This window comes from Eubalaena glacialis, chromosome 19 (genome assembly GCF_028564815.1).
Source record: "Eubalaena glacialis isolate mEubGla1 chromosome 19, mEubGla1.1.hap2.+ XY, whole genome shotgun sequence".
Taxonomy (NCBI): domain Eukaryota; kingdom Metazoa; phylum Chordata; class Mammalia; order Artiodactyla; family Balaenidae; genus Eubalaena; species Eubalaena glacialis.
In genome coordinates this window covers 38,842,689-38,952,832 of record NC_083734.1, presented here as the reverse complement: position 1 = coordinate 38,952,832, position 110,144 = coordinate 38,842,689, and the positions used below count along the sequence as shown (strand labels likewise).

The 110,144-nt window shown below is 43.7% G+C and overlaps 2 protein-coding genes across 4 annotated transcripts; one reads left to right on the top strand and one right to left on the bottom strand.

The window, feature by feature from the left end:
* The first annotated feature begins 12,935 nt into the window (after positions 1–12,935).
* SPOP (speckle type BTB/POZ protein) lies at positions 12,936–81,726 on the top strand. Of its 2 annotated transcripts, none has more exons than XM_061174732.1 (10): positions 12,936–13,140; positions 61,763–61,905; positions 62,533–62,654; positions 64,969–65,120; positions 65,243–65,370; positions 72,279–72,456; positions 75,293–75,348; positions 75,845–75,967; positions 80,010–80,152; positions 81,414–81,726. In XM_061174732.1, the coding sequence occupies exons 2-10, from the start codon at positions 61,828–61,830 to the stop codon at positions 81,556–81,558; spliced, it is 1,125 nt and encodes a 374-aa protein (XP_061030715.1). In that variant the 5' UTR covers positions 12,936–13,140; positions 61,763–61,827; the 3' UTR covers positions 81,559–81,726. The 2 variants fall into 2 exon arrangements, with proteins under 2 accessions (XP_061030715.1, XP_061030716.1); XM_061174733.1 differs by lacking the exon at positions 12,936–13,140 and adding an exon at positions 60,757–60,829.
* A 16,553-nt stretch (positions 81,727–98,279) lies between these two features.
* NXPH3 (neurexophilin 3) lies at positions 98,280–102,872 on the bottom strand. Of its 2 annotated transcripts, none has more exons than XM_061175387.1 (2): positions 102,398–102,872; positions 98,280–100,024 (listed from the first exon to the last, which is right to left on the bottom strand). In XM_061175387.1, exons 1-2 carry the CDS (start codon positions 102,449–102,451, stop codon positions 99,320–99,322), a joined length of 759 nt encoding a protein of 252 aa, XP_061031370.1. In that variant the 5' UTR covers positions 102,452–102,872; the 3' UTR covers positions 98,280–99,319. The 2 variants fall into 2 exon arrangements, with proteins under 2 accessions (XP_061031370.1, XP_061031371.1); XM_061175388.1 differs by lacking the exon at positions 102,398–102,872 and adding an exon at positions 101,257–101,333.
* Between the last annotated feature and the right edge of the window lie 7,272 nt (positions 102,873–110,144).

The following is a 110,144-nucleotide window of genomic DNA, read 5'->3' as shown; positions in this document are numbered from 1 at the left end:
CTAAGGGCTGCGGGGGGGAGACAGACTCGGCACCTCTGCTCCAAGGTCTGCTCCCAGGATGTTCAGGCCGAGGCTTTCATCACCCAGCTCAGAGCACCCAGAATTTATCCTGGAAGAACTTCCCCCTACTGGTGAAAGCTAATTTCTGACAGGCACAGTCCTCAGACTGGGAACCAGGGTGCTATGCCTGCCGTGGCAAGAAGGCTGGAAAGGAGAACAAAGAGGGTCTTGGAACGGGGAGCGATTTCATCTGGTGCCTTCCACTCGGCTGAGGTGCAAGTCTACAAGGGCTGGTGGGTTTTCTGTCCAAATATGCCCGACTCGTTGTTATTTCTGGGAGAGGTGGAAGAGGGAAGAGGTTCAAGGCATCCTCCAAGGGAGGGGACAGAATATTTCTTCTGCCCACTTCTAGTGTTTTGTCACGGTGTGTGTGGGTGGCCAGAGCTAGCAGAAGCATCATGTTTCAGCTTAGGGGCTGACTAGACACCATTTCTTCCTACTCAGGACCCTGGAACTGCCACATTTAGACCATAGCCCTAGAGGGAACGTCACTCTTACACGAAGGCTGAGAACTCCCTGAAATTTTAATGTAAAAATGTGTGTGTAACACAGGTGCTCACACATATGTCAAGCTAGTAGGTTGGTTTTGCTGTGAAAAGGGTCCACAGCTCTCTTTAGATTCTCTTAGGGGTCCATACACAGGGTCCACTGTAATCATGGGCTCATTTAATGGAAACTGATTTCCCAAATAGAGTTATTGTATAACTGGGCAACACTGCAAAATATGAGAAAGCATCATCTCCAGCTCTGTTTAGATGGAGGGGTGAGATTGAGTTTGCAGAGAAACCCAAGGAAGGTAACGCATCCGATTTCATTTCTAGTTTTCTCCTGGCCCCTCCAACACACTTTATCTAAGGTTGTCAGGTTTAGCAAATAAAAATACAAGATGCCCAGCTAAATTTGAGTTTCAGATAAACAGCACATACTTGTTGAGTATAAGTATGTCCCACGCAATATTTGAGACCTATTTATACCAAACAACTGTGTCTTGTTTATCTGAAATTCAGATTTAGCTGGTGTTCTGTATTTATCTGGCAACACAGTTTGTGGCATCAGTCATTGTCACCCGTTCTCATGGGCCCCTCTTTTTCTAGGAAAGGAAGGCACTCTCAGATGTATCACCACTTGCAATTCTGTGCCCAGGGCTTCCAGGTACTTTTGTTCAGGGCCAAACGTTTTGTAATTTCCCTCTTGGCCAGGGGGAGATGCAAGCCCAGACCTAGTCAGCAGGGGGCACCATTTTCTTAAAATAGATCCCCAGTGGCATTTCAAGGGCCTCAGAAAGGGGAATATTGAGTTGAAGTTTCTATTTGCTGCTTCTGTCTTCCCTCTGTAGCTTCCCATTTCTCCCCACCCCACCACCCTGCCAGAGTCATCTGTGTGAAACAAGAATCTGATCCTGTCGCTTCACTCCTTAAATCACTTCCAAGATTCCGTGGTTACCTTCCTAATACACTCTAAACAGCCCTTCGGTATCCCACGGGAGTCTTTTCCCGGCTTCAGCTCCTGCTGCTTCCACCCTACCTCATCCCACCCTCCTCACACTTCCGGCACCCCACCCCCACCCCTATTCACCACCAACTATTTGCAGCTTCCCACTATACTATTCACTGTCACGCTATTGCACCCACAGTTCCCTTTGCTTGGAATTCCCTTTTCCACCTGATGCTTCTAGCGACTCCATTCATTCAGCACATTTCACAAGTGTGCATTGAGATCGGCCCTGTACCAGGCACTCTGCTGTGGGCTGGAGATACTTGGAGGAGGGAACCGACTGGAGCCTTTCCCTTATGCATCTGACGATGGGGGCAGGGGAGAAACAGTACACAAGTCATCAGATCAACAAAGTACTTGGACTTAGTTCAAGGGATAACTGATCTGACTCCCTTGAGCAGAGCTGATGGTTCCCTCCTTTGGGTCTTCTGATGGCTTTTCATTCTAAGGGTCCCAAATTCTAACACGTGCACGATGGTGGTAGCGAACGTGGATGAACGAAAAGAACCAGTTTAACTCAACAGGGAAGTGGGTGAGGTGGGGGGTGGGTATGTGGCCTATGACACTGAGAGCACATCCCAGCTAAAGGGGACAGTGGTGTTTTACCTCCTCCGGATTATTGCCAGATCTGTTATTTCAAAAACAGATGGAAATATTGATTTTTATGTGAACTCTGACAATTTTTTGAATTCCTTGCCAGCTAAACTAAACGTGTCTACAAGTCAGATTTGGCCTATGGCCACCGGTTTGCCGCCTCTCATATTGCAACACTATATCACTGTCTTGTGTCTGATTAGTATTTACATATATTTTCTCCCCCAAGACTGTGTCTGTGTGTCTTTAGCCCCTAACAGTGACTGGCACAGGGTAGGTGCCAGTCAGACATCAATAAATGTTTGTGGAAGGGTGGAAAGAAGGGAGGGAGAAGGAGGCAAACTGGGTACAACAGTTTGTTGATGGAAGTTCTTATTCCCACTGCTTTGGGCATGGGACGGATGGAACAAGAAAGCCTGAAACAATTTATTGCTGAGTGTGCATGTGTTCATGAGTGTGAGTTCCCACGTTAGCAGGTGTGACAGCTGGAAAATGTGTCTAAGAACTATCGGCTCCTTTCTCAGTGAGCTCCCAAGCCATCCCACCTCATTCTCGGCGGATGAGGGGGAGGAGAAGAATGCAGGGCTCAGGGTGGACTCCTGGCTTCCTTCCAGGACCCGTAGTCGCTGGCACAGAGATCAGAAAGAGCTTATAGAGGCTTTTGGCACCAACTGATACATCCTCAGGGGAAGGTGTCTGGCAGCTGCTGCCACCCACTGCCTACCCGCTAGAGTGCCCGCTGCATAGCAAGCAGTTGTGGGGGTCAAAGTAAAGTGCTCTCTCTTCTCACTTGTCCAAAGTGAGACCATCAAAATGACCCTTCACCCTGCATTGGGGGGATCAAAACTCCCGAGTTGAAGAGAAGGGTGAGGATGGCTCAGACTCCCCATCACAGCCCCCAGAGACAGAGCGGGGGCTTGACCCCTGGAGCAGTCTGCTGATTCTGCTAATGGTATGCTGTCCTTTTTATCAAGAGAGGGTTCTGCCTTGTGCCCACACAAGGGAGCATTCTTGCTGCCCCAATGAATAAGGACATATCTTCAGAAAATAGATATCTGAGGCTCAGAAAATATATTTTGTCTGATTTACAGGAGAAGTAACCAGATCAATCAGGAATCAGAACTTCCATCTTGGCCCTGAAATCTCTTGTGAGACCTGAAAAATGTGATTTTCTGAAGCAGAGAGGGTGGAGGGTGGAGGGGCAGCCTGAAGTACATTGGAGTCACCCTTTAAGTGGGATTATGGAAATTTCTGTCGCATGATTCTCTCTCTGGTGAGAGGTATCTTGAAAGCCAAAGATGCGTCGTCCAGCCTCCAGTGTGCCTCTTGCTCCCTACCAACGCTTGGCCAGCCAGAAGCTTTGAAGCAAGACTTTCCAGGAAGCAATCTCTCCCACAGGCAGTGCTGACTCAGCCCAGACTCCAACCTCTCAGGCTGGTCCCCGGCCCAGAGTAGCCAGCAGGGGCAGAGACGCACAGGGGGCTGTGATCCTGGGCTGTGTGGGTGCTGCTGGGAAGGGGAGATCGGGATGCAAGACAGTGGGGCATGGACCCTGCATTGTTTAGGCTTTTGCTAAGGGAAAGGGGAGGAGACTCAAATAGTGGCTCGAGTCCTCCGAGTTCCAGCATCCTTTGACAAAAACTATCTTTCCTAAATTTCCAGAGGCAGGGATGGTGGCCAATTTAGTACCTTGAATCTGGGAGTGAGAACATTCCTTGTCTCATTTCTAATCTGCCTTGGGGGGTGTGACTGACCATCTCTCTGGGGCCTCCACCTGACTCTCCAACATCCCCTTTCCCCAAAGGACCCCCCTTGGATTAAAGGGAAATGTGTGCGCCCTCCCTCCTCTTCACTTTACAAATTACCTGTGGTTCCTCCCATCTCTGCTGCTCCCTGTTTCCCTCCCGCTGCCTTCCTCCTTCAGTCCTTCATGTCATTTTCCTCTCTCCATACTCCTCCCTTCTCTCTCTCTCTCAATCTCCCCCAGTTCTGACAGCGAATCCTTTCCCTGGCACAGGCCCTCGACTTGCTTGCCAGCTCTGCTGGGTTACTCTTCTCATTTCTGTAGCTTCTGTCCAAATATCTCTCTGGCCAAGCTCATCGGGAGCCCTCTCCTCTGGCCACGCGCCTCCTTCCTTCCTGCTGCTAGCAATGCTATCACCCACGATTCATTCCCATTTGGGAATGGGGGTAGAAAACTGGTTTGAATAAACCGGGAGGTGTCTGGCAATCTATTCTGTGTTCTTCTCTGAAGGCCCCAGCAGAGTTAAGCAAACCTTAAGGAAGAGGACACCATTTCCTAGACCATTAAGGGCTGCAGGATCTAGTTCTAACGAATGGGGGATCAAAAGCTTTTTAGAGTCAGCCAGTCCAGAAAAACAAGGGCCCAGTGACCGGGAGGACTGGAAGTCTTGCCACGGAAAACAAAGCTGTGACTCAAAGGCATCACGTAGATGCTTTCTTGCTCATCCACGTTCCTGAGTTTAATGTCGTTGGCTTGGGAATTAACTTTGAGACTTTTCCAACATAGATAAAAATAGAGCTCATAAATGCCATCACTGGCACTTTCCGATAAGGTGGCCTTTTAAGGGAAGACTGGGCTCCCAGTGGATGCGGTGAGTCAAGGAGCCTCTCAAGCAGATGTTCAGGGTTCTCACAGGCTGCCGACCAGCCTGCGGCCAAACAGAGGATGCAGGAAGAGGAAGCTCCTGGAGGCTTCTGTGCCTGAAATGACAGGATCCAAGTTCCTGAAAGGAATGTTTGTTTCACTAGTTAATTCATTTATTCATCACACAAGCATTTATCTGAATACCTATTACATGCTAGGAATGCTTCCCTGTGCTGTAAACACAATAGAGAGAGAAAAAAAAGGGGGGGAAATCCCTACCCCCAAAGAGCTTACCATCTAGTGAGGGACAGAGAGGGAATCAGGCAACCACGATACAGGGGTTGCAGTGAGAGGAGAAACATGGGAAGACCTAGCTCAGGGCTAGGGGACATGCACAGCTTCCTGGAGGAACAGACGGATGAATTGAAGCTGGAGAATCAGCAGAGAATTAACCAGGGGAAGGTGAGGGTAGGGGCAGGGAAAGCTGCGGAGAAGACTGTTCTGGGAAGAGATAACAGTATGTGCAAAAAGAGAGAGCTTGGTTTACTCAGGGAATTGAAAGTAGTTCTTTGTATGACAGGAAACCTTATTGCTAGGTGCGGTGGGAAGCATAAGAGACCACCTGGAGACTAAGGCATAGGTCACTGGTAAAGAGCCTTTCACCTCTATTAAGGAGTATGGTTTTTATATTGAGGGCAGTGAAGGGTGGAATGCAAAGAAGTGACTCGATCAGATTGACTTTTTAGAAATCTCACTCGGGCTGCAGAGCAGACATGAACTGGAAGGGTGAAGACCAGAGGTTGGGAGCCCAGGAAAGGAGGCTGCTGCAATCCCAGAAAGGACTGGGGAGGTGTCAGTGAAGACAGAAGGAAGTAGGCAGAACTGGGAGATAACTAAAGCATGGAATTGTCAGAACTTGGTGTTGAATTAGAAGTGGGATTGAGGAGTCAAGGATACTTTCCTGTTCCCAGGCTTGAGCTACTTGGTGAGATAAGAGAGCACTGGAGGAGGATCAGGTTTTACATCTGCTGAATGTTAGGTGCCTATGGTCCATCCAACTGAAGATATCAGGTGGATAGTTGGATATGGAAGTGGCGCTCAAGAGAAAGACCTGGCTCAAGATAGATTTGGAATATTCTTTAGCAGATGGATGGCAGTGGAGCAGTGAGAATAAAGGAGCCATCTCAAGGCAAGAGAGGACAGTGTGAAGAGGAGAGGAACTGAACACAATCCAAGGAAAGCTGATATTCAAAGGATGGCCAAAGGAAGAGCCTGTAAAGGAGACTGAGAAGGAGTAGCCAGAGAGGTAGAAGGAAAAACCAGGAGTAATGGTCGTCTGCTGCTGGCCCCCAGCATTCATTTCCTCCTTCTGCCAAGAGGGCCCTGAATTTCCTTTGGGGAATTCACTCCTCCCCTGTTCTCAGTCCTGTGGTTTGGCTCATAGGGGAGACATGCTGGCTGGCTCTTCCTAGCCCTCCTGACCCACTCCCCACAGCCCTCCCACTTACTCTGTGTACTCCAGCCACACTAATTTTCCTTGAGTTTCTCAAAAACTCCATGTTCTCTCTGGCCTTAGGATCTTTATCTGCCTGGTCTGCTTTCCTTCCTCATTCCCCTTCTCCATGCTCTTTGCCTACTAACCTTCCTTTCATGCTTCCAACCTTCTTTGACATTCCAGACATGTCTAGGGTTTTCTGTGGTACATTCATTCATTCAGTATGTACTAAGCACCTTCTGTCCATGTGTCAGCACCGTGCTGAATGCTGGGACATTATGGAGAGCAAAACAAACAAACAGGCTGGAGCCAACAATTGATTAGGAGATATTGATAATAAACAAGTAAATACACAAGACAATTACAAATTATTGTTAGTGTTGTAAAGGAGGTAAACAGAGTACCAAGATACCAAGAAGGTCCTTATTTTGGATAAGGCAAGTGGTCAGAGAAGGTTCTCTGAGGCTGTGAAAATTAAACTGAGACCTGAAATAAGAGGCAGAACCAGCCAATGTGAAGAGTTTAGGGGAAAATTGTTCAAGGTAGGGGGAATAGTAACCACAAATGCTCATGGAGGGAAAGAGCTTGATGGGCTCTAGGAATTGATAGATGGCCAGTGTGGCTGAAATGAAGATGGGGAAGAAAAGAGCAACGGGGGACATAGTTGAATATGAGACTCTTAAAAGCAGTGGTACAGGGCTTCCCTGGTGGCGCAGTGGTTGAGAATCTGCCTACCAATGCAGGGGACACGGGTTCGAGCCCTGGTCTGGGAAGATCCCACATACCGCGGAGCAACTAGGCCCGTGAGCCACAACTACTGAGCCTGCGCAACTGGAGCCTGTGCTCCACAACAAGAGAGGCCGTGATAGTGAGAGGCCCGCGCACCGCGATGAAGAGTGGTCCCCGCTTGCCACAACTAGAGAAAGCCCTCGCACAGAAACGAAGACACAACACAGCCAAAAATAAATAAATAAATTAATTAATTAAAATGGAAAAATGAGAAAGAGGCTCTCCCACACGAGTCATAGATGCAGATTTTTTTTTTTTAAACATCTTTATTGAAGTATAATTGCTTTACAATGGTGTGCTAGCTTCTGCTTTACAACAAAGTGAATCAGTTACACATATACATATATTCCCATATCTCTTCCCTCTTGCATCTCCCTCCCTCCCACCCTCCCCATCCCACCCCTCTAGGTGGTCACAAAGCACCGAGCTGATCTCCCTGTGCTATGCGGCTGCTTCCCACTAGTTATCTATTTTACATAGATGCAGATTTTAAATGTGAGTTTAAAAAAAAAAAAAAAAGCAGTGGTACAAAGTTTGGGTTTTATTCTTGGTACAATGGGAAGCTATTCAAAGTTTTTAAGCAGGGGTGCAGCATGATCTGACTTAAGTTTTAATTAGATTGCCCTGGTTGCTGAGTGAAGAATAGATTGAGGGACAGCAAAGAATTAGGAAGACCAGTTAGGACCCTCTCGCTGTGGTTCAGGCAAAGGAGGATGTTGGCTAGAACTTGAATGGGACTGGGGAGATGGAGAGAAGTGGATGGATTCAAGGGATACTTTGAAACTAGAATTTATGGGAATTCCTGATGGATTAGAGGTAAGGTATTAGGGGAGAAGAGGACTCAAGGATGGTGCCCAATTTCTGGCCTGAATGAGTGGATAGAGAACCAGACTGGCTTGGCTTGGACTGCCCCAGCCCCCTTTGCTGCTCCCCCCTTCCTTGGAACCCCTGAGGCAAATCTTCAGAAGCCCAGAGCTTGAGAGTCAAACACTGTTCAAAAACCACTGGGCTGGAGAATCAGTATGGTCCCTTCCGGTTTTGAAATTTTAAAATTCCAAACTGAAAACTCTTTGTGAATAGGGACACTATTGCTATTTCTTTTGATTTCTCCTGTAGTTACCTCCGTAGAGCTCTGTACCTGGGGAGCATTCAGTAAGTGCTACTTGACTGTTCATTTGGGCACAGACCTTCCATAATTGAATTTTAGATTAAATTCCCTTTTAAAAATAGGATTCTAATGTAGAATAAACTTTCAGTTGAAATCAATTCACCTTGATATAGTAGAGCCATGGCAAGGATAATCTAAAATTGTAAAATCCGAAGTAATTTCTATTTGAGTGGAGGCAGAGAAAAAAAAATGTTTTTCCTAAACAACTTATCTACATTTAGGTAAATGTTATTTTAGGGCAAATACCAACAGGTAGTGGATCAAGCCCATTCAGAATAGGGCCAAGAAACCACTGAAAATAATTCATAACAGTGAATATAATCCATTTTTTGGTAATATATTCTCTCTTGAAAGCAAATATTGACCCTCTAAAACTTATTTTGAAACAATGACTTTAGGTAATTCTTAGAACCATTTTAAAGATGAACAAGATGGAGGTGGAGCTGTGTGGCCAGTCCGGGACAAAAATCAAGGAAAAGGTGGACGCAAACTTGCCATTTCCTCTCTTCTCTTTCCCACTGCTTCTCCTCTGCTTGATACTCCACGCTTCAGACATGATCTTTCCCAACCACTTCTCCAGGTGAAAAACTCAGAACTTCAATATCTATAAGCACATTGATCAAATCCTCAGATAAGCACACCGTTCCAAGCCTTTTATAAAACAGGGAAGTAAAGTAACAGAATGTCTTTTATATGCCAAGCACTTTTGAACAAACATGTCATTTGATGCTGCTTATTACCCTATGATGAATGCCCTGTTTCAAGGATGAGGTGGGAGGGTTGGTGGTCCAGCATCTGACCCCCTTCCTGTTTGGGATGAGTACCCTGCTGCGGACAGCGTCAGTGAGAAGGAGTGCTGAACGTTACACCGTGGGCACCGTGGCAGCAAGACCTTTCTTCGTTTCCCTCCTCACCGCCCCTCCCCCCTCCCCCATGGTGGTCAGGGCCCAGGATGTGGTCTAGGATTAGTCAACAGGGTGCTGCCGCCTGGGCTTTGGGTTTGCAGCCTGAGGCACTCAGATGGAAGGAAGGTTAAACGTCCTTTTGCAACGGCAGCAGCAGGAGCCATGTGTCTGGTGGTGGCACTTCGTGGCAGTGCCCAGCGGTTGGACCTCCTGGCCAGAAGATCCTACTAAAGAAGGTTGTTGTTCTTCCTCCACTAGCCCTTGGTTTCTGCCGAATTTCCAAGACCGATTCTTCAGCTCCTGACAATTCTGGGAGCCAGAGATAGTTCTTCAGTAAATTCCAGTTGGGGCTGATAGAGCCAGCGTTGGGGCAGTTCTTGCAACCAGAAACCTGACTGATCTGTGAGGAAGCAGACCCTGAGGTCAAGGAGCTTGTTCAGGGACCCTGGCTAGCGAGTGTCAGTGTTCTGGACGAGAAGCCCGTGCTGCTTTCTTTGATTCCATGCTTCCTGAAGAATTCTAAAGAAGGGCGTAAAGGAAAGGAGCAAGGATGGCACACTGATTAGAGTGAGGCTTGAAGATCATGCAGGCATGTGAACACTTACCCCCAAATACACATTCACTAACACATCCGTAAATAAGTGGGGTCTATTCTATTCTGTGTAGAGGGACTGTGCTATGTTCATATATTATTTCAGTTAATCCTCACAACATTATGATATGGTGAGCATTATTTTCTCCATTGTTCATATGGAAAAACAGGCTCAGCGAGGTTCGTCCAAGTTTATATATAGAAAGCGATAGTGCTGGGTTTGAACTTGAGTCTCCGAGGCGGCTGGAGCTCATTCATTAAGCCACAGCTGCTTCACTATGAAATTTAATCAATCAATAAATGTTTCATCGCTGCCAGTTTTCTACTAACCCCATCACAGCCCTAGCACAGCCTCATCAGTGTGTTCTTGTTGGTAGGCTTCCTTGAGTGTGGTCTTACATCTGTACCCCAGGGGGTGTCATCTGTCACTTTAGACAGGACCATGCCCCTACTAAGGATCTTCCTTCCTGAATTTCCACCTCCTATCCAGGCACTCATCTTCTATTCATTCCTGCCTGCCTCTACCTCCCCTACACCACCTTCAGGGGAAACCATGCCTTTGCTTATTGGACTGTAAAATGGAGCTGAAGATCCTCATTGGCAGAATAAATACCAGACGTCTAGGGGTCTTTGGGACAGATTCCTTGCCCAGACCTGGCTCCTGATGGCCAAAGAACACTTTGTCATTTGTGTTTTGGATTAAGAAAACAAGTTCTGTATGTTTCCTACCATCACAAAGAGCAGTGAGTTGAATTGGTGCCATTGTAAGCTTGATTGTTGTTGCATAGATAAAAGCCTCATTAAGTCCCTCCTGAGGGGAGAGAAGAGGGGGTTTCTTGCTTGTTGTGGTTACAACAACAAAACAGTAAATGGAGGAAATAATTAAATAACTGCACTTTCCCCCCCAGACCTCATCAAGAGGCTGGGTGAGTTTTTAATTAGTGCTGTGTTTTCAATAAATCCGTATCTGTACATGGTACTGATTCTTTCCTGGATAAGGAAAGATAATAATGAGAATCCTATTTTTCAGCCCCACACTAAAGGGATGCCTAGTGTATTTAATCATGCTGTAGAAATCCTGGCAGCTTTCTCTGAGCCCAGCCTCTGCTCTAATTACATTTCTAGATTTTAGTAAATTGAAAGGGAAAATGTAGGAACAAAATAATTAAAACTGAAGAGGAAGTGCATATTAAAAAGGAGAAGCTGTTTAAAATTCTTCCACACAGTGCTTCCAAGGACATCTACAGTCGCTTAATCAGATCCACACCAAATCAAAGTCCTTTGTACAGAGGCTGGTGGGATCACATCTCAGGTGGGCGGTATGGTCCCCACAGTAGAATGGGAGCCTCATCACACCAGGCTACAGATGGAGAAAGGACTCTTATGTCCTTCTAGCTCTCTGGAGATTCAGGGCCAGCCTGGACAAGCTGCTGGCGCAGACTCACCAGCTCTGAGGAGTCACTTCGCAGGTCCCAGGCAGAATCTGACTAAACTGTAATGATTAGCCCCAATTGTAAGGTAGCTAAAGTATGTTGTCCGTGCCTCCAGTTTCCTCCTTCTGCACCCCTTCCCACCTCCATGCTCCTCCCTCCAAGCGGTACCCCTTTTCTTTCTTCCCTGTCATCCCGTGAAATCTGAAGTCAAAAGAACAGGAACTGAACAGTTTCAGTGACACTAGGAATCAGTTACTTGTAACTGGTTACTGGGTTGCCTGTGGGGCACTCTGATTCTTCCCAAGGACCAAAAACCTCGCTGGCTTCAGCTAACAGAATGAAATGTTTGTTGATGATGATGAGTGAAATCTAATTGGAAAGTTTCAGGCACCAGCCTAATAGGTGACGAAAGTGCTTCTTGTTTTAAGTGGGGCAGGCACAGTAACCACATCATTGTTGAATTTAGGATCTCCATTTCTTGATCATTTTGGCTGAAATATGGGTTGAGCAAACTTAAGGAGTTTAGAGTGTTTTGTCCGTCATTCCTAGGACATTTTAAGCTGTGGAATTTAGGGTGTGCTTGCGTATGTGAAAGTGGAAGGCAGCCTGGCACTGTCACAGCCTCCCCTGTGGCTTTGCTCATGGGCTCCCAGCTTTCCCTGCTGAACAGACTCACCAGCCACCTGGAGCCAGGATGCATGTGGCAGGAGACAGTCCTACAGAAGCAGAGCTTCCGGTAGCTATCTCCAAGGCAGGGCCCACACTTTGTCACCCCACCACCCATAGATTCATCTGGTTGCTCTTTTGGATACAATGCCTTCTCGTGCATTTGTGTGCGTGTCTACGTAATGATACAATCTCAGTATGGAAGAGAGACAACGCCTGTTCCAGATTATTTGGCTTGATTCAGTAAGAATAATTTTTTAAAGTTGAAGCTAAAGGAAAGAATTGTAACAATAACAAACATCCCATCACTGACATTATTACTCTAACGTAATAACGTGGAGATGACTTTTTTCTCCCAGGGCCAAGATGCTCTGAGACTTTCCTTTTTTTTGGCTGCACTGCACGGCATGTGGGATCTTAGTTCCCCGACCAGGGATTGAACCCATGCCCCTTGCAGTGGAAGGGTGGAGTCCTAACCACTGGACCACCAGGGAAATCCCTGAGACTTTTTTCTTTTACTCAACTCAGGAATCAACGATAGCCCTTGGGGAGCTAGGATGTAAGACCAGCTGGGGACCCAGGTGTCCAAGACAATAAATTGTCACTGAATCAGCTTCCTTTCAGTTAAGCCACCTATATGCCTGCCTTCCCCCAAAAGAACGGTCCTTCTCCTTTCTGTTTCCAAATGCTCAGTTTTATGTTACTTAAAAGAGTCTCTAACATCATCATAAAGTCTAAAAAATATTTTACTGACAGTTGGTTAGAAAAAAATGAGGTAAAGTCGTTAGTAATCCACAGCCTGCTTGCAAGTATAAGTTGCTGTTGTTAAACGCCTTTGTTGTTAAGGCCACCCCACTCCCACTCTTGGTGTGCCTCTATTTGGTCTTCGCACCTCCGCGAAGACTGCCGCGCCCTACACGCGACCCCCTCCGAGTTCCCGCCTCTTTCTTCTCAGGCCCCTCCTTCCCCTCAAATCCTCGGGCCCTGGTGAGAACCGGGACGCATGCGCACTAGGGAAGGTAGGCGGAGCCTTGAAGCAGAGGGAGGAGGGGCATGAGAACCCAGAGAGGGGAGGGGAGGGGAGTAGAGGGGGCGGAGGCCGCGCGGGGTGGGGCCCGGCGGGTACGCGCTCGCTGCGTCGACGTGCTGACGCCATTGACGCTCCGGCTGGTGTGTTTCGGTGTGTGTGTGTGTGTGTGTGTGTGTGTGTGAGAGTGTGCGCGCTCCGAGTGTGTGTGTATTTGTGTATCGGCGGTTCCGCAGGTCCCGGATGTTGCGGACAGTATGAGGCGAGTGCAGGGGGACGGGGACCAGCAGCTGTCGCCGCCGCTCTCAGGTGAGTGGGGGGAGGAGAGTCGAGGAAGAGGGTTGTCCTGTCGGAGTGGGGGGGGCGTCTCCCTTAAGGGGTGACTGACCCCCCCCACTCCCGACCCCCCAACCCCCCGCCGCACATAACTCTTCTCTGCCCCATTTCCCACATGCCGGGTTACGTGGCCCGCGAATGCCAGAGCCTAATCAACCGTAAACGCGCCCCCGCCTTCGGCCCCCCCATAATTTTCCCAGCCCCATCCCCCTTGCCAAATAGTGAGCTGTCGCCTGCGGCGAGATGGGTGACTGCGCATGCGCGAGTGTGAACGAGTCAGGGGTGCTTGTTCGCTGCCCTCGGAGCGCATGCGCATCGCTGCGTTGCAGCGACCTGCGGGATAAAGAGACCCTTGACCACGCGCCTGCCTTCTTCCCGGGCAGTGGGATAGACTTGGTGCCAGATAGTGAGCCTGTTGCTTTTATCCAAAAGGGAGAATTTAAATTATTTGAGGGAGTTTATGACAAAGCACCGTTCGCATCTTGTGTTGTCCTAGAGACTCCCAGGCTACAAACGCCTCCCAGAGACAACATGCCCCACGCTGACCCTTCTTTTGAAACTGTCACTGCAACTTCTAGTTTTAGTATTATTTTTGTTTCCTCGGATACTCCCATTGTCATGTTGTATCTTTAATGCAAACTTCCCCTAAATTTAGGAGTAGGTGCCCCAACCCATTCAATTATTCTGGCAGGGGATTTTGGTAGCCTTTCTAAGGAGGACTAGGGTCATAAAAAAGAAAGTAAGGGGAGTTTTCGTTTAGCAAAATTATTTATTATTCTCACAGAACTAGATAAAGAGCGAAGGGTATAAGGCTTAGAGTAGTAATTGTAAATCAAGACGTCAGGGTCCTCTCATCTCCAGCCCTCCTACGTTGTGTGACCTATTTGCCTCTTTTTTGGTAAAAGATCTTCCTTAGCGCTTTCGTTTTAGCTGTACATTATTGATGCTCTGAACAGCACCTGAAAACACAAGCAATCTGAAACTACTGGTGGACAATAAATTACCCAGTGGAAGTTTTAATTTTAAGTAACAAGAGTGGTGTTTCTTTCACATTTGCAAATAACAAAGAGCAATTTTTAAAAGTTAACTTTAAGGTACAATAATATTTCAGTGTTATAGAACCTGGGTTTTCCGTTGGCAGATTATACGTGGTCCCTTAATTTGCTCCTTCCTGTGTTGCCACTGCTTTGGATACTTGCTGCTTCTTACCTCTGCCATCAGAACAGAGTGAGGAGTTAATAAACTGTTACAAGCAAAAGGTTTGCTGAATAGCATTGAAATGAATATCTAAATTGTTGGGGGTGTGTGTGTGCACATTTTCTGTGTTTTTCAGTTGTCTTTGCCAACCTTGTCTCCTATCTGGATAACTTAGGAATGGGACATATTATTAGTGAGCCTTATTTTCTCTTCTCTTTCCTTTGTGTTCTTTCTTTGGTATTCGCCTCTCAAGGCTTTTTTTTTTTTTTTTTTTTGCTGCCATTCTTAACTCTAGGACCTTATGTTCTTGGGCCTTAAAGTATATATATATATTTTTCACTTCCCCATTTAACTCTGGCCTTCTCATGGTTCAGCTGTCTTTTGTGCTGTTTTCTGTTGCCATGGTTACAGCTGGAGCCAAGAGAGGACACAGAGGAAGCACAGGAATTTGGGGGGCATATAGCTTCTTGCGTCCTGTGAAAGAGCTGGAGACTCATCTTTTTTTTCCTTGTGTGAAGACTGAAGAGTGTAAGTTATTGTGACAGCTTCACACTTAGGCTGGGGGTGGTTGGTGTCCATTTGGTACTTTGGGACTTCTCCTTTTAGAGCTCTTCATAGTGGTTAGTTTGGTGCTTGGAGATGTTTAATGTTGGCTATGTCCAGACTTCCATCAGGTAGTCTGGTAAAATCTTGAAGTAAAGCTATGGGGGTAGTAAATGTCCATTTCTCTTCTCAGTAGGCTTCTGTTCTGCAGGATGCTTTGTTTTTATCTGGTTGAATTTACTGAAGTCTCATGTAAAATTTTCATGGTATGAAGACATGAAATGCTTTTAGGTTAAGATAAGTATTAATTAAATAATTCGAATTGGTGCAGAGCCATGTTTAAAAAAATAACTCTTTAAAATGGGTAACACATATACATACATATGAAACAAAACTCAAATGCTACACAGAGAGAGGGAAGAATCTTTCTTCTCCTGTCCTCCTTTCATCCTTCCAGTTACCTCCCTCAAAGGAAACTGTTGTTACCTGTATCTTGTTTACCTTTCGAGAGATAATGCTTTTATAAGCATATGCAACTATGTATTCATTGGTATTTTGTTTTTATTTGTTGTTTATACAAATGATAAGATACTATACCCACTATTCTGCACTTTGCTTTTTTTACTGAGTATATCTTGGCTGTCATTTCATACAGTACATAGAGTACCTCTCCCTTTTTGAAAGATGGCAGATATTCCACTGTATAGGTGTACCGTTATTCAGCCAGCTCTTATTGGATACTTAGGTTGTTTTCAGTGCTACAATTAACTCCTTGTATGTACTTTTTATGTACATGGGTGTCTGTTGGATAAATTCCTAGTGGAAGGATATATGCATTTTTAATGTTGTTAGATATCGCTAAATTGCTTTCCATGGAGGTTGTATTTATATTCCTGCCTGCAGTGTATGAGTCTGTCTCTTTTCTCACCAACACTGTATTATCAAATTTTAAAAATCTTTGTGCAGGGGACTTCCCTGGTGGCCCAGTGGTTGAGAATCCATGCTTCCACTGCAGGGGGTATGGGTTTGATCCCTGGTCAGGGACCTAAGATCCTGCATGCCACGCGGTGCGGCCAAAAAAAGAAAAAAAAAAAGTCTGTGCACTCTTTTATCTAAGTTTTTAAAGTTCGTTATGTAGCTTGTTAAGGTTCATTACACCCAGGAGTTGTGGATAAATACTGTCACTGTTTTGCAGATGGGGGTGGTGGTGATAGACATTGTTGGACTGAAGAATAATGTCATGAGCATAAAGTTGTATGCCTGGGTAACACGGGAAATCCATTAACAATGCTAGGAAGACATGTAGAACCTATATTCTAATTTCTCCCCCTTTTTTTTTTTTTTTTTAAAGGAATGCAAGCCTTGTTTATTTATTTATTTATTTATTTATTTTTGGCAGTGTTGGGTCTTCATTTCTGTGTGAGGGCTTTCTCCAGTAGCGGCGAGCGGGGGCCACTCTTCATCGCGGTGCGCGGGCCTCTCACTATCGCGGCCTCTCTTGTTGCGGAGCAAGGGCACCAGATGCGCAGGCTCAGTAATTGTGGCTCACGGGCCCAGTTGCTCCGCGGCATGTGGGATCTTCCCAGACCAGGGCTCGAACCCGTGTCCCCTGCATTGGCAGGCAGATTCTCAACCACTGCGCCACCTGGGAAGCCCTAATTTCTCCCTTTAACTCTTGCTGCTAGTTTCTCTATGTGAAATTCTATAAGCCCATAAGTGATGTTTGATGATCTCTTTTTGATAGCAGTGACTCAAAATTGTTTATACGAGTGAACTGCCATTCTGTTGAGGAATTGAAAAGCTAACCCAGTTAGTTAAGGTGCTTTTCTGAGTGCCTGCACAGAATACTGCTACTGGTACTTTTTTTTTTTAATTTTTATTTTATTTACTTGTTTTTTTTTAATGGGGTATAGTTGTTTTACAATGTTGTGTTAGTTTCTACTGTACAGCGAAGTGGAGTTCCCTGTGCTATACAGCAGGTTCTCATTAGTTATCTATTTTATACATATTAGCATATATATGTCAATCCTGATCTCCCAGTTCATCCCACCGCCCCTCCACTTGGTGTCCAGACATTTATTCTCTACATCTGTGTCTCTGTTTCTGCCTTGAAAACCGGTTCGCTACTGGTACTTTAAAAAAGTCTGCTAATTGCAGAATTCATGCTTCGCTATGAGCTGTGAGAAAATAGAAAAGAATTAAAAGATGTCTGTGCTGGAAGGAGCTTACAATTTTATTGGAAAACCAAATCTGAGTATATCAAGTTATAAGAGAACAATTAGAAAACAGAACAGGAACAGAAATATGTGTTCCATGCTGAGAGGACTTTGTAAAGAAGCGATTAAGATTTAGAGGCGAGGTCATTTGGAAGGCCTTCCAGGAGGAAGTACATTTTGAGCCCCCCCCCCAACAACTGCTTAGGTGAAAAATTTTAAACATACAGAAAAATTGAAAGAACAGTACCGTTATCACCTTTGTACCAATTATCCCCTAGATTCAACAATTTTTCATGTTTTCTATGTTTGCTTTATCTATGTATGTGCATGTGTGTTTACATATAATATATAAATCTTTATATTGTAGATATCATGACACCTTAATACTTTAATACTTTACTGTAGATGCATCTTTTTAAAATAAAGACATTGTTTTGGTTAATTGTTCTTACATTGTCACAGCTGAGGCAATTAACAATACTTTCCTAATACTATCTAATATTCAGTTCATGTTCAGATTTTCCCAGTTGTCTCCAATACAACACTTGTTAGCTATTGGTACTTTTTTCTCCAAACATGTCTCTTTTTTTTTTTAATTAAAAAAAAATTTTTTTTTTAATTAATTAATTAATTTATGGCTGTGTTGTGTCTTCGTTTCTGTGTGAGGGCTTTCTCTAGTTGTGGCAAGCGGGGGCCACTCTTCATCGCGGTGCGCGGGCCTCTCACTATCGCGGCGTCTCTTGTTGCGGAGCACAGGCTCCAGACGCGCAGGCTCAGTAATTGTGGCTCACGGGCCCAGTTGCTCCGCGGCATGTGGGATCTTCCCAGACCACGGCTCGAACCCGTGTCCCCTGCATTGGCAGGCAGATTCTTAACCACTGCGCCACCAGGGAAGCCCCAAACATGTCTCTTTAGTCTCTTTTTTTTTTTTTTAAAGTCTTTATTGAATTTGTCACAATATTGCTTCTGGTTTTTTTTTTTTAATAAATTTATTTATTAATTTGTTTTTATTTTTGGCTGTATTGGGTCTTTGTTGCTGCTTGTTGGCTTTCTCTAGTTGAGGCAAGCTGGGGGCACTCTTTGTTGTGGTGTGCGGGCTTCTCACTGTTGTGGCTTCTCTTGTTGCAGAGCATGGGCTCTAGAGTGCAGGCTCAGTAGTTGTGGCGCACGGGCTTAGTTGCTCCACAGCATGTGGGATCTTCCTGGACCAGGACTCGAACCCGTGTCCTCTGCATTGGCAGACGGATTCTTAACCACTGTGCCACCAGGGAAGCCCGCGTCTGGGTTTTTTTTGTTTTGGTTTTGTGGTCACGAGACACGTGGGATCTTAGCTCCCCGACCAGGGATCGAACCCGCACCCCCTGCATTGAAAGGTGAAGTCTTAACCACTGGACCGCCAGGGAAGTCCCCTCTTTAGTCTCTTTCTCAATCTAGAACCCTTTATTTAGGAGCCATGCAGTATTGCCTTTTTGAAGAGACCAGGCCATCTGTCTTGTATAACATATCACTTCTGGAATTTTCTGAGTGTTTTCCTCACAGTTTCATTTAATTTATTCCTTTATCCCTGTATTTCTTATAAACTGGCAGTGAAGTCTTGGTTAGATTCAAGTTAAACATTTTTGGTAATAATACTTCATAGGTGATGCTATGTACCTCGTATCACATCACAGTAAGAGAAACATCATGTCATAATGTCTGGCTGTTAATGGTGATGAATTTGTTTGTTCAAGATCATAAATACCAGGTCTCTTCACTGTAAAGACTTTTTTCCCCTTTGTAATTAGCACGTAATCTGTAGAGTGGTGACACTTTGGCATGATACTATTTTACTTCTCCAGCAGCCTTTCACCTTCTGATGACGATCCTTGCCTGAATCAGTTATTTCTTTGGTTATTACAAAATGATAATTTTCTAATTCTGCCATTCCTTTGCCTTCCATCTTCTGTAAAGATTTCCCTCATCAGTTAGGAATAAATTATAATTTCTTCCCAAAAGTTCAGGTAAATTCTTGATTTTCCCTTTAGCAATTTTCTGAGTAAGGAGTTGGTATACCTTTAATGATAGCAAATGAATTGTTTCTTTTTCTTGCTCTCTTGGTTTTAGTATCATTATAAACTCGTGGACTTTAATTTAGTCTATGTTTTACCAATAATTGTAGCCTTTTTTTTGATACTCAAAATGTCCCATATTTGACCTATGGGAACCCTTAAGCTTGGTGTATGAGTGCTTCTAGTAAAAGAAGTCCCTGGATCACTTTGTATTTTTCTTGTCTCAAATGTCCCCTCACCTCACCTCTGTATATTTATATATACATTAATTACATTTTCTTCCCTTTTAATAAATTATGTTGTTCATCTCCCTAGGGAGTTTCTGGCACCAAATTCTAAAAACTAAAGGTGCCTTTCTTTTAACACAATGCACCTAGTGTTTGACTCACTTCTGTGCCACTGGCATTGCTGGATTCTGAATCTGAGACCTCACAGATTTCTTATCTTGAATAGTCTTTGTGAAGACAGGTAGTATCTCTGAAGAGAACATTGCTTCCCACCCCCACATCGTTAATACAAGGTTAGCTATAGAGGAGACTGGGTAGTTTCTTCTCTCATGAGCAACCTTGCTTTTTTTCCGAGATTGAAAGGTACACAGGATGAAATTTAGAAACTGATAATTTGTATATAGTATCTTGGGGATATGGGGTTTTGATTGTTATAAATCTTTGTAGGTATATGTATATATGTACAAGTATGTGTTTGTCTTTCCTCCCTTTTCCTCAATTACACACATTTCTCCAACATAGTTGGACTGTTATGTAAGATTATGTTGTAATAGCATGTTTTTTTCATTATCACTAGATTTCATCATAAAAAAGAGACAAATTTTTCTTTTTTTTTTTTTTAAACATCTTTATTGAAGTATAATTGCTTTACAATGGTGTGTTAGCTTCTGCTTTATAACAAAGTGAATCAGTTATACATATACATATGTTCCCATATCTCTTCCCTCTTGCATCTCCCTCCCTCCCACCCTCCCTATCCCACCCCTCTAGGTGGTCACAAAGCACCGAGCTGATCTCCCTGTGCTATGCGGCTGCTTCCCACTAGCTATCTATTTTACATTTGGTAGTGTATATATGTCCATGACACTCTCTCACCCTGTCACATCTCACCCCTCCCCCTCCCCATATCTTCAAGTCCATTCTCTAGTAGGTCTGTGTCTTTATTCCCATCTTGCCACTAGGTTCTTCATGACCTTTTTTTTTTTTCCTTAGATTCCATATATATGTGTTAGCATATTGTATTTCTTTTTCTCTTTCTGACTTACTTCACTCTGTATGACAGACTCTAACTCCATCCACCTCATTACAAACACCTCCATTTCATTTCTTTTTATGGCTGAGTAATATTCCATTGTATATATGTGCCACATCTTCTTCATCCATTCATCCGATGATGGACACCTAGGTTGTTTCCATGTCCTGGCTATTGTAAACAGAGCTGCAGTGAATATTTTGGTACATGACTCTTTCTGAATTATGGTTTTCTCAGGGTATATGCCCAGTAGTGGGATTGCTGGGTCGTATGGTAGTTCTATTTTTAGTTTTTTAAGGAACCTCCATACTGTTCTCCATAGTGGCTGTATCAATTTACATTCCCACCAGCAGTGCAAGAGTGTTCCCTTTTCTCCACACCCTCTCCAGCATTTATTGTTTCTAGATTTTTTGATGATGGCCATTCTGACCGGTGTGAGATGATACCTCATTGTAGTTTTGATTTGCATTTCTCTAATGATTAATGATGTTGAGCATTCTTTCATGTGTCTGTTGGCAATCTGTATATCTTCTTTGGAGAAATGTCTGTTTAGGTCTTCTGCCCATTTTTGGATTGGGTTGTTTGTTTTTTTGTTATTGAGCTGCATGAGCTGCTTGTAAATCTTGGAGATTAATCCTTTGTCAGTTGCTTCATTTGCAAATATTTTCTCCCCTTCTGAGGGTTGTCTTTTGGTCTTGTTTATGGTTTCCTTTGCTGTGCAAAAGCTTTTAAGTTTCATTAGGTCCCATTTGTTTATTTGTGTTTTTATTTCCATTTCTCTAGGACCTGGGTCAAAAAGGATCTTGCTGTGATTTATGTCATAGAGTGTTCTGCCTATGTTTTCCTCTAAGAGTTTGATAGTGTCTGGCCTTACACTTAGGTCTTTAATCCATTTTGAGTTTATTTTTGTGTATGGTGTCAGGGAGTGTTCTAATTTCATACTTTTACATGTACCTGTCCAATTTTCCCAGCACCACTTATTGAAGAGGCTGTCTTTTCTCCACTGTATATGCTTGCCTCCTTTATCAAAGATAAGGTGACCATATGTGCGTGGGCTTATCTCTGGGCTTTCTATCCTGTTCCACTGATCTATATTTCTGTTTTTGTGCCAGTACCAAACTGTCTTGATTACTGTAGCTTTGTAATATAGTCTGAAGTCCGGGAGCCTGATTCCTCCAGCTCCATTTTTCGTTCTCAAGATTGCTTTGGCTATTCGGGGTCTTTTGTGTTTCCATACAAATTGTGAAATTTTTTGTTCTAGTTCTGTGAAAAATGCCAATGGTAGTTTGATAGGGATTGCATTGAATCTGTAGATAGCTTTGGGTAGCAGAGTCATTTTCACAATGTTGATTCTTCCAATCCAAGAACATGGTATATCTCTCCATCTATTTGTATCATCTTTAATTTCTTTCATCAGTGTCCTATAATTTTCTGCATACAGGTCTTTTGTCTCCTTAGGTAGGTTTATTCCTAGATATTTTATTCTTTTTGTTGCAATGGTAAATGGGAGTGTTTTCTTCATTTCACTTTCAGATTTTTCATCATTAGTATACAGGAATGCAAGAGATTTCTGTGCATTAATTTTGTATCCTGCTACTTTACCAAATTCATTGATTAGCTCTAGTAGTTTTCTGGTAGCATCTTTTGGATTCTCTGTGTATAGTATCATGTCATCTGCAAACAGTGACAGCTTTACTTCTTCTTTTCCGATTTGGATTCCTTTTATTTCTTTTTCTTCTCTGATTGCTGTGGCTAACACTTCCAAAACTATGTTGAATAATAGTGGTGAGAGTGGGCAACCTTGTCTTGTTCCTGATCTTAGTGGAAATGGTTTCAGTTTTTCACCATTGAGGACAGTGTTGGCTGTGGGTTTGTCATCAAATTTTTCTTAATTAGGGAAAATTTTCAGATAGGCCATGAACTCTGATATCTAGCTGTCTTAACACAGGGTGTGGAACAGTTCTGGATCCTGTGGATTTTTATCGTGTACTATGGACTCAGAAATGTTGATGCATCCACAGTGTTTTCTGAAAATCCATCACACTAATGAAGGTTAATATAAATGAAAGATACAGTGGAACTACATTCTAAAACTGTTTTAGGGGCTAAACTAATTCCTGCCTTAGCAGAAAATGATTTATAAGATTCTTACCGTTATAGTGGTATTTTGAGTAACTTACTGATTTCAAGTTACTCAAAGCCTGACAATAACAGTATTCTGATATTTATCTGAATTTCATTTTTCTTTTTACCATCTTGTATTTACTTTCAGATTTTATAAGGTTATTCTTAACCTAGTTTCATAACAATACTGCCTCCATATTAAATTCTGGTTGTGTATTCAGGGAAGCACACCTGTTTCTTGTGTTTGTTTTCAGTCATGGTGAATCACTCTGAAAGACTATGGTGATACATTTGCTACTAAGATCCAGTAGCTTCTCTTACTTTTGTTTTTGACAAACTCCCATTATAGGAAAAAAAGATTCTGAAGTTTAGCCTCTTTAGGAAACACTTGGGCCTTCATTCTTACAACTATGGTCATGTTTTAATAGAATTGGCAGGAGTTGTTTAGTTGCTCTGTGTGGCAAAGTTGGTCATGCTGCTTTCGGAGAGCTGGATGCAGACCACAGAATGGGAATTTTACACTCGGACAGTAACTGTTGCTTGACCGTGAAGACCTTTATTCTTTTTTTTTTTTTTTTAACACTTTAAAAAAAATTATTTTATTTATTTATTTATTTTTGGCTGCATTGGGTCTTCGTTGCTGCGCGCGGGCTTTCTCTAGTTGCGGCGAGCGGGGGCTCCTCTTCGTTGCAGCGCACAGGCTTCTCATTGCAGTGTCTTCTCTTGCTGCAGAGCACGGGCTATAGGTGTACGGGCTTCAGTAGTTGTGGCATGTGGGCTCAGCACTTGTGGCTCGTGGGCTCTAGAGCGCAGGCTCAGTAGTTGTGGCGCACGGGCTTAGCTGCTCCGCGGCATGTGGGATCTACCCAGGTCAGGGCTCGAACCCCTGTCGCCCGCGTTGGCAGGCGGATTCTTAACCACTGCGCCACCAGGGAAGTCCCAACAACTCTTTTTAAAAAGTTTTTTATTTTTTGGCCACGCCGCATGGCATGCGGGATCTTAGTTCCCTGACCAGGGATCAAACCCACACCCCCTGCAGTGGAAGCGCAGAGACTTAACCACTGGACCACCAGGGAAGTCCCAGAGACCTTTATTCTTGACTGTTGCTTTCTAAGAAGCTGTTGGCATAAATCTTCAGGCTGTGGCACCAGCTACATCAAAGAAGGGCTTGCAGTAGTTCTCTGAAGACCTCTAATTCCTCCTATCAATCTGTCTATTTATTTGTAAGAAAAAAAAAGATGTATATGTAATCATTCATCTCCTTAATTTGAGATTTACATAATCTTTTTGGTATTTAGAAACAGGTACTACTTTCTGTTTCTATGATTTTGACTACTTTAGATACTTCATATGAGCGGAATCATGCAGTATTTGTCGTTTTGTATCTGGCTTATTTCACTTCGCATGATGTCCATGAGGTTCATCCATATTTTAGCATGTGTCAGAATTTCCTTCCTTTCCAAGGCTGAATAATACTTCTTTGTATGTGTGTAATTACATTTTGTTTATCCATTCATCCACCAATGGACACTTGGGTTGCTACCACCTTTTGCTGTTGTGAATAATGCTGCTCTGAACATAGGCGGGCAAATATCTCTTTGAGACCCTGATTTCAATTCTTTTGGGTATATACCCAGAAGTGGAATTGCTGAATTATATGTTAATTCTATTTTTACTTTTTTTAAGGAACCTCCATACAGTTTAATGTAATGGCTGCACCATCTCACATTCTTACCAATAATGCACAAGGGTTCCAGTTTCTCTACATCCTTGGCAACACTTGTTATTTTCTGCTTTTTCAAAAAAATAATAGCCATCCATAATGGGTATGTTTTGTTTTTTAACTTTATCTTTTATTGAAACTAAGTTTAAACTTTAAAGTAGGATTTTTTTTTTATGGTGTGTGTTTCTTGTGAGGTAATAGTTACATCCTGTATTTTCTTCTACAAGGTTTAAAGTTATGTTTTTCACATTTAGGTTTCTAATCCACCTAGAATTTATTTTGATGCTTGGTGTTAAGTAGGGACCTAATTATTTTCATAAGGATAACCCAAAGTAGGGATTTAATTTTCTTTCCATAGGATAACCTGATATGCCACCATCACTTATTGAATAGTCATGTTTGCCCCCTACAACTTTAAATACCACCTACATGTTTCGGAATATATGAGGATTTGTGTCTGTGTTCTCTATATTCTGTACCATTGGTCTGTTTGCATATCTTGTGCTGGTACTACACTGCCTTAATTATCATAGCTTTATAATAGTTGCTCATATCTGGTAGGGCAGGTCTCACTACCTTGTTCTTTTTCTGTTCATCAACCTCTCTGAAAAACCCTGTCAGAATGGTGTATTTCATTGAAGCCATTTGCTGTCTAAATTGTATTGACATGATATATAATGGCCGTCTCCAAAAGAGAGAAAAAAATCAAGCCTCGCTTATCTAGCAGCTGGTCATTAAGTTTGTCTCTTATTCTGAATGAGCCGATAATTTCCATTCAATTTTTAGTTTTGTTGGCGTGATTTTTTTTTAGTATTTATTTATTTATTTATTTATTTATTTATTTATTTATTTATTTATTTATTTATTTATGGCTGTGTTGGGTCTTCGTTTCTGTGCGAGGGCTTTCTCTTGTTGCGGCAAGTGGGGGCCACTCTTCATCGTGGTGCGCGGGCCTCTCATTATCGCGGCCTCTCTTGTTGAGCACAGGCTCCAGACGCGCAGGCTCAGTAATTGTGGCGCACGGGCCTAGTTGCTCCGTGGCATGTGGGATCTTCCCAGACCAGGGCTCGAACCCGTGTCCCCTGCATTGGCAGGCAGATTCTCAACCACTGCACCACCAGGGAAGCCCGATATTTTTTTTTTATATAGGAATATGGTCTTCAGATGGAGGAGAATCTTGTTATAATTTGTTGTCTCATACAAGGACACCAGATGAAACACTTTTGGTAACGGCATTGAGGTTCTATGGTTTTAAGGCTTTCTTGATCATAAGGAAAAGAAGCCTATTTAAAATAGCTCATATAAAAGATTTATCAGAAGGAAATAGCTGTCGTCGAATCCAAGGAAAAGCTGAACAACAAGGCTTCAGAAAGGGCTGGCACCAAGACAGTTCCAAGTACAATACTTCAGCAGTTAGAGTTAATAGACTCTAGTGTTCCACCATAAACAGACCTCAGTATCCATGAAGCTTAATTCAGATTCCTGAGCAATATCTGATTTGGTCAATCTAAGGCTTGATTTCCCCTGGGCCAGATATCTGCCCCAGGTTCAACTCTGGTTGAGGATACCAAAAGCAATTTGGGGCTGAAATCAGAGGCAAATTCTCTTAAGCAGTGGTTCTTAAAACTTTTTGGTCTCAGAACTCTTTACACTTTTTAAAAAATATATATATTTGTTTTATTTATTTATTATATTTTATATTTGGGTGCGTCAGGTCTTAGTTGCAGCACGCGGGATCTTCACTGTGGCATCTTTCGTTGCGGCGCGCAGGCTTCTCTCTAGTTGTGGAGAGCAGGCTTTCTCTAGTTGGGGTGCGCGGGCTTAGTTGCCCCGCAGCATGTGGAATCTTAGTTCCCTGACCAGGGATCGAACCTGTGTCCCCTGCATTGGAAGGCAGATTCTTTACCACTAGACCACCAGGGAAGTCCCTCTTTACACTCTTAAAAATTATTGAGCTTTTCTTTATGTGGTTTATATCTATTGATAGTTACTAAATTAGAAATTAAAACAAAAAACATTTAAAAATATTAATTACTTAAAAAGGTATCATTAACACAAATAAAACATTTTTATGAAAAATAACTTTAAAAAATTAGAAGAGTGACATTTTTAGATTTTTGCAAATCTCTTAAATATCCAGCTTAATAGAAGACAGCTAGAATCTCATATCTGCTTCTGTATTCAATCTGATGTGATAAATTGTTTTGATTGAAATACATGAAGAAAATATGGCCTTAAAGGACTTGTAGTTGGAAAAGGGAGGAGTATTTTCAGACAGTTGTGCATATTATTCTCTGATACTACACCAAAACTTGATAATTGGTAGTTTCTTCATAAGTTAGGTTGCAGTGTGGAATCTGAAATCATATCGATGTTACTTTTACATTAAAATTGATTTACATGAATTTTATAATATCATGATACATGATTTTATAATATCATGCATTGGTTGTTTAGGAAATGTTGGTTCATTGAGTTAAGCAGATCTTCCAAATGACACGTTTCATAATATAATACCAAAAAACCCACATTAGCTAATATCACTGTCCTTCTTATCAGAAAAATTTGTAAGTATTGGGCATCTATTAAGCAGCTACAGTATTTCCAAAATTTTAATTTTTGATTGAAAGCTTGGACTTTATCATTGGCAACAAATACTATCAATTGTTTTCCTTGAAGGGACAGAATCACTTCATTTTCAAGAAATTGCCTGCTAAATATTCATGTCTGAATAACCACAGTTTGCCCTTTGTTCCAAGTAAAAGTAGTGTTCCATGAAAAAAGTGGTTAGTTTAGCTCACTAATCAGAGTCACAATTGCTTTTCCTGGAGACAACCAATGTACTATCCTGTAGAAGTGCTTTTTGCATACTTCCCATTTCATCACGCAGAATATTTAAAAGACCTGTACAAGGGCTCAGATTTAATAAAATTAATAATTTTTATTGCTTCATCAAGAACATTTTTAAGTGAAATTGACTTTTTAAAAAGATCACTAGTCCATGATGATAAAAGACACACATAACTCTAGTGCTATTTGATGCCATTACCTTGATTTAAGCTAAGGCATCCACAGTTATACCCATTATTGATTTTGTGTCACCAGTGCAAATGCCAACACAATGAAAAAGGCAATAGTTTCTTAGTATTATGAAAATAGTTTCAACTTAACAGACTCAATGAAAGGGACTTTTCAGGGATCTGTGAACTACACTTCAGGAACCCCAGTGGGTAGGGAAACAAAAGTCTATTATTTGAGGTACAACAAGTGTTTCATGGTAGAGTTTTACTGGATTGCTGGTAGTGTTACTTAACATCATTTAACATGATGTAGAAATGAATGGGGTACTTAAAAGATCATAAAAAGTTTCAGATTTCTTGTTGAACAGAAATATTTTCCTAGTAATTATTGTTTTCAAACAGCAGAATTTAAGGTATTCAGATTTTTAGCCAGATAGTCTTTCAAATATGTCATAATCTTAGGGTAACCCATTTTAATATGGCTTATGGAATTTATGTCATCATAGTAGCACGTGCAGCTTAACATTTTTTTTCAAGCAGTTGAGTACATTAAAAAATCTGAGCTCCAAAAATTGCATTTGGGAAGATCTTGCCTTTTCAGAAAAAGCATAGAAGGGAAGGTTAAGGCTAGGAATCTGCTATTTCAGCTTTAAGTCTTTTTGGTCATTAAAGAGTCTTGTGAAAGAGAACACCCCCTCCCCCCAAATTTAAACATGTTTTATGACAGAGAAGGGGGACTAGTGGTGTTAACTGACTTCATTTCAACAAATATCTATTGAGTAATTATAAACAAAAGAGTTTGTAAAAGGTGGGGGAGGGTATGTTCTGAAATGAGTGGGGAATTAAACCAGTATTTTGGTGTTTAGAAGAGGAAGAGGGACTTCCCTGGCGGTCCAGTGGTTAAGACTCCTCACTTCCACTGCAGAGGGCACGGGTTCGATCCCTGGTCGGGGAATTAAGATCCCACAAGCCCCACGGCGTGGCCAAAAACAAAAAAAGAAGAGGAAGAGACCATTCAATTGGGAAAGTTAGGGTGGGAGGACTATCTTTGTGAAGGTTACATTTGAGCTGGGTTTTGAAGGGTAGGTATTTTAAAGGCTGGAATTTTGATAGGCAGGAATAAGAAGGGAATTCAGGCAGAAGGAATGTCATGAGTAAAAATGTGGAGGTGGGGAAATACAGTGTTAGTATAGGGTGCGTACTGGAAATAATGAGCAGTGTAGTGTAGCTGAAGCAAAAGACACATGGGAAAATGGGAGCTAAGACAGGAAAGTAAATTGGCCCAGAACGTGGGAGGTCTTCTACCAAGGCCAGGCAGTTAGGGTTTAATGTGGTGAGTGATGGAGAGACTTTGAAAGTTTTTGATTGAAACAATAACATGATCAGAGTGTGCTTTCAGAAAATGTATTTGACCTCAATCATTTATTAATTCGTTCATCGAAAAATTTTTAAATTGCTCTGTGGCACTTAAGCATGAGGAATGCTGTATATAGTGGTGAACCAAACAGAAAATCCCTATTCTCATGGAATTTACGTTCTAGGAAAGGAACTTCAACAAATAAAATATAATTACAAATTACTGTAAATGTTATGAAGGAAAGGAATAAATTACTATGGGGGATAATGGGGAAATTAAATTTAATTGAGGAATCTGGGCAGGCCTTGCTGAGGAGTTAAATTTTTAATAGAGTACCTACCTTGTGCCAGATGATGTTCTAGGTGCTGGGGATATAGTTAAGGAACAAAACAGACAAAAATCCCTGCTCTCATGAAGTGCATATTCAGGCAGTAAACAAGATAAATAAAATATATGTTATGTTAGAATGTGATAAGTCCCAAGGAGAAAAATAAAGCCAGAGAAAGAGATGCTGAGCGTTGAGGTGGAGGTGGGTATTGCAATTTTAGATAGAATGGCCAGGGAATGTCTCACTAAATCACTACAAAAGTAATATTTGAGTAAATATCTGTAGAAGTAGAAGGTGAAGGAGTAAACCAGAATCTCCAGGCAGAGGGAGTAGCAAGGGCAAAAGCCAGGAGGAATGTATGTGCCTGGCATGTTCAAGGCACCAGCAAGGAGGTCAGGGTGGGTGGAGTTAGGTGAACAAGGGAGAAAGTAGTAGAAATAAGCTTGGAGTGGTTCGTAGGAGTCCAGGACCTGTAGAGCAGAGGGTGAGCCGTTAGCTGCATGCCAGAATCACCCGGGGAGCTTTTAAAGCTCCCGAAGCCTGGGCTGCACCTCATACCGCCTAAATAGGAATCTTTGCAGGTGGAACTCAGTGGCAGAGGTGATGGAGAGAAGTAGATTATTTGAGAAGTATGTCAAAGAAAATCTGTTTAATTTTAGAGTGAGTGTGGGGGTTTAGGGAGAAGAAAGTGTCAAGGATGACTCCCAGGTTTCGGGCTCAAGTAATTGGATGGGTAGAGGTGCCACTTACTGAGATGGGAGTGGGAAATAGGAATGGGAGGAGTAGGTGTGGGATTTGGAGGGAAGATCAGAAGTCAGGAGTTCAGTTTTAGACATGTTAAAATTTGAGATGTGAATGAGGCTGAGTATAAATACATTAAGTAGGCAGAAATGAGTGGAGCTTGAAGTAAAGTCAGAACTTGAGGTAATAAATTTGTATATAACCTGCTTGTTGATGGTCTTAAAAGTATCTAAATGACATCATATAGGATATATTTGATGGGGAAGGAACTGAAGGTCTGGAAAGTTTAGCCTATTCCAGTAATTTGAATAAGAATTGGTGCTAGTGTGAACTAGGATGGGGGCATTGGGACTAGAAAAGAAAGAGTAGGTTGGAGGTTTGGGGACCTGTGGAACCAGTATGTAGTGGGGATGGACAGTAGACAAGGAATGAAAGATAGCTTTGAGATGTCAAGCCTGGGTAATGGTCGGTCTGTTAACAGATATAAAATAGTCAGGAGGAACTGGTTTGGGAAAAAAGATAGTGTTTGGCTTTGCATATATTGACATTTAAGAGAGGCTGCTTAACAGGCAGGCAGTTTAATCTATTGCACTGGGTTTTGGAAGAGCAGGTGAGCTTTAAAACATAAATCTAGGTTTTATTTATATAAGATTGGTTCACCATGGGAGTGGAAAAATTTTTGAAAGCACAACATCCAAAGTCTGTATCATGACCTGCTGGGCCCTCTGTGATATCATCCCTTCCAGTTTCTTCTGCAGTTTTCCTTTGTGCACCATGTTCAAGCTGCACTGGCTTTCTTTCTGTTCTTCCAGTATGCCCAGCTAGGTCCTCCTTCAGGGCTTTTGTGCTTGCTTCCTCGTCTTGAGTGTTCCCTTCCTCTTGGTAGATGGAATAGAAGTTCAGAGAGAAAAATTCGGAAGTTAGCATCTGGGAAGTATAAAAAATTCCAAGAGATCCTTGCTAAGGTATGAGAATGTCAGTGAGCATCTGAAGTAGAATGGCTCTGGGAGCCATTGAAGTTGAAATCCTGTCAACAAAAAGACACAGAGTACCATCTTGGTCTTCATGTACTCCAGTATTCAAATCTGTTGATCAGAGATGCTAACTCAGTGGATTTCCCCTCTGCCTTGTTGGTCTGGTGATGGGGTGTTGGTGGCGGTCGTCGTCATTGACCTTTGGAATATAACTTGACTTGATGATGACTTGACTCATTGCCATCCTGTCACCACTTATGGAGATGTCTGTCCTCTGAATAGGTGAAAACTTCCTTCAATGAAAGTTATTGGTAATTATTTCAGAAACTTCTGGCATGAAGAAACAACATGAAAACAGCAGGGAAGTTGATTACTTGTTGACTTTGATACATTGTTAAGGATTACTCTTCATGAGCTAGTGTGTCACTTCTTAAGTGGTAAATAGTTGTATGTTATTTCAAATCTACACTATATTTTTTTCAGAGTGAAAAGATTTGTTTTTTTCTGATTATTAAATCATGGAGAAATAGAAAAAAATAGAAACAACTTTAAAATTTTCATGTCATTAATACTCTTTTAAAGTAACTACATAGAAATATGTTGTATGGATGCATCATATTTTATTTGGTCTGTTCCCTCCTAATGAACTTCCTTTTTCTCCAATTTTTGCTTATAAATTATGCTGTGATGAATCTTTATACACTGATCAGATTGATTCCTTAGGATGGATTCCTAAAGTGGAAGCAGAATTGCTGTGTTGAAGGTTATGCAATGTTCCATATTTTCCTAATTATTCTTTTAGTATCTTTATAGTTGAAAAGATATTTAAACAGCATTAAAGGACATTTTTTAAAATTAATTAATTAATTTTATTTATTTTTGGCTGTGTTGGGTCTTCGTTGCTGCACGCGGGCTTTCTGTAGTTGCAGCGAGTGGGGGCTACTCTTCGTTGCGGTGCGCGGGCTTCTCATTGCGGTGGCTTCTCTTGTTGTGGAGCATGGGCTCTAGGTGCACGGGCTTCAGTAGTTGTGGCTCATGGGCTCTAGAGTGTAGGCTCAGTAGTTGTGGCACATGGGCTTAGTTCTCCGAGGCATGTGGGATCTTCCTGGACCAGGGCTTGAACCTGTGTCCCCTGAATTGGCAGACGGATTCTTAACCACTGTGCCACCAGGGAAGTCCCAAAAGGACATTTTAATAAAGGAAAAAAATCGATTTTATCCTTTTACCAGCTGTTTTCCTCTTCTCATCTAAGTTGTTTTGTTTTGATTTTTAAATACCTCTTCCAAGTTCTCACTACACCTACCAAAAGAGAATTTGGGGGTAGGGAAAAACACATACAAAGAACAATTACATTTCTGGGCATCTTATATTATCAGATAAGGGATCCTAAGTAACATTTGTTAACTGCCAAGAAAGTGACAATAAATATGATGGGAATTCAGAGTGAACTGAGGTGATTAGGAAATGCTTCAAGGCAAGGTGGAACCTGACCTGGATCCAGAAGAGTAGTATTCAGATACGAGGTAGGAGAATGTTCCTGGCCTTCAGAATGGTATGAACAAAGTTGAGGAAGGTGTGTATTAGCTGACAGATAGGCTAGAGTATGCGGCTAGACTAATTGGAAAGGAGGGTTCATGTTGTGGTGCAGTGGAGAGGCTTCTATTGGAGTTAAGTTATATTCCAGTGGACTGATTTTATTTTTGGTACATCTGAAGTTGTACAGTAGGGAACTTTAAGATAAAGCAGATATGTGGCCCAATTTAAGCAAACTGAATAGTCTATTTTTTGCAAGAAATACAGGTTATTTATTTATATAAGTGAATTATTTAAATAATGAACTTCCCGTAGATCTAAAAGTTCTTATCACACACACACACACGTTTTTTTGGTAACTGTGTAATGATGGATATTAACTAAACATATTGTGGTAATCATTTCACAGTATATATGTATATCAAATCATTATGTCATACACCTAAAACTAATAGTGTTATATGTCAGTTATATATAAAAAAAAATGAACTTCCCAATACTTAAATATTCATTTTATTATATAGTTTGACAGCATGTTGCAACTTTTGTGGATCTCAGTTTCTTCTGTAAAATCGAAGGGTTTAGACAGGGTGGTTGCTGAAGTCCTTTCTGGCACTTGAGATTATTACATAAACTTTCAAGAATACCTTGATTTTATGAAATAAATTGGGCTGCAGTTAGGCTGATACCCACTTCCAGCTGCTTAGGCACAATAACGCACCCCCATATCTGTGGGAGCAAAATTCCTCAGTTGGATGATCTCTCATGGCTTACCAGGTCTAGACTGATTCACTTTTGGAAACTCATTTGTTCTCACCTTTTACTTCTATATGACATTTAGAGACTTTCATTTGAAAGAATTTTGTGGCCTAAGATTGAGCCTCAAGAGGATGCTGTGAGGTTGATCATATCCAGGTGCAATTTTGGATATAAATCTATAGGAAAAATTACATAATACATTCTAAAGTAGAATGTTAAGGATTTCTTTTTTTACTGTCTGTTTTGAATTATTTACACCACTTTTCACCTCCTTTAGTGTGGATAATTGAGAACTGACTAGTACTTTTTAAAACTCAGACTTTCTCTTTAAAGTACATAATCGTGTTAAAGCTAATTTGTGGTATACTTCAAGTATCTCCCTCCTAGCATCACATTCTTTTCACTGAAGCATATTTGACCAGTGTTGCCTTTTAGAGGGAACCAAGGTCATAAGCTGACTGACCAGCTCTTCTGACAAGCCTTCTCAGGATGCCGTTAACTTGATGGGGCCTTTAGGATTTAGGATCCATTCCTCAGTTTTTCAAGTAAACTTGTTTCTTCGGTGCACCAGAGTTGACTGGTCTCAGAGAAAAGTGGCTAGCCAAACTCACATTGGGCTGATAGATAAACCAGAATGCCATTTTATTAAGGTACATGGTGAGGGTTTTATTAAGGTACATTGAGAGGCAGTCTTTTCCATGACCTAGAAAATGTGTCTGCTCAGTCCCTTCCCCTCCTAGTGTCAGAATATTATTAAAAAATTAGGCGCTGTGGTTGAGAATCTGCCTGCCAATGCAGGGGACACAGGTTTGAGCCCTGGTCTGGGAAGATCCCACATGCTGCGGAGCAGCTAAGCCTGTGTGCCGCAACTACTGAGCCTGCACTCTAGAGAGCCCGCGAGCCACAACTACTGAAGCCCACGGGCCCTAGACCCCGTGCTCCACAACAAGAGAAGCCACCGCAATGAGAAGCCTGCACACTGCAACGAAGAGTGGCCCCTGCTCGCCACAACTAAAGAGGGCCCGTGTGCAGCAATGAAGACCCAAAGCAGCCAAAAATAAATTAATTAGTTAATTAAAAAAAAAAAACTAATAACAATAGCTGATGTTTCCTGAGCACTTATTATGTGTTAGGCTCTGCTCTAAGCGTTTTACTTGTACTTAACTCATTTAATCTTCACAGTAACCTTATGATGGAGGTATTCTTACCTGTGTTTTACAGGTGAGGAGTCTGAGGTACAGGGAGTTTTTTTGAGTATTAATAACTTGCCTGAAAGCATATATTTTGTTCTGTATTCTGATTTTGGTGGTGGTTCCATGTGAATTCTGTAAAAAATTTTGTACACAAAAAGGTAAATTATACTGTATATAAAAATGCTAAATAAATAAATAAATGCATCCAGAGTTCTGTGGATACTTTTGTATCCTTTTAACGGGATCTGTTTAGAACTTTTTATAATGCCAGAGTCTCATATTAACAAATTTTTCTAAACTTTCTCACCAATTCTTTGACTAACCTGACAAATAAGAAAATGGGTGGATTTAAATTTATCCATCCTCCTCCTGCTTTGGTTATCACTACTTGAAGACAGAGAGGCAAAAAAGGATCTGAAGAGTCTACAGATTATACTGACCCAGTCTTTTTTTCCACCAATAAATTGTGAATGATTTTTCACCATAGATATCTATAGTATTTTTTTAAATAATTGTAAAAAATTTCTTTTTGAATGTTTTCATCTCCTTCAAGTATGGTAGGGATTGAAATAAAGGTTATAATTTCATTCTAGAGTAAAGAATGAGGATAACAGTATCTTAATGCCAAGAATAACAAAAATATTTTGAATTAGCTAAATTAACAACAGTTGGGAAAGTCAAAGTTTATAGACATGAGATATTTATAGGAGTGATTGGGTTAATTATAAATTATGTGGCAGTCTTAAAGACACTGAACATGTAATTTCAATTTTTGATAATTTGTTATGCAGCAATGGAAAACTAAGACACCTCCCTTCCTCCACTGGACTGTGCCTTGACTGTTTTGCCTTGTATGGAGTGCGTGCTCATTAAAAACTCATACAGTGGGGGAAAGAAGTAAACTACTGCTTACTTTTGGAAGTAATTTGTATTACATGATCTGACTGGATGAACTTTTCTGGCAAGAATGGGCAGTAACCAATAAATATGCACTTTGGTTATCAGACTGTCTGCCAGCCAGTTATGACCCGTTATTTTATGTCACAATAGTTTGCCACTTAACATAGCAGCCCTACTAATAGTTGCTTTAGTTTGTTCGTGACAGTATGTGCAAGCTCAGTGTTAAATTGAGTGTCTTTGGATTTGATTTTTGGTTTAGTTTCAGGTAATCATTTTTCTGTCTTAATCCATTGCCACTTAATACCAATCTCAAGTCCAAGAATCAGATTCTTGTGTGTCTTGGAAACTGTAGATTGTATTGAAGAGCATAATTGATTCATCTCGGTCTGAGGCCTGCCTCTTTGATTATGTGATTGTAATATTTGTTTTTTTCTGTGGTTTATAATTTTTATTTGAAAACTGTTAACCTAAAATTTTTATCTTCTAATCTGTGGAGTTCATTCTGGTAGATGGGACGTTGAACTCCATTAGGTAGAATTTGCTAGCACCTAGAAGACTTTAATTTTTTTTCAGCTGCAACCAATCTTAAAAGGCCTACAGGTAAGGGTGTTTTTTTGGTTGTTGTTAGTGGTGGAATTTGGGGACCTCCCACGTGATTTTCTGATAATGTCATGGGCAGGACCCTTGCCAGGTAACCCTTATATTTGACTTCATTTCCCATTTACTTCAACTGCCCCTCCCTTTCCTAGTTGATGCCTTGTTGGATTATCTGCTCTGAACCCAGTGTCTGGAGTTGGGCCCCATTGATAATTTGTGGTGTAGTCAGAGCAAGGGCTGAGAAGACTTCTCTCATTTTGAAAGATGCTTCTGGCCCTTAGCATAGGACTTGCTGTGTTTGGTGAGTTTTACGTGTAAGCGTATGTAAGGTCGGCTTTGATTTGAGCGCTTCGTGTTGATCCTTAAAACTGTGAGGCTTTTTTTTTTAGTGATCCCCTGATAATAGAAGAAACTGGGGGCAGTTTTCTTAAGAGATTTAGTGTTGGGTGTGGTTGGTTTACTTGGGTGAGGAAAGGAAAGATTATGTGTCGGGAATAATCTCATAGTGGGTGTTCCTAAATTGTGTTTTCCCACTTTTCTTATAAAATTAGAGGGAGCTTCTGCTGAAAACATACTGCATTAGATATACCTCATTTCCCTGGTTCTAAAATTTTTTTTAAAATTTCTTTTTCCACATTTCAGTGTAAGACCAAAGTTGTTGCTCCTTCCCCCCATGGGATGGCATACTACAACTGAAGATGTAAGAAATACTTAAAATAACAAATTATAGAAAAGTAAAATGAGAACTTTTATATATGTTTACTTTGTTTTTAGAAACTCATGTGCTCCTCCTGGAGTTGCCTGATGTTTATATGGTCCTTTGCAAATACTTCCTACTAAACTAAGATGATATTTTCAAAGTGGATAACACTCATTAATTTAATTAACAGTTACTTATTGAGTATCTACTCCATGCTAGACATTATACCAGTTATTTAATTAAAAAATACTTTAAAAATACACCAGGAGTTACTTCTGTGTGCTCTGTTAACACTTATCAACTCTGTGATCATGTACTATTCCATTTAACTTGGGAATAAACAGCTGAATTAATAGGGATCATCTGGCAGTGAAGAAGATAAGGAACTAAATTGATTTTTCAGTGTACCGATATCCATCTCTAGGTGAAAGTGGCGAGATTATATGTGGAGGAATTTAGCCATACATGCTATTAAATCCACATCCTGATCTAAGATAGAACTTGATCTCCTTGGAATTAATAGAATCTGCAGTACAAGTTGCTCACTCTCACCTACTCTTTGTGCTTCCTTGTACTCAAAGGTGTGGGAGAATTGAGCAGTCAGTCATGTGGACGGGGAGTATATATTGGTACAACATTTTGTTGAGCAATTCGGCATTATCTATCAAAATAAACAGCGCTTAGACTTGGGCTTGCTGCATTTATGTTCAGATACACCTATTTGCTACATTGTTTGCAGTAGCAAAAACCCAGAAACCACACATCAGGGTACAGTGGAATTCCTTGCAGCCTTTAGAAAGATCAAGGTATGTGTGTGCCTCCAAGGAGTATGAGTGTGTGTGTGTGTCTGTGTCTGTGTGTGTCTGTTTGCTGATACATGCCTTTTTTTGGTTTTGTGTGTTTTTATGCTTGTTTCTGAGGCTACAAAAGAAAACAGTGGTTGTCTTTAGGCTTAGGAAAGAGGGATTTGGGTGTCTGGAAGGTAACTTTTACTTTTCAATTATAGCTTCCTGTAACTTTTGAATTATTTATACTGAGTACATATTGCTTTTATTTTTTAAAAAGCATATATGTAGAGAGGCAGATGTAATTTTAACAGTTTTTCCAAAGGGTCATAGAACTTTAGTTCTAGAAGGGAGCTTAGAGAGCCTTGGACAGTTGCCCTCAACTTAAATTTAAGAAAACTTAGATTTAGGAAAGTATCTACAAAGCCTACACTAGAATTCAGGTCCCAAAGACAGCAAGAGCTTATGAATATATTGACTTGTTCTGTTCTGTTCTAACAGTTTATTTAATTGATGTCCATTTTTCATTGTGAAGAATTGATTTTGAAAGACCCAATAAAATATTGACCTTTGTGAGACAGATCTTCATGTAACTACCTCGGGCAATAAAGGTAAAGTGGTAGTGTTACTCTTACCTACATTTTGTAACTTTTCCTTAAAAGTGAATTTATTTATGAGTTCTATAAGTTTTTAATATTTGAAATGAATTTGTGTCTAGAGTCCAAAGCTTCCCTTTTTGATTTGAATACTAGCTGACTATCTAGATTTTTAAAACTGATTTTACTGAGTTTTTGTTCCATCTAGTTTCCAGGGATGAATAGATGGAGAAATAATTTTTGTGTCTTCTAAATGGCTTCCTATTTAAAGACCAAGTATACTGAAAAGGACGGTAGGGAAATTGTTTAAAGGAGGAAAATTTATATATTGAGGAGGAACTCTCAGTTCTTGAAAATATGAGTTCTTTTAACTATAAGTTGAGTCTTTTCCTGGCTCTTCAAGGCCAGAAACATTTTCTCTTAATTCAAACCAAGCAAAGAAATTGGAAGTAGTGAGGCTGGTGATTTAACATGGGACTGGACATCCAAACTGTATTCAATGAATATTTTTTATGGTTGATTGACTTTAGGGCTCAAGCACTGGAAACACATTTATTAATGCTCAGAGTAGTTGTTGGACTTAGGATAAAAATCTATTTTTTGCTGTGACTCTACTAGTAGTATAGGTGGGAAAAACTTAGTCTTCCAAAATTTAAATAATCCATAAGCCTCTCCCAAAATGGGACCTCTATTTGATAATAATTTGATTCAGCTAATAAGATGACTCGTTGCTTTGAAGGAAAGGGTTTTCAGGAAATAGAGTAAAAGAGCCTTTTTACATCTTGAGGATCAGAGTCAAATCTGTGCAGCTTTAATCAGTTAAGGTTTGGTTGAATTGAAAGGAAGAAGAGGCTACAGAGGGCCAAGAACAAATAGAGTTGCAAATTTATCTTTGTGACCTCACATCCTTGGGGAGAAATCCAGTTTCTATAGCCACTTTAATTCTGTTGCGCGTGTAGACTGAGCAGTAGAATTGGGTATCCTGACAGTTGACTTAATTTGAACAGTCGCATTAGGTAAGACTGGAAAACAATCTGTAAAACATTTTACTGGATGTTCATTAAATCCTTTTATATCTCTAGAATATTTTGCTAATTTCTTTATTCACCAGATGTTTATGAAGCACCTTCTATGTGCCAGGCACAATACAGGATTATCTGGGTACAAGTCCCTTGCCCTCAAAGAGTATTCAGGCTAATAGCAGAGAACTCCCTTCACTTGACTCAGATCACTTCAGTCTTTTACTCCTGAAGAATTAAGTAGCATTAGCAAGTTTTCTTGGTTTTTTACTGTCACCCAAAAGGCATTCGTTACAATTTTTGTTATTATTTATATCTCCATCTCCAAAAATGCTTTTACGTCTACCTTTTATTTTTCTACTTGTAAGCCAGTTTCCCATCTCAGAAAACAGATCTCAGCTCCCAGTCCCATTATGATCAGTTGTTTTCCTTAATTGATAGAAAATAAACTACGTACTACAGAATAAGGCTTAGTGGTCAGAAAAACTAGTGATTTCTTTAAGGCAAGACAGAGTCTACAGGCTTGATATTATAATTTTTAATAAGAGAAGCTAAGTGGATACAATAAGAAAAGTTTCAAAGATCAAGGATGGCTTCGTTAAAAATTTTTACACCCAAAAGAAGAAAGAAAGTTTAATCAAGTTTCTGTTGGACCCAAACAAGAAAAAGACCAGGGGCTGCTTCTGACTTTGAACTGGGCATTATCTCAGCAGAGCCCCCACTGTCTAGGTTCTGGTTTTCAGACTTGCAGGACCAGAATGTCAGTATTATAAGTGCACTCAGAAGATGATCAGGCTCTATAAACTGTAGACAGTGTAGAGGATTAATTCACACAAAACAAATCCATGGAAGAGTAGGGATGGGGCTGCTACTTTTGACTATGGTCACAGAAGGCCTTTTTTATTTCTAATTAAAAAAATTTTTTTATTTATTTATTTTGGCTGTGCTGGGTCTTAGTTGCGGCACGAGGGATCTTCGCTGCGGCATGAGGACTTCTTAGTTGCGGCATGCATGAGGGATCTAGTTCCCTGACCAGGGATCGAACCTGGGCCCTCTGCATTGGGAGCACGGAGTCTTATCCACTAGACCACCAGGGAAGTCCCCAGAAGGCCTTTTTTAAAAGAGATGACTGTTGAGCTAAACATAAATAACAAGAAGCAAGTAATGTGAATAACTAGGAGAAGGGTCTTCCAGGCTGAGGGAAGATAGCACTAAGGCCCTGAGATGGAAACACGCTTGGCTTATTTATAGAAAGAAGGCCAGTCAGTGTGTTTGGAGTGAGGGATAGGTGGTAAATTTGGCATAATGGGCCAGTTTTTATAGGACCCTATAGGGTCAGGTAAAGAGACTGAATTTTATTCTAAGTGTGGTTAAATGGAAGAGGTCCATGATCTGATTTACCTTTTTAAAGTTAATTGTGGCTACTGTGTGGCAAATAGATTGTGCTACAGAGGAAGCTGGAAGATCAGTTAGACACCAGTTAACACTGGTTCAGATGAGAGAAAACTGCACAGAAATGGGTAAAATTTGCGATGGATAAATGTGGACTGTATTAGGAAGCCGGACAGCTGACAGGACTTGCTGATAGTTGGGATATGAGAACATAGGGGTTTTGGCTTGAGCAACTGGATAGAAGATGGTGCCATTTAGTATTTTAGTCATGTTAGACTTTTCAAATGAATATAATTAAGGAATGATAGAAATTGTGCTTTTTAATTCTGTAAGCTTGTGGCAAAGGAGAGAGAGACCTCCTGGGGAAAAGACACTGGTTTTTTGTAAACTCAGACTAGAAAATACTCTGGCATGTTAGAAAAGTAGACATTTTATTTTTAAAAATTAATGATGATTAGGTGCTAAAATATGGAAAGTCCTTAAAAAAGTATGAGGACATATGATTTGTTCCCAGAGTCTAGTCTTGAAAGTAGGCATGAGCCTATCAACAGTTTGCCCAGGTGTCATTAATAATTGTGCTCAGAATTTGTTAGAACAAAAGAGCATAGTTTTCAACAGAGTTGCCACTTGAAAACGAAATCAGAATAGAAAGCTAGGGTATATAGATGTATCTTCTATCGGGTATTTTTCCAGTTCCTCCGTGTTGAATAATAACCTCATCTAAGAATCACCTAGTCACAGGAATTAAAGTATTGGATTAGAAGTTGAAAGACTTCAGTCTTAACTCAGCCCCCTTAATAGCCATGTAACCATGGTAGATTGTAACCTCTGAGCTTCTGTTTCCTTATTTGTAAAATACTTGCCCTGCACGCCTCACAGAGCTGTTAATAAATCCCAAATAAGATCATGAATGTCACAGTACTTTGAAGATGGTGAAGCGTTGAATACTGCTTGTGAGGGAATGGTTATATAGCTTAAAGCATTTACCACAAAAGGACCTTAGAAGTTCTTCTAAAGAAGATAAGGAAGTGCTCGCTTTGGCAGCACGTGTGCTAAAATTTGAATGATACAGAGAAAATTAGCATGGCCAACAAAGAAAAAAAGAAAAAGACAAGGAAGGTGGGGGTGGGAGTGCTCCGGTTGTATCTCTACTGTGAATCTTGAGGTTATGGTTTCCGTTAGGCTGTAGTACTCAACTGTACAGACCTATTCTCAGTGGCCTTATAATTCTTAACCAAAGTGACTTGTGAAACAGAGGACCCTAGATAAATTGCAATGCTATGAGGATGATAAAATGTAAGTTTGGTTTTGCTCTCTTATTTGGTAGTTAGAACTTTATTCCTAGCCATAATGAAAATGAAAGGCAGCAAAGTATGGTTAGTATTTTTTACTTTTAAGTTCTTTTCCCTTTATTTGCTCTTGGGCTATGGAGAGGCATTTTGTTTGATTTACTTGGAGTATATTTTCCTTAAGAAGGGAAAAGTATAAACATGCCAGAGGCTTGCTAGCAGTTGAAAGCAACTGTTGGTCAGCCAGAGAAAAGAAGGCAAAAAACAGGTTGGGGAATGGAAAAAGTGAAGCAAGAGGGAGGAAAAACAGATTTGAAAGAGGAGGAAAAGCATTTAAATCATTTCCAAAAGTCTCAAGTTTTCTTTTTAAAAATCTGTCTTTGAGTTTAGGTACTATACTTTGAGGTGATTGAAGGAGGGGTTGGTTCTTAGAGGAGAGTGAGTAAAATTGGGGAAAGTGGGAGGACAGGTGTTCAGGTTAGAGGTAGGTGATGGGGAGGAAGGAGAAGGTGCTCTGTGGAAACATGGTTCCTTGTGAGGATTGACAGTCTCTGAGGATATACTGGGTTAGGATGAGTGTTATTCTTATTCAAAATGTACTTTCTTACTGAAGTATATAATGTCAGTCTCTTTACTCCCTCTGCTTAAGTAACCCCGGTGCTGTGTTCCCATCAGCTGGGGAAAATATTTCACCAAGAGCTATATTTTTTATTATTGAGAAGATCTGGACTGAATTCATTGGCTTTTTTGGTTTGATTCAGACTACTCTGATGTCAACTTTTTAAAGCTTTTCTAATCTACTTTTCCCTCTAAATTCATTGTTTTTGGGGACTTACCTGGTGGTCCAGTGGTTGAGAGTCCGCTTTCCAGTGCAGGGGACCGGGGCTTCGATCCCTGGTCGGGGAACTAAGATCCCACATGCCCAGGGGCAACTAAGCCGTGCGTACGCTCTGGAGCCTATGCGCCGCAACTAGAGAGAAGCCCATGTGCCACAACGAAAGATCCCGCACCACAACGAAGATCCCGCACCACAACGAAGATCCCGCATGCTGCAACTAAGACCCGACGCAGCCACATAATAAATAAATATTAAAAAAAAAAGTAAAAGAAAGCCAAACAAAAAGTAGAGAGATTGTGAGACCTTCAGCTGAAGTCCTCTTCATTCAATTTCTCAGTTCTTTCTCCCACCTCACTCCCCAGAGACAATCTATGACCATAAATTTAGTGTGCATCCTGTGCAGAATGTGTGTGTGAATGTATAAATAAATTCTATTGCAGTCATTTTTTTCATTTATTCTTGTTTTTCAAGATCTATCCATCTGGATACATGTAGATCTAGGTCCCTCATTTCAGCTGTTTCATTTTTTTATTTCTCTGTATGAATATTTCACAGTTTTCCCAAACCCCTTTGATGGATATTTAAATTGTTTCCATTTTTTTTGCCCTTACAGACAGAACTTCAGTGAACAACCACCTCATATGATCTTCTCCTCCTCCTTCTTCGTTGTTATTGCTTGGGTGGTTTGATTTTTGTCCTAAATATCTTATTTGAATTCTCCCATTTGGTTTACCACTTTGGTATTTACAATCATCATTTGAAGGAGAGGAAGGGATGAGGAAAACCTTCTCTAACTTGAAATGCCAGTTTTCTTTTACTAAGGCCAGAGGCTCTGAAATGTTCTTTTCCTGTGGATTCTTTATGGACTCTGATAAATTCGTCAACCTTTGCATTTAACATTTTATATTTTTATTGTCTCATATCCAATAGCTGATTTTCATAAACCTCAGTAACTACTCACGTTTTCCCTTTCTCCGTTATGTTTTCTTTCATTACTTTTTAACTCCTAGAATACTTCCCACTCATTAAATGTAGGACTAGTATTTAGTTGGTTGATCGCCAACCTAGTTCATTCAATTCTTGTCTTACAAATTCATCATGATCCAAATGTAGCTGATATTTATGAAAGAGTTTCTTGGAGCATTCTTAGCCAAATTAGACATTTTAAAAATGTAAGCCTTTACCTTAGATTAGAATTATTACAGATAAATTTTGTTCAGGGACCATATGTTTCAATGACCAATGGTTTTCTTTTCTTTTTTTTTTTTGACTGTGTTGGGTCTTCGTTGCTGAACGCGGGCTTTCTCTAGTTGTGACGAGCAGGGGCTACTCTTCGTTGCGGTGCGCAGGCTTCTCATTGTGGTGGCTTCTCTTGTTGTGGAGCACGGGCTTTAGGCATGTGGGCTTCAGTAGTTGTGGCTCATGTGCTCTAGAGCGCAGCGTCAATAGTTTGCGCATGGGCTTAGTTGCTCCGCCGCATGTGGGATCTTCCCAGACCAGGGCTCGAACCTGTGTCCCCTACTTTGACAGGTGGATTCTTAACCACTGTGCCACCAGGGAAGTCCTGGTTTTCATTTATATTTTTTTTCTGGGGTCTTTAATCCACTCTACTTTAGTCATTATTGTGAGGTTGGGTGTATTTTTAAAATTTATTTATTTTATTTATTATTTATTGACTGCGTTGGGTCTTCGTTGCTGTGTGCGGACTTTCTCTAGTTGCGGCGAGCGGGGGCTACTCTTCGTTGCGGTGCACGGGCTTCTCATCGCGGTGGCTTTTCTTGTTGCGGAGGACGGGCTTCAGTAGTTGTGGCACGCAGGCTCAGTAGTTGTGGCTCACGGGCTCTAGAGCGCGGGCTCAGTAATTGTGGCACACGGGCTTAGTTGCTCCACAGCATGTGGGATCTTCCCGGACCAGGTATCGAACCCGTGTTCCCTGCACAGGCAGGCGGCTTCTTAACCACTGAGCCACCAGGGAAGTCCCCGGGTGTATTTTTAATTTTTATGTTCAAGGGTTTTTTTTTTTTTTTTTCCCACTTTAAAGGTGGATCCTGTTCAGAGCTTTGAGCACTTGGAATGTTAAAGTGTTACAAGTGAAAACCGTTACTCTTCTCTAATAATACCTCGCCAGCTCGAAGTGTTTGAGTAGGACTTCCTTTCTTGAATATATAAACTATCTTTAAGAATTTATGTGCTAAGTATTTTTAAAAGTAATTGATAAGACCTTAAAATGGAAGTCTTAGTAATAAATATAACTGTAGAATATCAGGTGCCTGTGTATTTTCTTTCAGATTTGTTTATGTCCTAGGATATGGTTCATGTCACAAGTTATTGTGGTTGGAAAGTAACCTTCGGATCTAGGCTTATTCTGCCTTTATTTTAGGTGAAGTATTCCACCAAAAGTATAAGCTCTATCTGTATACTCAGAAGTATCTGTAATCACTCAGTAGGCAGTGAATTGTTCAGTGAATTTTCTTCCTTACGTTGTAATCACTAAGTTTTAATGGAGTTCTTTACCTGCTCTTTTTATCCTGTCAATCCCATGTTTTATGCTGCAGAGAAATGTTCCTATTTTAAATCTTTCTTTAGAATGAAAGTATGTTCTTATGTGGAATACTAACACCATGGAGTTTTGTTTTCCCTTCCACTCTGGAAACTCTGCTGTAAAAAGTTTTAGTTCCTAAGTCAAAAATACTTTTTTCTTTTAACTGTAGTCACCGTCTTGGGATATTTCATCTGGATACATAACAGAAGACTTTACTGTTTCTGTGGGCATCAAAATATAATATAAAGAACCTTCTTCTTGAAATTATATTTTGTTTGCATAATTCTTTATTTAACACACCTTTTTTCCTGCCTTTAAAGAAAATATGCTCATTAAAAAAAAAAAAAAACTTTAAAATAATGAAAAGTATAACTAAAGGAAGCAATCACTCAGTCTTCGTTGCTACATCTTGTTGAGTAATTCCCTTAGTGGTTATGGCGGCGCACACCCGCACCAGCAGTACAGGAGAGCTCTTGTCTTTTGTCTCTCTGGGCTCTCGCAGCATTGCCGTTGTTAAAAGATGCACTGCACATTTGTTTTAGGGGAAAATACAATTTAGTTTGTATCAACTTTTTGTAAGTCTTACCTGTGACTCAGTACTAACAAGAGCATAAATCTGAAACTTGTTAGTAAAACAAACTTTGTTAATAAATTTGACTTACAGAGAAGGGAAGCCTTTTTTTCAAATGTATAAAGTTATTGTCTAAGCTTTCTAGGATGGAAATCCAAAAGAAGAGGAGATTAATTCAGTCATTTTATTAAATAAGTATTTGTTTCTGATCTTCCACTTGCCAGACACTGTCTCGGTACAGCAACAAAACAGACAAGAGTCTGCCTTCTTACATCTCAGGTAAAGTGTGGTAAATGACTTTGTGTGCTATAGAAAAAAATGAAGCAATGCAGGAGAAATAGGATTATGGCTGGGGGGGGAGGGGATGACATGTTTAAGGGTGTCAGGGAAGGCCTCACAGAGATGGTGGTTATTAGGGAAAGCCCCAACAATGGGGAGGGAGTGTCCCAAGAGAATATCTAGGGGAAGAGTTATCCAGGTAGAAAAAAGGGCAAGTGCAAAGCCCTAAGGCAGGAATGAGCCTATTCTGTCTGAGGAACAGCAGCAGAGAAGGCCAGTGTGGCTGGAACACAGTGAACTCTGGAGAACATAATTGGAGATGAGGCCAGAGAGGTAATGAGGTCCAGATTGTGCAGGGCCTTTTCAGTTATTGTAAGGACTTTGGCTTTTACTCAGAGTGAGATGGAAATCATTGGCGGTTTCATCAGAGGACGTGATTAAACTAAAAAGGTAATACCAAAAAATAGTTGTGTCCTGGCTTTGCTTTTTCAGAAGCTTTTGTTTGTTTCTTATAATAATTTGGATATTAACTAATGGCTCCTGGAAAGCCTGTCTATAGATATTCATTCCTGGGTGGCCCTGCTTTTATTACTGAGTTCTCATCCTGAACTGTCTTGAAAAAAAAAATCAAGGGTATATTCTGTGCAAGACACTATATTCACCCTTAGACATTGGAGGAGATATATACATACACATACATACACACACATATACTCTATTGGGTAATTTTATTACATATTTTAATGCATTTTAAATTATGATTTTATTTTAATGCATTTTTATTTTGAAATATAACCCATAGAAAAATACACAAAACATAACTGTATAGTTTAAAGTTTAATTATAAAAAGCAAGTACTTATATAACCACCAATTAGACCTAGAAATATACCATTGCCAGCACCCAGAAGAAGCTTGCTGTGTTGTGTGTTCCTTCTAGATCATAACCCATACCCAGGTGTCACTAATCTGACATTTGTGATAGTAGTTTCCTTTCCTTTGTGATTTTACCACCTAGGATTCATTGCAACCCAATATAATTTAGTTTTGTCTGCTTTTGAACTTTATATACATTAAATGGAATAATACTATATGTGTTCTTTTATGTCTTCTTTCAGAGCCTAACTATATGTTTGTAAAGTTCATCCATGTTGTTATGTAGAACTGTAATTTCATTGCCATGTAGCACCCTGTCATGAATATACCCCAACTTGTGTATCCATTCTACTGTTGATGTTTTGGCTGTTAGGAACACTGCTGCTGTACATGTTCTTATTTATGTGCGCTGATGGACATGTGCAGGACTTTCTCTGGGCCATATTTGGGGGTAGAAATGTTTAGTTTTTAACAAACTAAACAATGGATCTTAAATTTTTCTTTTTTTTAACATTTTTTAAAATTTTATTTATTTATTTTTGGCTGCGTTGGGTCTTCACTCGTGCGCTCAGGCTTTCTCTAGTTGCGGCGAGCGGGCTTCTCATTGCGGTGGCTTCTCTTGTTGCGGAGCACAGGCCCTAGGGCGTGCGGGCTTCAGTAGTTGTGGCACGCGGGCTCAGTAGTTGTAGCACACGGGCTTAGTTGCTCCGCGGCATGTGGGATCTTCCTGGACCAGGGATCGAACCCCTGTCCCCTGCATTGGCAGGCGGACACTTAATCACTGTACCACCAGGGAAGTCCCGATCTTTAGTTTTATTAGATAAGAAAAAACTGTTTTTCAGCGTGGTTGTACTAGTTTGTCTTCCTACCAACAGTGTGAAAGTGTTCCTGTTCCTCCCAGTCCTTATCAGTATTGTCAGACTCTAAATTTTGCCAATCCACTAGGCCTAAAAGTGTTCATTCTGGCAAATTAACTGAGAAACCAAAACCTTAAACACAGTTGGTGTGCAGTAAATATCTGTTAAATGAATTCGGCCTGACTCTTGCTACTCTAAATCTTCTGATCATGACTTGTCCTGTTTTAGAGTCAATAGTTCAGTACAGTTTTTGGTGAGGGCTCATTCCATTACTGACAGTAACTAGACTTGGTTAACCAAAGTAAGAGGAGCTTATTTGTACCAGTGTACCAATTAAAGGTCGCGTTTACATTTTCAGGAAAAGATTCTGTTTTTGTTTTTGTTTTTTAAATGAAAGCAGCAAAGAGGAGACAGTAAATTTGTTTTATTGGTTTATTAACAGTACATTGTTAATTCTTTTATTTCCTTGGCTGCGCCTTGTGGCATGTGGGATCTTAGTTCCCCGACCAGGGATCGAACCCGTGCCCCCAGCACTGGGAGTGTGCTGTCTTAACCACTAGCCACCAGGGAAGTCCCAAGATACTGTTTTTTAAAAATCACCCACAGTGTATGCAGTACTTCATTTTCCCACAAAAAGGAAGATAGCACCAGAATATCCTGCCTAGGTTATACTCCTAGAACCCTTGCAACCACTCTTATCCCTGTTTCTGTTTTGAGTGACTTTGTAGGCTATGGTAGATTATTTAGGGGGGTGGTGGTGGTGTTTAGCTAAGATATCTCACCAGTCTTCAACAGCCACCTCAGTGTGGCAGCTATTTATTAAAGCCATAGGATACATGGCTTTGTTTAAATGTATCTTGCTTCAGTGTAATTGACCCAGAGCACTTTTTTTTTCTTTAACATCTTTATTGGAGTATAATTACTTTACAGTGTTGTGTTAGCTTCTGCTGTATAACAAAGTGAATCAGCTGTATGTATACATATATCCCCATATCCCCTCCCTCTTGAGCCTCCCTCCCACCCTCCCTATCCCACCCCTCTAGGTGGTCACAAAGCACCAAGCTGATCTTCCTGTGCTACGCAGCTGCTTCCCACTAGATATCTATTTTACATTTGGTAGTGTATATACATCAGTGCTACTCTCTCACTTCATCTCAGCTTACCCTTCCCCCTCGCCGTGTCCTCAAGTCCATTCTCTACGTCCGTGTCTTGATTCCTGTCCTGCCCCTAGGTGCTTCAGAACCATTTTTTTTTTTAAGATTCTGTATATATGTGTCAGCATATGGTATTTGTTTTCCTCTTTCTGACTTCGCTCTGTATGACAGACTCTAGGTCCATACAAATAACTTAATTTCATTTCTTTTTATGGCTGAGTAATATTCCATTGTATATATGTGCCGCATCTTCTTTATCCACTCATCTGTTGATGGACACTTAGGTTGCTTCCATGTCCTGGCTATTGTAAATAGTGCTGCAGTGAACATTGTGGTACATGTCTCTTGCTGAATTATGGTTTTCTCAGGGTGTATGCCCAGTAGTGGGATTGCTGGGTCATATGGTAGTTCTATTTTTAGTTTTTTAAGGAGCATCCATACTGTTCTCCATAGTGGCTGTATCAATTTACATTCCCACCAACAGTGCAAGAGGGTTCCCTTTTCTCCACACCCTCTCCAGCATTTATTGTTTGCAGATTTTTTGATGATGACCATTCTGACCGGTGTGAGGTGATACCTCATTGTAGTTTTCATTTGCATTTCTCTAACGATTAGTAATGTTGAGCATCCTTTCATGTGTTTGTTGGCAATCTGTATATCTTCTTTGGAGAAATGTCTATTTAGGTCTTCTGCCCATTTTTGGATTGGGTTGTTTTTTGGATATTAAGCTGCATGAGCTGCTTGTATATTTTGGAGATTAATCCTTTGTCAGTTGCTTCATTTGCAAATATTTTCTCCCATTCTGAGGGTTATCTTTTTGTCTTGTTTATGGTTTCCTTTGCTGTGCAGAAGCTTTTAAGTTTCATTAGGTCCCATTGGTTTATTTTTGTTTTTATTTCCATTTCTCTAGGAGGTGGGTCAAAAAGGATCTTGCTGTGATTTATGTCATAGAGTGTTCTGCCTATGTTTTCCTCTAAGAGTTTTATAGTGTCTGACCTTACATTTAGGTCTTTAATCCATTTTGAGTTTATTTTTGTGTATGGTGTTAGGAAGTGTTCTAATTTCATTCTTTTACATGTAGCTGTCCAGTTTTCCCAGCACCACTTATTGAAGAGGCTGTCTTTTCTCCATTGTACATTCTTGCCTCCTTTATCAAAGACAAGGTGACCATATGTGTGTGGGTTTATCTCTGGGCTTTCTATCCTGTTCCACTGATCTATATTTCTGTTTTTGTGCCAGTACCGTATTGTCTTGATTACTGTAGCTTTGTAGTATAGTCTGAAGTCCGGGAGCCTGATTCCTCCAGCTCCATTTTTCTTTCTCAAGATTGCTTTGGCTATTCGGGGTCTTTTGTGTTTCCATACAAATTGTGAAATTTTTTGTTCTAGTTCTGTGAAAAATGCCATTGGTAGTTTGATAGGGATTGAATTGAATCTCTAGGTTGCTTTGGGTAGTAGTATAGTCATTTTCACAATGTTGATTCTTCCAATCCAAGAACATGGAATATCTCTCCATCTGTTTGTGTCATCTTTAATTTCTTTCTTTAGTGTCTTACAGTTTTCTGCATACAGGTCTTTTGTCTCCCTAGGTAGGTTTATTCCTAGGTAATTTATTCTTTTTGTTGCAGTGGTAAATGGGAGTGTTTCCTTAATTTCTCTTTCAGATTTTTCGTCGTTAGTGTATAGGAATGCAAGAGATTTCTGTGCATTAATTTTGTATCCTGCTACTTTACCAAAGTCATTGATTAGCCCTAGTAGTTTTCTAGTTTTCTGGTGGCATCTTTAGGATTCTGTATGTATAGTATCATGTCATCTGCAAACAGTGACAGTTCTAATTCTTCTTTTCTGATTTGGATTTCTTTTATTTCTTTTTCTTCTCTGATTGCTGTGGCTAAAACTTCCAAAACTATGTTGAATAATAGTGGTAAGAGTGGGCAACCTTGTCTTGTTCCTGATCTTAGAGGAAATGGTTTCAGTTTTTCACCATTGAGAATGATGTTGGCTGTGGGTTTGTCATATACGGCTTTTATTATGTTGAGGTAGGTTCCCTCTATGCCTACTTTCTGGAGAGTTTTTATCATAAATGGGTGTTGAATTTTGTCGAAAGCTTTTTCTGCATCTGTTGAGATGATCATATGGTTTTTATCCTTCAATTTGTTAATATGGTGTATCACATTGATTGATTTGCATGTACTGAAGAATCCTTGCATTCCTGGGATAAACCCCACTTGATCATGGTGTATAATCCTTTTAGTGTGTTGTTGGATTCTGTTTGCTAGTATTTTGTTGAGGATTTTTGCATCTATGTTCATCAGTGATATTGGCCTGTAGTTTTCTTTTTTTTGTGACATCTTTGTCTGGTTTTGGTATCAGGGTGATGTGATGGTGGCCTTGTAGAATGAGTTTGGGAGTGTTCTTCCCTCTGCTATATTTTGGAAGAGCTTGAGAAGGATAAGTGTTAACTCTTCTCTAAACGTTTGATAGAATTCGCCTGTGAAGCCATCTGGTCAACCCAGAGCACTTTTTATAAAGGTTTTTTTACATAAAAACTTGATAGTAATACTTTTAGCATTTTGTGAAGTAGCTGGCAAAAGTGGTCACTCCCCTCTTGTAAATCTTGTAAATGTGGACACAGGGCAAGCCACTTATTTCATTTTTGCTGTACTCATAGGCCAGTTCATTAGGGGAATTAGCTTGAATTTTTCTGACTTTAATTTCTAAGCGTAATCTTTTTGAGAGATGACTAGAAAATAGAGCCCTCAGAACTAGTGATGAGATATAAGAATGGTAATTTTGACTAGTAAATCCTAGCTAATGTATCACCTGCTTTTGTAAGATTTTCCCTTTTCAGAATAGCCTAAGTAAGTAAAGACTTGCATGAGATTCAGAATCTTGTTAAGTCTGATTCATCATCTCTATTTCCAGCAAAGATTTCCTGTTAGACAAGACAAATTAGAGTCTTCCTACTGACTTGGTGAGTTTTTACATAGTTTTATTTTAAACGTAGTTTAAGATCATGAGGACAGAAGTGGAATGAAATGCATAGAAATATTTATCATGACTTTAAAAAATGCACATCTTGAGTGCAATCTACTGTTTCATTTCAGTGCAGATAGTATGTATAGTTGGAAGTCATATAAGGTGAGCATGTAAGTTTTTTTTTTAAATAATGAGCATTACAATCAGTGTTAAAGAAACATTTTTCATAAATGGTTTCAAAAGAGGTTTTATTCTAAATATTCTTTCCTGGAGTAAACAAGAGTTATTTATTCAGATCTTCTCTGGTGACTAGTACATACAGGATAAGGCTTTACACTAATGATGGAGAGGAGAAAAGATGTTTGGATTTAAATTTTCTGATAATACATGATATGGAGACTTTAGAGTAAGATTATTTTTCTTCCGAGAAAAGATCTTCAGGGAAATTTGAATTCCAGCTTATAAAAGGAGATACCTTAAAGCAATTCATGGGCTCCCTTTTACTCTACATATAAAAGGAGTTTGATTCTGAGCAGGTTGCCTTTGTGTATGAACCTTAGAGCTCATCTCTCTATGGGTAACTTAGACAACTGTTTCTACCATTCTGGCTAGCATCTTAAAAGTTTTGCTTTGTGCTATGAGATTCTTGCCTCAAATGCTTATGTATGTTTTTACACAGTTTTCTTGGGTAAAATAGGTGTTATTGCATTTTAATCTTTTAAATTCTGACAAAAATCATTGGGATCCAGGAAATTGTGTTAAGACGGGCATTCTGTCTAACTTTCCCCTGTTTTGTCTGCCTGTGTGGTTTTACTTTTTCCTTGCGTCATGAATTTTGGAATGAACACTTCAAACTGAGAACTTCCTGCTCATCCTTTGTCCCATTTAGTTTAGTTAGAACCTTAACATTAACATAGAAATTGGCTTATTTTTTAATAACTTTGGAAGAAGGGAGAATTTATTTTTTGCAGGTGGTTTCTAGGTAAGGAACATGGGTCCATGTAAACAATCATCAGGTTTCTTTACTTAAGACCATACTTAAAGGAGAAGAGTAAAGCGTACATATACCTCAATCTCTCTTTCATAGGTAGGGGGAGTTCTAAGTGTCACTCATAAAGGTAAGAGTCTCCAGAGAACACTGAATTCTGTACTGCTAGATAGTATATAGTAGTAAATGCTGATTCAGCTTCTAAGTTAATGAAGTTATTCCAAATTATATGCCCTAAGACCAGTTTAGAATTTATTCTTTGGTATACATTCCTTGGGCCCTTTCTGTAACCAGACTGTGTTAGCAAGAAATATTTTTAAATGGCTTGACTGAAACATCGATGGCCAAGGAGAACTGCTTGTTGAATTTGGCTTCTATAAAGGCCAGAGGATCCTGTGGGGTTATGCAACCTCTGCCTATTTGTTTCATGAAATGACTCTTTTGTTTTTGAATTCCTTGCAAATTAGACATGCTTAAATTGTATTAAGGCCAAGGCATTCATCTGTTTACTATTTGATTTTATAAGGTTCTTCATAGTTGTAGTTGAGGGGAGAGAGAAGGTGAAAAACTGTCTCTCAAATCTCAAAACAGCTTTGGGAATATAATTACATAATAAATAGAGTCTTCTTAGCCATAAGGTTTTTTCCCTCTTCTTCCTCTTCCTTCTTCTTTTTAAAAATTCTGTTCCAGCTCTTGTTTTAGAATAAATTTTCTCAACCTAGAGGAGAAGTCTTTGATAACATGCGGGATGTGTTAAAATCTTCATCTTTCCTAAGTTTGCTCTTTGTGGCCCTAGAGATTTTTGCCCAAGCCATTCAGTGGAATCAACACATTATTATAATTTGTGAAAAGAGAGAAGTTGCTGATTGTCTCTGCCTATCTAATTTCATTTCTAAAGGTGTTTTCCTTTGGAGCTGAGATCCACTTTGAAGTGAAATAGCTCCTTTATAGTCAGGTTTGTTTGCTGATTTGGATTTGTTGTCATTCCATTTCAGACATCTCCCAAATGATGGATTTTGAAAGTGATGTGTGGAGAAGCTTAATCCTATGAACCCTATCTGCCTTTTTTTTTTAAAGCAGTTGGAGGAGGGTTTTTTTGTTTCCCTGGCAGGGGGTTAGTAATTAACAACAGCAGCACATCACCTGATGGAAAGAACTCAGACCTTGTGAAACCTGTGCCTGTTGCAGCCATCATGGTTTATGCTGCAGGACCCTCCATCCAAGTGGAGACAGGAATTTTTTTCTTCTATGTTGTTATGTAGATGTAGTCATTTGTGCCTAAATTAAAAAGCAAAACAAAAACTCAAGAAGTCTTTTTAAGGTCTAAGGAGATGCAATCCTACAAGTCTGTTTAATGGCACCTACCTCTTTCCAGGACAGACCTCTGCATTTGGAGCAGAGCATGCTGTCCCTGGACGTATTTTTGGGGTAGGGAATCATGCTAATGTGTCCATATCAACAACTCTTACATAATGGATAGTTTTTAGGGGGAGAGAATGATTCCCTAGCCCTCAACTTAAATTGGCAATAAATCTTTCTGCTCTTTGATTTTTTTTTTTTTTTCTGACTGGAAAAGTTGCATCCATATTGAGAATTATTCCATATTTTAACCTTTGAGCTGGTTGCTGAGGTCTCCTTGGGGACAAGGACACATTGTAGTTATTTATAACCTATAGAGAAGGGCAGTAAGGCTATGAACAGCCAGCACATGATGAGGTTTGGGAGTCAGTGGGAGCAGTCTGTTGTTTATTCCTCTGCTTTCCACGACTTGAAATTCTTCCATGTATCTTCTTGTTCCTCTTCATTTTGACTTTGGATGAACTTTACTAGCCGGGGTATTTCTATAAAACTCTTATCTTGTAACACTTAGATTGAGGAGAAGAAGGAAAAATAGCCTTTTTATGTACAAAAGCATGTCTCATCCTCACAGTCATTTCAGAGTCTGTGCTTGCCTAAGAGATCTGTAAACTGGGAAAATCTTAAAGGTACTGACATGCATATGTAATGCTATACATGTTTCTGAGTTTTCCTTCACAACAGTTGCAAAAACAATTGAACTCTTAAATATTTGGCTGTGGTAGAAAATACGTTCTGCATCTTAGCCTGGTATAGAAAAAACTTAATGTGTCTATACATGTCTTAAAGGTATGTCTCTCTGTCTCTCTTTATATCTGTACACGTGTATATATTTAATGTTAATTATCGTTTCCCTACATGTCAATTTTAAGGGAATCAAACCCCGTGTCAGATATGAAAATTATAGATCAAATCTAAATAAATGCTAAGAATCTGCCTCATTTTTATCAGTATATTGGAATTTTACTGTATAGAATTTAACTTGAAATAACTGAGAGGTCCTCAGTTTCTGACAGCTGCTGTAATGGTTCTTTCAGGATCGACTTATCCTGGAAGATGTGCTAATATTACTGTTGTCTTGTGGGTTCAAGAACTTCCCATTTAGCCCTGCACACTTCTCTTTCTCCCAACTTTTCTTGGATTTTTTTTTTAATAAAGAAAAATGTAGTTTTGGAATGTATTAAATTAGTTCTTCAAAATAGGAGATTAACTGATAGTTTTCTTTTTAAAATATTTTCTTGTTTTAAGAGTATGCTTGGATTCCTATAGCTGTTACTCATTCAGCAACTCCCAAACTTTAATCTTTTAACTAAAGCTCATTAAGGAAAAATATGATCCCAAAAGACTGTAGTCTAGTTAGTCAACAGCAATTTCGTTGAACAAATATTTATTGAGTGCCTATTATGATACCATTTTAGGCACAGGGGGATGCTGTTCTCTCATTGTGCTTAACTTCTAGTGGGAGAGACCGTAGACAAGTGAAAATATAAAAACAAGGTAATTTCAGATAGTGGTATTAAAAAAGAAATTTAAATAGGGTAATGTGATGAAAGAGGCTAGAAGTGGGGACTGCTTCAGATCTGGTGGGTCAGGGATGACCTCTCTGAGGATATTACATTTGATAGGACACCTAAATGACAAGAAGGAGCCAGCTGTGAAAAGATCTGAGGGAAGAAAGAGCTTTCCAGGCTGAGGAAAGAGCCTGATGTGTTTACCAAGTAGAATTAAAGGCCTGAGTGACTAAAGCATGGTGATTGAGAAGGGTAAGTGTTAGATGAGGTCAGGGAGGTACACTGACGCTTTGGCAGTCATGACAAAAGGTAGATTTTATCTGGATAGGAGTGGAAGTCACTGAAGAATTCCTGTCTTGTTTCTCATAAGGGTCTGACTTATAAGCCATCTCATAACCTAGAAGAATTAATTGTGAAGTCTGCTGATTCCTTTTAAAATAGTTTTATTCATTATTTGAAAAGGTAATATATTCACATGGTTCAAAATTCAGTAAGTACAAATGGGAACAGTGGAAATTCTCCTTCCCACCCAAGTACCCAGTTTCCTTCCTTGGAAGTACCAGTGTCCCTAGAGTCTTGTGTAGCTTTACAGACAGAGATATTTTACACACACACACACATACATACATACATAAATATTTCTGCCTCTTTAGATAGAAAGAGCTTCCCCATTCCTTTTTTAAATAGATATTATTATTACATTGTCTGTATCATAATTTATTTAATCAATCCCCTATTGATGGACTTTCAGGTTATTTCCATGTTTTTGTGATTACAAATAGTGCCACATTGAAAAACCTTTTATATTTGTCATATTAAATATATTAGTAGGATAAATTTCTAGACATGGAATTGTTGGATCAAAGGGTATATACAGGGGGCTTCCCTGGTGGCGCAGTGGTTGAGAATCTGCCTGCCAATGCAGGGGACACGGGTTCGAGCCCTGGTCTGGGAAGATCCCACATGCCGCGGAGCAACTAGGCCCGTGAGCCACAATTACTGAGCCTGCGCGTCTGGAGCCTGTGCTCCGCAACAAGAGAGGCCGCGACAGCGAGAGGCCCGCGCACCGCGATGAAGAGTGGCCCCCGCTTGCCACAACTAGAGAAAGCCCTCGCACAGAAACGAAGACCCAACACAGCCATAAATAAATAAATAAATAAAAATTAAAAAAAAAAAAAAAAGGGTATATACATTTCTTATTCATTCTGATATGCATTTCCCTTCATGAAGTTTATAACAGTTTATACTCTAATCAGAAATGTTCTCCTTATCCTGGGCAAGTGTTATCAAACATTTTAATCTTTGCCAATTCACTGGGTGAATTAATGTGTGGTTTAATTTGCATTTATCTATTATGAATGAGAGTTGAACTTGTTTTCACATATTTAAGAACCATTGATACTTACATGTCTGTAAACCATTGGCTGTTCTTTGCGCATTTTTCTGTTAGGCTATTGACTTTTTTCTTCTTGATCTTTAGATTCACTCAATTCTAACTCCCTCAGTTAAAGAATTTTTTAAAAATACAATGTTACATGTCAGTTATATCTCAATTTTAAAAAAGCAGTCATCTTTAACTTGTAAATTTTAGGAAACATGAACCTGACATGAGACATGAGAAACCCTAGTCTTTCCTTTGCTGATTGAAGTCTCTCTTGATTGCCCTTGGTTTCATTTTAAGAAGTGTCTCTAAATTAAAAAAAAAGGAAATAAAAAGAAAAAAGTACATTTAGTATTTTGTTAGAGTAGATTGATCTGCAAAAAGTTTACCCATAACAAATATTCAGAAGTCATTCAAACCTTGCAAGAGAGGAAGTCAGTATGACCTGTAATAATCTGTCCTTGGGGTAATGAGAAAGAAGTTATTACCTCCTGGGCTGTATATGATTGAGGACACTGTAACAGAAGAAATACAAACATTCCTTTGAGGTCCCAAAAGTTTCTCAAAAATGGATATACCCAAGGCTTTGTATAGTTTTGGGGGGTTTTTTTGTTTTTTTTTTTTTTGTCAAGTCTTTTTGGCATCTTCTGTTTTGGAAAATGCAAACGTCTCTCAAGTTTAAAATAGTTACAACATTGGGATTTTTCCTTACTTGGAAACTGTACCAGGCTTTAAACCAAGAGAAAAAATAGTTACAGGCTTTTAAAAGTCCCTAACAAACCATTCTTTGGCAAGAAACCATGTTCCCAGCCATCTAGCTTGTACATGTTTGAGTATTATATTAAACAACATGAAATTGTCGGGATTTAATAGAGTGAACAGGAAAATAAATGGTGGTATATAACAGATATGTGCAGCCTCTGAGTTGTCAGCATACTGGGAAGTTTGCTAAGCTTGGGAAAATAAATTTCTCATTAGAGAACTTGGACAGTCTTGTTTTAACTTGTTTGAAGCCAGGAACAGTATATTTTGGTGCTAGTTGTCTCCTACAAAGGTTCTCAAACCATGACCCTCAAATAGACCTCCTCTTTTCTAAAATTGTTTTTCTGCTGGGCATCTGCGGCAGTTGGCATGAAGTGCTGAAGAGTTCACGTACAGCCAGGCTACTTTGCTTATGAACACTTTGCCCATGGTGCCTGCTGTGAGTGAAATTAATTAGATTTGTGCTGTCCTAGTCGATTTCCCTCCCAGCAGGTTGTGTGGTTAGACCTCCTCAGAGTCTAAAGCCGATTCTCCAGTTCTACTAACTGCTGGGTTGGACACTTTTAAAAATTGGAAGAAAGGTTGGTGATATTTTAAAAGAAACCAAAGACTTGTCTACAGAATAAATGAGAAGCAAAAAAGATAGGTAAAAATGGCCAAGACCAAGGTTGTATTTTTTTTCCTGGTTGTGATAATGGACCATGGTTCAGTAGCAACAGTTAGGCCATTAAAATAAACTGGTTTTTAAACTTGCCTTTTTCTTAGGCTTAGAGAATTCTTAACTTGTTAATTGTTAGATAAATTTGAAGTATTTTTTTAAACTTCAAAAATAAACTCAAATTAGTATTTTATGATCTATCAATATAGAGCTGAGCCTGCACCTCACACCTACAGAGCCAAGTTTTATGCTCTTAACTAACATGTAAAATTCACATCTTCATTCCAACCTGCTCAAAAGATAGTTTTAATTGGGAATTTTGAAAATTCATTCTGGCTCCTACTGGCAGTAATGGTAACTGGGATTTGTAAAACCGCCTGAGGTGCATTTACTCACTACTAGACAAACAGTTCTGTGAGAATGTGTTTTCCATCAAATGCAAGTCTACCTTGATCACAGGTCTCTTTTCTTGATATTATCATGAATCCTGAATTGCACAAACCAGGGAGGCCCAAATTCCATTGCAGTGCTTAGTTTAAGTGAAATAGCACATCATGTATATAAGACTTAACTTCATGTGTGATTACATGGGATGTTTTAATTATAAACGCATGTAGGATTGTGTTAAAACCAATGGGGACTCTGGTAATACTGGTGGTATTACTCTGTGAGGGTGCAACTATATCTTATTACTCCTCTTCCATGCTTATTACTTAAGTGGCCAGTGAATGTGTGTGAGTTGAGTGATTTTTTTTTTTGTTATTCATTTATACCTCTTTCTACGAAGGATTTGAGGCAGTTTCCAGAAATACTTAACATATCAAACGGTAAAATAAATCAGTTCAGGGAATTATAGCAAAGTGTATAACAATGTTAAGAAAATAATAAAGCTATTCGGACTTCCCTGGTGGTGCAGTGGTTAAGAATCTGCCTGCCAATGCAGGGGACACGGGTTCAAGCCCTGGTCCGGGAAGATCCCACATGCCTCAGAGCAACTAAGCCCATGTGCCACAACTACTGAGCCTGCGCTCTAGAGCCCGCACGCCGCAACTACTGAAGCCCGCGCACCTAGAGCTTGTGCTCTGCAATAAGAGAAGCCACCGCAGTGAGAAGCCCGCGTGCAGCAACGAAGAGTAGCCCCCGCTCGCCACAACTAGAGAAAGCCTGCACGCAGCAACAAAGACCCAATGCAGCCAAAAAATAATAATAATAAAATAAAATAATAATAAAGCTATAGTAGAGGGATCATATGAGCCTATATAGAGTATAACATATAGAATGAGCATATGAGCCTGTAGTTTCAAGAGATGGGTCAGGTTTGTCTCAGGGCTTCCTAGTAGCCAAGCAAAGAGAGCAGCATTATTAGATACAGATTCATATTGTCTGTCCATAGCTGAAAACAGACCAGGTGTTCAGGAAAGAAATTTCTCCCTTGTATATTGTAAACCAGACAATGTATGATATGATGGAGTAAGTACATCCTTACACTATTCCCACAATTAATAAAATTTATTTTATTTAAGTTTTTTTTTTGATGTGGACCATTTTTAAAGTCTTTATTGAATTTGTTACAGTATTGTTTCTGTTTTGTTTTGATTTTTTGGCCGAGAGGCATGTGGTTGGTATCTTAGCTCCCTGACCAGGGATCAAACCCACACCCCCTGCATTGGAAGGTGAAGTCTTAACCACTGGACCACCAGGGAAGTCCCAATAAAATATATTTTAAAGATAAAGCAGAACAGTACAAAGGGTAGTATATATTAAAATAGCTGTCATCCCAAACTAAAAGACATTTGTCATATTTGCCTCAGGTCATCCTAATTTTTAAAAAAACATGAGAGATCAACTTGAAATGTCTTACATTCTTTTCCCAGCTTCATTCTTCGTCCTTGCTCTCCCATCATGAATCTGATACCTAGCTTGTCAATGATTTTTTTCAATTCTACTGTATGCATATATCTGTAAATAATATATAAATCTTAAATTTGCATAAATAGTGTACTGCACATGACATTCCAAAACTTGCTTTTTTTCATTAGTGTCGTGTTAGATCTCACTCATCTCCCTGGTGCTGTAGATGTAGTTCATTACTTTTAAATCCTGAAGTAGTTTTTCATAGTATGGAAATAACCCAATTTAGTTATCTGTTTCCCTCCTAATGGATTTTTAGTTTGTTTGTCTGTAACTGCCACATTGAACGACCTTGTCCATGTCTTCTTGTGCCCGTGTGCAGTTTTTCTAGGACAGTGGTTCTCAAAATGTTCCAGGGCATATCAGGGTCACCTGGGAACTTGTTAGAAATGGAAATTCTTGGGCCATTCCAAACCTCTGAATCAAAAACTCTGGGGGGCAGGGCCCAGCAATCTGTTTAGCAAGTGATCCTGATGCACCTAAAGTTTGAGAACCACTACTTTAGCACATATATAGTTAAAAGTAGAATTACTAAGTCTTATGTGTAAGTAGGTTAAACATTACTAGATACGGCAAATTCCTACCCCAAATATACTTAATAATTTACAGTCTCACCAGCAGTGTATGAGAGTTCCTATAGCTCCATACTATGGAACAGAGGAACAGAGAAAGCAAGAAGAATCTGGAAAATCAGATACTGGTGAAGTGTAAGTGGAGAGAGATCTCTAATGCTACAGAGAAAGGAAAACATCTAAGAAAGGGATAAATGTTGCCCTTCCAGAGAGCAGCTAGCAATGGGTTGATAAATAGAAGACTATTCTTTTTTTTTAAATTTATTTTTGGCTGTGTTGGGTCTTCGTTGCTGCACGCGGGCTTTCTCTAGTTGTGGCGAGCAGGGGCTACTCTGCGTTGCTGCACGCGGGCTTCTCACTGCGGTGGCTTCTCTTGTTGCAGAGCACGGGCTCTAGGTGCGCGGGCTTCAGTAGTTGCAACGTGCGGGCTTCAGTAGTTGTGGCTTGCAGGCTCTAGAGCGCAGGCTCAGTAGTTGTGGTGTACGGGCTTAGTTGCTCTGAGGCATGTGGGATCTTCCCGGACCAGGGCTTGAACCCGTGTCCCCTGCATTGGCAGGCGGATTCTTAACCACTGCGCCACCAGGGAAGCCCAGAAGACTATTTATTCTTAATAATAAGTTTGCACTGAAGCGTAGGAGAAGATGAGACAGTATTTGGAAAGGTAACAAGGTAATTTTCCTTTAGGAGTGAAGTATTTGTACCCTCAAGGGAAGGAGCCCACATACAGTGGTAAAGCTGTATGTGGCGTTCACCATGCTGTCTCCTCTTTAGGTAGCCTTTTCATGGATGTACTTTAAGTACCCTTTGAGTAAATTCATTTGGTAAGATAATATTAAATAGTATTGTGCAGAAGATTAAAATAGGGTGATATCATTGTGATGAGGAGACTGCTTTAGGTTAGGTGATCTTCTCTGAGGTTAACATTGAATGCTAAGAAGCCATTTGAATGATAAGGGTAGAGCATTCCAGGCAGGAGACAGGGTTTCCAGTCTCTGGAAGGTCAAATGGAAATAGTAGGATAGTATACCATTAATCTAATAAAATTCTCTTGCTTCTTGCATCAACCAGGGTGAAGAGGAACAGAAGTCTTTGTCCCCTGACTTTGGAAATCTTGTTTGACCTTCAAACTGGCGATGTCAAGGGTTCCAAGTCCTCCACCTCCGGCAGAAATGTCGAGTGGCCCAGTAGCTGAGAGCTGGTGTTACACACAGGTAGGTGCTTCTTGGGAGGATTTTGGGGGATGAAAGGAATCAGATTTCTTTTCTACATTGGCTTTCTTGCTTTCTCTGGGTCATACCTGCCAAATAGTTAGATAAAGTACTTGTCAGCTTTCCATGCCTTGGTTTTCCATGAGGAATCTGAATGCCCTAGGCATTCACGGGAGGTTGAAAGAGGGGAATCTTTGAAACTGGATCAGCTGCCTACATCCACCTTGATGGAAGTGTATTCCTCTGTTGGGCAACTTAGGGGGAAACCAGGTTTGAGATTGCAGCCCCAGGCAGTGGTATCAACATCTAAATCATCAAACAGCTGCTCTGAGCAGAGGTTCATTTTAGGTGTGGCTTAATCACCTGCTTTCCCAACCTTGTCCATGTTTTTCTCACTTTCCATCCAGTGTTTCTCAGAAGCTGAGAAAAGTTATGAAAGCAGTTGGTCACTGTGAGATTTCTTAAAAAGTAGATGAGAGACAGAAAAGGCTGAGCCTCCATGCTGGCCAAACAGTGCTGTCTTCCTATGGGATTATGCAGAGGGAGGGAGAGGGAAAATTATCTGATCTCCAGCCTGTTTTTCAGGTTACCCACTTCCTATTTAATTGCTTCCTGGTTTTCTATCAACAGATCAAAGTAGTGAAATTCTCCTACATGTGGACCATCAATAACTTTAGCTTTTGCCGGGAGGAAATGGGTGAAGTCATTAAAAGTTCAACCTTTTCATCAGGAGCCAATGATAAGCTGAAATGGTGAGGAAGAATACATTTAGCTATAAAAATTTTTCTATAAGTTGCCTGTTTTGCTTGGCTTCACGGGAGACTGACTAGAGTGGGAGATCCTTGATGGCAGGGACTTTGTTTTGTTCTTAATGTATTCCCTGGTGTCTGATACATAACAGATGCTCACTGTATATTTGTTGAATTAATTCAATGAGTATATCAGGGGATCAGCAAACTCAAATGGCTGTAGGGTAATGTAAATGAGTAAAGAGAGCCAGTGTTGTAAATAATATCCATACGTGGTATGAGTATTGACCACTTGGCAAACTAGTGAATGTCCTTCTGAAAGAAGTGGTGGCTACTCAGCTCCAGCTGACTAGAGGCATGTGTGAATAAGGGCTGACCATTGCCAGATTTTCTGATTTTTCAAGAAAAGCATGAGATCTAGATTTTAATGTAATATCTCTTGACTTTTAGATTGCCTGTTTTTAAACAATAAAGGAGATTTATTTACTTATGTACCTGGAATGCCCATGGTGTAGGATGTCTTTGAAGGTAGTTTGATCCAGCAGACAGCCCAATGGTTAGATTAAGGACCCCATCACTCTCTGCTCTGCCCTGCTCTCCACACTGTTTGACATCTCAAGCTTAGCTTCCCTTGTGGTTGAAGGGTGACTGGCAGTAGCAATGGGCATCACCCGCTACCATCCAACAAATTCTTTGAACTTCCTCTGAACTGTGTGGCCAAGAATGCACTGATTGGTTTAGATCTAGGTTCCCTCAGTTGATCCCTGTGGAAAGGGGAATAGGATCTGGGAGTGGGGGTCAGTCCTACCCAAGCCATGTATTTTCTTGAGGAGGGGCAGGCAGTTATGGATACATCCATGTGCTCTCTACAAAGACCAGAACACATATCTGTGAACCACCATTTTTGACCTCTGATATCCCACTGAAAAGTTTTAACAACTCTCCTTTCGTTTAGTACTCTTTGGCCATGTACATAAGCAGTGTACTGCTAGGTGCTGAGAGAAGGCTTATTCTTAGGCATTGTATTTAAATCCGCATCTTTAGCACAATTGTGTAGTGATGTATGTGGCATATGCACTTCCTGGAGAAGCACTGAATTGGGCCACCTGTTTGAGAGAGGTGCCATAACACTGGCAAGGCCTAAGGATACATATGGCCTGTGTATTATGTGTGGTAGAAGCAGTGTTTGAACCACATGCAGTTCAGCTAATGACATTTACAACTTAACTGAGTTGAACCTATTCTGTCTGAATTTTGTTTTGATCCATTGGTAACATATTGGCATCTCTAACTCTATTTAGAAGTCTGGCTTGGAACTCTACCCTGTGTAATGGGAGTTTACTTTTGTCTGTGCTTCCTCCATACTGCCTCCTTTATTTTAATCTTAGAATATTATTGCCAGATTGATAAAATATCTATAAAAGATTATTTACTACTCACATATTTCTCTAGAATTCTTTTTCTCTCCCAAGGTGATATTGAAAGGCTCACTGACTTTTTTTTCCTGGTTTCACTGCAGTCCCAACAAAATAAGGGGCTGCTTTTCCTAAGATTGAGGATTAGAATAGATTGAGTCTAGGCTGAATTTTAAAATATTTTAGGGGGAAAAAGACTGATTTGGGAGATTATGAGGAAAGAGGAAGAGATGCAGGGGATGTGTTGTCAGATTCTAGGATGCCCCTTTATTGTTTACCTTTTTTTTTTTTTTTAAAGTGATGTTTCTTTATTCTTTATTTTCATGTGCTTTTCATTTACTATAAGAGTAAATCAATGGTTTAAATTCTCTTTGATTAAAGCTATATTTTAAATTTATTTATTTATTTATTTATGGCTGTGTTGGGTCTTCGTTTCTGGGCAAGGGCTTTCTCCAGTTGTGGCAAGCGGGGGCCACTCTTCATCGCGGTGCGCGGGCCTCTCACTGTCGCAACCTCTCCCGTTGTGGAGCACAGGCTCCAGACGCGCAGGCTCAGTAGTTGTGGCTCACGGGCCTAGCAGCTGCGCGGCATGTGGGATCTTCCCAGACCGGGGCACGAACCCGTGTCCCCTGCATTGGCAGGCGGATTCCTAACCACTGCGCCACCAGGGAAGCCCTATTGTTTACTTTTTAAAAGGTGCCTGAGGTTGCTCTAGAAAAGTGATTTCCAAGTAGTCATTTACTGAATCAGAATCTCCTGCTATGGGGCCTGGGTTTTTTTTGTTTGTCTGTTTTGTTTTTTTAACATCTCCCTCTCGATTCGAATGTTCTAGTTCCCTCCTGTCCTTTCATGAGCCTACAAACATGGATGCTTTCGACATTTTTTTTTTCTGTTTTGGGTAGGTGTTTGCGGGTAAACCCAAAAGGGCTAGATGAAGAGAGCAAAGATTACCTGTCACTTTACCTGTTACTGGTCAGCTGTCCAAAGAGTGAAGTTCGAGCAAAATTCAAATTCTCTATCCTGAATGCCAAGGGAGAAGAAACCAAAGCTATGGGTAAATGTTATCTTTGTTCAACTCTTTATTTTCATATCTGGCAACTTTATATATTGACAAATTGTGGATTTGATACGGTTTTTTGAGTAATCCTAAATATAACTTTTTTTTTTTCACTCCAGAGAGTCAACGGGCATATAGGTTTGTGCAAGGCAAAGACTGGGGATTCAAAAAATTCATCCGTAGAGATTTTCTCTTGGATGAGGCCAATGGGCTTCTCCCTGATGACAAGCTTACCCTCTTCTGTGAGGTGAGTCCTTTTACCCCGCTGTGAGAGTAGCAATTCCCAGACCTGATGGGTATCAGTAGACGTAATTGTATTGTATCAAGGATGGTGAGTGAGAAGAATCCCCAAGTGGAGTGGTGCTGCACAAATGTGATTTATGTGACTGACTGAAAAGCTGTGCCGTGATTTCAAGGTTGTTGGGCATCTCAGCTTTCCACTTGTTACTGTTCTTAAAAACAAAGGTTGTGCACTATCTTGGTATGTGTGATTTTTTAGCTGCTTGGGTCAGAATTCTGGCTTTTTCCTTGTGGATTTTTTCAGAAAGCATTTGGAAGGACTGTTAACTTTAAGCTGAGGAGAATGACCAGCAACTAGATATGTAAATATATTTGTTCCTTGAGCTTTCTGGCTCCTCCTTGAGTATGAAGTCCACGTGTGTTTGATAGAGCACTTTCCTTTTCTGCTTTTCGAACTAGATGACTCTTATCAGTTGTTGAGTGTCTCCAGTTTGTCTTGCTGGTAATTGTGAAATAGGAAGGTGAGAACCATTTTTTCTAGAGTGAAGGTTATATAAAGCTCTCTAACTCATAGTTAGCTAAGAGAGTTATCTGTAGTCAGTTGGGAGAGTCCTTCTCTCCCCAACGACCTAAAGAGCCTTTTTCAGGTTTATAGGAGAAGCCTTGAAGTAAAATTCCCAAACTGAGAGTGAGTTGAAAAATGATTTCTTTAATGAGTATATACTAATTGGTCATTTCATGCTGTTATCAATACATTTATAAATACTCATAAGCTCACAGTGTAAGAAATGAATAAAACCTCCAGTCAGCTGGGATGTTGGCATTCCCTGTACATCGTATGGTCAAGGAACTGCTTCCTGAGCAACATCACTTGATGAAAAGGACCGCTGTGCTTTCATGGGGAAGGTGCAGGCAAGTTTCCCAGCTAGCAGTGCGCTCTGTCAAATAATAGGCTCACAGCATATCACCGCCTGCACGGTAGGAAAGATGTCCCTTAGGAATCTTGCCCCTTTGTAGACGAGGCCTGGCCAGCAGTAGCCAGCTTCTTTTCCAAGTCACAGCTCATTGAATATTTCCATGGAATAGTTGCTGGTGATTAGGAAATTTGGGAGCTATAGTTTATTAAAATATCACACTGAATACATAAAATATAGTTTGCATAATAGCTACCTTTTCTCCTTTTTAATTGCTAAGTAAAAGAAGGAAATACTAGAGTGATGGCGTCTGTAAAAATACATAAAATTTTGCAGTTGTTTTTTGTCTGATGGACTTGGAATTTGAATTCTACATAAATCCAAGTAGTTATAGATCATACTCAGTTGCCCAAGTGGAGAAATGAGAACAATTAGGTGGTTTTATGTGATGTTGGATGTTACATAAACAAACCATCAATTTAATATTCACCCACCTTAGAAATCCTATATTTCAGAAAAAAATTAAAATAGTGGAAAATTCTAATTTCTGTTGGAAATGAAAGCCAATTTTTGAACTGCTCTCTGAAGGAGGAGAAATCGCCTCTAAATAACGCATCTGGTGCTTTAGGCAACACCAAAACCTTTATTTATTTTCAAGTCCACAGTGGGTCCAGCCTTTTCTTACATGCTTCCCCTCTATACCATCACCAGATCCATTCCATCTGCTCCAGCCCTTGTATTGACATTCTTGATTTGGAAACCAGTTGGCCTGCCCTCACTTGGCAATCTCTCATCCTGTAGTTAAGTCCGAGGTGCACTCTCTCTTTGCTTCCCCATATGAAATTCTCTTAGGAGAAATCCTGTGGTTAAGTTTAGAAATGCCTTACTGACTTAGAAGGGAAGTGAGATGACACTTTGGAAATGAGGAGATGTTGAACAGGGAAACGTCTGTTGGATTCTGCTGATGCCATCGGTTTCTTACCATCAGACCAGGTGTGCCATCTGTTCCTCTCACACTTCTCTGTTGGCCACAGGTGCTGAGTGTTGCTTCTTGTTCTTGGGCTCGTGCCTAGTGAGACTCGTTTCTGTTCCAAGGCTCTCTGTGGACTTAGTAGCATTCAGCATTGCAAGACAGTTGCGTGGGGGGTGTGTTTTGAATGTGTGGGTTTTAAAAATGTCTGCAACTCATCTAAGTTCTTAGTGCATTTCAGAGCTGGATCATCCTTTGGTGCAAATTCTATCCCTTTGACCTTTGCTACCTCTATCAATAGAATATTTATAAACAAATTTATTTTGTTCATATTTATATTTTATTTATTATTGGTTTAGTTAGTATTTTCTTATAATTTAGAGGCCTTTATGAAGTTGATGTCCACATACAAATTTAGGTTATGAGTACTCCACTGTTCCATTCCTTACTCAGTCTTTGGCCCAGGCACTTCTGTCCTGTCCTGATGTAAGTAATAAGTACAGTTGTTTTGTGGATATTTTTGGTCTGTTCCCAGAGGCCACAAGAGGGAATCCGAAGGTGAAAGACTGAGAATCACGCATTTGTGTGTTTGGGCTGTATTTCAGTGGTAAAACTATTAATGAAACTCTGAAAAATGCCGACTGGGTAGTCTTGTTTGTAATGTGCCACACTGGGTTCACTTTTGATTCTCAGTGATCTTTCCGTCTGACTGTTAGGAAGTATGGCAATTCTTCCAAGTTGATATTGCTTAGTTAACGCATTCCCTTAATTGTCTCTTATCACAATCCTTTGAGCTAGGTTAGTTCTTTTCTCTTCATTTCATGTTACTGGGGAGAGAAGCAGTGCCTAAGGAGGTCAGGTAATTTTTCCTAACATTGTGCAGCAAATTAGTGTCAGGGCTATGTCAGCTCTCCATTTTCCATCTCTAGTCTGCTGTGCTACACTAAGTGAAACTGAATGCCATTTACCCAAGGAAACATGGGCTCTACCAAGTGTTTTTTTGGTAATGAAAGAGAGAATCATGAAAGCTTTACACTTTTAATTTTCTCTGTAATAATTTGGACCACAGAAGATCTACTTGAAATGTTTCAGCTTCTATTGATCTTCTTTCCATTTATTTATATTGAAAACAAGTAGCTGTTAGCAATAAATATACATGTATTCCACCGTCAATGTATATGCCTCTGACAGGTAGAAGATTCCAGTGCCTCTTTGTAATGTTGCAATTAAAGTTGAAATATTAAATACCATATGAAATATGAAATACCAAATATGAAATATCTCGAAACTAGTTAACTCTTAAAACATCTTTCCTTATCAAACATAGAATATCCGTTCAAAGCCTGGGAATATGTATTTTTGCCAAATTTTAAATATGTGGATCTATTAATTTTTCTTTTTATCATTTTTTAAATGAATTATTTGGATATATTAGTTGAACTTATGAAAATGCTAATAATATTTGATCTTGACCTACAAAAATGGGGATTAAATATGTATTATCATTATAGGTTATAAAACATGATAATGTAGTAAACCTACCACCCAACCCAGCAACATCACCAATAACTTAGAACTGACCTATATATGCTTCTCCCCTGTCCCTTAGACCTGTTGTCTCCCTACTCAGATGATGATAATAAATAGCGCTTTTGAATTGTTTATCATTCCCTTGTTTATTATTTGCATGCCTGAACAATATATTGTTTAGGTTCGCTTGTTTTTGAGCTTTATGAAAATAGTGTCAGGATGTATGTAGTCATCTAGGACTTGCTGTTTTCATATTATGTTTCTAAAATTATTTATATTGTGAATATAACCATAATTCTTGATTTTTAGTGCTGTACAGTAGTTTGTTGTGTATTCACATGACAGTTGATTGGTTTGTTTATTCATTCTCTTGCTGATGGACATTTATTTATTTATTTTTAATATTTATTTACTTGGCTGCTTTGGGTCTTAGTTGCGGTGCACGGGCTTCTCTAGTTATGGCGTGTGGGCTCAGTAGTTGCAGCACATGGGCTCTCTAGTTGTAGCGCGTGGGCTCCAGAGCATGCAGGATCAGTAGTTGCGGCGCGCGGGCTTAGTTGCCCCGTGGCATGTGGGATCTTAGCTGCCTGACCAGGGATCGAACCCACGTCCCTTGCATTGGAAGGCGGATTCTTAACCACTGGACCACCAGGGAAGTCCCCTGATGGACATTTAGATTGTTGCTAGTCTTTTTTTTTTTTTTTTTAATTTATTTATTTATTTATTTATTTATGGCTGTGTTGGGTCTTCGTTTCTGTGCGAGGGCTTTCTCTAGTTGTGGCAAGCAGGGGCCAATCTTCATCGCGGTGCGCGGGCCTCTCACTATCGCGGCCTCTCTTGTTGCGGAGCACAGGCTCCAGACGCGCAGGCTCAGTAGTTGTGGCTCACGGGCCCAGTTGCCCGGCGGCATGTGGGATCTTCCCAGACCAGGGCTCGAACCCGTGTCCCCTGCATTGGCAGGCAGATTCTCAACCACTGCGCCACCAGGGAAGCCCCCTTTTGCTAGTCTTTTGATTAGAAATAGTGCTGCTGCTATAAACAATCTATATGCTGTCTGTTTATTTTTTCTTGATTGTTTTAATTATGCAGAAATTTAAAATATATTTCCAGTGGTTTTACCTTGACATTCTATGTTTAGACAAAGTATACAAGAAATGGAACAATCTTTTATGAAGTTTTATGTCTTTTATGAAATTTTCTTTTTTAAGAAAAGGAATTGACTTTAAAAGTGAGGCCCTTTTACAACTTGAAATTTAGAGGGTTATAGAGCCTTCCTGAGACATTTTCATGCAGTCATTTCTAAGACATAAATGTCACAGTCACGTCATCTTCACAGCTGCAATTCTGAATGAGTCTCCGTAGTCAACTTTATAGGCATTAAAAAAAAAATCTTTAGTTTTTCTCAAAATGGTATCATTTTAGCATCATCATTTGCAGAGGAAAACAATCCCTTTCTAAGTTAAAAGTTTGGGCTCTGAAGACTCATTTGTGTATGCCATTTAAAATTTATTTTTAATTAAGCGTATTTAATGTTGGTAAGAGGTGCCAGACATTCAGAGCTCTGGAGACTCCAGGCATCCATATATCTGCAGAACAAGTCTGGCTCAGACAGTAAAGGTACTTTCTCCTTCCTGCTGTGTTCCTGTGTGTGTCTGAAGAGAGGAATTGCCCCAGTGAGAGGAGTCACAGTCTTTGGGCCGCACTCATTACCAAGCGCACATGTAACCAGCACAGAGTCCACTGGTAACCTTAGTTTGAAAATCAGCTTGGCTCTTGCCAGTTCATTTTAGCCAGTCTAGTAAATTGCCATCAAGTGTTAATGACTTTGGGCTCCTGTCAGCCTGGTTTAATTCAAGCTTAGGAACCCAGTGCCAAAAGCATTCTCCATTCCCTTCATTGGCCATCCCAAGAGATTCCTGCCTTTCCCTTTGAGGAGGTTGGATTTAATTGGTCTTTTCCTTGGTGTTTTGTTTGTTTGTTTTTAAATCAGCAGTATTTTGAAACTAAAACTGGAAGTAGGCTACTTCTACTTTTGGTGTTAATATTATATCAAAGAAGTAAGGGTGTTAATGTGAGAAAGTTGCTGAACCAAATTAGAGATCTTACATGGGACGATCTCTGTGGGGTGGTTTGTGTTGGGTCCTGGGCTATTAAAATAATGTTATACTCTGGCTCTGATAAATGTGCTACTAATGCTAAGCACATTCATAGTTCATTAGCTTGGTTGCTTCATTGCTCAAGACCGTAACAGCTAGTTTTAAACAAATGAATAAACTTCTTGACCTGATAGTAAATATCTCACTCCTACACAGAAGGGACTACAGGTCATTTGGATGGGGCATTAACTTTGCCTCTGGGTTTATGACTGCATTTAAGGAAGGGATGACTTGCATCTTGAAGGTTAAAAGAAATTTGGGTCATTTAGGATGTTCCTCAGCAGTCTGTCTCATCTAACTCATAGGAATAGCAAGAGTGGGGAGCTGATTCTCAAGGTTTGTGAATCCTGCTTTCATTTTAACATTTCTAACCTACTGTGATATAGGAGAGGAAGCATAGCCAGGGTTGTCAGGCAGAAGACTGATCTGTTGGGTCTCATTTTCAGTTTGGTAATTTACATTTATTTTATAATGTTATATGGTTTATAAATCCTTGTATTTTGTATCCTGACAAACTTATGTGAGTTTCATTGATCCATCTAGAAGTTACCAGGGTTTTTCTCTAGACTGAACAGTTAATTCAACTGGTTAAACCATGCTGCTGCTGAAGCCAAGTGGCAAGTTGGATTCCTCTATAACCCCGTTGTCGTCATTCTGTTCCAAAGCTGTAAGTGCATGCCCAGCTGGAGCCAGTCATCTTGTATGTCATTGTCACCAATGACTAAGGGTATAAATGGTGTGGGATACCCACCCAGTTATCACTACGCAAGATCTTCCAGGCCCAGTCCTGTTCATTAAACTAACATTTGTGAGGAAATGCCAATTATTTACCAGGCCCTATGGAAGCTGCATTTTATTTTTATGTTCCAGAACTAACTGAAAAAAGTGAAGTGCTTTTAGGCTTATTAGATTCTTTTCTCTGGAGAGTTTAGTTTAAATGGTAGTTTCTATAGAGTTCTTTGTATTTAACCTTTTGCTTAAGGCAGAATAAGCTAAATACTTGAGGTTTAACATTTGTTTCTGTCAGTTTTTTCCCTCTGGGGGTTTTGCCCAGGTCTTCAGGGCAGGGAAGGAGGAGCTTATTAGAAGTTTGGAAGAGAAGGAGATTTGTGGGGCTCTCTCCTTATTGTCCTGAGATGGTGTAGAATAAGTATGATCATGATAGTTTGGAAATTACTTGATCCAGAGGTTAAAGACTTCATTTGTGAATGTGGTTTCAAGAGAATATGCCTAACATCAGTTTCTAAATGTACTATAACAACAAGGTAAAAGTCATCTCTCCTCCTGCTGGGAAGAAAATTCCTGGTAACAAAAGCTTTGGACTGTGTTTTCTTATCTTTCACAGGTGAGTGTGGTGCAAGATTCTGTCAACATTTCTGGCCAGAACACCATGAATATGGTGAAGGTTCCTGAGTGCCGGTTGGCGGATGAGTTAGGAGGACTGTGGGAGAATTCCCGGTTCACAGACTGTTGTTTGTGTGTTGCTGGCCAGGAATTCCAGGCTCACAAAGCTATCTTAGCAGGTTAGTATTTATTCATGGGGAGCTTTAGTTGTGGTTAAACAAGGAAAAACAGTAGGCTGCATAATCACCTTTTGAATAACTTCAGCTTTTTGAACTAGTACAAAAAAACTGCAGCTAAATATATTTTTATATTGTGGTGACATTAGTTGTCAAAACCAAAAGGGCTACTCTCCATAACTCTCTGTAGTGGACTTAGGCCACCATTTTCAAGGAATGGATGATGATGTGTATTGGATGCCTTTGCACCTGGAGGTTAGATGTCAAAACACTGGTTAAGAGCAGGTATCAGCCCCTAGACAGGGACTTAGGATGTAATGGAGAGGATTCTGGACTCGGGACTAAACCACCACATAGCCAAGTCCCCAGCCCTGGAGGTCTTAGCCCTCTCTTCCATATAAACATACTAGAAGAATGAGAATGTTGCCAGTGACGTGGAAGATCAGGTCTTGTTCTAGTACTAGGCCCTTGGTCTTTAAGACCAGAAAGACTGACGCACAGCAGGAACTGTTAAGACAGACTGATGGCCTTACCTCACAGGGAAGCATAGCTTTCAGCCACAAACTTGTATTCAGGCCAAAAGATGTAAGAGGAAATCACATGAACCTTCAGGCAACAGATTTCTTACCAAGACCCTCAGCCCTGTCATTCTAAAGTACACACCTGGCAAAACCTCTGTCTGGCTCAGTCTAACCATCTTCCTGTTCCCTCTCTCAACTAGGTGTTACTGAGACTTGCTAAAGGAAGTCATTAACTCTTGTGTTCATGCCTCTGTGCTCAGCTAGGCGCTGGGCACTGCCGAGACCTCTTTCTACAGATGCATAGTCAGCTCCTTTTCTTTTTCTCAATAGACACTTCAAACCTTTACCACTCTCCTTTAATCTCCACCTCCTAAAAGATGACCTTGCTGCTGCTTCCAAGAGAAAATCAAGGCCCTTCTCCCTCGGCTCTTGCCTCTCACCTGCATTTTCTCTGCATTCTCAGTGGAGGAGGTGTTCTTCGTGTCCAAAGCAGACTACTTTCTACTGTTCTTCTGTTTCATGCTGCCTTCTCAGAAGCCTGACTCTGCCAGTTAGACCCTTGTTATCCGGTATCTTTGCCATCTCTTTCTCCTATTGCCTGTTTACGCTCAGCCTGTAAACACGCTCAAGCTTCTCCCTCTAGTTATTCTCTCTTTATTTTCCAGAGCTAAGTTTCTTGAGTTAACATATTCATTCTCTCTATTCTTTCCTCCCACTTATCCTCAGTTTGCCTCCATGCCACAAAAGCAGTTTTCCAAAGTTACATGACCTGCTAGTTCCTAAGTTTGAGGGACTCTTTAGTTTATATATCATTTGACTCCTTTCTTCTGGTTTCTCTGGCTGGCTTTCTGGCTACTTCTAATGTGTGGCCTCCCTCTTCTTCACCCATCCCTTTAAACATTGTTATTCTCTAAGGGTCTGCCTTAGTTCTCTTTTCACTCTACTTAGTCTCCCTAGATTATTTTATTTATTCTCATAACATCAGCTTCTCTCTAGCCACTGATCCCTCTAGGCATATTGCTGCTTTGGACCCTTCCCTCTTTATTAAAAGCACCAGCCCTTTAGTCTTCAGCTTCTGTAATGTATTTATATAGTACCTTATAGTCTATAGCCTTTCAGAGATAAGAACAATGAGAATTGATATTCTTTTGGAATAGATTAAAATATTGAGGTTCAGAGGGTTACGTGATTTGCCCAAGATTATATGGTTAGAAAATGGCAAATCTAAAATTAGTCCTTTCTGACATAAATTAGGTCAAAGTTCCAGGTGCCTGTTAGCTGAAACTCCTTCTATATATTCCATCTGTTCCTCCTCTCTTAGGTAGAGGTTGGTAGTCTCAACTTTCACCAAAACCCCTGATTTATTGGACATGATAAAATTTGAGTTCTTAGCCATTTTATTACTTTCATGGTTGAAATTAAGTTTACTTATTTTTCATGGTGTTCATTAGACTAGAATGGGCATGGCTTAGAACACTGTTTCTGAACCTTTTTTCATTATTCCCACCCCTAAGGAAAAAATTAAGAGACATTAAGTACTAAGGAATAAGATTTTGTCTAGTTGGGTTAAGATCTGAAGGGCCACAAGTGATTGTGATACCTAAGATTGTTTTCACCTCTTTGGGGCGTTATCATCTCTGTTGATAATGCATGGCTTGGAGGAACAGACAGCCTGCCATAAATAAGCCTACACTTCATCTAGCTAACGGATGCCATTGAGCCCTGTTCTTGACCTCCTTGCTGTGTGGTCCCTGGAAGCGGAGGAAGGTAGGTATCATTGTTCCAGGCAAAAATGCAGGTATTAGGACACCCTGCTTAGACCATGAAGGACCTTCCATTTGAACCTCAAGATCTACTCAGAGGATATCATTGTCATCTAACATAGGTAATTTGAGTAATCTCCTTGAAATATGAATGGTTGGAATGGAGCCAATAAATTATTTTGAAGGAAGTGATTTCTTTTTTCCCTATGTATTATATAATAATTATTCACTTATTGTATAATATAAAAAGAAAGTAATTTTATAATTCTGGCATAATTTGATATAAAAGACCATTTCTGTAGTAGTGGGACAGGAAAGAAAATGATCTCTTCTTCTGGAGTTCCCTGGTGGTCCAGTGGTTAGGACTCGGCGCTTTCACTGCCATTGGCCCAGGTTCAATCCCTGGTCGGGGAACTAAGATCCCACAAGCCACGTGGTGCGGCCAAAAAAGAAAAAAAAAGAAAATGATCTCTATGATCTCTTCTTCATAACAGAAGAACCAAGAGATTTTGGTGTGATAACCATATCTGTCTCTGTTTTCCTTTCACTTTATAGCTCGTTCTCCAGTTTTTAGTGCCATGTTTGAACATGAAATGGAGGAAAGCAAAAAGGTATGTAACGGGATAGAGATACGTCTTTTTAGCTAGGTGGCTAGAATCAGATCATTTCCCAATTTGGCAGCAGATTTATTTTCCTGTTTTTTTTGTCTTATTATGTTATTAAAATGGAGTACAGTTCCCTGAACAGACAGTTTCTGAGAGCAGAGAGGGGTAGTCTGGAAGCATTCTAGGTAAAGCAGAATCACTATTCCAGGCAGGTCATCCAAATAGTCTTGGGTGAGGGTATTAGACATGTGTTTCTACTGAGGAAAAGAAAGGTGAAAAATCAAAGATATAGTTGTCTTGCTATTGTATTTGAGAAAACAAAGGTGGTACATATGATGGGAGAAAAGGCTATTACAATCAAATAGGGCAAAGAGAACTTTTCCATTCGTGTTAGATTTAAAATGATACGAGCTCCTCTCTTCATCAGAGGTTAAAATCATGAAAATTGTTTAGGGATTTTGTTCTGTTGGAATGTTTCTCATTTTTAGTTTCTTTGGCATAGAATCGGGTTGAAATCAATGATGTGGAGCCTGAAGTTTTTAAGGAAATGATGTGCTTCATTTACACGGGGAAGGCTCCGAACCTCGACAAAATGGCTGATGATTTGCTGGCAGCTGCTGACAAGGTGAGATAAGAACAGGAAAATAATAACAAGACTAGGAGTTTTGGTGACCTCTTGAGTTTCATGACTGGGCGTTTATGTTGCTTTGTGGGCAGGATGAACATATATCTTAGTTTTGTTTTTTTTTTAATATTTATTTATTTATTTGGTTGCACCAGTCTTAGTTGCAGTAGGCGGGCTCCTTAGTTGCAGCACGTGGGCTTCTTAGTTGCGGCAGGCGGGCTCCTTAGTTGCGGCAGGCGGGCTCCTTAGTTGCAGCATGCGAGCTCTTAGTTGCGGCATGCGAACTCATAGTTGCAGCATGCATGTGGGATCTAGTTCCCTGACCGGGGGTTGAACCCAGGCCCCCTGCATTGGGAGCGCAAAGTCTTATCCACTGGGCCACCAGGGAAGTCCCACATATATCTTAGTTTGGCCAGAACAGTCTTGGTTTACACTTGTGTTCCAACACAGTTACTGATAGCACCCTTTTTATTTTCAAAAGTGTCCTGCTTTGAAGGGTAAATTATATGGTCATCCTAACTATGGAAAAGAAGGATAAGTTGATGTTTACCTCTCTTCTCTTGCCAATCTCAAATTTAACCACAGTGATTTTAAAGATTCAGATAATACTAACATTTGGATTTATAATTTATAATTTGGCTTTGTAATTTACAAAAATGTTCTTGAGTTCATTAACTTTTATTTAAACTTTGTCAGTAAGAGAATAACTTTTACCTAGTATCCTGCTTATTAGCATTTTCAGCTTTTACCTTAGAAGTTATTGAAATATACCATATTCAGAATTGTAAGATGATGAATAGATCTTTGGGAAAAAAGAGATACTACTACAATAAATGTATGCTTTGATTGTAAGACACATTTTAATTTGAGAAATGTTAAAGTGTGAAAATAAAAATGTAGATCTTAGCCTTAAGGAAATAAGGTTATTACCTAAAACAACAGGCTGGTGATTCCCAAAATAGGGTTGAGGGGAAAAGGTTAATGAAACACCAAGTCAAATTGGGGTTTTTTGTGTTGCTCTTTTATAGCAGGACCTTTCTCAGAACCTTTAGTATGTCCGTGTGTACTGTTAGTTTTCTAAAAGAGAATGTAATAGACAAATTTCTCCAATTTAGTTAACCCTGGAGTTACTTTCCTCAAGGATCACCTCTGGGGATTAGTGTTCCCCAAAACACACTTTGGGAAACTGACTTTCATTGTGTAGATAGACCAGAGAGAGCAGTGACCTGTTCCTCCAAGGCCCTGTGGTCTGAGGAAGCGTGACTGGGGGGTGGGGGCGGGTGTGTGTGTAAAAGGATTGCTATTTATCCTGTGGAATCTTCTCTTACATTGGGGGGCAGTTGAGGCAAGGGTGTTAAAGGGCTTAAACCCGGCCAGCAGTAGACCCCATGAGAAAGATGGTTCTCTGCTGGAGGTGCCTCCTTTTCCTGCCGTGATGCTGCAGCACCCACCTGAGGGGCACAGCTGGCTCTGGCCTGAGAGCGCTAGAGCCTTCTCAGGATTCACTCACGGGAGTAATCTCCTTCCTTCTCCCTTAGCACCCCTGAGGAGAGTGTGTTTACAGTGGAGGTTTTATCTTTATTGATCATCTTTTTGGAGTGTTTGTAGAGGATGAGGCCTGTAAACCCAATCAGTGCTACCAGTGAAAAGGATTGAATAATAGCTGTATCTTTCTTATCACCTTTCAAGACTTTATTAAGTACAGTTAAGCAATGTGAACATCCTATACCCTTCCAGTCTAGCTCAGTTCTGACCAGAGGAAACTTGCTTTCAGTGGAAACGGAAAGAAAATATTCGCTGTGAGTTCTGGGGAAGTAGAATACACAGCCCAAATGGCTGCTTTTTTATAAACATGAGTTTATAATGATTCTGCCTCGTCTGCCCTCTGATTTTTTTTTTCTCGTCTTCTTTTTTTTGGCCTCACCACGCAGCTCGTGGGATTTTAGTTCCCCAAGCAGGGATCGAACCCAGGCCCTCGGCAGTGAGAGCACAGAGTCCTGACCACTGGACTGCCAGGGAATTCCCCGTCCTCTGATTTTCAGTGAAGCAGTCACTTGTACTTATACATACCAGGCATTTATCCCCCTCATCTTCTAGCTCCCATAAGGATGAGTAGCATCACAAGGTCCAATTTTTAGACAGAAATACTAAAACTCAGAGTTGTACATTCTCAGAGCCAGGGTTAGACATCTGTGTCCCTGGGTTTTCATTCCTGCTCCTCAGCCAGAGAGCCTACTGGGAACCTACTGTAAGTACAGAGAGCAGGCGGTCAGCCTGAACTGACATTCTAAGGTTGGTGTTTTTCAGTACAATGTGTTAGTTAAAGCAGTTGAATCACAGCAGTGCTCTAAATTTATGAATGAGAAGTAACTGAAGGGTGCGTTTTTCAAATTCCATTCAAAATTTCCCATTAGACAGTCCTTGCTCTAAGCTTATTTGAAAACATTTTTACCTTTACACCTCCTTGTGAGCTTCAGGAAAACAGAATAAGAAAATTTTCATGGAAGGATCTAAACATCTAGAATTTACCCAAGAGGCTAAAACAGCTTCTTTTGAGTTTTTCCAGTCTCCTGGGGACATGTGTAATTAGGCCAAAAACAAAACAAAACATATAACCCAGGCCTAGGAGACAAAATTTCAATCTCTGCCATTAGGCAGGTTTTTCAGAAGCATAATTAAGAAAAAAAACTTTGCCCCCAAGGGACGAAAATGGCTACTTTTGTCTAATTATGCAGTAGGGATCAGAGCTATTCACAGTAAAAGTCCTTTTAAAAGAATTTTATTGAGAAAGGATAAGATGAATATTCTGTGCAGCACTGTATGAAGACTGAACATTTACTTAACCTTTTTCAGTCTTTTAAAACGAAAACGGCAGCCTAATTTCTTTCTTGTGTAGTGTCATTCCTGTTTTCCATGGAAACTGTTTTCTAGTTACTCAAATGTAAGAAATTAAAGCTGCACCCAAAACCAATAAAACTCTCTTTTTGCTGCAGGAGATCACAGTGCCAGCAGATATGCCTCCTCACCCAGAATTCATAACAATAAAATTGTCTTGGTTTGATCATCATGATTCAGCCTGAAGAAGTATTGTGTCATTGAGTTCTCAGGCCCTCAAGATGGGACCTATATGGAGACTGTGGATACTCTCAGAGCAAACCATTCTCCTATGAACTGATTAATGACATTTTATTTTGGGCCTTCTTTTATCCCTTCCTCCCCCTTTTCCCTGAAGTTCCTTAGTAAGTTCATAATATATTTGAGAGCAAGTAGTACAGTTGCATCAAAACAAATCAAGTAGATCAGATGTGCCCAATATTAACCTAGGCCTTCATTTCCAAAACATTTATTTATACCCTTTACTTGGAAAATAGGAAGTTTTTAGGCTGAAACTGAATCCAGGGTCTCTGTTGCTTTGTTCTTCTACCCTAAGACTCTTAACCTCAACCCCAATAAGACAGGACTCCATTTATCCTTTTCTGTTGAAAAGGAGGCCTTTGGTTGACCCTCATTCAGGAATAACGAGTGGTAGAGATGCTGGTGAAAGTCACCACAGGGCTCCTTTTCACAGCCTGATGGGACAGTTGGAATATCCTGCTGGGCTGGTGACAATGCTTAAGTAGAAAGGACTGTGCTGCACCCTAGTCTGGCTCTAAATAAAAGGATTGCAGAAATTTAAATGTAATGTCCCTGTTGACTTGAAGCAGAGAAATGCCTCATTGTAAGGGTAGGTGGTGATGGTTTAAGAGACACTTCAATGGTAGTCAGGCTAGGGGAAAACTTGAAGATATGGGTCTATTCCATAATTGCCATTTTTCTAATAGACTTTAGAACTTGAATGGCAGCTATGCAAGTTATCTTGGCTGTTCATTTCGGCCTTCAGAGTATGGTTATGTTTTATAATTGCAGTAGCAGCATTTTCATGGTCTGTGCAGTTTTGTTAAGGTATCCAGTTACGTGATGGTACAGCTGAAGAAAACAACTTCAGTAGCAGTCAGCCCAGAGCCATTCCTGCTCTGACGACAGCCACGCTTGTGTTTTACAGTATGCCTTGGAGCGTTTAAAGGTCATGTGTGAGGATGCCCTCTGCAGTAACCTCTCCGTGGAGAACGCCGCAGAAATTCTCATCCTGGCTGACCTCCACAGCGCAGATCAGTTGAAAACTCAGGCAGTGGATTTCATCAACTAGTGAGTTGTCATCTTCAAAGTTCTTTCAGGGTAGTTGGGTTAGTTAACGAATGAGAAAGGAAGACTTTGAATTGGTGAGTGAAACAGGTGAGTAGCTTCATTAAGCTTTTTAGTAGTAAGTAGAGAGTGTCCATCTTTTCCTTCAGCTTGACAGTGTGAAAAATGGTTTTGCTTTCATCAGTATAATCTGATTGGTGAGTGAAGTGTATTACTACCTTGCAGGATCAGAATTGATGAAAATGATAACTTGCTGGTCTGAAAAAGCTGTGTCCCCTAAAGCGATAGTATCTTTACTTCACACTCACCGGCTTAAAAAAGACATGCAGATCTCTGGGAGAGCAGAAGTGGATTTTTATGAGTTAGTAAGAGTGTCCAATGGTCGACTGCAGAATGGGGAAAAGAGAAGGCATAATCAGGAGACGAGGTCATAAAATAACTGTTTTGAGAAAGAAGCGTAAATTCCAGTAGATCTGTTCCTTCATCCTAAATGACCATATTACTTTCTGAAATAATTCTCAGTGGGACATGTTATACTCCTTTGCCTGATGGGGAGCAAAAGTTGGAAAAAACCCCAGGAAGAGAAGCAAGCCTACTAATAAAGCCCTCAAAACAGCAGTTCTGGGGGGTGAGAGGTCTAAGAGGTTGCAGGGTAGGTGAGTAAACATTATTTAACACAGAAAATGCCCTGAAAACAGGAAATGATGTCCTCTAAGTCTGTAAGATTGTTTCGAAGCAAAGTGTTCCTTGTCCTGAGTGCTCACTCTGTGCTGGACACTTGCTTGGTGCTTTTTAGATGTTAACCATTCAGTGAAGTGTGAGTATTAGCCCCTCTTTTTCGATTATCAATTAGGCCCCAGGCTATGACCTGCTTTGTGGTTATGGGACTAGTAAATGGCAAAGCCAGATGGAAGCTCATAGCTGTCGGACCCAGAGAACTCTTGCTCTTTCTCTTTGTCAGCATCACCAATGAATATGAAGAGCATTGATGATGTAGAGAAGAGCCTGAGGAACATTTCATCTTTTGTAATTGAGAACATAGTGTCTCAGAGTCCTAGTTTTCAGAGTTACAACAGTCATAACCTGGTCACCTGTCTGCACATTGTCTAACAAGCAAATTCTCATGCATATTAAGGGTTCTGTCTGAGTACGTCTTGCATTAACACCCATAACAGCAAACCCTGGGAAATTCGGCTGTCTAGGTGGCTGTTTAATTCATCCTTCATTCACCCCTCTGGTAACCCATCTCTCACATTTCTCCTAGTCATGCTTCGGATGTCTTGGAGACCTCCGGGTGGAAGTCAATGGTGGTGTCACATCCCCACTTGGTGGCTGAGGCGTACCGCTCTCTGGCTTCAGCACAGTGCCCGTTTCTGGGACCCCCACGCAAGCGCCTGAAGCAGTCCTAAGATCCTGTTGTAAGACTCCGTTTATTTTCCAGAAGCAGCAGCCACTGTTGCTGCCACAAACCACCAGGTAGACAGCGCAATCTGTGGAGCTTTTACTCCGTTGTGGGGGGAAAAGACTGCATCGTGGCCCCGGACTTTTAAAACAGCACTAAATAAACTTGGGGGAAATGGGGGTGGGGGGAGGGAAGGGCCCGGGACTCGGGGCTGTTCAACCTAATGAAAACCCTGTTGCTGCGTCACTGTGTTCTCTTTGGCCTGGCCGAGTTTGATACTGTGGGGATTCAGTTTAGGCGCTAGCCCTGAGGACATCCCAGCGGTGGTACTTTGGAGAAACCTGTCTGCATCTGACTGAGCAGAACAGATCGTCAGGTGCCTGGAGCAAAAAGAAAATTAAAAAAGGACATTTAGTTTTAAGAGAAGGGAAAAGGAAAGAAGAAAGGATTTTTGCAGAATTTCTCAAAAATCAGTTTTGGGATTCCAGTAGTATTTATGTTGAGAGAAGTTTTAGCCCATCCAGCTGTGCTAAAACTTGGGTATTTGTGAGAACTCACCACCACCATGCAAGTATCAGAAGAGCTCTCTTGTTGTTAGCACTTATTGTTTGCAAGAACACCATACGTCCCGTTACCCTTTTATGAAAAACAACAAGCAGAGGTGAAAGGGGAAGGAGATGATTTGGTCTAGAAGATGAGTATTCTGATGTGGTAGCTTTTGGAAAAAAATCTTTATTGGTGTTGAAAACTGGAAAAAATAATTCATCCAGAATTCATACTGTCTTGACAAAAACTATGGTTCTCTGTTTTTAGATATTGTGGAAAATGTTTTTTGGCATTTTTCTCTGATTTTATTTCTTCTCCCCTGTTCCTTTTTCTAAAAAACAAACACACACAAAACAAAAACAGAGCAAAAAGAAAAGGAAATTTTATTATTAATGCTGTGTGGAAAAACTCCCAGCCCAGATTGCTCAGCTGTTCGTACCTGACTTGCCACCTGCATAGGAGCCAGTCCTGTTCCTTCCAATTCGCCCCTCTTCCTACAGGGGAGAACTTCCAAATGTTAATTTTTTTCTTTTTGAAAATATAAATAATTACTATTTTGTACTGTGTGGTATCTCTGGTCTTTTGTTTCACTCACGTGGCTTGTCTTTTGGGTCTGAGTTCCTTAAGGGATTTTGAAAGCCTAGTTTGATTCTTTAGCTTGCAGAGATTATGCTCAAAAAGTCTAAGCAGTAGGAATTCATTGCGTCTCCCTAATCTCAAGTTCCCTTTGTGAGCTGCCAGCACCTGCCAGTCCCCTGTCCTTCTTATCTCACAGGCCACATCCTACCGAGGGATCAGGCTCCTTCTGCCAAGGCGAGTAACGGAAGTGGGCTTTCCTGCACCCTACAGGTTTTAAGACCGAATTCCCAATCTCCCTTCTCCTTAAGTAAATACAAAAATATCAAGGGGACATGACTGTGGAGACTTAATAAAGGGAAATTCTTATCTCTGACTGGTTCTGTCACTGACTGGATGTGTTTGCAGAAAAGTTAATGTCCAAATTCCTGGTGAGCTCACAGGAATGCTCTGGGGCTCCTCCTCTGCCTTTCCTACAGCAGTGTTGGACAGGGCAGTGGGATACACTGGAGAACCATTGGCCATTGGGCCAAGGAGTGTATTATTTGACCTATTATCAGTATAATCAAAGGCAGGATTTGCTCATTAGAAACCACTCCTTTGCGCTTCTCGGTTTCCTCCTAAGTGTCACCTATGTGAGCACGTGCCCAGTTCTCCATGTCCTGGCTGCTGTCCTGTGCCTCCTAAGTCCTCACTTTCCAGATCAGCACGTGGATCTGGGGACTAGGGCGTACCCAGGGTCTCCTGTACCCACACCGTCTCTCAGGTAACTGCACTGGCTCAGCACTGCTCACGTTTCAGCAAACCTTCCTGTACAATATCTCATTTGAACTTCCCAACAACTCGATGGGTTGGGTAGGATAAATGAGCGATAGATAGCATCTTCCCATTTTATAGGTGAGAGAAATTGAAACCCCGAGGGACATGCCTAAGGTTACACAGCTTGAGCGAGAGTTCTTCTAATGTGATACCCTGAAAAGATTATGTAAGCAACTGGAGGAAGTTCCATTTCTGAAATGTTTAGGTATGCAATCTGAGGTAAAGCTTTCTTTCTGTGGGAATAGCAAGAGCAAAAGCTCTGGAAAGGTGCCTCAGCTGGCCTGTTTGTCAGAGGATCCAGGAGGACAAACCAGGCTTCAGATTTGCCCTTCCTCATTCACAGAAAGCTGTGGATTGGGGGCTGGTAAGTTCAGGGAACACGTCCTCAGGAGGGTAGCAGTTCTGGCACCAAGCTTCTGGCAAGATGAAAGTCTCTTCTGGGATTTCCCAAAATTTACGGGATTTCCACTGTGGGCTTTACTGTTGGGTACAAAGCAGTTAGGATTTCGGGTACAGGTGAAGCTGTTTGATGCTTCTCCTGTCATTATTATATTCTTTCTGGACGTGTTTGTTTCTGTTTAAATGATAGAGTTGAAGCCATCTGGTTATGACAACATCAGAGCCCCAGCATACTGTTCATAAACCTCCCACTGCCACCACCCCCTCCCAGAGCTCCCCCACATCTGAAATTTAATTCAAGTTAGCTCCACAGTCTGGGGCATGTGCTGTCACTGCAGAGATGTCCGTGCCAGTGGAACAGTTGGAGATTTCAATTCCACAAGGATATGGCTTATTTATCAAAACAATATTTCAGGCAAGTAGTTTCACAGAACCTTTGGAGTTGCAGTTTCGGGTCCAAATACTGTATCTGGCATCATTCCCCAACTTCCCTCCTTCCTTATTGTCAGCCCCCCTCTAGCTGGCCATTCACGGAAAATTTTTCTTGTTCCTTATGTAGAGATTAAACCTGTGTTATTAGGCATTTCAAACACCTTTATGAGGTTTAACAATTCAGGTAAGAGATGCCTCTCTTTTCTTTATCACTGGTAAGTCTGCTGGCCTTTTAGGTCTTTAAGAGGTTCCTCTTTTTTTTTTTTTTTTTTTTTAAATTCCAGCCAGAGACATCAAGATTCTTTCTTTGGCCAAAAGATCCCTGGCTTGACCATCACTCTGCACATTCATTTATATTTCTGGCTTAAACCTATTGTAGGTTCTCCATATTGCGTGAGCCTGTGCAGATGAAAGGAAACAGCCTGTATGTTTATGAGCAAAACAACAGACGGCGGGGGGAGTTGAGCTGTACTTTGAAACTGACTGTTGCTTTGTTCTGGCTCTTCAACTCCTATAAAAGAACAGCAACTAAATCCCCCCAACATGACTATATTGGATCCTTTGGTTTATCTTTGTCAAAGACAAATTCTTGGCTGGAGCCCAACCTTATTTTCCACAACTAATTATCTTTTTAATCAGCCCGGGCCTGTGTGTTTCCTTTATCTCATGACTTTTCCCTGAACCCTGCCCTATATCATTTAGATTCGTTTCTAATGGCTTGCTGACTAATCCAGCATTCAGGTGAGTATTGTCGGACTGCTCTTTATGTATGTGTATGCACAAGGTAGATGTGTTTCCCCCCTTTTAATTTCAGAAGTGACCTCGCCACGTTGGGGCCTTTGACCCAATAGGTGGACACCTCCTGGAGACAGTAAGCAAGGAAGCAAATGTAGGATGATCAGTATTTGGGATAATGAGCTGGGAGAACCAGAAGCTTTGACCTCCAGATGAGAGCGGAAACTTGAATGTTGTTGACTGATGGGATCTTTATGTGGCTAAGCTATTATAATGCAAGATATCATTCCCCCTCTGTAAATCCTGTAATGCTGGAGTGGAAAGTGGCATCTGGAATACTGTTTGGTTCTGATTCCTGCAGCTCTAGGAAAAGAGAATTTTAGACTTGAGGGAATTCAGTACAAGCAGCAGAAATGACTAAGGAGTTGAAGGGGATCAACTTCAGGGGAAAAACATTATGAAGATAAAATATGCATTACTCAAGTATGGGAATGTTGCACCAGGACCTGTAGCTTACAGATCTCACAGGAGTTCTGTACGCTTGCCGGCTTGTGTTGTGCAGCTCCCGTTCATCCCAAGGTGATAACCATAACATCCTCGAGGTCACTCAACCTGGCTGTGAGCCAAGAAGCAGCAGAAGGCAAAGGAATAGCTTTGGGCCTTAGGCCCGCAGACCATAAAGAAAGTGAAAATCTACGAATTTGCCTAAGTGGACACCCCTGCTCATAATGCTCAGTTGAAATGGGGTGAGCGTTAGCCCCCTCAGGACCCTGAAAGGTGAGCTTTTGACAAACTGCAGGGAAAAAAGGGGCCCCCACATAATTCATCTTCTTTTCATGTCTGAGAAAACACATCCCTAGAAGTGAGATGACTGCTCAAGGTCACAGAGATGAAAACCCAGGCCACTAACTGAGCAAACAGTGCCTGAGCACCTAGAAAGTAGCAAACACTGTGCTAGGCTAGGTTTGAGGTGAGGGGTAGGATTTTCCCTCCACTAATCCAGTCTAATGGAGGAGACGGGAGTGGCCCACAGAAACAAAGCCGGGAGGTCATAGCACTGAGGACTGAAAAGCTATTGAATTTAGCAGTGAGGAGGTCAGCGGTTACCTTAGAGCAGTTTCTGTTAATGGTGGAGGCAGAAGCCAAGACTGATGAGAAGGTAAGCAAACATGGCTTGAGTATAAGCCACTCTTTCCAGAAGTTTGGCAGGGAGAGAGGAAGGGAATCTCTCCCACCCACTCTTAAGAACTTAACGTCTCAATTTAATCAACACATTTATGTTTGTTTAGAAGTAATGGTATACAGGTTGTTCCATAAAATTACAGACACTTCAGTGACTGATGTTTGCAATGAAAGTCATGTCTGTAGAATAATTATAGCTTCAAATTGAGAAAACAATCACCGTCAACCCTTACACAGTTTTGAGAATGATTTCCTCAAGACAGACGCATGTTTCTATACTTCTTTAACCTATCCATCTTCCAAGTAAAAGTTGGCTTCACGTTTATTATAGACCCTTAAAATGTTTTTCTGGGCAGTGGTTTTGTTCAGTGGCGTGCTACTTAAAGGTATAACATTTAGTTCCCCAAAATGTCAGCCCTGATTGGTAGCATTTGCCAGTTTCCATGGTGTAAATACCCCCACTATGGCCATTTCAAACCTTGAGGTGACATTACTGGGTGCAGAGTTGGAAGGGGTGTGCAGCTCACCATTATCGAGCACTGCCACCATACAGATACGGTAGACGAGTATAACCTCAAGCCACAGGCAATGGTAAAGTGTAAGATAATTAGGAAGAGGTGAATTTTGAGTATTTATTACTTTTGCTGTTGTACATTAATACAATTGAATTTTTAATTGGCCATTTAACAATCATCTCTCAAAATTCCTGAAAATTTTAACGAATGGCTCTATAGAGCCAGTGTGAACTGGTTCCAGCACACCACTGGTGTGGTTTCAAATTTGTCCTCCAACATCTGTGCTTTGTTATTTCCTGTTATCCTACAGCACTTTAAAATGCACTTACTAGTTTAATGGTAAAATGAAGTACTGCCTTTTTGGAAATTTATAGATAGATTGACATTGATACATGAACCAATAGTCATATTACACATTTTAATCTCTCTGGGTAAATAAACATTGTTATGCTATCTCTTACAGGTATTGGAAGTGTTTATTTTTATTGAAACACTAATGAAAAGTAGGGACATCCCCTGATATATCCAATATAATCTTCAGTCATTCCAGGGAAGTGGTCTCCACAGTGTATCATTCATGTCTCCATTACCTCTCTATTCATGTCTCCATTACCTCTGAACAACAGTTAAAGAGGAAAAAAAAAGAAAAGGGCATTTGAGCATGGTCGGCATACCAATGGGTGATCCCCAAGGTCTTCTACACCCACTGAAGTTTAAGAAACTTGCATTGGTTTTGCCTTTTTTTTTTTTTAATAAACTTATTAATTTGTTTTTATTTTTGGCTGTATTGGGTCTCTGTTGCTGCTCATGGGCTTTCTCTAGTTGAGGCAAGCGGGGGCTACTCTTCGTTGCGGTGCGCGGGCTTCTCATTGTCTTGGTTTCTCTTGTTGCAGAGCACAGGCTCTAGAGCGCAGGCTCAGTTGCTCCGCGGCATGTGGGATCTTCCCGGGCCAGGGCTCGAACCCGTGTCTCCTGCATTGGCAGGCGGATTCTTAACAACTGCGCCACCAGGGAAGCCCTGGTTTGGCCTTTTAAGAATGAATTTTTAGAGCCCTTTCTGTTTTCTTTGCTAAAAATTTATTTATACCATATATGATGTGCCAGGGACTGTGCTAGTTTCTAGGGATAAAGAGTGAGTAAAACTAACTGCTCCCTGCCCTCATTGGACCTGACAAGTCTAATGAGGAAGAGAGTGTCCTTAATAATCTCACAAAGACATGACATCAAGCCATGGTGAGTGCTCTGAAAGAAATGTGTAAGGCACCGTGAGAGCCTGGAGTGGGGAGTTAATCTCATCTGGGGGATCCAGAAAGGCTTCCCTAAGAAAGCAACTTTTGAAGTGAGAGCTGCAGGATGAAGAGCTGTCAACTTGGTAAAGTTGGAGAGTCACATTCCACACAGAAGAAATCGCCTGCATGAAGCGCAGACTCAGGAGGGAGCATGGTGCATGCGTTCTAGGAGCCCAGAGAAGGCTGGGTGGCTGGAGTGTGGAGAAGTGTGAGAGCAAGTTAGAAGCCAGACCTGGCAGGACCTTCATAGCTCACATTTAGAATCTGGGTACTTATACTAAGAACAGTGGGGAAATCATGGAAGCTTTATTAAGCAGGAGCGGGTGACAAGATTTTTATTCTAATAGATCTTTGGCTTGAGTGTAGAAAAGTTGATGTTGAGAGTGGGGATGGAGGAAGGCAAGAGACAGCAGAACTTGAACTATGGAGGTGGCAGAGCTGGAGAAGAGATACATTTGAGAGAGGTTTAGGGGGCAAATTTGTTAGAACTTGCTGATTGGATAGAGTAAGGACAAAGAGGTGAGCAGGATGGATTCACCAACATAGAGACCAGTGGGAAGATAAACAGGGAAATTAGATCATTAAATTCATTTTACTTGTTGCTTATGAGATGCCTTGAGAAATCCAAATGGAGGTATCACATGGGCTATTGAATTTATGAGTCTAGGATTCAGAGGAGAGATCAAGACTGGAGAGATTGTTCTGGGATATACTGGTTTCGAGGTGTAATTGTGAAGCCCTTGGTGTGTTGGATCATCAAGGAGTATAGAGTGAAGAGAGAAGGGGGCCCGGGAACCTTAAAGAACGCTTATATTTTAGAGCCAGTAAAAAAAGATAAGCCACAAAAAAGGAGAAGAATTGGCTAGAGATAGACAGGAAGGAAACATATGTCAGAGAACAAATACAAAACTGTTAAAAGTGTCAAATGCAGTAGAATAAGAGAAACAATAAAATTGCCCATTGGAGGTAGCAACATGGAAGTCATTAGTGAGCTTAGCTGGGGCCATTTCAGTGAAGGGACCCAGTCGGGGCGAGGTGAGGAGTGGGTGGGTCATGAGGAATGAAAAGTTCGGGCAAAACTCGAAGAAGGAAATGAGTAGAGGGAGGAGTTCCATTTTTTTCCTATAGTATGGAAAAGACATGAGCATGTTTAAAGCTGGCGAGAGGGATCCAGTAGAGAGAAAGCAGTTAAAAGCTTTCAGGTCCAGTAGAGAAAGGACCATCTGTGCCGGGAGGTTCTGAGTGAACTGGGAGGAGAAGTGGGTGGGTGGGCATAGGTAGGAAGAGGAGGGACACCCTCTCTGGGTATGAGGAGAGTCCTATAGAAAGTGAGTTTGTCTCAAAGTAGGAAGTTGAGCAAGCTTGCATCTGGTGACTTGTACGTTTTTGAGAGTTAAGTAGGAAATAAGATCAATGGCTGAGAATCCCTGGGATAGTGTGGGGGCTGGGAGGTGTGATCAGCCTAGTGGCTGGGGAAGGGTTGGTGAGAGTGCAGGCAGCGCTGGGGGTCTAGCCAAGGTTGGTGTTCAGAGAACACAGCATCTGGAGTCTAGGAGCCCGGCTCTGATCTCCTGCCACCACTCATGATCCTGGCCAAAGCACCTGCATGTATAAGCCTTAGTTTTTCTTCTGTAAAATGGGTATTTCATAGAGTTCCCGTGGAAATCAATGAGTAGTACATATCAAGTCCTTAGCATGGTGACTACCATTCATGGGCTCCAGAAAGGTAAACTGCCACTGATGCTATTGTTATTGCTGTGTACTTCTTGTTGGTCCTACCTTAAGCCATATGTAGCCTTTTGAGTCCATGGCCTTTTAGGATTTCTTGGAATGGAAGGTAAATCTGCGATGAGACCCTGAAATGGGCACCTTTGGGAGTGTGGGGATCTTCTGAGCCAGAATTACCTGTGGGGAGAGGGAGAGCCATCCCCTGGCCAGCCCTGTGTCCTGCGAGCTCTCAGGTTCTCACCTGCTGTAACGTGTGGGGGAGTCTCAGGAAGAGTCAGCCTGCGCCAGACCTTTCAGTCTCCTGGAGCAGCTCTTCATTTATGATCATCACCGTCATCATTGTTATAATCTCCAAAAGCTAGGAGTGCTTGACATTAGGCATTCCAGAGAGGAAGGTAAGAGGCAGGGCAGAGGGATGATGCACACCTGCTAATTCAAGGCCGTCTTTTCTACATGGTTTTCCTTCTTTGGCTTCTTTTCTTTTTTCTTTCCTTTTCCGCTCCCTGTCCTTCCCTCCTCCTGGAGCATGGAAGCTTCTGTGGTTTCCTAGACATTTCTCTCCCCTGTCTCTGGTACCGCTCACTAGAGTGACATCTTGAGCCTGATCCTGCAGCATTAAAAAAAAAAAAAACCAAACAAACCTGCCTACAACGGGCCCTCCAGTGCTGATCTCCGCTGAGATGTGACAGATGGCAGCGCCTGACTGAGCAGCGGCAGGCCCCTCCTATCCCAGGCCTGGGAGCTGCCGGGGCTGGTAAATGGGGCATTTATATACCTTTCCACACTCCTGTATCCTCCACCTACCCGCAGTTTCCCCAAACAGCATCCTCCTCATTTATAAAGTGCACATGCAGCCTGTCGGGGTTTTAGCTGCCACTTGACCTGTGTATTCCCTTCTCCTCCTCTGTGTCCCTGTAAAAGACTCCCACGATAGAGAGCGTTCAGAGCCCCTCTGCGAGTCACAAGATTTTCTGCCAGGCCCTGCGCCTACCCCATGCCCTTGGCCCTTCTCAAAGTGTAGAAGAAATGGGTCGCATAAGGCCCAGTCCTCAGGGAGTCACCCTCGGGGCTACAGTCCAAGATGGGCCTGTTTCACACACCCAGTTCCCAGGAGTACCGTCAAGGGACCACAGGCCATCCAGGCTGATGAGAAATTGATCCGTTGGGTGGAGGTGATAAAGGCAGGTGAGGTGAGGGTGGGGCAAAGTAAGGCAGGAGGGGCCCCTGCAGGCTGCCTCGGCCTCGGGAGTACACTTGGCTGACTGCTCTGGGTCTTTAACTCTGCTTCTAAATAAAGACCCTTTGGCCACCTGCATTCCCCGAGCCTTGTGTCGTGTTTACCAGTCGAGGTCCCCAGGGGAAATACCCTGGGGCTTCTGGAGTGCAGAAGAGGGGGATTCCGGGGCCCAAGGAGCAGTAGAAATACAACCAAGGGCTCCATTTCTCAACCAGAATCAAAAGAAAAGTAGATTCCTTTGTATGAGTCATCTTTTGTAGACTTCTGACCTTCCCTATGGGTATTTTTTCCTGCGCATTCCTGCCCATGGCCACTCTTCTCCCTCCCTCACACCCAGGCTTGGCCAGGAACAGAGAGGGCTATAGGCTGGGACTGTACTCAGGGCAGCTGTGCCAAACACGGTTCAATTGCTTTACCCATTCCAGCTCACAACAGCCCTCTGACAGGTAAAGATCACCCCCCCCCCATTTTACAGATGGGGAAATTGAGACACAAAGATGTTCAATAACTTGCTGAAAGTCTACAATTAGGAAGTGGCAGAGCAAGGACTTGAATCCAGGCAACTTGGCTCCAGAATCCGTGCTCTCAACTGCTGCTCTCCACAGCCTCCCCCAGGAAGAAAGAGAAACCAGCCCTCTCCCCCTGCCCGTGAGCCCCAGCCAGATGGCAATAGCCCTACACGGACCCGGAGCCCCCGCTGCCAGAGCTGCTCCTGCAGGAACCATGTGAGCAGGTGGGGGAAGGACTGCCATCCAGGCCCAGAGGGCTGAGGGGACCAGAACGAGATCACATGGCAACCAATACTCAAACCCAACTCTCTCTAAACGCACCCTAGCTGGGAAATGGCCTTGCTCTGACCCCAAGGAGGGGGAGCCCAGTCTCCCTGGGGCTGCGCAGGCCATCCTTCCCCAGGTGGGGCCACCCCTCAAGTCGTGAAGGGGATCGGATCAAGGAAGCCTGGGGTCAGGAAAAAGCAGGTACCGGGTTAGGAGCCAGAAGACCCTGGCTTTTCCTGTGACGCTCAGTGCCCCTCACTGTGCCCCCGGAGCTAAGCCAGGTCTCCGAAGACTGTTCTAGAGAAGATAACACACCATATTGGGACAGCTGGGAGGAGGGGTGTGCCAACACCAACATGCTGCCCTCCTCCTCTGCTGTCCTCACCCTTCCTGCCCACCCTCTCCTCCAGCCAGGAGGACCTGGGCTGCTGGAGTGAGAACGGTGCAGCAGATTGTCCCCCTGTTGTCACTTCCTCTCCCAGGCTGGCAGAGTGAAGGCTGTGATCATGCCTCAGCACACCGTCCAGTGAGGCCCATCAGGGATGACCCCCCAGGGAGAGTTTGGTGTGCAGGACACCTTTGAGCAGATATGCCTCAAAGTAAGGCCCTCCTGTCTCTAGGGAGCCTCCAGGCCAGCTGGACAGGACACACAGCCCCTGCCCTCACAAGTCTTCGACCTGATGGGGAATGACAGCTCCTATGTCCAGTCTCTAGTTAGTCTGGGGGCACATCCACGTTTCCTGCTGTGACAGTCCCCAAGTTAGCAGTTACATAGCACTCCAGACTCAACCTGAGTCAGAGGTAGAAGCAGGCTCTTTCAAGAGGGCCGTGGATGCTGGGGGATAACAGAGGAAGCAAGGTGGAGTGGGGAGTTGAGGCTGGATGCAGGAAGAGAGGAAGGGGATGGGAAGGCGGGAGCCAAAAGGCCTGGGTACCGCGGAACATGTTCAACTACAGTGCTCCCGGCTTCAGCTTCGGAAGGAGAAATTTTGGGGTGTGGAGTGGTGGGGCCTCACGGCTCCTACCTTTTCCCCTTGAGTTTTTTCTTCTTCTTGGGGTTTCTTGCTTCAATTCTAGCCACTGACATCATGCTGACCACAATAGAACATGTCCTTTAAGGCTATGGCTCAAGTGCGGACTGAACCTCTTCCCCCGATGATCTGGCCCCATGGAGACCAGCTGGAACTTTCAGAGGCTTTATTAAACAATATTTGTTAAATGAATAAGTACTAAGGGAGAACTGAAGGGTATTAGTGTATTATGTCCCCAAGACTTAAAAACAGCCCAGCTCATGGAGTCTAGGTTTCTGAGTCTGCCCTGCCAAACCTTGGCAGGCTCTGGCCTGGCCTGGGCTACTGCCTTCTGCCTTCACAGGGAGAAGTCAATTGAGGGCCAGGAGCACGTTGGGGGAAGGGTGCTCCTTACTAGACCCCAAGAAACCACATGGTTCCTCTGCAGCCCCCTAAGTCACCCCCTTTCATCTCCCTCCCCGGATGGATAACACCTTGAGTTCACAGGGGCATTGCTTTTCCTTGGTGGAAACAGAGGTACCCCTGTTTCTTAAGCCAGGCCAATTAGGAGGAATCAGAACTGTACCTGCTCGACCTAGACTGTCCCGGGCAGGGCCAGCGTCTTGAGGGACTCAGACCTGAGCTTATACAGTCTGTGCTGGTCTCAGTGTAAGCACAAAACCAACACTGACAGCTTCAGGTTCAAGTGGCTGGTACTTTGCTCCCAAGGGCCTCACTCCCCGCTTGGCAGTCAACCAACCAAGCCAGAAGCACGGGCCACACAGGCTGCTGCATACAGTTTGTGCCCACCCTGGTGGGAGAAACGCCCTACAGCCCCTGGTTCCCAGAGTGATGGAAGGGCAGCCCCTACTCTGCCCTGTTAACGATCCCCCTCCCGTTACAGGCCCCCTTCTGCACTGGACTTCCAAAGCTGTGTTGCTGCAGGTAATTAAAGGGTTTTAATTAAATTAGGATCCCATCTGGCTGGGATCAGTCAGGCCCTTAACAACGATTGTGTGTCACCAGCATCAGAATGTGGATGGGGACTCAGATGTGTGGGGGCTGAATTTGGGGACTGGAGGCCTTTCAGACAGGGCTAGAGGATCCTTCTCAGCTTCTCGGGAGCCCCCTGCAGTGCAGCAGCAACTTCTCGCACCTCACAAATGGCGGCTGTGCGCCTCAGCGCTGGAGAGGGGGCAGAGAACCAGAGCTTTCCCAAGTTCCTTCTTGCCCATGAGTCGATAAAACCTCTCTGAAGTGCGGCAAGATATGTGAGCATTTTCTCATTTCTACAGATGAGGAAACTGAGGCCCACAGAAGTGAAGTGTTCAACCACATCCACTAAATCAAGTGGAGCTAGACTAAACTGCTAGAAATGGAGACCCAATAAGATAGAAATTTGATAGAAGTAAGACAGAAATTTGATTTTTCTCTCACATAAAAGTCTGAAGGTAGGAGCCTAGGACTGGTATGATATTTCTATTCCACAAAATTTTCAGGGACCAGGACTTCTTCCAGCTCATTGCCACTTCTAGGGTATGGCTCTTATCCCTCGTGGTTTAAGATGGCGGGTAGAGCTCCAGTAATCACATACATATTCCAGGCAACAGGACAGAGGATAGAACAAAGAAGACGGGGCAAAGGGTGTATACCAACTTCTTAAGATTTCTGGAAGTTGCCAAATAACTGGTTTACTGGCTAGATCTTAGTCACGTGGCCACATCTAGGTGCAAGGGAGGCAAAGAAATGAAGTATTTTTTTCAGGCAGCCAAGTGCCCAACTGAAAATGGAGAATTCCATTACTATGGAGATAGGGGAAATGGATATTAGTGGTCTCTGCCACACTTATTATGGGAACCCAGGTCGCCTACCTCCAGCCTGGGGCCTTTTTACCTCTCCACACCAGGAGCAAGGCTGAAGTTAACACAAACCCCCATCTCCAGAAGCAAAGAAGAGGAGTAACATTTGTCGAGCAACTCATTTAATTTTCCCAGCAATGCTCCAAGGTAGGTAGTAGATCCCTAGTTTTTCACATAAGGAAGCTCTGGAAGATTATGTCATTTGTCCAGGGCACCCGACTAATAAATTACAGACTCAGAATTGGGATCCAGGTATATCTTTCTGCAACTCTCATGTTGTCAGTTCATTGGTTCAGGAGGTGCTAGCTTGTCCCTTGGGACCATCTAGCCAGGCGGGAGACTGGGAGACTTTGAACTAGGCAGCTTAGCTTGGATGGTTTTCAGGTCAGCCTTTGAGCTTGGCAGGCCAACAGGAAACAGGGGCTCTTGTGGAACCAGAACCCAGCGTCCAGCTGCTGAGTGCCATGTCTCCTCTGGCATTTGTGCCCTGGTGATGGCAGCAGCTGCCACTCCAGGACTTTGGTATAATTGGCAGATGCTGTCCCCAACCAACCTTGCCTCTGCCTAGCAGGGCTGGTGGTGCCTCTCCCCGCCTGTCACCCCAGCCCCTGGTTCTCCTGGCAGTACCAGAGGACTCAGAACCTTCGGAAGTAACATTTCTCTCTCCTACTCCCAGCCATGACATTGGATCACATCCCAGCCCAGGGCAACTGGTTCATTGTGTCTCCCACAACCCCCTACACATACCCACTCAATAATCCAGCACCCTGGTCACTCCACGACCTTCAGCTGCCTCCACCCCATACATGCCCTTCACCCAGCTTCCCTACCCACCTACCACCTCGTGCATCTCTGAGCAGTGGGCCTCGCCACACAAGTCTGCCACATGCAAGGTCACCAGCATTCCTGCCAAGGATGGGAAAGTGGGTGACTCAGTTCCTGCTTGCTCATCCCTGGGAAGGGGGTAAGGAGGGAGGGAGGAGGGACCCAGGCACCCATTTGCTTTTGCCTTAAACTTCATCAAGAGGAAGACTCAGCATTGCTGCCAGCTGACCTAACATGTATTCCCTCTTATTAGCTTCACAGACCACTGGGAATATTCACTCCATTAGAGATGGGGATGCTGAGGCCCAGGTGGGAATCCTTGCCCAGATGTGCGCAAGGCTGAGGGCAGAGACCACCTCCAGGTGTTCCAATGCTCAGAAAAGAATAAGCTTTCCCCACTGCATCCAAATTGCAGTTCTTGCCCTCAGAGAGACTAGCGCCTGATGAGGGAGGCACAGATTCTAGCTTCAGAGGCTCTTCGATCTGACGTGGCAGGTACAAACCCTGGCCCCAGGGGCTCCCCAGTCTGGTGGGGAGATACAGGCCATGTCCCCAAAGAGCCCCCAGTCTGGTAGGCTTGTCCCAGAGGCTCCACTCGAACAGAGGAGCCAAGGCCCCTGCCCTGGGCCAGCTCCCCAGCCAAGTTGAGCAGATGGGGGAGCAGGGCCACGGGACCAGCAGGCCAGCCACTGAAGGGCAGTGGGAAGGGGCAAAGGTTGGGGGTGAGGATAGGAACCTAGAGCTTCTCCCTGGGACAGGAGACAGGTTTGTTCCTGAGGAATCTGCTCTCTGTGTTTTGAATGGCAAGAGTGGGAGGTCCAAGCACTGGGTGGGGACTGGGGGTCTATCTGCCCAGGAGATGCCCTAGTCATCGCTCACCAAGGGGGAAGAGGTTGGCGCCTTCATAGCCAGATGCTTAGATGGACCCCTTCCCTCTGTGGGGACTAGGGGGGAACAGGAAGTATCTGGTGATGGCGAGACTAGTAGGGCGCAAAGTCTATTCCAAAAGAATTATGATTCGGGAGGAAATCTGTTAGCAAGGTCCTAACGGAGAGGAGCTGCCCGGGTTACTGGGGAAGGCGGAAAAGGAGGGAGAGGCTGCAGAGTGCACGCAGGCAAAATGAAGTTACTGAAATGAACCCACCCCACCCTGTGCAGGAAGAACTGTGTGCCAGGCAGGCCAGCCCTCCAGCTGTCGGCAGCATCTGGCTCTCTACAGGAGGAGAGGAGCCGGGGGGGTGGGTCAGAGGGCCCCCTGCCCCGCTGACAGTTCAGCCAGGCGGGACAGAGGAGGGGCCCAGCGCAGCCACGGGACTGTGGGAGGTGCTCGTGGTCGGTCTCCAGTGTGTGTCCACAGGTGGGAGCCCAGCAAGCCCAAGACCCCCATGGCAGGGCCCGAGCCCTGTCCCTAGGGTGGGAAGGGAGAGGGTGGCGTGAAGGAGCTGGGGAGTCTCAAACCTCTGCTCAGGAGAGACATCCCCGGAAGCACAGTGTGGTGGCTGGGCGGGGAAGAGGCTGGGATAGGAGTGTGGGCTCAAGTCACTCACCCTTTCTGGGTCACTTCCTACAAAGGGGATGACAGCAAGGTGGCTTCTGAGACCCCACTCAGCTCTGCTCTGCGGTGTGAGGGCGATAGTCCGTGCTGAGCGCTGCTGGGCAGGGGAGACAGGCTGCGGGTGGCCAGAGCACACTACCCTCATGCTAGGACTCTCCTCACTCTGGCTACCTGGCCAAAAGGGACCCAGGGGGCCCACACACCGCCCTCCCAAGAGAGCAGATCTCGAATGGCCTCCAGACAGGGCACTGTGATCTTGGTAGTGGGGGCCCAGCCTTCCCCACATGGAGCTCGAATGGAGTTAGCCCAGCTAACTCCCAGATGAGGTGCCCCGGGCAGCCATCCATTCTGAGGCCCTCCTATGGGCTGGGGCAGGGGGATGGCTGCTTTCAAGCCCCTTCTGTCCCTACCCCACCCTGGCCTGTTTCTCCCCGAGCATGTCATCAGACTGAACACCCAATACCCCTGATTCTCTGAAGGGACCCTTCCCAGGAGACTTCTGCAGGAGGAGCCGCTGGAAATCACAGCGAGGAGAAGCATCAGAGGTGTCTCCTCGTCCCAGGAAGCCAGAGCCAGAAAGGAACTCAGAGGACATCTGAGCGGCCCTCAAAGTGTGGTCCCTGGGCTGGGACCACCAGTGTCTACCTGGGCACTCATTACTCGTTAGAAAGGCAAATTCTTAGGCCCCACTCCAGACCTACTGAATTAGAAACTCTGGGGTAGAACCCAGAAATCTGGGTTTTAACAACCCTCTTGGTGATTCAGAAGCCCACTCACATTTGAGAGCCTCTGGGCTGGGCAAGCTCCTCATTTTATAGAAAAAAATGAAAAGAGAACCAGAGAGGACAATGGACTTGCCCAAGGCCACAGAGCAAAATACTGACAGAGTGTTGGGACCCCAGTGGGCCCATCAGATGGATATCCAGGAAGGTGACAGGGAACACCTTATGCGGCCCATCCTACCTACTAGCTCTTCCTCCCCAGCTACTTCGCAGATGCCACCCTCACCCCCTACCAGCCCCGGCACAACACCGGCCCAGCTTTCGTGGCTGGAAAGGGGGTGGAGAGGGAAGCCCTGGAGCATCAGCTCCAGCAGCTGTTGGAGCCCTGCAGCTCTGGACTCCAGAAAATGTCCTGTTGCCATCTGAGAAACTCTGGCCAGACCACGGGGTGCCTGTGGCCCTCCCCCCCACTCCCATACCCCTCCCCAATCACTCAGAGTCCAATGCCCAGGAAAGTTTTATTCCTTGATCTGAGAACGAGAGTCTGCACACAGAAGACAACAAACTGATGATTTCACAAAACCTCCCCCCTCCCCACCCCCACAGACAGACACTACGGGACAGGTCCAGCACACCCGCCACAGTGTGGCCTCACCCTGCCCCGAGCTGCTGATGGTCCCATGGGCCACAAGGGACGCAGCATCTCTGTCCTGGCAAGACCTGGGCTGATGGGCAAGGCTGGCTATGGAAGGCTCACTCGCTGGATAAGGTCGTTCCCCGAGGAGCCAGCAAGGAGTGGGATGGAGGAGGAGCACGTGGCCCACGGGTGGGCTTCCACATGTGGTCTTGGTGCTGGGAGAATTACGATCGCCCCCTGTCTCAGCTTAAGGACGAGGGTCCCCTTCAGCACAAGGGTGGGGGTGGGGAGCAATGGCAAGAGCAGGAATTTTGGAAAGGGGGGGCCTGGCTGGGGGCAGATGGTCTCTTTGTCAAGACATCAAAGACTCCAAAGGTCACCACTTCAGCCTCAAGCCACAGTCCAGGATGAGGGCTCAGGTCTGCCCACTGGGTGGGGCTGGAGAGTTCCCGGTGCTGGCTCCCAGGAAGCCCCAGCTCCGCCATCCTTCAGTGCCCACTTGCTGTCCACACCGATGAAATAACCCTCTCCTCGTTGTGTTCTTTCTCAGGATGGCAGGGAGGGAGCCAAGGTTTTAGGCTCCTCTCAATGACTTTATTGGTCTGCTTGCTCCAGGGGCCTCCTGGACCCAGCATCTTTCTATTGCTCAGTGGGGAAGCCCTGGGAGGCCGCCCAGAGGACCCACTCCTCGGCCAGAGCTCCTGTGTCCTGGTTGCTCCACAGCCTCAGGTTGGGGCCAGCACCTGCGACCCCTTCCCCGCCACCTGAGGCTTGGCCCTGGCGCCACTCGGCCTCTCCTCCTCTCCACCCCCGCGCTCCCCACCTGAGGCCCCTTCCTCTCCCTGCCCAGTATCTAGACAGATGGCTTCCTGTGTGGGCAGGCCCGTCCTTCCATTCCTGGCCTGGCCTCTGTGGCCTGCCCAGGGTCACCCGGAGGGGTAGTAGGGAGTATCGCTGTGGTAGTTGTAATCCGGGCACACCTTCTGGACCAGCCTATAGTCTGTGCTGTAGAAGGCGATGTAGACGCAGACGACTTTGAAGGGCTGGGAGCAACTCCAGGTGGCTGAGCTCTGAGCGTGGTCTCGGGAGCAGGTCTTGGCTGGGTCGTGGGTGCAGAGCGAGATCCGGCGGCCCCGTTCCACCTTCTCCCACTCCATCCGGCAGTTGAAGACTTTGGAGGCCTTGGCTTCAATGAAGATCTGCTGCTCCTGGTGGAACTCTACAGCTTTACTGGGGGGCACGAGGCTGATGGAGATGTTGCCCTGGCCTGTGGCATTGTGTCGGAAGTGGACGCTGAAGGTCCCATTGCCGTGGTCCACGATCTTCCCTGTGACGAGCAGGTTCAGGGCTACCGTCTTGATGTTGGAGTAGAAGTCACCCCAGCCAAAGATTTTCTTCACTTTGGCCGACGGTGGGGGGCTGTGGTTCGGGCGACTGGGGGGCTGCCCGAGGACCCCCCATGCCTCCCCAGGTGGAGCCAGCAGCCCTAGGAGAGTAGAGCTGGCCATGGGACGGGACTTAGGTGACATGTGGCCCCGCTTTCGAGGCATCCGGGTCCGGGGCTGGCTCTCAGGGTCATCATGCTCAGGGTCCTCTGAGCCAGGGGGACCATCATCCTGGCCACAGATGACCTGTGGAGGGAGTTGGGAGGAGAATGAGCACCCTGGGTCCCCAGAAGACCCAGGAATTCTGGTTCACTGCTCCCCACCACCGGCATCATCTCTCTGCCCTCCCTTCCACTCTGACTTGGGGCTGAGGGGCCCCTGCACATTGCCCACCTACTCTGGGGGTTGGGTGTGCACTCTGGCCTGTGTCGTGGTTCCCTCTCATGTTCTGACACTCAGGTCACCCCTAGCTCCTCTCCCCCCTGTCCTGCCTCTGGTCACTATTCAAAGTCTTGGAAGGATGGTGGAGAATTCTCTCCAGTAGACCACGGCAGCAGAGGTACATGGCCCCAACTCCTAGGGAGCCCCGAGTCTGATGGGGGACGCCCAGCTCCTGATCTTGGGAGAGCCCTCATCTGATGGAAGAAGCTGTGCTGACAGAGCACCCCTTTCTTATAGGAGAGATAGAGTCCCCCCCCTCGGTGAAATTCCCAGGCTGATGGGGGAGGTACAGTCTCTGCCCTCAAAGAGCCCCAAGTCAGATAGGAGAGCTCCATCTCTATGCTGAGAGAGCCCCTAGTTTGACATGGGGGTACAGCCCTTGCCTCTTGGGACTTCCTAGTCTGTTGGATGAGACACCATCCCTATCCTGGGATAGTTTCTACCCTCAGAGGCAAAGAGAACCAACAGATGATGGAAAATAAAACAGAACCCCGTGAAATTCTCTCTCAAGTACAAATGCAGTTTAGGTTTTGGCAGGAGGATTTGAGGGAGACCTGGGGTGAGTTCCATACCCAGGAGGGCCAAACTCTCCTCAGGGGACCACTGATGATAACATGCCAGGACATTACTTATACTAGGAGGTAGGAGTTCTTATTATTCCCACTTCACAGATGGGGACACCAGACTCACAGGTTACATCACTACAAGGCTAAGTCACACAGAGTCAGCCCTCCCAAGCCACTGCACTCCCGGGCTCACAAACCAGATGGGTCCTTCTATTGGGATTTTATCCAAGCCCCATCCCCACACGGGATCTCCTGTAAAGCTCTGCGGAGGCTTGGCTGGCCTCTGCTGCATCAGCTCTATTGACAGGCAACATCCGGGGAGGCTTCCTGAAGAAGCTGTGGGGAAGGCCAGCAGGACAGCCTGGCAAGCTCAAACACAGGACAGCTCAGGAGGGCATCAGGGAGTGAACCAGGTTTCCTGAGGACAGCTGCCTGGTGCGGGTCTGCTCAGCTTTTGAAGAGAGTACTCACCCTATGTGTCTCGTTATGAGCACCAGGGGCACCAGCTCATAGCTGGGCAGCATCTGGATTTGCTGGCGACCCTGGGATGAGGATGTGGGATGCCTGAGGTCTGGAGGGCTCCAAAGGGGTTTGTGGTCTCTGTTCTGGCCCTGGCCATGCCTGGGGTCGTGTGCGGTGGCCCTGCCTGCCAGGACCCGAGGGTGGGGCAGAGGGACAGCAGGAGGGGAGGCTCTGGGGGCTGGGCTCCAGGCGGCAGACCTGTGTGTACTCGGCCTCCGGGGGTCACAGCTGAATGGCTGGAGGATGGGGAGAAGGGCCCCGGGTGGGGATGTGACAAGGGAAGGCTTCTTCCACACAGTGGCAAAGGTGATTATTGTTTTGAGGAGAAGGGCAGACCCAGATGTGGGGCTGAGGCTTCTCCAAGACAGGATTGGTGGGTCGGAGGGGAGCTGAGCCCTGGGCTGGGGGCTGGGGTTGATTCCCCGCGTCCTGGGCCGCCGGGAAGGAGCGAGCGAGCGCTCGGGGAGCGGGCTCTGGGCGCTCCGCTCAGCTGCCGCGAGAGCCCGGGGCGGGAGCCGCCTGCCCAGGTCCTGTGGGGCTCGGGCTGCGCGCAGCCGGGAGAGGAGAGGAAAACAACAGGCGGGGAGGGAGGGAGCGGGAGGGAAGGCTGCAGCGAGGGACGCGGGGGCCGCCCCGCGCCTGTACTGGCTCGTACGCTGGGGGACCCAGAGCGCGGGGCCCGCCGGGGCCCTCCGGGGCCCCTAGGTCAGGGAAGAGCCCACAGCCCCTGCCCTGGCAGGTCATCAGCTCCACAACCATCCCCCACCACCCTTCCGCACGGCCCGGGGCCCGGGAAGGGGTCGAGTAACCCTTGGCGACGGCTGCGGGCATTTTCCCTCGTGCCCGTCGCACCTCCCGCCACCAGAGGCCGAGTGGGTGGGCCAGCCCAGCACCCTCTCCCCGCCCCTATTAACCCTTTCTGTCCAGTCTCTGGCCTCGGACCCGCCCTCTCCTCCAGCCTCCAGGCTTCCGCTTCATCCCCGGGATGCTGAGGGGAAGGGAGAAAGTTTTCGGGCTTGGAAGCTTCCCGCGCTCTCCCCCAATCCTCCCGGCCCCCGCCCCTCCGCGCCGCTCCCCGCGGACCACTCACCAGATAGAGGCTGCCCTGCACTAGGAACACGAAGCAGCAGCGAGTCAGTTGCATCTTCCTCCTTTGCCCTCGTGCCCCTTGCTCTCGTCTTTCCCCCTCAGGGTACCAGGCCCTTCCTCACCCCTGCTCTTTCAGGCGCGCCGTCCCATGCTCCAGTCCCAGGCCACTCGCGGCCCTCCGCTCTGCCAGCAGCCCAGGACCGACCCCGCCCCCTTCGGTCCAGCTGTGCAGCCGCCGCCCCCCTCCCCTGGTCCAGCTGCGCGCGGCACGGCCCCCTCTCGAGGTCCCAGATGGGCGCCCCGAGCGCCTCGAAGGGCCCCAGCTGCGCGGTGGCTCCGCCGCTCCAGATATGCCCCCTCGGTTCCAGCGGCCGCCGCTCTCGCCCAGATGTGTTGGGGACCCGCGCGCGCGCTCGTCCCTGTACTAATTCCCCAGACCAGACGGCCCCTCCCGCCCCGTCGCGGCGCGCCCCCTGGCGGACGCCCCTCGCCGCGCCGAGACCCGCCGCCGCTACCCGCGCAGCGCCCCGCCAGACTGGAGCACTTCTGGCGCCCAGGCGGCTCCCGCTTCCTCGTCCCTCCCACCGGCGGCGGCGGCGGCGGCGGCGGCGGCGGCAGGTACTGTGAGCCCAGCCGGTACCTCCAGAGTTAACTCCTCCCCTGCCGGCCCGCAACCCAGGGACCTAGGACGCAAGGGGCAGGATGTGGGGCCGGAGTAACTCGGCGAGGAAGGGAGAGGGTGGTGGCCTCTGGAATAGGGACACTACTTTTTCCACCCCTCGGGCAGGGCGTCTGTCCCCGGTCGCGAGCATTGGGGATCTGCTGCCCTGCCCTGAATCCCAAGAGACCTGGAATTTGGAAAGGTCATTTCCCCCAAACTCATTACGAGAGCCAGAAAAGAACGTCTTCCTTACTGTAGCCTATCCCCACAGCCCAAAGTCCACTTCTCTCCGCAAGAGTTGCTTTTGTGCTGAGGGAAGTTCTTCTAGGTGTCTAGCCTGTACTCCTTCTGTTCAGGAGTCAGTTCCTTTCCTCTTCTACTTTACTCAGAGGGGCAGGGATAACCCTCCCCGCCTCCCCCGAATACCTCTCAGTCCAGTCGCTGTGACACGGGAAACTTTTGGCTGGAGCCCTGGGCTGAAAAGGCCACTAGGGTCCAGACTGGATTCTGGGGCTGGGGTCAGGGGTAAGCCTCCCGAGAAGCTGGGGAGCCAGGTGGGCAAGGCCTCCCTGGAGCCTGTACCTCCATTCTTCACTACTGCCCTCCCTGTGATCCAGGGAGCCACAGGCTGGGATGTGGGGCTCCTATGCCAGCAGGGTCTCTATCTCCGGTCTCTGCAAACCTCCCAGGTGAGAAGGAAGAAAATGACCCTCATCTGAGATTCCCAAAGGTGGGGCCCATCCCCCATCACCCCACATCTCTTGTGGTTTCTTCCTGGAATTGCAGGGCCCCTTTAGTCCTTAGAAAAATCAAAGGTCAGATTCTAGCATCCAGCACCCCTCAGAGGCTGTGAGGGTGAGGAGGTACCCCAGCATTTGGAGCAGCCCCAGCCTGGGCTGGGCCCATGGGGCAGGATGGGTGGGCACTCTGCTTTGGCCCTCGAGGCCCAGCTTGGTCTCTGGCTGCAGCCCCCAGCACACACCCAGCCTCCTCCCCCACCATCTGCCAGGCGGGTGCGCGGGGAATGCAGATGAATCTTAATATCAGCCTGGGCCAAGTGCGATGAGGGAGACAGATTCTGCAGAACGCAGACAGCATCACAGAGCCCCCTGCATTCCCCAGGCACCCTGGGCAGTATGGGATGCAGCAGCCCTTCCCTGGTGGTGGTGGTGGGGGGGTGTGCATGTCTAGTCAAAGACCCCCCTCCCCCACCCAAAGCCTGGGGAGGGAGGAACAGATGAATCCTTGTCTGGCCTCTGAGCCTCTGGTCCGGCTGGGAGGAAGAAGCTGTCGGCCTGAGCGTGGACAGCTGGTTCCGGCCCTCAGCTAGGCAGATGTGTAGCTGGGCCCACTCCTTGTCCATCTCCAGGAGGTCCTATCCCCAGGAGAGCAGTGTGACCCAGCAGAAAGAGCACAGGTTTTCAGGCCAGACAGCCCTGGATTCTACTCCAAGCCTGGCTATGTGACCTTGGGCAAGTTGCTTTGGTTCTCTGATGCCAGTTTCTTGATCTGTTGTTGCAAGAACTAAATGAGACCGAATGTGCAAACAAAGCAGAGGCACAATGGCTGGCAGGCAGTCATGGCGTTCAATAAAGGGAAGCTCTTGCTTTTCTATTACCCACACATTTGCTCTGGCTGCGCCTCCTGCCAGGCTTGCCCTCACTGCCCTATTGGCTCTTCCTGGCTGTCACTTCCTTCAAGTTTCCCCTCTGCATTCATCCATCAACCACTGGCCAAGCCTGTCCTCTGTGCCAGGCACCAGGCCAGGGGCTGGGATACAGAGACGAATGGGACACCATCCCTGCCCTCAAGGATCTCACTGCGTAGTGCGGAACCGAGACATGAAAATCAATGATTATAACTCAGTGTGGTGAGTAGAATAACAGATCCCTCTACCAGGCAGTATGGATACACCAAGGACCATGCGGGGTGGGGTGGGGGGTGGCGGGGGCGGTGGGGGGATCGGAGAGGGATGCCTTCCTGGAGGAGGTGATGCCGAAGGACTGAATGAATGGTCAAAGGTCTGGAGGCTAGAACAGGAAGCAGTTTGCTGTTACTGGAGCTCAGAGGGGAGGGGAGGAAGTTGGAGCAGCAAGCTGGGACCAGCTGATGGAAGGTCTTTCCTGCAGGTCAAGGGGGTTAGGACCTTGAAAATCGTTTGAAGGGTTTTAAGGGGGCTGGTGATTATAGTCAGATTTGCATTTTAGAAAGCTTTTGGAAAATTCACTGGAAAGAGGAAAGACTTGAGGAAAGGAACCAGTTAGGGGATAAATGCAATGGTCTGGGGTGAGAGAGAGGGGTAGACTGAAAACATCTTTAGGAGGCAAATCAGGATTGAGTTGTTGCTGAAATGAGGAAGGAAGGGAGACAGAGAGTCAAGTATGATACCCAAGTTTCTGGCTTGGGCAATAGGCAGGATGCTCGCTGAGGTGGACACTACATGCAGGGGGATGTGTTGGGGGTAGAAGGTGGCTTCTGGGGAAGTGGGGAGGTATCAGTCATGTCAAGTCTGGGTGCTGTTGGCCAACCAAGGGCAGAAGAAAGTCTAGCCGGGGGTACTGGAGGTGTGGATGTGCAAGAGGAACAAGGGGCTTGGATGGAGGACCCCTGGGCACCCTGGCATTTAAGGGGTGGGCAGAGGAAGAGCAGCCCCCAAAGGATCCCAGGCAGGAGCCGGCAGCCAGGGGCAAGGAGGGCGTGTGGGCTGATCCTGGAAGCAGCAGAAGCACTGGGGCCCTCACACTTGCGAGTGCCAAGCAGAGGTTATTGTACACATGCAGGTGCTAGGGCCCCACCCCAGGGGCAGCAGATGGGAGCTCAGAACCAGGCATTTTTGCCCCTTTCCCAGGTAATGCCGATGGAGGTGGTCTCTGGACTTCACTCTGATAAACTGGTGTATGGGGAGTGTCAGCATAGAGGAGACAAGCAGCAGCTCAAAGGAGCAGAGCAGCCTGGCAAGGTAGAGACAAAAAAGTGACCACAGGGTTTGGCCGAGATTCCTCCGGCAACTCTACCCAACCTTGGTCCTTCCACCTGCTCCCAGGGTGGGGAGACAGACGGCAGATTCAGTGAACTCTGTGCGCAGCTGTGCTGGAGGTAACCCCAGGTGTGTCTGCCGTTCAGGCTCACCTCTCCTCTTATCCCCAGCCCCCTCCCCACCACACCCTGCACACAGCAGATGCCCAACGAGAGGGGAAGAGCTCAGCCTGCTAGTCCCGCCCCATGGCCCCCAGCCTCCTTGGCACCCACTTGCACCCTGGATGTGGGTTGGCTGGGCATTTGCTTAGCACCTCTGATGCTTTCACCTGCCTCAGTCTCACCTTTGGAAGAATCCTGTCTATATGCCTCCCCTCCTCCCGACCACCCCAGTGCTGCAGGAAAGAAAACAACAGAGGGGTGCCTGATCAGTGCTTATTGAATAAATAGGAAATGGGGCTCCTGATGGTTTGAAAGGCAGAGAATGGATGCCCTTGAGCCACTTGGAGCAGAGGTGCCGGGGAGAGGTGGGAGTAGATCATTATGGCTATCAATCTCTCATGTTTACCTGGAAAATTGCAATTTTTAAGTGTTATGATAGAATGCTACATAGAGGGAACCAGGGGAGCCCAGAGGGAAACCCTAATTCTAATGAGCGGGCCAAGGACGAATCCCAGAGAAATTGGTCTTGTGATATGTGGATCAGCTCAGGTGGGAGGGGAAGGAAAGAACCTTCCAGGCAGAGGAAGCATCTCATGCAAAGGCCAGAGATGAAAGAAAGGCTGGGAATGGGGTTCTGATGAGGACAAGATGAAAGACTCATTTGTTCCACAAATAGTTATCGGGTGTCTACTTTTATGTCGGGCCCTGGGCTGGGTGTGAGGGTACAGCTGTGATTGAGAGATGGCAGTCCTTATTCGCGTGGAGAATTTGGGCTCTGGGAGAGACAGAGATGAAATAGCTAAGCATACAAAAACACAAGCTCTGAGATGTTGGAAGGTGGTATGAAGGAAGAAGATCAGCAAGTTCTGAGTAAGAGAGAAACTAAGTAGGGGTCCCACTTTACCTGGAAGTGGTCAGGGAAACCTCTGTGAGATGTGACGTTTCAGCTGGGATCAGAAGGGTGAGGAGGCGTCACCAGCCATCGAGCTGGGGAGGGGCCTTCCAGGCAGAGGGAACAGCGCATGCTAAGACTCAGAGACTGGGAAGAGTTTGGTGCTTTGGAGGAGCTGAAGGCAGTAAGGATCGTGAAGGAGCGGGGAGTGAGACAGAGAGCCAGAGAGATGGGCGGGGGCTGGACTGCTCAGGGCTTTATGGGTCTAGTGAAAGGTTTGGGGCTTCATCCCGTGATTAAGGTGTTTGTTTTGTATTACAAGTTTTTAATTTACAAGTTTTAAACAAGGGGCAGACTTGCACTTTAGAACGATCACTAGAAAGATCACTCTGAGGGCAGACGATTTAAGAGAGTGGGTGACACTGGAAGCTGGGAGGTGATGATGTCCTGGGTTAGGGCAGAACCCCTGGGGATGGGAAGGAGGGGATGGCCTTGAAAGACATTTAAGGAGTGGAATGGAGAGGAGTTAGGCTCTAGGACTGGGGTTGAGCAGTCAAAGATGCCCCCAGCTTTCTGGCCCGGGGGACACAGGACGGGTGCAGGTTTGTGGGAGGATGCAGAGCCCCACCCTGGACAGGTGGCGTTAGGTGCTTCAGGTGCTCAGGTGCAGCGAAGAGCTGGGTGCAGAGTGGAGTTCCCACTGAAGGGACCAGACTGGGAGGTGTGTGAGCCTCGAGAGTTGTCAGAGGTGAGAGTGGGAGGAGCTCGCAAAGGACAGAGCACAGCAAGGGTGCAGAATGGGGCTGCCAGGGCCGGTCATGTAGGGAAGAGTGATGGAAGAGAGGGGGGATGGGGCAGGGGAGGGACAGGGGAGCCAGGAAGCAGGTGGGAACCCCCTGGCCTCAGAAGCCTGAGGGAAGCTACTCACATCCCACACTGTGCCTGCCTCCTGCCCCCGGCTTTGAGGGGTCATTTTGTCTATGCCCCTGCCTCTCACAGGCCTCTCCAGCCAGGAGGGCCCTCCTTCTGGCTGTAAAGGCTCCCACGTGTGCTCTTGTTGAGAGGAAAGGATAAGGACGTGGGGTCCAGCACTCCTGGATTAGGGTCTGGCTCTGAGATCGGCTGTGTGGGTGATCTTGGGAGAACCTCTTGTCTTCCTTGGGCCTCAGCTGCCCTGTCTGTAAAGGGGGATCACACTGCCCCTCTCCTGGGGTGAGGACTTGGTGAGGGTGAGAACATCTGGCTCTCTACTGGGCACATGTACACCTTGGTCCTTTATCTGCATCGAGCTGGTGGAAAGTGCTTTGTAAACAGTGAAGCACTTGAACAAAAGGAGTCTGGCCCTGCCCTTTCCAGCTACTTGTCCGTATCTTCGGAGGTGGGAAGCAAGGGGGAGAAACAGGGCCTGAACTGCACCGCTAGACTGCAGGGCACCTGGCAGGGGCCCCGCACCTGGCACCAGGTCATCTGTTCTCCACCTGTCGGCTGGACACAGGTCGCCGTGGTCAAAGCCAACTCCTGGAGGGATGATAGGGAGACCGCGCGGGCGTGTCGTGTCAGACGTGAGTGGGGTCAGCGCGCCGCCTGGTGGGCACTTGGGACGCTGCCTGCGGGCGCTTTGCACCGCGAGGAAGGCGAGGCCTCACCTGCCCGCCGCGCTGCCCCCTCTCGCTTGCCAGTGCCCGGCGCCCAGGCGTTTGATGACAACGCCTTAAGACAACGAAGGGCCTGTGCTGCTCAGAGACGTCGTTGCGCGATCGAGCTCTGGAGCCAGATCCCCTGGGTCCCAATCCTGCATTTGCCACTGTGTCTTGGGCAAATGACTACACCTCACTGTGCCCGGTTTCTTCATAGGGATAATAACAGTATCCACGTATAAACTTGTTGGGAACAGCGTCTGGCATATAGTTAGTGCTCAATAAATGCCGCCTATTCTTATATACGCATTCAGTTATTCATTCAACCACAGGCTTTCACGTCGCTGTTGGACCAGGAGCTTGCAGGGAGGCAGCTCTGGAGCAAAAATAGCCTCGACTGAGACAGGGATGGGGGTCGTACCCCCTCGGGCACGGGAAGGGAGCCTCGAGTTCTTTATTTGTGAAAGGGTCAGTACAACATCTGTAGTGAGAAATTCCCGCTTCCTTTTCACGGAAGGGGCGCAGGGTGGGCGTAGAGGCCACGCTCACCTGCACCCTGGCCCTCGGGTTTGCCTCCACTCGGGCCCGAATTCAGGGGCGCGCGCCCCTCTGGACCCCCGACGGACACTGGGTCCAGAGCGCCCAGTGGCAGCCTCCTCCGGAGGTCGAGGCGTCCACCCCTCAGGGTCCCCTCCCCTCCCCCCTATAGGGCTGGCGGGGCGCATCACCCCCTCGCCCTCCGACGGTCGCCCGGGCGTCCAGACGGCCTGCCTGCGCCTTCCATTTCCAGGCCGATGGTGACGCCTGGCGGCGGAAGGAAGGACAACCGGAACCTCCACTCAAGGAACTCCCATCTAAACTCTTGGGCACCGCTGGGTGGGGGCGGGGGGTGGGGGGTGGGATGAGGAGCAGACAGTGTCAGGGGGATCCAGGAGGTTGAAGGGCTTCCCAGAGCAGCACTGACCTGAGCTTCTGTTGGGGAGATGCAATCAAGACCTTCCGATTCCAAATCTGATCAAAGATGGGGCAGGGGGAGTCAAAGGGCGCTGAGGAGGGGGGCAGGGTTGGGGTGGTAGCCAGATGAGACCCCAGAGAGTTCAGGATGAAGACTTCCCTAGTATTCTCCCTCCACCCCATTTGGGGTCATCACTGTTCCCCTTTGGTGCCATAGCCCTTCCCACATTTCAATATAGGGCAGAACATGGGGGGAATGAGCCTGGGAGTGGCCACAGGCTGAAAGGGACTCAGTCAGGCAACTCCCGGAAGAGTCAGCTGCAGCCATGAAGAGGCAGCAGGAAGGACGCCACTGGGGGTGCTTTTCTGACCCCTGTTCTGCCCTGGACCACCACGGCTGCCCACACCTGCCTCATGCAGACTCAGCACTGGCTTGCTCTGCAGCCTTTCAGGCTTGGGGGTCGGG

Coding starts and splice junctions, on each gene's coding strand:
- NXPH3 (XM_061175387.1), bottom strand. CDS start 102,451: ATGCAACTGACTCGCTGCTGCTTCGTGTTCCTAGTGCAGGGCAGCCTC. Junction 100,025..102,397: donor TGCAGGGCAGCCTCTATCTG/GTGAGTGGTCCG, acceptor CTCCCTCCACAG/GTCATCTGTGGCCAGGATGA.
- SPOP (XM_061174732.1), top strand. CDS start 61,828: ATGTCAAGGGTTCCAAGTCCTCCACCTCCGGCAGAAATGTCGAGTGGC. Junction 62,655..64,968: donor GCCAATGATAAGCTGAAATG/GTGAGGAAGAAT, acceptor TGTTTTGGGTAG/GTGTTTGCGGGTAAACCCAA. Junction 72,457..75,292: donor TCACAAAGCTATCTTAGCAG/GTTAGTATTTAT, acceptor TTCACTTTATAG/CTCGTTCTCCAGTTTTTAGT.